Below are 140,062 nucleotides of genomic sequence, written 5' to 3' on the forward strand. Positions count from 1 at the left end.
AGATCCATTGCTTCTAACTGGCATGGAGTTCCTTAAGGTCAATGATCTCTCTTACTAACCTTGATTCCCCTTTAGGGCCCAGCATAAGATTTGCTGCATAGTAGGGACTGAGGAAACAAACATGCATTTAAAAATTTTATCCAACATTTGTTTACTGACACTTACAATGTGTTGTACCAGGCACTAGAAATACACTGGTAGTAAAAACAGTCTTGGGGCCTCGCGCGGTGGCTCATGCTTGTAATCCAGCACTTTGGGAGACTGAAGCAAGTGGATAACTTGAGGTCAGGATTTGGACACCAGCCTGGCCAACATGGTGAAACACCATCTCTACTAAAAATACTACAAAAATTAGCTGGGCTTGGTGATGGGTGCCTGTAGTCCCAACTACTTGGGAGGCTGAGGTGGGAGAATCACTTGAACCTGGGAAGTGGAGGTTGCAGTGAGCCGAGATGGTGTCTCTGCACTCCAGCCTGGGCGGCAGAGGAAGAATCTGTCTCAAACAAAACAAAACCAAACCAAACAAAACAGTTTCAGTCCTTCTCTCCTGCAGATAACACATGAAGACCCTAGAGAAAAGGAGTTAGTGCTCCGAAGGAATGGAACATGGTTCTATAAAATCATGTCACAGAGGGTATTGACCTGGCATGGGAGAAACAGGGAAAGCTTTCTTGAGGAAATGGCATAAACTGAGCTCCGAAGAAAGAGGAAGAGTTTTTTGTTTGTTTGTTTGAGACAGAGTCTCTCTCTGTCGCCCAGGCTGTAGTGCAGTGGCGTGATCTTGGCTCACTGCAAGCTCTGCCTCCTGGGTTCATGCCATTCTCCTACCTCAGCCTCCCAGGTAGCTGGGACTACAGGCACCCGCCACCACACCCAGCTAATTTTTTGTATTTTTATTAGAGATGGGTTTTCACTGTGGTCTCGATCTCCTGACCTCGTGATCCACCCGCCTCGGCCTCCCAAAGTGCTGGAATTACAGGTGTGAGCCACCGCGCCCGGCCAAAAGAGGAAGAATTAATAAGATAAAGGGGAAGAAATATTTCTGAGTGAGAGGACAATATGGTGCTAAGACCCTGCATGTGAAATTAGCATGCTAGTTGAGAATGAAGAACTGAAAGAATGTCTTCGTGGTTGGAGGGGAGTGGTTTGTAAGGTGGACAGGGGCCGGGTCATGTAAGCTGTGTTAAAGGTACTGGTCTTTTTCCTGAGAAGATTGGGAGGACTGGAGAGTTTTATGCAAGCAGGTAGCAGGATCAAATTTGCATTTTAAGGCCAGATGTGGTGACTCACACCTGTAATCCCAGCACTTTGAGAAACTGAGGTGGTTGGATCACAAGGTCAGGAATTTGAGAGCAACTTGGCCAGTAAGATGTAATCCTGTCTCTACTAAAAATACAAAAAATAGCCGGGCATGGTGGCGTGTGCCTGTATTCCCAGCTATTCGGGAGGCTGAGGCAGGAGAATCGCTTGAACCCGGGAGGTGGAGGTTGCAGTGAGCTGAGATCAGGCCATTGCACTCCAGACTGGGCAACAAAAAGAGACTCAACTTCAAAAAACAAAACAACCACAACAACAACAAAAACTGCATTTTATTTTATTTTTTGAGACGGAGTCTCGTTCTGTCGCCCAGGCTGGAGTGCAGTGGCCGGATCTCAGCTCACTGCAAGCTCTGCCTCCCGGGTTCACGCCATTCTCCTGCCTCAGCCTCCCGAGTAGCTGGGACTACAGGTGCCTGCCACCTTGCCCGGCTAAAAACTGCATTTTAAAAAGATTCATCTGGCTTCATGTGGATAACCTGGGAGACAGGAAGCTATTGCAGTAGTCAACATGAAATATAACGGTAATAATTATACCTTAAATAGTTATACCTTGAATGCTAATAATTATACTCTTGCCAGGAGTTCGAGACCAGCCTAGACAACAGAGTGTGACTTTGTCTTTACAAAAAAATTTTTTTAAACTAGCTGGTTGTGGTGGTGCATAACTGTTGTCTCAGCTACTCTGGAGGCTGAAGTGGGAGGACCGGTTGAGCCCAGGAATTTGAGGCTGCACTTTGCTATGATCTTGCCACTGCACCCCAGCCTGGGTGACAGAGTAAGATCCTGTTTCTTTAAAATAAATAATAATAATAATAATAATAATAGTTCTCTTGAAAGTGTAGATAAATTCACCAGGATAAATTGGTGAACTTGAGACATGTTTAGATGAATAACTATAGCACTTGTACTCTAAGATGGAAATGTTCCTGAATGTTCTATGGAAGCAATTGGTCCTTAATCTTTGATCACTTGCAACACACAAGACAGACATTTTGACTTATGGGACAAATTTCTATTGGATATATGTGGATTTTGGTGAAAGCCAAAAATGTTGAAGATAAGTAAAGAACTACAATGATTCGGCCGGGCGCCGTGGCTCAAACCTGTAATCCCAGCACATTGGGAGGCCGAGATGGGAGGATCGCGAGGTCAGGAGATCGAGACCATCCTGGCTAACAGGGTGAAACCCCGTCTCTACTAAAAAATACAAAAAACTAGCCGGGCGAGGTGGCGGGCGCCTGTAGTCCCAGACACTCAGGAGGCTGAGGCAGGAGAATGGCGTAAACCCAGGAGGTGGAGCTTGCAGTGAACTGAGATCCGGCCACTGCACTCCAGCCTGGGCGACAGAGCGAGACTCCGTCTCAAAAAAAAGAAAAAAAAGAACTACAATGATTCAAAGTAGCCACAGCTACTAATAATACTTTGATTATTTATTATTTACTGCCTATTTAGGTTGTGGCAGCTGCTCTCGAAGTGTGATTCCACCAGTCAGCAGCATCAGTGTCATTTGGGATTTCCTTGGAAATGCACGTTCTTGGACCCCACTGTAGACTTTCTATATCAAGAGCTCTGAAACTGGGCATGGAGGCTCATGCCTATAAACCCAGCACTTTGGGAGGCTGAGGTGGGTGGATTGTTTGAGGTCAGGGGTTCGAGACCAGCCTAGCCAACATGGGGAAACCCCATCTCTACTAAAGATACAAAAATTAGCCGGGCGGTAGTGGCGCACACCTGTCATCCCAGGTACTTGGGAATCTGAAGCAGGAGACTCGCATGAGCCAGGGAGGTGGAGGTTGCGGTGAGCTGAGATCGTGCCACTGCACTCCAGTCTGGGCAAGAGAGTGAAACACTGTCTCAAAAAAAAAAGGTGATTCCCTGATTCCCAGCAATCTGAGTTTAACAAGCCTGCAGGTAATTCTGATGATGCTAAATTCTGAGAGCATCTGGACTGTGGGCTCCAGATGAGCCAGCATACAAATAACACTCATTTCAAAGCAGCTGAAAGTAATTCCACCTTTCTCTTTCCTCTCAAAAACAAATGACTGAAAGAGATGTGATTATAGGGATAAACCTGAATATATTCTAACTTGGTTTTTGTTTGTTTGTTTGTTTTTGTTTTTTTTGAGACGGAGCCTCGCTCTGTCGCCCAGGCTGGAGTGCAGTGGCGCAATCTTGGCCTACTGCAAGCTCGGCCTCCTGGGCTGATGCCATTCTCCTGCCTCAGCCTCCCGAGTAGCTGGGACTACAGAAGCCCGCCACCATGTCCAGCTAATTTTTTTTTGTATTTTTAGTAGAGACGGGGTTTCACCGTGTTAGCCAGGATGGTCTCAATCTCCTGATCTCGTGATCCACCTGCCTCGGCCTCCCAAAGTGCTGGTATTACAGGCCTAAGCCACCAGGCCCAGCCCTCCAACCTGTAGTTTTTTTTAAGCCAGACTTTTGTAAAATCTGGCAATTACTTGAGAATGCCTCACAAGGAATGATGGCTCAATGGTGGATGGAGATGATACATTTAATCTTTTGTTCTTTTATTTTTTGAACACACATTTACTTTGTATCAAGTATGTGTCAAGGCTTTGCCAGATGCTGGGAATATGTCTGTGAACAAGGCAGAAAGTCCTGGGTCACATGAAGTTCTGGTTTGGAAAGTAAAACAATAAGCAAACAAATACATAATTTGGATAGTAATATGTGTTATGAAGAAAATAAAGCATGGTGATGGGGGCATGGGAAGGTCAGGAAATGCTTCTCTGAGCCCTCAAGGATGAGAAAGAGCCAGTTAAGAGAGATGTGGGGCCAGAGTTGGAGACAGAGGGATATGCATGGTGGGCGAAGGTCTTAAAATCCAAACAAGCTTGGTGTGTTTGAGGAAAAGAAAAAAATGCCAGTGCAGCTAGAAAATAGTGAATCAGGAGGATCCTGGTGTGTCTCACTTGAGAAATGCTTGTCTATAGCAATCCCAGATTTGTCCAGATTTTTAAATGCAAAGCATTTTCAGATTCAGTAATGTCTGCAAATTTTTTCAAGTGACTTGTAAAAAAGGAATGGTAGATAGCACTTGGGGAGGGGCAGGAACAGTGTCAGGCACTGTTGTAAACACCTTCCACATTCTCCATTTCTCTCCCTTCCTCCCTCCCTCCCCCCTCTCTCCCTCCTCCCCCTCCCTCCCTCCCTCCCTATCTCTCTCTCTCTCTCTCTCTCTCTCTTTCTTTCGAGACAGGGTATCACTTCGTTGCCTCGGCTGGAGTGCAGTGGCACGATCTTGACTCACTGCAACCTCCACCTACTGGGTTCAAGAAAATCTCATGCCTCAGCCACCCAAGTAGCTGGAATTGCAGGCATGCACCACCACGCCCGGCTAATTTTTTTTTTTTTAATTTTTAGTAGAGACGGGGTTTCACCATGTTGGCCAGACTGGTCTCAAACTCCTGACCTCAGGCAGTGTGCCCACCTTGGCCTCCCAAAGTGCTGGGATTACAGGCGTGAGTCACCATGCCCAGACAATTTTTGTATTTTTAGTAGAGACAGGGTTTTGCCATTTTGGCCAGGCTGGTCTCAAACTCCTGGCCTCAAGTGATCTGACCGCCTTGTCCTCCCAAAGTGCCGGGATTACAGGTGTGAGTTACCATGCCTGGCTCTACAGCAGTTTGTAGGCCTTGTCTCCACAATAATCCTTCCAGGCAGGTGCTATTGTAGAATCCTCCAGGCTGTTCACAAATATTCCATTTATTTTCATCTCACCCCCTTAGAATGTTGTTATCACTATGTGACTTTGACCACTGAAACACAAGTAGAAGTGGCATGTTTCACTTTTGGATGAGAGGTTTAAGTGTCAGGGCACCAGAATAGGATGGGCAAGCCACCAACCACCCTTCTGAACCCACACTGGAAATGTGTGTGTGTGTGTGTGTGTGTGTGTGTATAACAAATTACCCCCAAACATAGAGGCTTAACATTTTTTATTTCACAAACAGTTATTATGTCACAATTTCTGTGTTTCAGGAATTCTTCCATGGCTTACCTGGGTGCCTGTGCCTCAAGGTCTCACATAAGGCAGCAATTAGGTATTGTCCAGGACTGTGGTCTCATCAGAAAGCTCAACTGGGAATAGTCTGTTTCCAAGTTCATTTACATGGTTGCTGGAATGATTCAGCTACTCATAGGCTGCTTGACTGAGGACCTCAGTTGCTTGCTGGCTATTGGCCAGGGACCTTGCTCAGTTGTTTGCCACATGGGCTTCTCCATAAGGGAGCTCAGAACATGGCAGATGGATTCTCAGAGAGAGAGAGAAAACAGAAGGAGGAGGAATGGGGAAGAGGGGAGGGAGAGGAGGATAGAGAAGGGGATGGGAAAGGGAAGAGAAGTAATGCTAAAGTCATAGGCTTTTTGTAACCTAATCTTGGAATTTATGTCCCATCCCTTTTGCCATAGTGTATCCATTAGAAGTGAGTTGCTAGGTGTAGCTGATAATCAAGAGCAAGGATGTTCCAAAAGCATGACAGGAGGTAGGGCTTATTGAGAGTCATTTTATTTTATTTTTTATTTTGTTTGTTTATTTATTTTTGATACGGAGTCTCACTCTGTTGCCCAGGCTAGAGTGCAGTGGCATGATCTCGGCTCACTGTAACCTCCACCTCCCTGGTTCAAATGATTCTCCTGGCTCAGTTTCCTGAGTAGCTGACACTACAGGTGGGTGCCACCATGCCTGACTAATCTTTTTTTTTTTTTTTTTTTGATAGAGATGGGGTTTTACCATATTAGCTAGGATGGTCTCGATCTCCTGACCTCGTAATCCGCCCACCTCAGCCTCCCAAAGTCCTGGGATTACAGGCATGAGCCACCATATTTATTTATTTAGAGACAGAGTTTTTGCTCTTGTTGCCCAGGCTGAAGTACAATGGAGCAATCTCGGCTCACCACAACCTCCGCCTCCAGGGTTCAAGTGATTCTCCTGCCTCAGCCTCCCAAGTAGCTGGGATTAGAGGCATGCGCCTCCACGCCCGGCTGGTTTTGTATTTTTAGTAGAGACAGGGTTTCTCCATGTTGGTCAGGCTGGTCTCGAACTCCTGACCTCAGGTGATCTGCCTGCCTCAGCCTCCCAAAGTGCTAGGATTACAGGCATGAGCCACTGTGTCCAGCTCTTTCTTTATTTTGAGACTGAGTCTTGCTCTATCACCCAGGCTGGAGTGCAGTGGCGCAATCATGGCTCACTGCAACCTCTGCCTCCCAGGTTCAAGTGATTCTGGGAGCCATTTTAGAGGCCCCCTACCACAATGAGTGGGAAACAAACTATTGTTAAGCCACTGAGATTTTGGCATTGGTATTGCCACATAACCCAGCCTGTCATCTGACACAATGTTTACCTCTCATCATTCAGAAACTGATGCTCAGAAAGATTAAGGAATTTGGCCAAAGATATATAGCCAGGTACTGTCAGCACTAGGATTAAAACCTATGTCTGTCTGACTTCAGGCCCTGAGGTTTTTTTTTTTTGTTTTTTTGTTTTTTTTTGTTTTTTGACATAGTCTCACTCTATCACCCAGGCTGAAGTGCTGTGGCATGATCTCAGCTCACAAGCAGACTGATCTTGAACTCCTGGCCTCAAGTGGTACACCCACCTCAGCCTCCCAAAGTGCTGGGATTATAGGCGTGAGCCACTGTGCCTGGCCTCCAGATCCTGAGCTCTTATTCACTATATGTTTTGGGTGACTGGGAAATGTAGGGATAGGAAAATTATTCAATTTCAGTCCATGGGACAGTAGCAACCCTTCATAGTAGCTGTTGATAAAATGTGATACATTTTGACGTGATAGGGCCCATTGACTGTGTGGGATGAGAGGATGAGATAGACAAGGACACACCCCACAATCTTGTAATCATTTCCTACAATATAGCCACATTCCCAGATATATTCATAATTGTTCTTCCACTAGCTTAGCTGGTCCATGTTTCCATCCACAGCCACACGCAGAATCTGCTTCTTGGGAGGATGGATACATTCCAGCGACAATGTGTGTGAAGCCATTTGTCAACCCCTTCCTATGACTATTGAGTCCCTCAAGGCCAGAGAGACTGCAACTTACCCAAGGTCACATAGCAACCAGTGGCAGAGGTAGGACTACATTGCCAGCATCCCCATCCAAACCTCTTTTCATGATAGCATGTGGCAACCAAGCAGGTATCCACATCCTTCGTAGGCCAACAACACTGGTGCATCCATATGAGCGGCATATTGCCCACAGCTAGGAGGCCAAGCAAGCGCCCTTTTCCCTATTGTCTGGAGGATCTGCTATCCTTTCCTGCCACTTTTACCTTTTTTTTTTTTTTTTTTTTGAGACAGAGTCTCGCTCTGTCCCCCGGGCTGGAGTGCAGGTGGCACGATCTCGGCTGACTGCAATCTGTCTCCTGAGCTCAAGCGATTCTCCTGCCTCAGCCTACTGAATAGCTGGGATTACAGGCGTGAGCCACTACGCCCAGCTAATTTTTGTATTTTTAGTAGAGACGCGGTTTCCCCATGTTGGTCAGGATGCTCTCGAACTCCTGACCTTGTGATCCACTTGCCTCCACCTCCCAAATTGCTGGGATTACAGGCGTGACCTACTATGCCCAGTCACTTCTACCTTTAAGATATGTAAAGCCTCTGATTCCTTGCACCCGCACACAACTTCCATTCTAGCCTCCATCTCAACCCCTCGGAGATCTGGACTGTACTACCCAGGACTCTCAGTTGCAAGTGGCAGAAAGCACAGTTAAGACTGGTTTAATTAGAAGGGGAATTTACCAGCCCATGTTATTGGCAAGCTGAATGCAGGGACTACAGGTTCAGGAAAAGATGGATTTGGCAAGGTAGCAATCTGAACACTGTCTCAATTTCTCTTGTCTTTTTTTCTTTCCGTTTCTTGGATAAAACTTTTGAGTTTTTTGTTTGTTTGTTTGTTTGTTTGCTTGGTTTTTAGAAACAGGGTCTCACTCTGCTGTCTGGGCTGGAGTGCAGTACAAACATTCTTTTGTGGAGATGGGGTCTCCTATGTTGCCCACAGTGGTCTCAAACTCCTGGACTCAAGCAATGCTCCCACCTTGGCCTCTGAAGTGCTAGAATTACAGGAATGAGCTATCACACCTGGATGAATCCTGTTTTTATTTTATCATGTTTTTTTTTTTTTTTTTTTTCAGACAGAATCTTGTTCTGTTACCTGGGCTGGAGTACAGTGGCACAATCTCGGCTCACTGCAGCCTCCACCTCCTGGGTTCCAGTGATTCTCCTGCCTCAGACTCCTGGGTAGCTGCTAATATGGGTGTGCACCACCACGCCCAGCTAATTTTTGTATTTTTAGTAGACACAGGTTTCACCATGTTGGCCAGGCTGGTCTCTGACTCCTGACCTCAGGTGATTCGCACTCATCGGCCTTCTAAAGTGAGTCACTGCGCTGGGCCTAAATTCTGTTTTTAAAATGAGGTATGGCTGGGCGTGGTGGCTCATGCTATAATCCCAGCACATTGGGAGGTCGAGGTGGGCTGATCATGAGGTCAGGAGATCGAGATCATCCTGGCTAACACGATAAAACTCTGTTTCTACTAAAAATACAAAAAATTAGCCAGGCATGGTGGCAGGCGCCTGTAGTCCCAGCTACTCGGGAGGCTGAGGCAAGAGAATGGCGTGATCCCGGGAGGCAGAGCTTGCAGTGAGCTGAGATCCCGCCACTGCACTCCAGCCTGGGCGACAGAGCAAGACTCTGTCTCAAAAAATAAATAAATAAATAAAAATAAAAAATAAAATGAGGTATAATTGACCAACAGAAAATGCATACATTTAAAGTTTGATAGAAATTTGATAGATCGTTGATAAAATGATGTGATACATTTTGACTTATGTACACACTGTTAAACCATCTCCTCAATCAAGGTAGTGAATACATCCATCAGTCCTCAGTTTCCCCCAGCCCCTATGCAAACCCCTGTCATCCCCCATATCCCGCATCTGCTTTCGGTCACTATAGATTAATTAACATTTTCTAGAAATGTATATAAATTGAATCATATTGTATTCTTTTGTATCTGGTTTATTTAATTCGTCATGATTAATTTAAGACTCATCTATGTTCTTTATTTGTCCTTAGTTTGTTTCTTTTTCATTTTCTTTAGAGACAGGGTCTTGCTCTGTCACCCAGGCTGGAGTGCAGTGGCGTGATCATAGCTCACTGCAGCCTTGAACTCCTGGGCTCAAGCAATCCTCCTGCCTCAACCTCCCAGAATGCTATGCTGGAATCACAAGTGTGAGCCACTGTGCCTGTTCCTTTTTTTTGAGATGGAGTCTCACTCTGTCACCCAGGCTAGAGTGTAGTGGCACGATCTTGGCTCACTGCAACCTCTGCCTCCCGGGTTCAAGTGATTCTCCCGCCTCAGCCTCCCAAGTAGCTGGGATTAGGGTCACCTGCCACTATGCCCAGCTAATTTTTTGTATTTTTAGTAGAGATGAGGTTTCACCATGTTGGCCAGACTAGTCTTGAACTCCTGACCTTGTGATTTGCCTGCCTTGGCCTCCCAAAGTGCTAGGATTACAGGCGTGAGCCACTGTGCCTGGCACTCCTTTTTTTTTTTTGAGACAGTCTTGCTCTGTCACCCAGGCTGGAGTGCAGTGGTGCAATCTGGGCTCACAGCAACCTCTGCCTTCCAGGTTCCAGCAAATTCTCCTGCCTCAGCCTCCCAAGTAGCTGAGATTACAGGCATCTGCCACCATGTCTGGCTGATTTTTGTATTTTTAGTATGGCGGGGTTTCACTATGTTGGCCAGGCTGGTCTCGAACTCCTGACCTCAAATGATCCGCCCACTTTGACCTCCCAAAATGCTAGGATTACAAGCGCGAGCCACCACACTTGGCCACCTGTTCCTTTTTTATTGTTAAATAGTATTGTGTTATATGGATGTATCACAATTTGTTTAACTATCACATGTTGATGGACACTTGGGTTGTTCTACTTTTTAGCTCTTTACAAAGGAAGCTTCTAAGGACGTTTGTGTACAAGTCTCTATATAAACATATCTTCTTCCCTCTTGGGTACACATCCAGGAGTAGAATAGCCAGCTTATACAGTAGGTATATGTTTTATTTTATTTTATTTTTTTGAGATGGAATCTTGCTCTGTCACCCAGGCTGGAGTGCAGTGGTGCAATCTCGGCTCACTGCAAGCTCTGCCTCCTGGGTTCATGCCATTCTCCTGCCTTATCCTCCTGAGTAGCTGGGACTACAGGCGCCCGCCACCACGCCCAGCTAATTTTTTTGTATTTTTAGTAGAGATGGGGTTTCACCGTGTTAGCCAAGATGGTCTCAATCTCCTGACCTCGTGATCAGCCCACCTTCGCCTCCCAAAGTGCTAGGATTACAGGCGTGAGCCACCGCACCTGGCCTGTTTCAACTTTTTAAGAAACCATCCACATGTGTTCTAAAGTGTGTTTGCACAATTAATTTCTCATCCCACCAGCCGTGTGTGAGAGTTCCAGTTCCTCCACATCTTTGCCAGCATTTTCTATGGGAAGTCTCTTTAATTTTAATCCTTCTAGCAGGTGTGAAGTGGTATCACACCGTGGTTTTAATTTGCATTTCATTGGACTAATGATATTGAGCATCTTTCATGTGCGTACTGGCCATGGGTACATCTTCTTTGGTGAAATGTCTGTTTAAATAACTGCCACTACTTTAATGATACCCCACAAATGTTGATGTATTGTATTTATATTTAATTTATTAATTTATTGAAATAGAATCTCACTCTGTCGCCCAGGCTGGAGTGCAGTGGCGCCATCTCGGCTCACTGCAAACACTGCCTCCTGGGCTCAAGCGATTCTCGTGCCTCAGCCTCCTGAGTAGCTGGGATTACAGGAGTGCGCCACCACGCCCAGCTAATTTTTGTATTTTTAGTAGAGACGGGGTCTCACCATGTTGTGCAGGTTGGTCTCAAACTCCTGACCTCAAGTGATCCACCCGCCTTGGCCTCCCAAAGTGCTGGGTTACAGGCATGAGCCAGCACACCCTGCCGTATTTTTTTTTCCGTATTTCTATTTTAATTCAAGTCAAATCACCTTCTAATGTTTCCTTTAATTTCTTCTTTGATCTGTGGGTTATTTAGAAGTGTGTTTTAGTTTACAAATATTTGGGAATTTTTCAGAGACCTTTCTGTTATTGATCCCTAATTTAATTCCATTGTGATCAAAGAACATACTTTGTATACTTTTAATCCTTTAAAATGTGTTGAGGATTTTTTTACAGCCCAGAGTATGGCCTATCTTTTTAAATGTTTTATATGCATGGGAAAAGAATGTCTATTCTGCTGTTGTATGAATGGTATAGAAGTGTCAATTAGGTCAATGGGTTGACAGTGTTCTTTGAGGCTTCTATATCCTTACTTGTTTTCTGTCTACTTGTTCTATTATTAAGATAGGAATATTAGTTTTTTTTTTTTTTTTTTTTTTTTTTTTTTTTTTGAGACAGAGTCTTGCCCTGTTTCCCAGGCTGCAGTGTAGTGGCATGATCTCGGTTCACAGCAACCTCTGCTTCCCAGGCTCAAGTGATTCTCCTGCCTTAGCCTCCTAGTAGCTGGGATTATAGGTATGCACCACCATGCCCAGCTAGTTTTTGTATTTTTAGTAGAGATGGGATTTGCCATGTTGGCCAGATTGATCTCAAACTCCCAACCTCAAGTGACCTGCCCGCCTCGGCCTCCCAAATACCTGCCAGGATAACAGGTGTGAGCCACTGCTCCCGGCCGGAATACTAAAATATTTGACAGTAATTGTGAATTTGCCTATTTCCCTTTGCAGTTTTGTATATTATAAAAGGATGTTTCCTTTTATTCCACTTTTATAGTCATTTTAAATATATTATTCACATAACAAAATTCACCATGCTGAAGTGTGAATATACTGTATACATCCGTATAATACAGTACTATTTACATTTAAATATATAATTCACATAACACAATTCACCCATGTTAAAGCTGTGTTGTGCAACCATCACCATTTAATTCCAGAGCATTTATATCACCTGCCAAAGAAACAGTATACCTATTAGCTGTCCTTTCCTTTCCCCTCCCCTTCCCTCCCCTTCTCTTCTTCCTTTTTTTTTTTTCTGTTGAGACAGAGTCTAGCTTAGTCGCCTAGGCTGGAGTGCAGTGGCGCGATCTCGGCTCACTGCAAGCTCCGCCTCCCAGGTTCATGCCATTCTCCTGCCTCAGCCTCCCGAGTAGCTGGGACTACAGGCGCCTGCTGCCACACCCGGTTAATTTTTTTTTTTTTGTATTTTTGGTAGAGACGGGGTTTCACCGTGTTAGCCAGGATGGTCTCCATCTCCTGACCTCGTGATCTACCCACCTCGGCCTCCCAAAGTGCTGGGATTACAGGTGTGAGCCACCACGCCCGGCCCCCTTCTCTTTTTTTCTTTGAGGCGGGGTCTCACTCTGTTGCCCAGGCTGGAATGCAGTAATACAATCATGGCTCATGGCAGCCTTGACCACCTCAGCCTCTCAAGTAGCTGGGACCACAGGTGTGCACCACCACACCTGGCTAATTTTTTTATTTCTGTAGAGACGGGGTTTCACCATGTTGCCCAGGCTCTTAGCAGTTAGTTTCAGTTTCACCCTTCCCACAACACCTGGCAACTACTAATCTACTTTCCGCCTCTATAGATTTGCCTGTATTCTGTACATTTCATATAAACAGAATCTTTTAATACGTGGCCTTTTGTAACTGGCTTCTTTCACTTAGCAAAACATCTTCAAGGTCCACCCATGTTGGGGCATGTGCCAGAGTTTCCTTCCTTTTCCAGGCCGTTGTATGTATATACCACTTTGTGTTTATCCATTCATCTATCAGTGGATACTTGGGTTGCTTGCACCTTTTTGTTTGTTTTTGAGACAGGGTCTTGCTCTGTCACCTAGGCTGGAGTCTTGCTCTGTCACCCAGGATGGAGTGCAGTGGGGCAATCCTAACTGGCTGCAGCCTCTAATTGCTGGGTTCAAGTGAGTTTCCCACCTCAGCCTCCCAAGTAGCTGGGACTACAGGTGTGCACCACCACACTTGGCTAATTAATTTTTTTTGTTTTGTTTTTTAGACGGAGTCTCGCTCTGTCGCCCAGGCTGGAGTGCAGTGGCAGGATCTCGGCTCACTGCAAGCTCTGCCTCCCGGGTTCATGCCATTCTCCTGCGTCAGCCTCCTGAGTAGCTGGGACTACAGGCGCCCACCACCACGCCTGGCTGATTTTGTTTTTGTATTTTTAGTAGGCACGGGGTTTCACTGTGTTAGCCAGGATGGTCTCGATCTCCTGACCTTGTGATCTGCCTGCCTCAGCCTCCCAAAGTGCTGGGATTAAAGGCGTGAACAACCACGCCTAGACTTTTTTTTTTTTTTTTTTTAAGACAGAGTCTCCTCTGTCACCCAGGCTGGAGTGCAGTGGCACAATCTCAGCTTATGCAACCTCCGTCTCCCAGGTTCAAGCGATTCTCCTGCCTCAGTCCCCGGAGTAGCTGGGACTACGGATGTCCGTCACCATGCCCGGCTAATATTTGTGGTTTTTTTTAGCACAGGTGTATTTGTCACCATATTGCTCAGACTGCTCTTGAACTCCTGAGCTCAGGTGATCTGCTTGTCTCCGCCTCTCAAAGTGCTGGGATTACAGGCATGAGCCATGAAGCTCGGCCAAAAAATCTTTTTTTAGAAATGAGATCTTACTATGTGATTTCCTTTTCTTATGATATCTTTCTCTGGTTTGGTGTCAGAGTAAATTGGCCTCACAGGATGTGTTGAGACGTGTTCCCTTCTGTTCGATTTTTTGGGAGAATTGCGAAGGATTGCTACTATTTCTTCTTAAATATTTGGTACCATTCAGCAGTGAAGCCATCTGGTCTTAGACATTTATTTTGGGAAAGTTTTTTTAAATTACTCATTCAATCTTCTTTAGTGGTTATATGCATATTCATATTTTCTTTTTCTATTTCTCCTTGAAATAGAAAAAGAAAATATGAATATGAGTCATGGGTTTTGGTAGTTTGTATCTTTCTAGTAATTTGTTCATTTCATCTGAGTTATATAATTTTTGGCATACAATTACTCATAATATTTTCACATATATATATATATATATATATATATATATATATTTTTTTTTTTTTTTTTTTTGAGACGGAGTCTTGCTCTGTCGCCCGGGCTGGAGTGCAGTGGCCGGATCTCAGCTCACTGCAAGCTCCGCCTCCCGGGTTTACGCCATTCTCCTGCCTCAGCCTCCTGAGTAGCTGGGACTACAGGCGCCCGCCACCTCGCCTGGCTAGATTTTTGTATTTTTTAGTAGAGACGGGGTTTCACCGTGTTAGCCAGGATGGTCTCGATCTCCTGACCTCGTGATCCGCCCGTCTCGGCCTCCCAAAGTGCTGGGATTACAGGCTTGAGCCACCGCGCCCGGCCACATATATTTTTTTTTGCTTCTCTAGGGTGGGTAAGGATGATCCTCTTTCATTCCTGATTTTAGTAATATGAGTCCTCTCTTCTTTGTTTCCTAGTAAGTCTAACTAAAGGTTTATCAATTTGTGTTGGTCTTTTCAAAGAACCAACTTCTGGTTTCCTTGATTTTTCTAGTCACTGTTGCCTGTATTTCTGCTCTAATCTTTGTTATTCTTTCCTTTTGCTTGCTTTGGATTTGGTTGTTTCTAGATTCTTCAAGTGAAAAGTTATTAATTTGAGATCCTCATTTAATATAGGCATTTGCAACTATAAGTTTCCTCCTAAGTGCTGCTTTGGCTATGTTGCATACATATGGGGATAATATTTTTTCATTTACTTTTTTTTTCCAATTATTTTCTTATTTCTCTTGTGGCTGCTCCTTTGACCCATTATTATTTAGGAGTGTGTAATTAAAATTCCACATATTAGTGAATTCCCCAAAGTTTCCTCTGTTATTGCTTTCCAGTGTAAGCAATGTGTTGGAGTACTTACTTTGCATGACTTCAGTTCTTTAAAATGTATAGAGGTTGGTTTTATGACTAGCATATGGCCTATCCTGGAAAACGTCCCATATGTGCTTGAGAAGAACATGTATTCTGCTGTTGTTTGGTGGAGTGTTGTTCTATAGATGTAGATGTCTATTATGTTTAGTTGGTTTAGTGTTATTTGTGTTTTTTATTTCCTTGTTGCCTAGTTGTTCTACCACTCATTGAAGGAAGGTATTGAAGTCTATTATTATTAGTGTTATTATTAAAAACAGGGTCTCGGCTGGGCGCAGTGGCTCACGCCTGTAATCCCAGCACTTTGGGAGGCCGAGACGGGCGGATCACAAGGTCAGGAGATCGAGACCATCCTGGCTAACACGGTGAAAACCCGTCTCTACTAAAAAATGCAAAAAATCAGCCGGGCCTGGCAGTGGGCGCCTGTAGTCCCAGCTACTCGGGAGGCTGAGGCAGGAGAATGGCATGAACCCGGGAGGTGGAGCTTAAGCTGAGATCGCACCACTGTGTTCCAGCCTGGGGAACAGAGCGATACTCCGTCTCAAAAACAAAAAACAAAAAACAAAAAAACAGGGCCTCACTTTGTCACTCAGGCTGGAAGGCAGTGGCATCATCATACCTCTTGATGGCCTCAAATTTCTGGGCTCAAGTAATTCTCCCACCTCAGACCCCTGAGTAGCCAGGACTACAGGCATACACTACTATGCCTGGCTAATTTATAACTGTTATTTTATTTATTTGTTTGTTTATTATTTTTTGAGACAGAGTCTCATTCTTTTTTTTTTTTTTTTTTTTTTTTGAGACGGAGTCTCGCTCTGTCCCCCTGGCTGGAGCGCAGTGGCGCGATCTCGGCTCACTGCAAGCTCCGCCTCCCGGGATCATGCCATTCTCCTGCCTCAGCCTCCTGAGTAGCTGGGACTACAGGTGCCCACTGCCAGGCCCGGCTAATTTTTTTGTATTTTCAGTAGAGACGGGGTTTCACTGTGTTAGCCAGGATGGTCTCGATCTCCTGACCTTGTGATCCACCCGCCTCGGCCTCCCAAAGTGCTGGGATTACAGGGGTGAGCCACCGCACCCGGCCTCATTCTTTTTTTTTTTTTTTTTTTGAGATATAGTCTCGCTCTGTTGCCCAGGCTGGAGTGCAATGGCACGATCTCGGCTCACTGCAAGCTCCGCCTCCCGGGTTCATGCCATTCTCCTGCCTCAGCCTCCCAAGTAGCTGGGACTACAGGCACCCGCCACCACGCCTGGCTAATTTTTTGTATTTTTTAGTAGAGATGGAGTTTCACCGTGTTAGCCAGGATGGTCTCGATCTCCTGACCTCATGATCCACCCGCCTCGGCCTCCCAAAGTGCTGGGATTACCGGCGTGAGCCACTGCACCTGGCCCCGAAACAGTCTTGTTGTGTTGCCTGGGTTGCTGGAGTGCAGTGGTGCAATCTTGGCTCACTTCAACCTCCCAGGTTCAAGTGAGTCTCCTGCCTCAGCCTCTGGAGTAGCTGGGATTACCGGTGCCCACCACCATCCCAGCTAATTCTTGTATTGTTGTAGTAGAGACAGGGTTTCACCATGTTGGCCAAGCTAGTCTCAAACTCCTGACCTCAGGTGATCCACCTGCCTCAGCCTCCCAAAGTGCTGGGATTACAGGTGTGAGCCACCACACCTGGCCTAATTATTTATTTGTTTGTTTGTTTATTTATTTATTTTTGAGACGGAGTCTCACTCTGTTGCCAGCCTGGAGCACAGTGGCATTATCTTGGCTCACAGTAATCTCCACCTCCCAGGTTCAAGCAATTCCCCTGCCTCAGCCTCTCCAGTAGCTGGTACTACAGGTGTGTACCACCACGCTCAGCTAATTTTTTGTATTTTTAGTAGAGATGGGGTTCCACCATATTGGCCAAGCTAGTCTTGAACTCCCGACCTCAGGTGATCCACCCACTTTGGCCTCCCAAAGTGCTGGGATTACAGGTGTGAGCCACCATGCCTGGCCTAATTTTTGTATTTTTAGTAGAGATGGGGTTTCACCATGTTGGCCGGGCTGGTCTTGAATTCCTGACCTCAAGTGATCTGTCTGTCTGCCTCCCAAAGTGCTCAGATTACAGGCATGAGCCACCGCACCCAGCCTGTTATTTATTTATTTATTTATTTATTTATTTATTTATTTATTGAGACACCTTGCTCTGTTGCCCAGAGTGCAGTGGTGCGATCTTGGCTCACTGCAACCTCTGCCTCCTGGGTTCAAGCGATTCTCCAGCCTCAGCCTCCTGAGTAGCTGGGATTACAGGCATGCGTGTCTGGCTAAGTTTTGTATTTTCAGTAGAGACGGAGTTTCACCATGTTGGTCTGGCTGATCTTGAACTCCTGACCTCAGGTGATCCACCTGCCTCGGCCTCCCAAAGTGCTGGGATTACAGACATGAGCCGCTGTGCAGGGCTTATTTTAACTATTTTTAAGTATATAGTTCAGTGCCATTAAGCACATTCATATTGTGCAACTGTCACCACCTTCCATCTCTAAAGTTTTTTCATCATCACACACTGAACCTCTGTACCTATTAAACAATAACTTCCCATGCCTCCCTGCCCTCATCCCCTGGAATTCACTGTTCTACTTTCTGTCTCTATAAACATGACTATTCTAAGTACCTTATATTGTGAAGTCATATAATGTTTGTTCTTTTGTGACTAGCTTACTTCAGTTAGCATAATGTCTTCAGAGTTCATCCATGTTGTAGCATATGTCAGAATTTCATTCTTTAATTTTTATTTTTAAATGTGGCAGGACAGACATAACTTAAAATTTATCATTTTAGGAGGGCGAGGTGCTCACGCCTGCAATCCCAGCACTTTAGGAGGCCAAGGTGGGCAAGTCACTTGAGGCCAGCAGTTTGAGACTGGCCTGGCCGATATGATGAAACCGCTACTAAAAATAAAAAAAATTATCTGGGCATGGTGACGCATACCTGTAATCCTAGCTACTCAGGAGGCTGAGGCCCAAGAATTGCTTGAACCCAGGAGGCAGAGGTTGCAGTGAGCCAAGGTAGTGCCACTACACTCCAGCCTGGGTGACAAAGCAAGGCTCTGTCTCAAAAACAAACAAACAAAAAAATTATCATCTTAACTATTTTAAGTATACAGTTCAGTAGTAGTAATTATATTCACATTGTTATGTAGCCTATTTCTAGAACTTTTTCATCTTGCAAAACTGATACTCTACCCATTAAATAACTTTCCATTTCGTCTCCCCTCATCTCCTGGGACTCCCAATTCTACTTTCTTTACTTTCTTTCTTTCTTTCTTTTTTTTTTTGAGGCGGAGTCTCGCTCTGTCGCCCAGGCTGGAGTGCAGTGGCGCGATCTCGGCTCACTGCAAGCTCCGCCTCCTGGATTCACGCCATTCTCCTGCCTCAGCCTCCTGAGTAGCTGGGACTACAGGCGCCTGCCGCGATGCCCGGCTAATTTTTTTGTATTTTTAGTAGAGACGGAGGTTTCACCGTGTTAGCCAGGATGGTCTCGATCTCCTGACCTCGTGATCCACCTGCCTCAGCCTCCCAAAGTGCTGGGATTACAGGCGTGAGCCAACGCGCCCGGCCGCCCAATTCTACTTTCTAGTTCTATAACTTTGACTACTCTAAATACCTCCTCTAACACTCATATAGTATTTGTCATTTCGTGAGTAGTTAATTTCACTTAGCATAACATCCTTGAGGTTCATCCACGTTGTACCATGTGTCAGAATTTCATTTCTATTTTAAGTCTAAATAATATTCCATTATGTATGTCATATTTTGTTTATCTATTTATCCATTCATAGACACTGGGTTGCTTCTACTTCCTGGCTATGGTGCAAAATGCTGGTATGAACATGAGTATAGAAATGTCTCTTCAAGACTCTGCTTTCAATTCTTTTGAGTATATACCCAAAAGTGGAATTTCTAGATCAAATGGTAATTCTATGTTTAATTATTTGAGGAACCATCATGCTGTTTTTCCCAGTTGCTGTACCATATACATTCCCACTAAGAATGCATAAGGATTTTAATTTCTTCACATCCTCATTAACGCTTTTTATTTTCTGTTTTGTTTTAGTTTTTTATAATAGACATCCTAATGGGTATGCAGTAGTATCTCATTGTGGTTTTGATTTGCATTTCCCTAGTTAATAGTGATGTTGAGTTTCTCTCTGTGTGCTTATTGGTCATCTGTATATCTTTGGAGAAATGCCTATTCAAATCTGTTGCTCACTTTTTTTTTTGAGATGGAGTCTCACTCTGTTGCCCAGGCTGGAGTGCAGTGGTGCAAACTTGGCTCACTGCAACATCCACTGCCCGGGTTCAGGCAATTCTCCTGCCTCAGCCTCCCAAGTAGCTGGGATTACAGGTGTGTAACACCGTGCCTGACTAATTTTTGTATTTTTTTTGTAGAAATGGGGTTTCACCATCTTGGCCAGGCTGGTCTTGAATTCCTGACCTCAGGTGATCCACCTGCCTTGGCCTCCCAAAGTGCTGGGATTACAGGCCTGAGCCACTGCGCCCAGCCTTGTTGCTCATTTTTTTTTTTTTTTTGAGATGGAGTCTCGCTCTGTCACCCAAGCTGGAGTGCACTGGCCAGATCTCAGCTCACTGCAAGCTCCGCCTCCCGGTTCACGCCATTCTCCTGCCTCAGCCTCCTGAGTAGCTGGGACTACAGGCGCCCGCCACCTCGCCCGGCTAGTTTTTTGTATTTTTTAGTAGAGACGGGGTTTCACCGTGTTAGCCAGGATGGTCTCGATCTCCTGACCTTGTGATCCACCCGCCTCAGCCTCCCAAAGTGCTGGGATTACAGGCTTGAGCCACCGCGCCCGGCCTTGTTGCTCATTTTTAATGTAATTTGCATTGTTTCTGACAAAAAGTCTGCTGTCATCCTTTTCTTTTTCTTTCTTTCTTTCTTTTTTTTTTTGAGATGGAGTCTTGCTCTGTCACCCAGGCTGGAGTGCAGTGGTGTGATCTTGGCTCACTGCAAGCTCCGCCCAGCCCATCCTTTTATTTTTTTGTTCCTTTGTGTATAATGTTTCTTGATTTTTCTGGATGCTTTTAAGATTCTGTGTATTTCTGGCTTTGAGCAATTTGATTATGATGTGTCTTAGTTTTCCCAACTAAAATAATTTAAATTTAAAAAATACTGGCCAGGTGCAGTGGCTCACGCCTATAATCCCAGCACTTTGGGAGGCCAAGATGGGCAGATCAACTGAAGTTGGGAGTTCGAGACCAGCCTGACCAACACGGAGAAACCCCGTTTCTGCTAAAGAAAATATAACATTAGCCGGGCGTGGTGGTGCATGCCTGTAATCCCAGCTACTCAGGAGGCTGAGGCAGGAGAATCGCTTTAACCTGGGATGCGGAGGTTGCGGTCAGTTGAGATCGTGCCATTGCACTCACTACAGTCTGGGCAACGAGAGCAAAACTCCGTCTCAAAAAACAAAAAAACAAAAAGTGAAATATTTAGGTATAAATCAACAAAACACATGCAGAATCTGTATACTGAAAACTACAAAACATCAGTGTAAGAAGCCAAAGAAAACTTAAGAGGGATATACTGTGTTCATGGATTGGAATAGTCAACCAAATTAAGAAGTCAAGTCACTCCAAATTGATCTACAGATTTAGTGCACTTCCAACCAAACCAAGGAAGTTTGTGTGTGTGTGTGTTTGTGTATGTAGATATAGACAAGCTCATTCTAAAATTTACATGGAAAGTCAATTAAGCTAGAATAGTTAAAACAATTTTGAGCTGGGTGCGGTGGCTCACGCCTGTAATCCCAGCACTTTGGGAGGCCGAGATGGGCGGATCACGAGGTCAGGAGATGGAGACCATCCTGGCTAACACGGTGAAACCCCGTCTCTACTAAAAATACAAAAAATTAGCTGGGCGTGGTGGCGGGCGCCTGTAGTCCCAGCTACTCAGGAGGCTGAGGCAGGAGAATGGCCTGAACCGGGAAGGCAGAGCTTGTAGTGAGCTGAGATCACGCCACTGCACTCCAGCTTGGGCGACAGAGCCAGACTCCGTCTCAAAAAAAAAAAAAAAAAAAAAAAGAAAAAAAAATTTTTTTGAGAAAGAAGTTGTGGGACTCACGATACTTAATATTAAGCCTTCCTATGGCCGGGCGTGGTGGCTCACGCCTGTAATCCCAGCACTTTGGGAGGCCGAGGCGGGCGAATCACGAGGTAAGGGGATTGAGACCACAGTGAAACCCTGTGTCTACTAAAAATACAAAAAATTAGCCGGGTATGGTGGCCGGTGTCCGTAGTCCCAGCTACTCGGGAGGCTGAGGCAGGAGAATGGCGCAAACCTGGGAGGCGGAGCTTGCAGTGAGCCGAGATCGCGCCACTGCACTCTATCCTGGGCGACAGAGCAAGACTCCGTCTCAAAAAAAAAAAAAAAAAAAAAAAAAAAAAAAAAAAGACTTACTATGAAGCTAAAGTAATCAAGACAGTTTGCTAATAGCAAAGGGAGAAACATACAAACATACAGATCAATGGAACAGAATAGGAGAGTCTAGAAATAGATTCACAGAAACATGATGGAGTTTTGTTTTTTGTTTTTTTTTTTTTTGAGTCGGAGTTTCGCTCTTGTTTCCCAGGCTGGAGTGCAATGGCGTAATCTTGGCTCACTGCAACCTCCGCCTCCCGGGTTCAAGCGATTCTCCTGGCTCAGCCTCCGGAGTAGTTGGGATTACAGGCATGCGCCACCATGCTCGGCTAATTTTGTATTTTTAGTAGAGACAGGGTTTCTCCATGTGGGTCAGGCTGATCTCGAACTCCCGACCTCAGGTGATTAGCCCGCCTCGGCCTCCCAAAATCCTGGGATTACAGGGGTGAGTCACCATGCGCGGCCTGATGGATGGAGTTTTTAAAAAACTGCAAAGGCAACTCAATATAGAAGGCACAGCAGGAGCCCCGCCCCTTTTGAGCTGGCGGGGCGGGAGTTCCCCAGGTACAGCTGCAGTCGCCCGGCTGCGGCTCTGGCCCGGCATCTCTGTGCTCTTGGGAACCTGGGAAGGCTCCACTGCCCCTCGCAGGCTCGGAAGTGCCTGCTCCTGCTGCCTGGCTTCTCCCTGCTGTTGGTGCCTGCTCCAATCTCAGAGCAAAGTCGGGCTGAGCCTGGGCGCTGTTACAACCTGGCCGAGTGTGCACACGCTCGGGGCACCACTGACACGCCAGCCCCCTGACTCCTTGGTCCCCTCCGGACTTGGGCGCCAACAAGCACCGGAGAGAGGCCGAGGTGGGTATGAGGACAGCCTGGTGCTGGCCTGCAGGTACCCCTTGGCATGAACAGCCTGGGCACTATGAACAGCGGCAGGATGCAGACACCGAGGAGGCGGGTCCCTGGTGAAACCCCATTTTCAATCCTGGAAGGGCCTGAAGCCTGGGGGCCAGGCCACCAGTCCCGGTACCAGAGGGGAGAACTTGTGATGCTTTTCCCCAGGCCTGCTCATGGCCACCTATGGCCGCCCATGGACCAATCAGCACTTACTTCTTCCCCTCTGAGGTCCATATAAAACCCTGGACTCAGTCAGACTCAAAGAGAGGAGGGGAGATGGGGAGAAAACCAACTGCAGAAAGGAAGTACCTCTTCTGCTGAGAGCTGGACACTTGATGGGATGACCTGCCTGCCAGAGAGGAGCTATCCTCTCTGCAGAAAGCTGAACACTTGTGGGGAAACCCTGGCTATGGAGAGGAGCTGCCCACTGCAGGTCTCTTCGGAAGGATTCTGTTGCTTAATAAAGCTCCTCTTCTTCTTGCTCACTCTCCACTTGTCTGCCTATCTCATTCTTCCTGGATGCAGGACAAGAACTCAGGACCTGCCAAATGGTGGGGCTAAAACAGCTGTAACACAGACTGGGTGCAGTGGCTCACACCTTTAATCCCAGCTCTTTGGGAGGCCAAGGGGGGCGGAATACCTGAGGTCAGGAGTTCGAGGCCAGCCTGGCCAACATGGTAAAACCCTGTCTCTACTAAAAATACAAAATCGGCTGGGTGCAGTGGCTCACACGTGTAACCCCAGCACTTTGGGAGGCCGAGGCAGGCAGATCATGAGGTCAGGAGTTCAAGACCAGCCTTGCCAATATAGTGCAATCCTGTCTCTACTAAAAATGCAAAAACTTAGCTGCGTGTGGTGGTGGGCGCCTGTAATCCCAGCTACTTCGGAGGCTGAGGCAGGGGAATTGCTTGAACCTGGGAGGTGGAATTTGTAGTGAGCCGAGATCCTGCCACTGCACTCCAGCCTGGGCAACAAGAGCAAGACTCCATATCAAGAAAAAAAAAAAAAAAAAAGAGAATGTGGTACATATACACCATAGAATACTACACAGTCATAAAAAAGAATAAGATCAAGTCTTTTGCAACCACATGGATGGAGCTGGAGACGATTATCCTAAGCAAACACAGGAACAGAAAATTAAATACCTCATGTTCTCACTTAAAAGTGAGAACTAAACATTGAGTACACATGGACGTAATGATAGGGACAACAGACACGGGGACCTACTTGAGGATGGAGAGTGGGAGGAGGGTGAGGATGGAAAAACTACCTATCAGGAACTATGCTTATTACCTGGGTAATGAAATAATCAGTACACTAAACCCCAAAGACAGTCCATTTATCTATATAACAAATCTGCACATATATCCTGTACTTAAAATAAAAGTTGAAAAGAAAATTATGCTCTTTTTGGCCTTCTCTTCCTCCTGAGCCCTCAGGCCTTTGAGTTTGCTGCCCTTGTGGATGGGGCCTCTTGTCTCTTTGGTTCTTGTCTGCTCTTTCTCCTCCTCATGTCTCTGTTCCAGCATCTCTTCCTAAGAGACGCCCTCCTAGCCCACCCCTGCTAATCCCTCCACCTCTCTCCACCATCCCATCACCATGTGGTTTTTGTTTTGTTTTGTTTTTTTCTTGGAAAGAAAAAAAGTGGGCTGGGCGTGGTAGTCACTCCTATTTTCCCAGCACTTTGGGAGGCTGAGGTGGGAGGATTGTTTGAGCCCAACATAGGAAGACTTCTATCTAAAAAAAAAAAAGCCGGGCGCAGTGGCTCACGTCTGTAATCCCAGCACTTTGGGAGGCTGAGGTGGGCGGATCAAGAGGTCAGGAGTTCGAGACCATCCTGGCTAATATGGTGAAACCCCATGTCTACTAAAAATACAAAAAAAAAAAGCCGGGCGTGGCGGCGTGAACCTGTAGTCTCAGCTACTCGGCTGAGGCAGGAGAATGGCGTGAACCCGGGAGGCGGAGCTTGCAGTGAGCCGAGATTGTGTCACTGCATTCCAGCCTGGGAGACAGAGCAAGACTCCGTCTCAAAAAAAAAAAAAATACCAGGATGTGGTGGCAGGCCCCTGTGGTCCCAGCTACTCAGGAGGCGGAAGCAGGAGCATCCCTTGGGCCCAGAAACTCAAGGCTGCAGTGAACCAAGATCACGTCACTGCCTCCACCCTGGGTAACAGAGCAAGACCTTGTCTCCAAAAAAAAAAGACTATACAGGGGTACATAATATTTATTCATGTATTTACTTGAGTATCATCAGTTTTACTAAGGCTGTATATGTTAGCACGATATTGGTTCTATCAATCTCTCCGCGGACACTTGCTGTAAATAAAGCAGAGAGGCCTTCAGAGTGCACCGTTTTGGTTCCTCCATCCTGTTGTCTGGCTCCCCTTCTAAAACGTAAGTTCCAGGACGGCAGGAACTTTCTCTATTTGGTTCACACTCGACACAGTAAGGGCTCAAAAATATCTAACGACACAGGCCTGCTTCTCGGTTTGCACTGCTCCTCCACGGTAGTCTGTGCAGTGGGAGCAGGCAGCCGGGGCCCAGGGTCCACCGAAAAGACGCAAATGGGGAGCTCAAGAGCGTGACCTTCTAGAGGCGCCTTGCGCCCACCGCTGTCCGTCCTCGAAGCTCCGCCCCGGGGCTCCGCCTCCGCCGGCGCGTATTCCTTTAAGGACCGCGCGCGCCTCGACCTCGCTCTGGGGCCGGTACCCGCGCCCCCGCGCCCCCGCGCCCCCGCGCCCCCGCGCCCCCGCGCCCCCGCGCCCCCGCGCCCCCGCGCCCCCGCGCCCCCGCGCCCCCGCGCCCCCGCGCCCGGCGCGCCCCGCACAGCGTTGGGGTTTTCTCAGCGTCTGGCACGTCCGGCCAGCCCCGGCAGCACGGCGCGACCCAGGTCCCCGCGCCCACTACGGGCCAGCGTGCTGGGCCATGATCCGGCCGGGCGGCTGGTGTGCGCGGCCGCTCTGCAGCGCGGCGGTTCCCGCGGGGCGGCGCGGGGCGGTGGGCAGGCAGGGCCTGGCGGGAGGCCGCGCCCTGCGGGTGCTGGTGGACATGGACGGCGTGCTGGCCGACTTCGAGGGCGGATTCCTCAGGAAGTTCCGCGCGCGCTTCCCCGACCAGCTCTTCATCGCGCTGGAGGACCGGCGCGGCTTCTGGGTGTCGGAGCAGTACGGCCGCCTGCGGCCAGGGCTGACCGTGAACGTCCCTGCCGCGCCCCGCGCCGGGCCCCCTTCTCGCCCCGAGCCCCAGACCCCGCCCCTGCGCGGGTGACCTTGGACGGTCAGCGCCCCAGCCTCGGGGTGGTCCTCTGGTAGAATACGGTCTAGGGCGGGGGTAGCGCGCCGGGAAGACGCGGCCCCGCGCTCAGGATCTATTGGCTGCGATCCAGGGCTTCTGAAAATGCGGGAGAGTACAAAGTGTTAATATACCTAACTCTCCATCTAAAGATGACTTTAAAATTTGTGGCATATTTGGCCTCAAGTCGTTTGTTAAATTTTTAGAAAAATAAACGTTATAAGTGGTCCTCTTTCACCCCGACCGCAATCACATTCCCACTTCTTTGTCCCCAGGACTTTGATGGGTGTCTTTACCCATCTTTTTTGCTGTTGTCCATGAAAGCATAGCTTGCAGGGGTATTTGAGGCCCAGAGAGGTTGTGTGACTTTCTGGGGGTCACACAGTGAGTCTGGTCGAGGTGAGGTGGGATCCACCTCATGTCTTATCCCCTTGCAGAGCTGGCCTTCCTGAACACCTGAGCTCAACCCCTACCGTCCGACTCCCGAGGTGTTCTGTCCAGGATGGATAGAGGGGAAAGATCCAAGGAGGGACGTTTACACACAGATCTTGGTTGGTAAATTTGAAGTATTTTGCAAAAGGAACAGGGGATTTTGGTATGCACAAAATTAACGAGGCTGAGTGTTTTCTGGCATCCCTTGATTGGCCACCTAGGGTTGCTGCTGGAGGGTTTGATAAAGAGGAGGAGGAAGTTACAAGAGCCCGTTTTTTAGCCACAAGTTCACTGCATCCTCTTTTTTGTTGGGTAGATATTACTATCTCTGTTTTCCAGATGAGGAAACTTGCCCCGAGTCACATGCTGCTCAGGGGTTCAGTCAGGACTCAAACCCAAGTCTGTCTGCCTCCCAAGCACAGTTAGTGCTCCCCACTCCAAAGTCCTGTTTTCTGTCCTGCTGTCTCTAACAAGTGACATTTCTTCTGACTTCAGAAAGATACTTCATCAGTAATGTGGTTTGTTGAGGGACACGTGTTAATAACAAAAGGAAACCAAGTACCATTTGTCTCCATCAACACCAAGCACTTCAGAAGGTGACTTTCTCAGAGTCCAGTGTGCTGAGCTCTTCCAGGGCCAATGCCTAATGATAAACTTTAAACCGGAGAAAATGCCCTAGTACTTTCTGCAGCCTCAGGAATAGGCTCCAGTGTGCGGCGAATGTTCATTTATAGACAGCGCTCAGCATCGGGAGTGTGAACACCATATATCCACCCAGGAGTGTATTAACGTGGAAACCAAGCCCACCCCCAATTCTAAAAAGTGCAACAGCTTTTCCAGTTCTTTGTGCAAATATGTAGGCTCTGTATGTGCAGGATTACTGGTTTCCAAGCACAAGGCAAAGTAAGGAGGGTGTCCTGGGAGTGATCTGCTGGCTTCCCCTACTTTCCTTCCCCAGGCACGGCTTGCTGCTGCAGACATCCCTTGGCCAAGCTGGTCCCTTGGTTAAACCACTTGTTTAACCAAGTGGTTAAAACAAACCTCCCCCACACGTGGCTCCTTATGTGTATGTAGGCATTTCTACTTTTCAAAATTCTGCTCTATCTGTTTTCCCTTTGATCTTCACAGTACCCCATGTGGGATGTGAGGATTAAATGTGTTTCAGTAATAAGCACGCATTTGCCTAGTCCTTGTGGTTCCTGAGAGTGTTGCTGGTGTGCTGTCAGAGCATCCTCCGGCCATCCATGTGACAGGGTGACTGTCTTTCTATAGCATGCTGAACGGCTGGCAGCGGCACTGCCTGTACTGCACACATGGGATTTAGGCTTCTACTTCTCCTAGGCAGAAATGTGTCTCCCCTCTGGTTGTCACTTTCCCCTTGCCTGACCCTAGAAAAGGTGCTGCATTCTGGCCTTGCAGCAGAACAGGGGAAGGAGAAAGGCAGCGGGGGTTGGGGAGTGGGGAGGAGAGGGTTGGTGTTGGGGGTTCTCCTCCCAGCTCAGCTGCTGTTTTGCTATGTGATATCAGGTGGATCTCTTCCCCATTCTGAGCCTCAGTTTTCTCACATGTAAAATGAGGATCTGCATTTTTGCTTTGCAACTCTAAAAGCAGCTAAATCCTTTTTTTTTTTTAAATGTACTTACTGGCACCCCAACATGTAAAACAGATACAAGCAGAGCTCTTCTGGCTAATGTGGGGAGGATCCTAGAGCTCCCTGAATTGTCCTTTTACCCTGTCTCCCCCTCCCGCTTATCCCTCATGACATAGCAGTGCCCTTAAAGATCTCTGAGTCCCTCCAGTTCTCAAGTTTTAAGGACTGTACTACCATGGTAAGACCTGGTCCAACCTCAGTTTCCACAGTTCTTTTGGCCACTCGAATCCAGCCTAGCAAGCACGCAGTTCCTGACGACTGGCCTCAGGTCCCAGAGAGCTCCGGCAGGTGTAGGAGTCCATGGGCCTGACACCTTAGTGGGTCTCTGCTGGATCCCGACGAAGTCAGGTCCTTTCTGGAAAGGGGTTCGAAGCCCACATACTCTCTGCACTTCTCCCAGGAAATACGTCCTTGGGTGTGTGTTTGGGGGAGTGAGCAATGCAGAACCACTTCCCCTATAGCCTGGATATACTCCCCAAGATGAGGGCAGTAAGGTGCTGAGGACCCTAAAAGTAACTTGCTTTTCTCAACTTCTCAGGAGAAGGCCATCAGCATTTGGGAGTCAAAGAATTTCTTTTTTGAACTTGAGCCCCTGCCAGGGGCTGTGGAAGCTGTGAAGGAGATGGCCAACCTACAAAAGTAAGTTTGTCCTCCCAGCCCTGCCCGGCCGGGCCACTGAGCCCTGTACCTCCTTCCTGCTTCTTCCCTTCTCTGCCTTCTCCTTTCTCTCCCCTTGGCTCTGCGCAAGGCTGCACTTGCCTCGTCATTGCTGAGTCTGGGGAAAACCACCGAATACAATGATCTCGGTTTGTAGGCTGTGATGTTTTGATCCAGGAACTTGAGGAAATACCTAGTTTAATTTGGTCTGGTTCCCTGGGTGTTCAAAGCTCATTTATTCAGCAAATATCTCAGAACTGACTGTGCTAAATATTGCAGGCCCCAGTGATTCAGCAACGAGCAAAGTATAGTCCTTGCCGTCATGGAGCTTCCAGTCCAGACAGAGCAGACATTGAAGAATTACAAAGTGGCTGGGCTCAGTGGCTCACGCCTGTAATCCCAGCACTTTGGGAGGCCAAGGTGGGTGGGTCACCTAAGGACAGGAGTTCAAGACCAGCCTGGCCAACATGATGAAACCCTGTCTCAGTCAGGTGCGGCGGCTCACGCCTGTAATCCTAGCACTTTGGGAGGCTGAGGTGGGTGGATTGCCTGAGCTCAGGAGTTCAAGACCAGTCTGGGCAACAAGGTGAAACCCCATCTCTACTAAAATACAAAAACTTAGCCAGGCGTGATGGCATGCACCTGTAGTCCCAGCTACCTGGGAGGCTAAGGCAGGATAATTGTTTGAACCTGGGAGGCAGAGGTTGCACAGTGAGCCAAGATCACGCCACTACCCTCCAGCCTGGGCGACAGAGTGAGATTCCATCTCCAAAAAAAAAAAAAAAAAAAAAGAAACCCTTTCTCTACTAAAAATATAAACAATTAGCTGGGCTTGGTGGCGGGTGCCTGTAATCCCAGCTACTTAGGAGGCCGAAGCAGGAGAATCGCTTGAACCCAAGAGGTGGAGGTTGCGGTGAGCCGAGATCGTGCCATTGCACTCTAGCCTGGACAACGAGTGAAACTCCATCTCAAAAAAAAAGTCACAAAGTGAAGATAATCACAGATTGTCCAAAGAGCTGAAGGAAAAGAGGTTTAGTGGGAAACCATTTAGAAAAAGCGTTTAAGGAAACAGAAGTGGTATTGCTTGAGATATTTGTTTTGTTCTGGTGAAATGAGTAGTTCTATGGACTGAAGCCCCCACTCAGTGACCTGTTGACAATTACAGAGGATGTGCTTCCCTGAGAGCTTTTTTAAAACAGCCTTATTGACATATAATAATGACATACAGGCCAGGCACAGTGGCTCACGCCTATAATCTCAGCACTTTGGGAGGCCGAGGCAGGCGGATCATGAGGTCAGGAGTTCAAGACCAGCCTGGCCAACATGGTGAAACCCCATCTCTATTAAAAATATAAAAGTTAGCTGGGTGTGGGAGCGGGCGGCTGTAATCCCTGCTACTCGGGAGGCTGAGGCAGGAGAATCTCTTCAACCTGGGAGGCGGAGGTTGCAGTGAGCCGAGATTGCACCATTGCACTCCAGCCTGGGCGAAGAGTAAGACTCCATCTCAAAAGAAAAAAAAACACACATACAGAAGTTTTTACTTTTGGTGTCGTCCAATTTATCTGTATTTTTCTTTTGTCACTTGTATTTTTGTGTCATATGAAGAAGCCGTTGCTGACCCAAGGTCACAAAGATTTGCCCCTGTGTTTTCTTTAGGAGTTTTAGTTTTACTCTACCATTTAAGCCTATGATCCATTTTGAGTTAATTTTTGTATATGGTATGAGGTAGGGGATCAAACTTCATTCTTTTGCATGTAGATATCCTGTTGTCCCAGTTCCATTTATTAAAAAGACTATTTTTTTCCCACTGTTCTTGCTGAGAATTAATTGACCATCAATATAAGGATTTATTTCTAGACTTGGATAACTTTTATCAGCCACATTTTTGCTTGAATTTAGCAACCTGAATGACAAATCAAATGTAAGATATGATTTGGCCTTCGTTATGTCATATAAATGCCTCAAAAAATTGTCAACTTTCAAAGTTCTAATATGATAAGTAGGTGTCAGAGAAACACAAAACAGAGTTTGAGTTGAATCGTAGACCTTATTTGGTAGTACTTTATCTTTGGATGTGAGTCCAAGTCCTGCAGAGTAGTGAATTTTGTTCTGGCCTATGGTATGAACTTGATGTATAGTGTTCCTGTAGCAAGAGTCTGAGAGACAAAGAATATGTGTACAGCATTTACACTTAAGCTTTCAAAACCCTGCTCACAGCCTGGATCAGCACGTGCTGACCTGCAGCCACATGGCTGTATCCTGGGGAGCTGCAGGGCACGGTGGTTTGGAGTGGGATTCTGGACACTGGCTGCCCAGGCTCACATCCTCACTTCCCCAGAATCTCATTCCCAGATGTCAGGCAAATTATTAAACTTTCTGGGTTTCAGTAAAATGGAGATAATGAGAAAGTCCTCAGGATAGTGCCTGGCACATAGCAGGTGCTTAGCAAATGCTAGCTGCTGCTGTTGCTGTTCTGTTATATTTCATAGGCATATCACAAGAAAAGCATCCTTAATTCACCACAGTATGGGAAACAATGGATTACATTGGCTTCTTCACCGTAGAACTTTTCAGAGCTTTTAACTGCTTGTGTGCTTTGTTACACTCCATTGGGGTAGTAAGGGATGCAGCTTTCTTCAAAAGCATTCTAGCGACTAGGCACGGTGGCTTATACCTGTAATCGCAGCACTTTGGGAGGCCAAGGTGGTCAGATCACCTGAGGTCAGGAGTTCGAGGCCAGCCTGACCAACATGGAGAAACCCCGTCTCTACTAAAAATACAAACAAATTAGCCGGCCGTGGTGGCGCATGCCTGTAATCCCAGCTACTCAGGAGGCTGAGGCAGAAGAATCACTTGAACCCCTGGAGGCGGAGGTTGCGGTGAGCTGAGATTGTGTCACTGCACTCCAGCCTGGGCAACAAGAGCAAAACTCTGTCTCAAAAAAAAAAAAAGGTATTCTAGCCTGGATCATTTTTGCATAGCTTCTCGATTTACACCTTTGCAGAAATTCCATTTTGGGAATGCAAATCTAGACCATACCCAGTGGTCCTTCATCTCCATTTGGCTCTTAACTTGGTAGAAGATTCCTATGGTCAGTTTGTGCCCAGTATCGAGACAAAGCGAAGGGACTCGTCAGTAACTGAGTGGATAACTGTATCTGGTGCTGAAGTGGGCACTCTGAGTATAAGAGATGTGGGCCCAGCAGTAGAGACCAAGGCTGATCAGTCACCCTCATGACTGTTTATCCGGCACCTGCTGCATACTCGGCCTCATCCCAGGGGCTGCAGACACACAAATAAGAGAGTTCTTACCTTCAAAGAGTTCCCTGGTAAACAGGCATTGGAACATAGCTCTCAAAGTAATCGTGGCGTTGGGGTGCAGCCAGGCAGGCAGGACCTGCTTCTCCCTGGGAGGCTGCACCATTGTGCTGCCATCTTGAGGAATGAAAAGGAACCTGCCAGGTAGTGAAGGGCAAGGGGACTCCAGGTAGGAGGGGAACAGTTGAGCAGACACCCAGCGGACTCTCCTGAGACGGCCTCTGTTGCACGTCCTGCCCTGTTCCAGCAGCTCTGTGTGTGAGATAGGGTTTCCCTGGGCAGAGCCTCAGGTTCTGAGGAGCTTGGTTTGGAATTTCTTTTTATTGTTCAGGAATACATGAATATATTCTATTTTTTTTTTTTTTGAGATGGAGTCTTGTTCTGTTGCCCAGGCTGGAGTGTGGTGGCGCGATCTTGGCTCACTACAACCTCCGCCTCCGCCTCCCAGGTTCAAGCGATTCTTCTGCCTCAACCTCTGGAGTAGCTGGAATTACAGGTGCCCGCCACCATGCCCGGCTAATTTTTTTGTATTTTTAGTGGAGACGGGGTTTCACCATGTTGGCCAGGTTGGTTTCAAACTCCTGACCTCAAGTGATCTGCTCACCTCGGCCTCCCAAAGTGCTGGGATTACAGGCGTGAGCCACTGTGCCTGGCCATGAATATATTCTTTATCTTTCTTTCTTTTTTTTTTTTTGGCATAGAGTCTCACTCTTGTCATCTAGGCTGAAGTGCAGTGGCGCAGTTTTGGCTCACTGCAACCTCCATCTCCTGGGTTCAAGCAATTCTCCTACCTCAGCCTCCCAAGTAGCTGAAATTACACACACCTGCCATTGTATCCAGCTAATTTTTGCATTTTTATTAGAGATGGGGTTTAACCATATTGGCCAGGCTGGTCTTGAACTCCTGACCTCAGGTGATCCACCCGCCTTGGCCTCTCAAAGTGCTGGGCTTACAGGCATGAGCCAGCGCACCCGGCCGAATGTGTTTTTATAAAAGACTCAAATAGTGTGAGCATGTGTGAAAATTGTCAGTTGCCCTATCTCCCTGCATACACCCGCCTTGGCCCACTCCTTCTGCTCTAGTTAAGAATTTGGTATGTATGCTTCCAGACCTTTTGAAGTGCACCCCCCTACATATCTAGATACAGTTTTACAAATCTATATGTTCCACCCAGCAGTCAGAGTGATATTTTTTTAAACCAAATTCGAATGATGTTAGCCCCACTGCTTAAAGCCCTCTGCTGGCTTCATACTGTGCTAAAATCCTGCTCTCCCTCGGCCAGGCTGGGAAGGCTGTCTGCCATTTGGCCCTGCCTTCCCTTCCAACCTCTGTCTTCCTCTGCTCCCCTCACATTGGCTTCTTTCTTGCCCCTTGGATGTGCCACGTGTGTTTCTGGTCTTAGGACCTTTGTTCTTGTTACATCTTCCCAGAATGTTTCTGCCCTAGTTCTTTACACAGCCCAATTGTTTTTCTCTTTCAAACTGAGAACCTTGCATGTTGCCTCCTCACAGAGGCCTTCCCTGACCACTGCAGCTGAGATCTCTGCCCTCCCCTCCTGGTCGTTCTGTCCCATGACCCTGAGTATGTACTCTAAGCTGAAATTGCATGTCTGTGTCTGTCCCTTCCTCTTTCCAATGTCAGCTCCCTGAGGTCAGGGATTGTCTTGGTTCTGACTCTATTCTCAGTTCCCAGAATGATGCCTGGCACATCACACACTCAAACGTATTTGCCAAATGAATAGCTTTATGTGCATAATCCCATAGTAATTTTTGGGTTTTTTTTTTTTTTTTTTTTTTTTTTTTTGAGGCGGAGTCTCGCTCTGTCGCCCGGACTGGAGTGCAGTGGCCAGATCTCAGCTCACTGCAAGCTCCGCCTCCCGGGTTTACGCCATTCTCCTGCCTCAGCCTCCCGAGTAGCTGGGCCTACAGGCGCCCGCCACCTCGCCCAGCTAGTTTTTGTATTTTTAGTAGAGACGGGGTTTCACCGTGTTAGCCAGGATGGAATTTTTGGTTTTTTAAAAACATTTTTTTAAAACAATTTTGGAGGAAACCACTCATTTAGAAGGATAAGAACTTGGCCGGGCGTGGTGGCTCAAGCCTGTAATCCCAGCACTTTGGGAGGCCGAGACGGGCGGATCATGAGGTCAGGAGATCGAGACCATCCTGGCTAACACGGTGAAACCCCGTCTCTACTAAAAAATACAAAAAAAAAAACTAGCCAGGTGAGGTGGCGGACGCCTGTAGTCCCAGCTACTCGGGAGGCTGAGGCAGGAGAATAGCGTAAACCCGGGAGGCGGAGCTTGCAGTGAGCTGAGATCCGGCCACTGCACTCCAGCCTGGGCGACAGAGCGAGACTCCGTCTCAAAAAAAAAAAAACAAAAAAACAAAAAAAAAAACAAACAAAAAAAACTGCCACAAAGGAAACATTTCTAGCCTTAAAAGATTTACTCTCCCCAAAGAAAGTATCAGGCTGGGAGGGACATTTTCAACTGAGAAATGATCAAACCTCAAAGAATAGATAATTTTAATGCTCCTTAAATTCTTCAGAGTAAAAGGAAAAAGCAAACGCGCCCAATTTTTTTTTCTTTTTTTCTTTTTTTGTAGAGATGGGGTCTCACTATGCTTCCTAGATTGGTCTCGAACTTCTGGCTTCAAGCACTCCTCCTGCCTCGGTTCCAGATTTTTTATGATGTGAGCATAACATTGATTCTGAAACCAAACAACATTAGCCATTCCAAAAGAAAATTATTACCCATCTCATTTTTGAATATCAATGCAAAGCTTATAAATAAAATATTAGCAAACAGAATCAAGCAGTGTATATTAAAAAATATGACAAGTTTATTGCAGGGATAAACTGGATTTTTTATTAGGAATTTATTATAACTAGGACTCATTACTTCAGTATGAGGAAATCCGCTGTCACCCGGTTTGGTCGTCCTTACCGACATCTTCCTTCTCTTCCTCTCTTCCTTTCCAGTGAAAATGTCTTCAAGTTTCCTCTACCAAAGCAAAGATTCACCCCTCTTCTTTTATTCTTTCCTCCTCTCTTCTCAGAACAAAGGGGTTGTTGCTGACCAGCCAAGGCTTCTTATTTGGGGCCGGATCATTCTTCCTTGTGGGACAGTCCTGTCCTTCAGATAGGATGTTGAGGAGCACCCTCGTGTCTACCCACTTAGGTAACAGTAGCATCTCCCGCATCATGACAACCAAAAATGTCTCCAGACCTCCCCAAATGTTCGCGGGGCGGCGAGGAAGGGCAACATGAGCCCTGGTCGAGAACCACTAGTCTAGGCTCTCCCCTCTACCTGGGCATCGCGACTTGCCAGTGTTGGTTATTTTCCCTGGATCCTTTCCATCCTCCTCCCTTGATCCTCACGCCCTCAAATATGACCGAAGGTCCTGTCATTCCACTCCTGCAGCTTTCACTAAGGTCTTAGGCCACTTCCATGTCAAGAAACACAGTGACTCTTTCCAACCCCTGGCCATGTGCCTCAGCGTGAGGGTAGGGAAGATGCTGAGTGGGATATTCACCTTCCCGAGTTCCAGGAGCCTCCACGGCGTCCTGGAGGAGGCACTGGGCGGTGAGGGTGCAGAGGAGTGGGGGGCGGGCCCCGCAGAATGCGGTGTCAGTGTGCGGCTAGCGCCACAGGCATGACCGGCGGGGCGCAGGGGAGGCCGTGAGCATGGCTCTCAAACTGGAGGACGCCTCAGAATCACTTGAAGGGCTTGCAAGAATGCGGACTGCTGGGCCCCACCTTCATCGTTTTAATGCAGGAAAAACCGAATAGCCTCGGTGGGACGGAGAACCTTCATTTTCTCGAATTCCCAGATGAGACTGAAGCTGCTGATCCGGGCACTACCCTTAGAAAACCGCCGGTCTCGAGTGCGGAAATGGGGCCCAGATCTGGCCTGGGGCGCCCCAACATAGATTCTCTGCAAACAGAGGATGAGCAGATAGGGAGATGAGACAGGGAGCGCCGGTAGAGAGGGGCCCCCGGCCGCCGGCTGAAGGAGGACGGCAAAGGCGGCGGTCCGGGGACTACATCTCCCAGCGAGCCCCGCGCGGCTCGCGCTCGCCCCCCCTGGCGGCGCCGGCGGGAGGCGCCGGCGGAGCGCGGGTCTCTCTCCTGAGCGTCAGTGAGCGCCAGAAGCCGCGGCGGCTGCGGGCTGCGGGCTGCGGCGGCGCTGAGCCAGCGGGACCGGTGAGTGGGAGCCGCGCCGCCAGCCCGCCCGCCGGCCGGCTCTCTGCGCCTCAGCCGCGGCGGCTGCGGGCTGCGGCGGCGCTGAGCCAGCGGGACCGGTGAGTAGGAGCCGCGCCGCCAGCCCGCCCGCCGGCCGGCTCTCTGCGCCTCAGCCGCGCGGTCTGCAGGGGAGGATGGGCGAGCGCGGGGGTCCGGCAGTCCGTCGCGGAGGCACGGGACTGCCTTTCTGGGAAGGCGCGCTGCGTCTTCGCCGCGGGGGCCCCGGTCCCCTCGGGGCGTGTCCTTGGCCCCAGCCCAGGAGGGACGTCCTGCCCTGTCCTGCTTGGCCCGGAGCGGTGGGACCGGTGCCGCAGGTGGCTGCGGCACGTGGTCGCCTCCTCCCCTCCGGGCCCGAGGGTTGTCGCAGGGACCCGGGACTGAGGGCCAGGTGGCTCCCGACAGCTGCGGCCCTGGAGGCGATCCCAGCCCTTGCCGCGGTGCGACAGGTGCGCGGGCACGCCCGGCCCCGGCTCCTGGGTCTCGGGAGCCTCCCGCACCCTCCCTGGTGCTCCTTGCGGGTGCTGCGTGGTGCAGAGGACCGAGAAGCCCTTGGCTCTCGGCGTCCACCGCGCTCCCGCCCCTTCCTGGCCTGGGTGACCGGGGAAGGTCTAGGGCTGCGCATCCCGGGTCAGCTGGGGCGCCGCGGCGTAGTGCACCTGGCGGACCCGGGGGAGCGCGCTGTGCCCGTGGGTGTCCCGGTGGTGCGGACCTGCGGGCGCGCGGCAGTAACGACCTCCTTCCCCAATGTCCGTGCAAGGAAATTAGTGTTATGTGCGTGCTTTTTTTTTTGGAAGTTTGACTCTGAATATCTTATTTTGCTGGAGCTCCATTTGCCAGCACGTAAGTTTATGTAATAAGCGGCATAGAGTTCGGAAAAAAATCTTCCTGTGAAGGTGCTCTTCCTTGCCCTCTGCAGGAAGAATTAACGCCGAGCTGGTTGACAGGCTTATCCACCAGCAACCCTAGGAGCTGCAGGCAGCAGATAAAGTGTTTTTTTGCGTAGGGGCACAAGTCAGCCCTTCAGGACAATTTTTGTTTTTGGAAGATTCTGTTATCCAGTTTCAAACACCGTGTTATTTCAGTGTTGAAGATGGGGGAGGAGGGAGGAGCAAAGGCTTGTCAATCCTAATACCTCAACAGAAAGAAATTAGCTTTGCAGGATTAACTCTCCAAGCAAGCGAGTTGAATTTGGTAGCCCAAACTACAGCTGAAGCTGAGCCTCTATACTACACCCTGTCTCAGTTTTAATAATTTTTCAGTTGATTCGTTTGCCTCTTTTACTGTCTGTTAAACAACAGATGTCTCTCATGTTTGTCTTGTCTTCCAGAGATTACTCTCGCTGCAGCGTTGACTATTAAGGTTAAATAGGAATCTTTGTCTTGGGCCTGGTTTTAGGAAGCATTCCCTGTGTATCTTCACCGAGTGTATTCTATCACATTAAGTACATTTCCGTTTATGCCTAGTTACCAAGAGTTTAAAAAGTCAGGGTTGGGTTTTTTTTTTTTTTTTTCCCAAATGCTTTTGTGTAGCATGCATTGATCATGTAGATTTTCGTCTTAAAATTGTTAACGTAAGCGGTTACGTTGCTAGATTTTCTTTTTCTAAAACCCTGGGCTAATTTAAAATGCACTTTTGGATTGTTCACATCAATAAGCTAGCATCTTATTTAGGGTTTTGGTATCTGAGATTGGCATAGTGTACCCCATTTTGATCTGTGTTCGTAATTAGGATTAGGCTGTCCTCTGATTAAATTGGGAAACTTACCATCATTTCCTATGCTCTGGAATAGAAGAATTATCTGTTCCCTCAAGTTTGGGAACAGACTGCCTGGGCTGCTGCTGGTGTTTTTTTAGTAAGTTAATATCAGTATTTAATTACGTTTTCATTTTTTTCACGATCATTTATTTTTCTCCGTTTTTCTGTTTCTTCAAAGTAAATTTAATATTTTCTATTTTCCTAGAAAATCATTAACATTATTGAATTTTAATATATGCTAGCCTAACGTTGTATATAGTATTCTGTTGTAAGAAAACAGACTGTTACATATCTGTATGTACCTGTATGTTCTCTTTCTGATACAGTACTTTTTTTGGTACCTTTTCTCTTTTTTATTGATCAGACTTGCTTAATGATTATTTTATTAATCATTTCAAAGAACCAGCTTTTATTAACCAGGATTTATTGATTAATTCTATTGATTTTTTATTTTTCTGTGTCATTAATTTCTGTTTTTTATTTTTCTACTTAATTTGAGCTTATTTTGTTCAAGTTTTAGCCATTTGAATGGAAAACTTGGCTCATTTATTTAATCAGTCCTGTGAGCAAGGCAAGGACTTCTAATTCTTTCGTTCCACTTACCTCACATTTGGCTTTAGTTGTATTTTTACTTTAAGCCTTCCAACGAGACATTATTGCTATTGTTTTTGTTATTTTCTAAGTCAACATTTATTAGCTTTATCTACCTGTTTACCTTTCTTCACTTTGCGTTCCTTCTTGTATCACAGATGATTTTCTTTGGAACATTTTCCTTCTCCCTCAAGTACATTCTTTAGAAATTACTACAGTGATGATCAATTCTCTGTTTTTGTAATATCTGAAAATGGCTTTATTCTCCCTGTATTGAGAATTTTAGTTTCACCATGTTTCTTCTATTGATTTCAGAGTTATTTTTATATTTTTTCTAGCATTTAAAAAAGATGTTTTGTAGCTGAAAGGTTTTGGGATCTCTATTCTGCCACAGTGCTGAAAGAAAAACAAAGATTACAAATAAATTAATTTGCTGTCCACTGTCAGTCACGACTGTTCCCTGAACTCTTAGTATATTGGGTATACAGTTCTATAACTTATTTTTTTTCTCTGTTTGACCTGTTGATTCCTGTTGATTCGGAGAGTTGTTTTGAAGACTCCCATTATGATTCTTGTAGGGGTTTTTGTTCTATTTCTGTTTAATATATATTTCTTTCTTTAAATGTATTTTTGAAGCTGTCTTATGTGCTTAAAGGTTCACAATTCTTTTTTTTTTTTTTTTTTTTGAGACGGAGTCTTGCTCTGTCACTCAGACTGGAGTGCAGTGGCCGGATCTCCGCTCACTGCAAGCTCCGCCTCCCGGGTTCACGCCATTCTCCTGCCTCAGCCTCCCGAGTAGCTGGGATTACAGGCATGCGTCACCACACCTGGCTAATTTTTGTATTTTTAGTAGAGATGGGGTTTTGCCATGTTGACCCGGCTCGTCTCGAATTCACCCGGCTAATTTTTGTATTTTTAGTAGAGATGGGATTTCACCATGTTGACCAGTCACGAACTCCTGACCTCAGGTGATCTGTCTGCCTTGGCCTCCCAAAGGGCTAGGATTATAGGCATGAGCCACTGCGCTCAGCCATGTGATCCTACCTTAACAAAAATACTTTAAAAAAATTAGCCAGGCATAGTGGTGTGCACCTGTAGTCCTAGCTACTTGGGAGGCTGAGGTGGGAAAGCTCGGGAGTTCAAGTCTGCAGCGAGCCATGATTGAACTACTACACTCCTGCCTGAGTAACAGAGCAAGACCTTGTCTCTAAAAAATAAAAAGACTTCTACCATCATCCCTCTTGTTAAAAGGCAATGGCGAGTTACTGTTTAATGAGTAGACTTTATTTGTGACGGTAAACATTTCTGGAGATGGATGGTGGTGATCGTTGTACAACATGGTGAATGTATTTAATGCCACTGAGTTGTGCACTTAAAATGGTGAATTTTATATTATGCTTATTTTAGAACAGTAAAGTTTAAAGAATTACCAAAAAAAAAAAAAAAAAAAAAAAAAAAAAAAAAACAAGAAAAAAAACCCAGAAGGCTAGTCTTTGCAGGAGTGGAACTAGGACTTTGCCCAAATTGCAGACTTCCTTCACCCCAATTTTCTTTTTCTGTTTTAATGAAGCACAGGATATTTACAATAAAGTCCATAAAGTACACTAATCTTAATCTTAGCTATGAAGCTCATTGCATGTTTACATTTGTTTATACTTGTGTAACCAACACCCTGTCAAGATGTCGAACGTTCCAGCACCCCAGAAGGTTTCTTTTCAGTTGTAACTCCGCGAGAGGTAACCACTATTCTGACTTGTATCACCATCATTTGATTGTGCAGCTTTTAAACTTAATACAAGTGGAATCAGGCAGTGTATACTCCTTTGTGTCTGCTTCTTTCCCTTGGCATAATACCTGGGACAGCCACCCATTTATTAGTGTATCAGTAATTCATTTTTTTCCTATTTGCTGTGTAGTTCCCATTGCATTTATCGTTTCTGTTGAAGGACATTTGGGGTGTCCTAGTTTTGGGCTGCTATAAAAAAGGTGCCATGAACATTCTTTTGAGGGACCTATGTACTCACTTCTCTTGGGTGTGGATCTAGGAATGGGATTGCTGAATCACAGAGGACTGTGTGCTGTGCTCACTTAGGAGTCTCCCTTCTTCGACTTGGTGCCTTTTAGCAAATGTTTGTCCTACCCGTTTCATGACAGGGAAGAAAGCGAACCAAGCACAGAGGGCGTTGCTTTCTTCTATTTTCCAGCCTTGGCGTTAGTAGACACTGCCACTTTCCAAAGCAGTTATGCCAGTTTACACTTCCACCCACAGGGCATGCGCGTTCCAGTTGCTCCACAGCCTCACCAACACTTGGTGTTGCTGTTTTTTCACCATCAAGCTATGGTGGGCTGAGGGTAGTTATACCCTGAAATTTATATGATGCAAAGATGGAAACTTTAAAAAATTGTGGAAATATTTAAACTTCTAACTCTCAGTAAATGACCCCAAAGCCAGTGGAGTAGGATGGAGCAGGGCTTTTCCCCTCAGCCTGTGTGATGGGCGGGGCTCGCCCACTGCATGTCCACATTGATTTAAGGGCTTTCCATACTGTGTGCTCCGGATGTCAGATACATTAGACGGCTCTGGGCAGCTGCCTTCTCCAGTCTTCTGGCACCATTCCTCTCCAGAGCCTTCTTTCATGAAGACTCAACAGTGGTTGAGAGAATTTAGTTGTGGTTTTTCTCATTAACCTCAAATGTAATCTATCTGGGCCTGAAGTGTGGATCACTTAGGAGTCTCCTTTCTTAGACTTCAGCACCTTTTAGCAAATGTTTGTTCCATGACAGGGAAGAAAGCAAAGCCAGAACAGAGGGCGCTGCTTTCTTCTGTCTTCCAGCCTCCAAGAAAGTTCCTTTCTCACCTTTGAACACATTTTCTGTGTGAGATGGTCTACAGAATGCGCGGTGGTGAGGCCACAGCAGATACTCAGATTGTTTCTCTCCCTCCACGTCCTCCTGGCCTGTGCCATGAGCCCTTTTTTGTTGTCCTTGAATTTCTTGTGCATTGCCCTACCCTGCCTTTTGCTTATCTCCCCGTTCTTTTTTCATTGGTTCCCATTCTTTTTTTCCCCTTGCAGCAAAGCAGATTTATTTTTTATTTAATATTTTTGTTTAGAGACAAGGTTTCGCTTTGTCACCCAGGCTAGAGTGCGTGGCACAGTCATAGCTTACTGCAACCTTGAACTTCTGGGCTCAAGCAATCCTCTCACATCAGCCTCCTGGGCATCATCATGCCCAGCTAATTAAAAAAAAAAAAAAAATAGACACAGTCTCGCTGTGTTGCCCAGGCTGGTCTTGAGCTCCTGAGCTCCAGCAGTCCTCCCACCTCAGCCTCCCAAAGTTCTGGGACTACAGTCCTGAGCCACGGTGCCCAGCCACATTTTTTTAGGCTCATTACTTGAAGTGTGACCTGATGGTATTCTTCACGCACAGTCTTATGCTGCTCTTTGACAACAGTCGTGGGAGATCATACTCGGACCTGTAATGACAGAAACAGGTTTGCATTTTTTCACTTCACTCTATCATGCTACTCAAAGTGCTGTTACTGTATCTATGGGAGCTTGTTTATAGCATCCTTCCTGAAAACCACCTCTTCATCCTCTCTCTTTCCCTCCAACTCTCTCAGCTCAAGAGGGCCAGCAGTGAGGACACGCTCAACAAGCCAGGAAGTACCACTGCATCGGGGGTGGCTTGCCTGAAGAAGACCGCCACTGCCGGAGCCATCTCGGAGCTCGCCGAGAGCCGCCTGAGGAGCGGCACAGGTAGGAGGGACCGGGCAGGCGGGACCCGGCAGGCCTTCAGTCCTGGCCACATGGAAGCACTTCAGTGACCCATGACCCATCCAGTCCTTCCCTCGTCAGATATTTCTTGACCACTTACCCTGTGCCGGACCTGTTTTAGGCAGATGACGTCACTGCCCACAGGGAGTTTACATCTAGAGTGGGGAGACCGATGAGAAACAAAAGGTAACTGGGTGTGCTGTGGTTTCTTTGGTCCCTCCAGAGGTCCATTTGTCCCCATGCATGTGTGAAATCCTGACATGCAGGCAGGGCGTTGTATGTTGTGGGGCTGTCTGGATGCAGAATGCATTAGAGAAATAAATGAACCCTGTCAATCCGTTGCAGAGGTGGATGTCTAATATTTGTACTGAACCCTATGGAAAGCTGGCAAGAGCCTCGCCCAGCAGCTGTGGAAGGCTGCTCAGAGTGACTTGAACGGCAGTGGCAGCTGGAAGCTGTGAACCTTCTCAGTGTTACTCATTTTTTGAGAATCCGAAAAGGTTTTTCAATCCTTATATTTGAGTTCAGAGCATGTGAAACATGCAATATCAAAGAATTTGTTTAATTTTCTCTTTGCGCATATAGATAATAACTCTAAGCTTTCATGGTCTAACTCTTACAGTGCAGCCCTCAGTGTATTGCTACATTGTCTAAGATGGGAAAAATAACTGAAATACATCATTATTAATTTTTAATGTGTTGAAGGGTGGTACACTTTTTGTGCTTTTTTCGTAAAAGTCACATTCAGGCTAGATCTCAAAAGGTATATTTTAATTTATTCGGTTTTCAAAAAGTTGAATCTGTGAAGACTATATGTGGCTTTCTTTTATTGGATATAAGGGGAATCGCCTGGGTTTTCTGTATAATGGCTTTACCATTGTAAACACTGATATTGTACTAAACATACACACACACTTGGTTTTTAAAATACGGTAAACAAAAGTACCATTTATTTTTATCAAGCCAGCCTAACACTGATTCCAAAAGTTAATAAAGCCCCACTCAAAAAAAGACAGACTGGGAGGAGCCTAGGGGCAGGGTGGGAAGGAGGAGCAGCCGAGTCCCGGATGTGGGACAGAGTGAGTGTGGTGTGTCCCCAGGTGCAGGAATGTGGTGAAGGGAGGTGAATCCCAGTGGATGGAGCGAGGAAAAGGGTGGGAGGAGAAAAAGGTGGGAGGAGGACCAGGTGGGAGGGTGGCAGTTCACTCAGGACCCAGCGGGGGCAGCACGATGAGGTGGGTCACAGTGTTCCTGAACGGCAGCCCTAAGAACAGAAAGGTGGTTGCTGTGTATGGAACTTTATCTGATTTGCTTTCTGTGGTCAGCAGTAAACTCAGCATAAAAGCCACCAGTGTGTATAATGGGAAAGGTGGGCTGATTGATAATATTGCTTTGATCAGGGATGATGATGTTTTGTGTGTGGAGGAGAGCCATTTATGGATCCTCAGACAGATTCTAAGCCACCTGAGGGATTGTCAGGATTCCACACAGACTGGCTAACATTAAATGTTGGAGGGCGGTACTTTACAACCACACAGAGCACTTTAGTGAATAAAGACCCTGACAGTATGCTGGCCCATGTGTTTAAGGACAAAGGTGTCTGGGAAATAAGCAAGATCATAGAGGAGCTTTCTTAATTGACCGAAGTCCTGAGTACTTTGAACCCATTTTGAACTACTTGCATCATGGATAGCTTATTGTAAATGATGGCATTCATTTATTGGATGTGTTAGAAGAGGCAAGATTTTTTGGTATTTACTCATTGATTGAACACCTAGAAGTGGCAATAAAGAATTCTCAACCACCGGAGGATCATTTACAATATCCCGAAAGGAATTTTGTCTGATTTTTGCTAGCAACTCCAACCAAGTCAGAACTGCGATGCCAGGGTTTGAACTTCAGTGGTGCTGACCTTTCTCGTTTGGACCTTCGATACATTAACTTCAAAACGGCCAATTTAAGCTGCTGCAGTGTTGCACATGCAAATCTTTGCTGTTTAAGTCTTGAACAAGCTGATCTCTCTGGATCAGTGCTTGACTGTGCAAATCTCCAGGGAGTCAAGATACTCTGTTCTAATGTAGAAGGAGCATCCCTGAAACTGTGTAATTTTGAGGATCCTTCTGGTCTTAAAGCCAGTTTAGAAGGTGCTAACCTCAAAGGTGTGGATATGGAAGAAAGTCACGTGACAGGAATTAACCTGAGAGTGGCTACCTTAAAAAATGCAACGTTGAAGAACTGTAACCTCAGAGGAGCAACTCTGGCAGGAACTGATTTAGAGAATTGTGATCTGTCTGGGTGTGATCTTCAAGAAGCCAAGGAGAGGGTCCAACATGAAGGGAGCTAGATTTGAAGAGATGCTGACACCACTACACATGTCTCAAAGTGTCAGATGAGAATTTTAGGGGCTGGAGGAAGATGTACAAGATGAAAATGTTTTCCTTATCACTTTTCTTTCTCCACCCTCTCAGTTGTCTAGAAGAAATAACACTAAGGAAATTAAACAAAAAAGGAAAAGTGGCCGGGCGCGGTGGCTCAAGCCTGTAATCCCAGCACTTTGGGAGGCCGAGACGGGCGGATCACGAGGTCAGGAGATCAAGACCATCCTGGCTAACACGTTGAAACCCCGTCTCTACTAAAAAAACTACAAAAAACTAGCCGGGCGAGGTAGCGGCGCCTGTAGTCCCAGCTACCCGGGAGGCTGAGGCAGGAGAATGGCGTGAACCCGGGAGGTGGAGCTTGCAGTGAGCTGAGATCCGGCCACAGCACTCCAGCCCGGGTGACAGAGCAAGACTCCGTCTCAAAAAAAAAAAAAAAAAAAAAAAAAAGAAAAAAAAAGAAAAAGCATTTAGAGGATTATGCTTGTTTGCTTGTTTTCAGTGGTGCATAGGGGAAAAATTGATTTTTTTTCCATATTCTGATTTTTTTTTTTTTTTTTTTTTTTGAGATGGAGTCTTACTCTGTCTCCCAGGCTAGAGTGCAGTGGCATGATCTCAGCTTACTGCAAGCTCCGCCTCCCGGGTTCATGCCATTCTCCTGCCTCAGCCTCCCTAGTAGCTGGGACTACAGGTGTCCGCCACCACGCCTCGCTGATTTTTTTGTATTTTTAGTAGGGACGGGGTTTCAGCATGTTAGCCAGGATGGTCTTGATCTCCTGACCTTGTGATCCACCTGCCTCGGCCTCCCAAAGTGCTGGGATTACAGGCATAAGGCACCGCACCTGGCTTATATTCTGATTTTTAACAGAAAAGCACTCATTTAATAGATGTAGGGAAACTAGATGTTGTTGCCTTTTGAATACGGTAGGGGTGTTTATCTGGTTTTATGACCAGGAATAGTATATATTATATTTTCTTTTAAATAGGCGTGATGTAGAAATAGCATCTTGGTTTGAGATGCATTTGAGGATTTTAATTTATGGAAAGCACAACATATGTGATTATATTTATTGAATACCTAGATGTAGTATGGATATTTAAATTGTAAAAACTTTATGAAAACTTTGAAAAGGTTGTTCAGGCTTATAAATAGCTTTAGTGATGCCTCCCTCTTTAAATACCTGTCACACCATATGAATATGGTGAGCTCAGACTTGCTAAGACTCTTTTCAGGTTCATTTTTATAATGTTTACTTTTTAGAACAAAATACTAACTAAGTTAAAGTAATATCCAGTTCTTACTGATTGAGACAGAGTGGAAAGAAAGACATCATTGTACATCACTGTCATTCCAAAGGTACAGTGGAACTCTGGATGGAGGAAGAACTTACCTATCACTACAACACTTATAAATGAGCATTTCTCAGAATTTTATTCTAGGCAAGTTCCACTCAACACCAGACCAAGCAATTCTGTCTATGCACACTATTAGCCTGGTTTTCTCATACAGTCAGCACAAGCATAGGAAGATACTTCAAAACCAAAAAGCCAAGGTGCATCATTAATATTCATTTAATTCAAATACCAAATAGTTTACATAGGGCCAGCTTAGAAATAGATATTAAATCCAGATCTACTGCAATCAAAGCTTACACAATATCAGTGAATATGGTAGAGGTGCCTGTTAAAAGCCAATGTAGTATAATTGCAGCTAGAACCCTACAGTGGGGAATGAGGAATTTTAAACATACATTTGATTACAGCCACCAAAATATATATGTATATATAGAAAGTAAAAATAAAGGTATTTGGCTGGTCCAAGAGGTAATACCAATCAGTCAGCACCTATGATTCTTTTACTTACATTTTTTGATTTTTTGTTTTTGTTTTTGTTTTTGTTTTTTGAGACCGAATATCACTCTGTTGCCAGGCTGGAGTGCAGTGGTATGATCTCGGCTCACTGCAACCTCTGCCTGCCGGGTTCAAGCGATTCTCCTGCCTCAGCCTCCCGAGTAGCTGGGACTACAGGTGCACACCACCACACCCAGCTAATTTTTGTATTTTTAGTAGAGGCGGGGTTTCACCATGTTAGCCAGGATGGTCTTGATCTCCTGACCTCATGATCCCCCCTCCTTGGCCTCCCAAAGTGTTGGGATTACAGGCATTAGCCACCACGCCGGCCATCAATTGCTTTCTTATCAGTGACTAATTAGAAAAGATAATAATGTAAGAAACAATTCTATTTATAAAGGAATGAAAGGGCGAAATATTTAGAAATAAATAGTGTAAGCATCTATATAAAAATATCTTAAAACTCTTTTGAAGGAGAAGTCTTATGTCCTTCAAAGAAGACATAAATAAGTGAAAACATATATGTGATTCTTAGATAGGAAAATTAAATAGAATTAAGATTAAACTTAATTAGTACAACATATAAAATGTAATAAGGATGTCTGAATTATTCTAAGAATTCATTTTCATCTTGATTATAATGTCAGTGGGAATTTGGGAGTGGAAACATAATAAAATAACTGGAATTTATCTAAAACCCGTTGTTCTCAATGGGGGACGATTTTGCCCCTCCAGTTCCAACCCAGGGAACAACTGGCAATGTCTGGAGACATTTTTTTTGGCTGTTATGACTCGGGGCTGCTACCGCCATCTAGTGGGTAGAAGCCAGAGATACTAAACATCCTAGGATGCACAGGACCGTCCTGCAGCAGAGTGTCCTGCCCAAAAATATCAACAGTACTGCTGCTAAGAAATCCTGACCTAGCAGAATAGATATTCTAGAGTAACCAGGAAAATCCTGAAAATAGTAATCAGGGGATTAACCTTAGGCATTCTGGAACTGAAGAGGCACTAGGCAGCTCAGTGGAACGGTGGACAAAGTGCAGAATACACTGGAAGATTTAGTAGAGGGGAAAGGCGGCATTTTGTATCACAGGGGATAATTCACTAAAAAATGTGACCGAGTAAGTATTTAGGAAAGAATACAGCTGGATCACTATCTCATTCCTCCCATCAAAATAAATTCTAAGAGGATTAAAGATTTAAATATTAAAAAATGAAACTGCAGAACTACAAAGAGAAAGCATCAGAGAATTAATTCGTAGTCTTGGCCTTGGAAGAGCCTTTCTAAGTAGGAACAAACACAGAAGCCATGAAGGAAAGGATGAAAAACGTACTTTCATAAATATAAGAAACTTCTTTGCAAAAAGAGGAAATTATTTGCAATACATGTAACAAAAGGCTTATTTACAAAGAGTTTATACAAATCAATAAGAAAAAGAAAAATAGGCCAGATGTGGTGGCTCATGGCTATAATCGCAGCAATTTGGGAGGCTGAAATGGGAGGATTGCTTGAGCCCAGGAGTTCAAGACCAGCCTGGGCAATATAGTGAGACCTCATCTCTACAAAAATAAATAAATAAATAAATAAAAATTAGCTGGGTGCATGCCTGTAGTCCCAGCTATTTGGGAGGCTGAGGTGGGAAGATTGTTTGAGCCTGGGAGTTTGAGGCTGCCATGAGCTATGAACACACCACTGCACTCTAGCCTGGGTGACAGAGTGATACACTAGCTCAAAAAAAAAAAAAAAAAAGAAAAAAGGAAGAAAAGGAAAAATAATATAATAGAAATATATATCGCTCCCATGAAAAAATACAGATGGCCAGTGGAAAGATACTAAGCCTTACTTATAGTTCAAGAAATGTAAAGCAAGGCTGGGTGTGGTGGCTTACGCCTGTAATCCTAGCACTTTGGGAGGCTGAGGCGGGCAGATCGCTTGAGCCCAGGAGTTGGAGACCAGTCTGGGCAACATGGTGAAACCCCATCTGTACAAAAAGTACAAAAATTAGCCGAGCATGGAAGCGTGCGCCTGTGGTCCCAGCTACTTGGGAGACAGAGGTGGGAGGATCACTTGAACCTGGGAAGTGAAGGCTGCAGTGAACTGAAATTATGACACTGCACTCCAGCCTGGGCAACAGTGAGACCCTGTCTCACAAAAAATAAGTAAATAAATAAGCAAAACAACAACTAGGTATATAATTTCCCCTAATACATTAGCAAAAATTAAAGCAGTTTATCATTTCTGGTGTCATTAAGGGTATAAGGAGTCACATATGGTTGATGCACAGGGACAATTTGGTAATATCTATCTAAATATTAATATAACCTTTGATCAAGCATTTCTGTTATTTAGCACTTAATGTTACTGATATTCTTGGAAAAGAATGCCAACATGTATGAGCAAGTTCTATTGCATGATTATTTATGATAGTATAATATGGGAGACAACCTAAGTATGTATTCATACAGGGCTGGTTGAACAATGTGATTTTGGTGCAGTAGAAGAGTATACAGGCATGAAAATGAATACAGTAGATTTGTGTGTACTGATTGGGAAAGATCTCCAAGATACATTACTAAGTGGGGAAAATAATATGGTGCATATGGTATAACCTTAATTTGGTTTTGGTTTTAAAAGTATATATTAATTATTAAAATCAACTTTTTTTTCCTGGAAGGATGTCAGAGTGATTCTCTTTAAGGAGAGTTACCAGAATTGAAAGTGGCAGAGGAAAATGTTTTCATTTTAGATTTTCCTGTGCTGTTTGAACATTTTAAACATATGCATACATTGCTATAAAAAATTAAAAGACAAGGTAAATACAATATAAATTTAGACAATATAAATGTAAACTAAACTTTTTTTTTTGCCTTCACAAAATCCTTCCTCTTCTACTTGCCTTTTGTAGTGTTCTTTAGCCATTTGTTGGTGGATTTTTTTGTTTGTTTGTTTGCTTATAACATCTGCTCCTTTGCACAGGATTCTAGGAAAATACCTTGGTTTCGTATTGGCTCCTAAAGTAGACAAGTTCCCATGCCCCAAGGGACATTGGCGTCCTTTATTTGTCAAAGAAAGGAAATAATTACATACCTAATACACAGTGATGTTGGGGAAAAGGTCTGTGAATACTTTACAGACTGCAATGAAATGTAAGTGACAGTTATTATTCTCCTAGTTTCACAGATTGTTTGTCGATTACTTCATTTAAGTGAAATTAAATTATATGACTTAATAGGGTTGAATTTGAAAATTACATTTTGTTTCTGAAGCTTTTTTTGTTTGTCTATTTTATTTTATTTTTTGAGACGGAGTTTCACTCTTGTTGCCCAGGCTGGAGTGCAATGGCGTGATCTCGGCTCACCATAATCTCTGCCTCCTGTGTTCAAGCGATTCTCCTGCCTCGGCCTCCTGAGTAGCTGGGATTACAGGCATGCGCTACCATGTGCGGCTAATTTTGTACTTTTAATATTGATGGGGTTTCTCCATGTTGGTCAGGCTGGTCTCGAACTCCTGACCTCCGGTGATCCACCCGCCTCAGCCTCCCAAACTGCTGGGATTATAAGCATGAGCCACCGTGCCCGGCCGAGAGCTTTTATTTTTATATGTCAGTAGTCCTCAACATTTTTGTAGCACCTTTGGAAAGCTGATACTTTTGTCCATTGTCATGGTGTCCCCAAACTGCCTCATTTGGAATAGGTGAATTCCAGGCTATTGGGATGACCATTAGGAGCAGTGGTATGCAGCGCCTCTCTGTTGTAGGTCTTATCACCTCTGCAGTTGTATGTTTTGGTAATCATTTCAATATTTGATTGCATTTTGTCTATTTTACATGCGAGAAAACTAGGAAAATGAAAGTGCTGGTTAGGGCTACAGCAACCAGTTGTACAGGTTGAACATCCCAAATCCAAAAATTCAAAATCCCAAATGCTCCAAAATCTGAAATGTTTTGAGCACTGACATGATGCTCAAAGGAAATGCTCACTGGAGCATTTTGGATTTTGGATTTTCAGATTAGGGATGCTCAGCTGGTAAGTAGAATGCAAATATTCCAAAATAAAAAATCAGAAATCCAGTACACTTATGGTCCTGAGCATTTTGGATAAGGGATACTCAACCTGTAGTAATAAGCGTGGGTTTTAAAATATCAATACTGCCGCGTGTGGTGGCGCATGCCTGTAATCCCAGCACTCTGGGAGGCCGAGGCAGGCGGACCACCTGAGGTAGTTTGAGACCAGCCTGACCAACATGGCGAAACCCCTTCTCTACTAAAAATACAAAAAAATTAGCCAAGTGTGGTGGCGGTCACCTGTAATCCCAGCTACTTGGGAGGCTAAGGCAGGAGAATCTCTTGAACCTGGGAAGTGGAGGCTGCAGTGAGCCGCGATCGTGCCACTGTACTCGAGCCTGGGCGACACAGTGAGACTCAGTCTCAAAAAAATAAAAATATAGTTGATACAAAGATGGAAATTAGATGGAGCAACTAGGTGCTCACTGGACTTAAAGCAATTTTCTATAGGCTCAGCTGTGAAGAAAAAGAATAAAATTAACGGAAATTGAGGGAATTCTGACAATATATAGTGGATTTCCTTTCAGAGAAATTTCCTCTCAGAGGAAATCAACCATATATTAGACTTGCAGGGGGCAGAATTCTTTTTATGGCATGCAAGACTTAGTTTTTATACTTTTGACTTGAGGACAAGTTTTCTACGATGCATACCATGGTATTATCTGTGTTTTATTTCAATCGTGTTAATTTTGAGAAATATTTTTGTCATGAAATTTTAATACAGTATTTGTGACTTTGAACGCACAAGAATTAAACCTATAGTCGGCCTGTATTTTACTGCACCCTATCCTGGGAGCTGATCTGTCCTCAGGGAGAATCCCTGAAATCTACTCCAGGAAGAAACGTGTAATCTTTTGGTCGTAATAATGATATCATTGTCTCAGCCTTGCCTAGAGCGCCAACTTGCCGTCTGTCATGGGTGGTATTGGAACTGCTTGAATGGGGAGGCATGAGCTTCTTCATTCTTCTCAAGGCTATTTCCAGTTTCTAGTTGCCAGGCCTTATGCTGTTCTCTGGGGCTATGCCAAAGTTCGTTCCAACAATAGCAAGAACACAGCAAAAATCACGAAAGGGACTGCCACCTACCTGCACGTACTGGCTTCTCTGAGCTGCTGTCTCCCTTGATGCTTACAACAGCCAGAGGAAGAGCATGGTTATTTTATCTAGACCAGGAACCTTAGCTTCAGGAAGGTCAAACAAGTTTGACTTATTTTTTCCCGTGCCCACCCCAGGTTTCATTATGGAACATCCACTTTTTCTAATTGGGGTTCTTTCATTAACATTATTCACATATCTGGATTCCAAAAAAGAATTCTGATTTTTTTTTTTTTTTTCTAGAGACAGTTTTGCTCTGTTGTCCAGGCTGGAGTGCAGTGGTGCAATCATAGCTGATTGCAGCCTCCAACTTCTAGGCTCAAGAGATCCTCCTGCCCCAGCTCTCGAGTAGCTGGGACTACAGGTGCACACCACCAGGGTCTCACCATGTTGCCCAGGCTGGTCTTGAGCTCCTGGGCTCCTGCCTTGGCCTCCCAAGGTGCTGGGATTACAGGCATGAGCCACTGCGCCTGGCCTGGATTCCAGTTCTTATTCTTCTTTTTCTCCCTGAGGTGTCCTTTGTGTATATCTCATCTTACACAATGGTGTGGCTTTTAGGGAATGAGGAGATTCCTTGTGTGCAGGTGATAGTCCTCCCTGCCTGCCCCAGGGTCAAGTGAAAGGTTGGGGAACCCCCAGAAGGCTGTCAAGGAATCCAACCACTAGGTGGCAGCCTTGTCAAAAGCACCCACCTGCTCCTCTGCTCCAAGTTCTGGTTCTGACAAATGTTTCTGACTTTAGAAATAATCCTTCTATTTATTCATTAATTCAACAAATATCTTTGAGTGGCTACCATGTGCCTGGCACTGTTCTAGGCAAAAGGAATATATATGAGTGAGCAGGACAAACATCCCTGCCTTCATAAAGGTACATGAGCAAGTCATGGGAGAGATGAGAAAGCCAGGTGGACAGCTGGAGTGGTGGACACTCCAGGCAGAGATGACCGCTGGCCTCTGTCCCCCACGTCCAGGGAGTGGTAGAAAGGCCAGTGGGGCCGCAGCAGAGTGAACAAGCAGTTGGGGAGGAGGGCAGAAAGATGGGGGAGCTTGCGAGTCACTGTCAGGACTTTGGATATTTTTACTCTGACTCCACTGGGGAACTTTTGCAAGGTTTTGCACAGAGCAGTGGTATGACCTGACCTTGTTTTAAAATGACTGCTTTGGGCTGCTTCTTGAGAGTGGACAGATGGAGTGCGCAGACCAGTTTGGAGGCTAGGGCTGTGGTCTAGGAAAGAAGTGACCTGGGCTGGGCCGGCAGCCATGGCACCGGCGCACCGCAGTGTCTGGATATATTCTGAAGGGGAAAGCCAGCCGGCTCTTAACTTTACTGGTTTTTGAATTGTAGAAAAATACACATAATCATCTTTAAGGGTACAGTTCAGTGGCATTAAGTTCATTCACATTGTTGTACAACCATCACCACCTTCCATCTCTAGAACTATTTCATCTTCCCAAAGCGAAAGTCTGTCCCCATTAAACACTCGCTTCCCATTCCGCTTCCCTTAGCTCCTTTCAAGCGCCGTTCTGTTCTTTGTCTCTATGAATCTGACTGCTCTAGGTTCCTCACAAGAGTGGCATCATACAGTGTTTGTCCTTTTGCAACTGGCTTATTTCGCTCAGCATAATATCCTCAAGGTTGATCCACACTGTAGCACGTGTCAGAATTTCCTTCCTTTTTGAGGTTAAATAATATTTCCTTGTGTGGATATACCATATTTTCTTTATCCATTCACCTGTTGAAGTACCCTTGGCCCATTTCTACCTTTTGGCTATTGTGAATAATGCTGCTCTGTACACAGGTGTACAAATATCTTCTTGAGACACTGCTTTGACTTTTTGAGGGTATATACCTGGAAGTAGGATTGCTGGATTCTCCTGATGGATGGTAAAGTTGGTGTAGGGTAAGATTTCTGCTTATGTTAGCAGTGGGACGAGTGAGATGAAATCTGATGGGCCTTCCTAAGAGATGAGGAGTGAACATGGATCTCTTCTGGAGACAGCAGTCGGCAAGAAGGAGGTTCGCACAGCCACATTTAAAACATTTTTAAAACCATGAGACATGGAAGTGCCCATTTAGATGTTTCTTTATATAGCACACGTGGGATCCAAAGACGTGTCACTATTTTAAACTGATATCAGTGTTTTCTAAAAGGCAAAATAAATGTGAAGGGCTAGTTTTACTGTGGCCAAACTCCACTTGAATGCTTGCAGAATCTCAGACATCTCAGATGGTGATCAGTAAGGGCAAGCAGTCATGATTGGCTCACTGCTAAGAAGCTGTCCATGTCCTCGCTGATACGTGGACCCCTGCATGCTCCAGTTACCTGCATCACACCCAGGTAATGCCTGAGGCTCCAACCTGAGACACCTGTCCTCTCTGACACGGGGAGGGAATAACTCTGGGCTCCTATCAGGGGAACTCGTCTAACATGGAAGGTAAGTATTCTTATCCCCATCTGACACGTGAAGAAGCCAAGGCTCCAGGATAGGTAGTGTTCCCAAATTCAAACCCAGGGTCTGACTCCAGAGTTCTTTGTTCTGCTACTCTGTTTGCCTCAGGTAGGGAGACTTGTTTTCTTCCCCCATCATCTTTACCTGTTGTAGAATTACAATTACTGGTGACTAGCATTCTTTGCTCACTATGTGCTAACCACTGTTCTCAGTATGCAATGAATATAGTCTCCTTTAGTCTTTACTACAACCCTATGACATAGTCCCCTTATTATCATTCCCATTTTATAGATCAGGAGACTGAGGCATAAAGAGATTAAGCAGACTGTCCAAGTCCATGCAAGATAAATATTGGGACCAGGATTTGCAGAGTAGGAAACAGAAGCTGAGAGAAAACCATGGATGGGTTGGCTTGCTGGGGTGAGAGTGGAGGAAGGCGATGTTGGAAGTCTTGGAATTGAGAGGCTGGAAGGTGGGTGGGTCAGTTTCTTGGATGCCACAGAAGGAGGAGCGCCGTGAGCCAGGGATGTCAGGGAATGGGGAGAATGGAGTGGGGGTGTGTAGATGGCAACAGGGAGGGGAAGAGGATGCCAGGTCCTGCTGCGTGAACTGCGGAGATGGAGGGTGTCTGTTTACAGTGGGGAAGGGAACAGACAGTGGGGAAGCAACAGTCATAGGTATGAAGTACAACGAGACCTTCAGCTTGGGAAATATGAGAAAATAAACACTGACTTGGAAAGGCAGTGGTGGGATTCATCCAGCTGTGGAAGTGAGGGGACGTTCAGAGAGCTCAGTCTATAGGAAGTGTTGATTTCACTGTGAGTTCTGAAGGGCCCTGAAGAAGTGTTGGGGACTCAAGGGAGGGGCCTGGGGCAGGTGGGGCCAAGTCTGTTTGGAGATGAGAACCTGCAAAATCACAGAATGCCAGGAATGAGTTTGTTGTTGTTCTCGTAATTTTAGAGAGATCATTTATCAATGAATATATTTTGTGATTAAAAAAAAATTCAGATTCAGTACAGATGCTCCTCCAGTTATTTCATTGGTTACTTCCAGATAAACCCATCATAAGCTGAAAATATGCTAAGTTGAAAATACATTTAATGCACCTAACCTTCTGAACATCATAGCTGAGCCCAGCCTGCCTTAAACGGGGCTCACAACTCTCATATTATCCTACATTTGGACAAAATCATCTAATACAGAGCCCATTTTATAATAAAGTGTTGAATATCTTATATAATGTATTAGATTGGTGCAAAAAAGTAATTGTGATTTTTGCCATTTTCAAAATTGCAATTACTTTTGCACCAACCTAATTTACTGGAAGTGAAAAGCAGAATGGTTGTCTGGGCACTTGAAGTACAGCTTCTACTGAATGCGTGTCACATTTGCATCACGTTACGGTCAAAAAGGGTAAGTCATACCATCATAAGTTTGGAACTGTCTGTATTTTCATTTTCTTCTATTTTATTCTACATTTAATTCATTTTCACATTGTAGTAAGAGATCTACCCTCTGAACACATTTTTAAGTGTGTAATTCACGGGCAATGCTGCATAGCAGGTCCCTCAGGCTTACGGATCTGTACCCACTGAACAACTCCCCGTTGCCCTGTCTGCAGCCCTTGGCGGTCACCACTTGACTTTCTGTGAGTTTGACTGTTTAAGATTCTGCATCCAAGCGAGATCATACAGTATCCTTTTGTGACTGGCTTATTTCCCTTAACATAGTATCCTTCAGGTTCATCCACACTGGGGCATGTGTCAGAATTTCCTTCCTTTTTAAGGCTGAATAATAATCCATTGTCTGGATAGCCACACTGTTTATCCGTCATACGTGGATGGAGCAGGAATGGCTTTCAGCTTCTGGTGGTGTCTGAGGTAAACCCAGTTGTGAGGATGTTATGAACTCCACACTAGTTAAGGTGCTGAATTAATTCTTTTTTTTTCTTTTTTTTCCCTCTTTTTAAAAATTATACTTTAAGTTCTAGGGTACATGTGCACAACGTGCAGGTTTGTTACATACATATACATGTGCCATGTTGGTGTGCTGCACCCATTAACTCATCAATTACATTAGGTATATCTCCTAATGCTATCCCTCCCGCCTCCCCCCACCCCACAACAGGCCCCAGTGTGTGATGTTCCCCTTCCTGTGTCCAAGTGTTCTTATTGTTCAATTCCCACCTATGAGTGAGAACATGGTGCTGAATTGATTCTAAGCTTGATGACGCCCATGGTGGTGTCTTGGCCCTGCGTTTCCCGGGAGTACATGATTTAGTTAGGGCTTTGGAGCGGGGCCAAGGGTTTTCTGTGGCTTTCTGTGTTGGCACAAGGTGCAGTGCTGGTTTGGGGGTGGAAGCTTTCCTGGGTCCTCCCTGGGTGCCTGTGGTATAGACAGTGGGGAGCTCTCCCTGCACCTCCCGCAAGAATATTGACATATTTGCCAACTCTTTCCATCCAGGACCTGTCAGTCTCTCCAGTTCTCCATGTCCTCTCTTCCTTTTTTTTTTTTTGACTCTCCCCCTAAAGTTTGCTATTTCCTTCCCCCCTCCTTCCCCGCTCTCCTCCCCTCCTTTCCTTTTTGTCGAGTTTATCTTTGTTTGTGCCTTCCCTCCCTCCCTGCCTCCTGCCCGCCCTTCATTCCTTCCTTCCTTTCCTTTTTTGTTGAGTTTATGCCTTTGTTTTTTACTTTTATTCCTATTGTGAATGGGATTCTTTGTTCGTTTCATTTTTTTCTTATTTTTAAAAATATGGACTATTTGACGACTTTGAATGTCATCCTTACACATGAACCATGCTAATCTTCTCTGTATCATTCCAATTTTGGTGTTAGCACTGTCACTGACTATATTTTCTAATTACATAGTTTAAAAATATTTAGTTTGGAACTGGCTCGCTCCCTTACCATCCTCTCCTTAGCACTAATTCTCAGATGTCTTCCAAGCAGTCATATCAGCTGCAGATAACAATGCCTTTTTTCTCCATTCCAGGAGTTGTTCTTTTATTTCTGGTTCTTGCTGTTTTGTGCGTGTGTGATCCCAGTTGTGTTAAATGCTAGTGACACCTTGACTTGCTCTCACTTTACTGTGGGTGATTTTGGTGTTTTCTCATTAAATATGATGCAGAAAGTTGGCTTGGGGCATTGTTTTACATGTTAAGTCTTCTCCTACATTCCTTTGAGTTATTAGGATTTGGTGATGGGTTTTATTAAATGCCTTCTAGGCATGCTGTTATTGCTTTGATTATTGCTTCTCTTTTCACCCTGGAGTCTCCTCCAGGAAATTAAAGTATGTGTGTATTTGGTCTCCTGGGTATTTCTTCTGTGTCACATATATTTTCTCTGATTCTCGTGATCACTTTCATTCATGCTCTGTTTTTTCAAAGTTTATCATCTAATATGCTTTGCTTTGTATGTTTGTATGTTTCTTTTCTTCAACTATTGTGTTTTTAATCTTTAGTCTAATTTCTCTGCTTTCAAATTATTTCTTCTGCATGACTTCTTGCTCAAATTTCATAGCTATCAAATCTTGAATTTCAATGAGAAAGCAAATTGGAGATTTTTTTGAAATCTCCCATTTCTACCAGTAACTTTGTTTCATAGGTGCATATTTACTTGGAATCCTCAGCTGGTCCCCTTTTATGATCTTCCAGAGCTTTCCAGATAGATCTAGAGAGTTTTTTGTGATCACCTATCTTACAGAGGGAAGTCCAAAAGTCAGAAATTGAGAGACTGAGAGGGATACCACTGGAGAATGTGTGGTTATCAGGTTTTTTTTTTTTTTTTTTTTTTTAAAACAGGCTGCCCAGGCTGAAGTGCAGTGGCATGGTTATAGCTTACTGTAGCCTCGAGCTCCTGGGCTCCAGCAATCCTCTTGCCTCAGCCTCCCAAAGTGATGGTATTACAGGTGTAAGCCATGGTGCCCAGCCAGGTCATATCATTTATGCTCTGTTGAAGGAAGAGGAAAAATTTTTGCATTATCTGGGGTAAAAGTAAGGAGGGCACTAAAGCCTGAAGTACAATTTTGCCATTTTTTTCTTTTCTATGTATTTTGTTTTTGTTGTTCTCATTGTTACTTTTTTTTTTTTTTTTGAGATGGAGTCTCGCTCTGCCGCCCAGGCTGGAGTGCAGTGGCCGGATCTCAGCTCACTGCAAGCTCCGCCTCCCGGGTTTACGCCATTCTCCTGCCTCAGCCTCCCGAGTAGCTGGGACTACAGGCGCCCGCCACCTCGCCCGGCTAGTTTTTTGTATTTTTTAGTAGAGACGGGGTTTCACCATGTTAGCCAGGATGGTCTCGATCTCCTGACCTCATGATCCGCCCGTCTCGGCCTCCCAAAGTGCTGGGATTACAGGCTTGAGCTAGTTCTCATTGTTACTTTAGTGCCTGCTGGAAGGTGGCCTTGTCCTCCCCTTCTGCTTGCACGATGACCCCTGTTCTTATCAGCTGGCCATTGCTGTTTCCCTTGTGTGGCCTTCTGTGCATGCAGGCAAGGAGAAGGGAGCACTAGCAGGCCTTCTGAAGCTGCTCATGGCAGAGACCTCAACCTAGTAGTCCAGTTACCCTTTTAAGTGATGATTATTCTGTAAAAATGAAATTCACCAGTCCATATACATTACTGAAAAAAATCAATATAATGCTGTACTTGTAATGTAGAGAAGAAGTAATAGGCAAATAATTTCTAATAAAGTGACATATCAGTGTGTAAATGCTGGAGCCTGACTCCATTAGAAGACAGTCAGATGTTTGTACATTAGTGGAGATTGCTGTCTATAAGCTTGAATGCTACAAATGAGATTGACTCATGGGTGCAGTGTTGAGAATTCAAATACCAGGCAGTGTTGACATTAGTGACTTTGAAATGCTGACAGCTCAGGGTAAACATTTTGAATAAAGGAAAGTACTGTCCTTCCTTAAGTTACATGTTAGTTGCATTCCTAGAAAATTCAGTGTATAATGGCCATGCTGTGTGAAACTGTTTTGTGTTTCTCTGTAAAACAGAGTTAGATTCTGGACGTAGGTATTTATAAATGTTTTCCCATTCAGGAGTGCTGTCAGATCACAAGGAGGGAGAGGGGAAGCAGGAAGCAGGCATGCCCTTCATATTTGTAAGGCTTGGGGCAAGAGTATAGTGGAGGCCGTCTGTTTATTCACGATGTTCTGATAGAATTAAATATTCTAGTAAAGGAGATCAAGTGTCAGGGACTTCAGATGACCTCGTAGCCTGGCGATCTAATGACAATACTTTTCTTACTCATTTTCATTTTTTTTTAATTAGTAATGGGTGAATTTTGTGTGGTGAATTTTAGTTTTTCTTCCCAGCTTCCCCCAAGTTCTACTTTAGTATTTTCTCATTTTTATCACTTTGCAATTTGTAATTCTTCTCAAAGATTAAAAAAATTAATGATATTCAAATATAATTTTTAAAAAATTTTCTTCAAAATATAAATTAAAATCAATATAAAGGGTGAAATATATTTCATGTTTTTAAATTTTTTAATTTAATTTTTTATTTTTAGAGACAGCATCACACTCTGTCACACAGGCTGGAGTACAATGGCATGATCATGGCTCACTGCAGCCTCAAACTCCTGGCCTCAAACGATCCTCCTGCCTCAGCCTCCAGAGTTACTGGGACTACAGCCATGTGCCACCATGCCTGGTTAATTTTTAAAATTTTTTTGTAGAGACAGGTGCTCACTATGTTGCCTAGGCTGGTCTGGAACTCCTGGGCTGAAGCCATCCTTCCATCCTGGTCTCCCAAAGTGCTGGGATTATGGGTGTGAGCCTGGCCTGTTTTGTTTTTGTTTTTGTTATTTTGAGATGGAGTCTCACTCTGTCACCAGGCTGGAGTGCAGTGGCATCATCTCAGCTCACTGCAACCTCCGCCTCCTGGGTTCAAGCAATTCTCCTGCCTCAGCCTCCCGAGTAGCTGGCACTACAGGTGCGTACCACCACGCCCGGTTAATTTTTGTATTTTTAGTAGAGACAGGGTTTCACCATGTTGGCCAGGATGGTCTTGATCTCTTCACCTCGCGATTTGCCCACCTTGGCCTCCCAAAGTGCTGGGATTACAGGTGTGAGCCACCATGCTGGCCCTGGTCTGTTTTTTAAAAATTTAACTAAATGTATTAATATTTAATTTTTTTTATTTTGTAGTAATTATAGATTCTTCACATGCAGATGTAAGAAATATTACAGGTAGATCCCCTGTACCCTTTACCCAGTTTCCCCCACTGGTGATATCTTGCTAAATGATAATATAATATCACAACCAGGATATTAACATTGACATGATGACCTTATAGAACATTTCCACCACCAAAAGGGCCCCTCATATGATCCCTTTCCCTGTCCCTACCCCTTTTAGCCCTTGGCAATCACAATAGTTTGTTTTTCATTACTATCATTTTGTTATTTCAAGAATGTTATGTAAATGGAATGGTACACACAAAAGTGTATACACTTTTGGGATTGGCTTTTTTTTACTCAGCATAATCCTCTGGACGTTCATCCCTGTTGTTACATGTATGAAAGTTTGTTCCTTTTTTATTTCTTCCTGTATTTTATGGTATGCATGCACCACAGTTTGTTCAACTGCTCACCTGTTGAATCTGAGTTGTTGCCAGTTTTTTGCTGTTATGAATAAAGCTGTTATAAACTTCATGTACAGATTTGTGTGAACGTTTTGTGGGAGCATTTCTCTGGGGAAGATGCCCAGGAGAGCAGTTTTGAGGTCACAGGGTAGTGGCATGTTTAGTTTTTTAAGAAACTGCCAAATTGTGTTTCCAGTGTGACTGTATCATTTTACATTCCCACCAGTAATCTACGACTGATCCAGCTTTCCTACATCCTCGCCAGCATTGGGTACTGTAGTTACTCTTTTTTATTTTAGTCATGGGGATAGTTGTGTCATGATAGTTAATTGTCATTTATAAAATTTGCATTTTCCTAATGGCTAATGATGTTGAGCATCTCATGGGCTTGTGATCTGTATATCCTCTTCAGCAAAATGTTTGTTCATGTTTTCTGCCCATTTTCTAATTGGATACCATGATTTTTTTTTCTTTCTTTGAGATGGAGTCTCACTCTGTTGCCCAGGCTGGAGTGCAGTGGCACAAACTTGGCTCACTGCAGCCTCCACCTCTTGGGTTTACGCCATTCTCCTGCCTCAGCCGCCCGAGTAGCTGGAACTACGGGCACCCACCACCACATTCGGCTAATTTTTTGTATTTTTAGTAGAGACAAGGTTTCACCGTGTTAGCCAGGATGGTCTCCATCTCGTGACATCGTGATCCACCCGCCTCGGCCTCCCAAAGTGCTGGGATTACAGGCATGAGCCACCACGCCCAGCCAGATTTTTTTGTTTTAAGTGTTGAATTCTGTGAGTAGTCTATATATACTAGAAACTAGTTCTTTATTGGATATGTGGTCTGTAAATATGTTCTTCCAGTCTCTCTTTTATCTTTTCAACCTTATAACAGGGTCTTTCACAGAGCAAAAGTTTAATTTTGATGAAGTCCAACTTATTAATTTTCCCTTATATAGATTATGCTTTAGATGTCAAAATTATTTGCCTGGAGCCAGTTTTTTTTTCTCTTCTTTTTTTTTTTTTTTGAGATGGAATCATGCTCTGTTGCCCAGGCTGGAGTGCAATGGCGCAATCTTGGCTCACTGCAACCTCTGCCTCCCGGGCTCAAGCGATTCTCCTGCCTCAGCCTCCCAAATAGCTGGGATTATAGGCACGTGCCACCGCGCCCAGCTAATTTTTGTATTTTTAGTAGAAACGGGGTTTCACCATGTTGCCCAGGCTGATCTTGAACTCCTGACCTCAGGTGATCCACCTGCCTCAGCCTCTCAAAGTACTGGGATTACAGGTGTGAGCCACTGCACCCAGCTGCCTAGAGCCAGTTCTTTAAGATTTTCTCTGATATTTTTCCCAAAAGTCTTATAGTTTTACATTTACATTTAAGTGTGTGATCCATTTTCAGTTAATTTGTGCAAAAGTTGTGAGACTTGGGTCAAGGTTACTTTTGTTGTGGATGTCCAGTTGCTCCATTGTTGGAAAGGATATTCTTTCTCTATTGAATCGCTTTTCTACTTTTGTGAAAATCAGTTGGGGCTGGGCATGGTGGCTCACACCTGTAAGCCCACCACTTTGGGAGGCTGAGGCCAGAGGATGGCAGCCTGGACAACATGGCAAGATCCCGTCTCTACAAAAAATACAAAAATTAGCTGGGTATGGTGGTGCACACTTGTGATCCCAGCTACTTGAGACGCTGAGGTGGAAGGATTGTGTGAGCCTCGGAGGTCAAGTCTGCAGTGATCTATAATAACGCCATTGCACTCCAGCCTGGGTGACAGAGCGAGACCCTGTCTCTATTAAAAAAGAAAAACTCAGTTGGGCATACTTTTATTCTGGATTCTCCATTTTGTGTCATTGATCTATATGTCTGTCCCTCTGACAATACCTCATACTGTTGATTATGGTAGCTTTGTAATGTCTTGAAATCAGGTAGACCGATTCTTCCTACTTTATTATTATTTTCCAAAATTGTTTCAGCTAGTCTGGTTCCTTTGACTTCCCACATAAATACACCTACAAATAAATCTTCTGGGATTTGATAGGAATTGTGTTAAACCTGTAAATCAGTTTGGGGAGAATTGACGTGTTTTTACTATGTTGAATCTTCTAATCCATAAACACGGTATGGGTCTCCATTTATTGAGATCTTTGATTTCTTTCATCAGCATTTTGTAGTTTTCAGCATACAAACCCTGTACCTGCTTTGTTAGATTTACACCTAAGTACTTATTTTTTAATTTTGAGCAATTGTAAATGATACTGTATTTTTAATTTTGGTGTTTGTGTGTTCATTGCTAGCATATTGAAATGCAATTGATTTTCATATATTTGCCTTATACCTTGCAACTTTGCTAAACTCACTTATTAGTTCTAGGAGGATTTTTTGTTTGTTGTAGATTCCTTGGGGTTTTTCAATGTCAACAATCATGTCATCTACAAATAGGGACAGTTTTCTTTCTTTCTTTTTCTTTTTCTTTTGAGTCATTGTCATCCTCTGTTGCTCAGGCTGGAGTGCAGTGGCATGATCTTGGCTCACTGCAACCTCTGCCTCCCAGATTAAAGCGATTCTCCTGCCTTAGCCCCCTGAGTAGGTGGGATTATGGGCATCCTAATTTTTTTGTATTTCTAGTAGAGATGGGGTTTCACCATGTTGGCCAGGCTGGTTCTGAATACCTGACCTCAAGTGATCCACCCACCTTGGCCTCCCAAAGTGCTAGGATTACAGGCATCAGCCACTGTGCCCAGCCGGGACGGTTTTAGTTCTTCATTTCTGATCTGTATGCCTTTTATTTCCTTTTCATGTCTTATTACACTGGCTAGAAATTCTAACACTATATTGAATAGAAGTGCTGAGAGTAGACATCTTTGCCTTGTTCCTGATCCTAGGTGGAAAGCATTCAGTCTTTTTTTTTTTTTTCCTTTTTGAAGATGGAGTCTCACTCTGTCACCCAGGCTGGAGTGCAGTGGCACAATTTCTGCTCACTGCAACCTCCGCCTCCCGGGTTCAAGCAATTCTCCTGCCTCACCCTCCCAAGTAGCTGGGATTACAGGTGCGCACCACCATGCCTGGCTAATATTTTGTATTTTAGTAGAGATGGGGTTTCACTGTGTTGCCCAGGCTGGTCTCGAACTCCTGAGCTCAGGCAATCTGCCTGCCTCGGCCTCCCAAAATGCTGGGATTACAGGTGTGAGCCACCATGCCCGGCCAAGCATTCAGTCTTTAACCATTAATTATATAATGTTAGCTTTTGGGAGTTTTTGTAAGATCCTCTTTAGCAAGTTGAGGAATTTCCCCTCTATTCCAGTTTTTCTAAGATTTTTTTCCTGAGAAATGTCCCTCTATTCCAGTCTTTACCATGAGTGTATTTTTAATTTGTCTGATGTTTTTTCTGCATTGATAGATGTAATTATGTGACTTTTCTTAGCCTGTTAATATGGTAGATTACATGGACTGATTTTTTGTATCTTGAACCTGCCTTGTACCTTTTAAAGTTCAGTTGGTCATGGTATATGATTATTTTTATATATTACTGAATTCTATTTGCTAGCATTTTGTTAAGAATTTAAAAATCTGTATTCACGAGGGTCTGTAGTTTGCATTTTTTGTACTGATATTTTCTGGTTTTAGTATCAGAATAATACTACTTCATAAAGTAAATTGGGAAGTATTCCTAATTTTTCTTTTTTTTCTGGAAGAAATTAGGTAAAGTTTGTGTTAATTCTTCATTAAATATTTGGTAGAATTCTGAGTGAAATTTTCTTTACTTAGAGGTTGGTTGGTTTGGTGTGAAAGGGTGAGTTTAAAAAATTTTCAAATTCACATTTCCCTAATTGTTATAGGGCTGCTCATATTACCTGCTTGATATTGAGTGAGTTTTATTTTTCAAGCAGTTGGTCCATGTCTTCTAAACTGTCAAGTTTTATGTGTGTATAGATATTCATAGTATTCCCCGTAATCCTTTTGAGTCTGTGGGGTCTGTAGTGATACCCGTTTCATTCCTGTCATTGGTCATCTGTATTTTCTTTCTCTTTTTTTATTAGAAGTTTGTCAATTTTATAATTTTTTTTTCTGAACCAGCTGTTTGTCTCACTTGTTTTTCTCTACTGTTTCTTTTTCCCCCATTTCACTGAGTTCTGCTTGTCTTTATTATTTCCTTATCTGAAAAACAGAGCTAGTCTTACCCATCTCCTACAGTGTGAGCATTAAGTGAAATGACAAATACACGTGCCTAGGACAGAAGCAGAAGTGTAGATTATTTTGTAAAATGTTATTTCCCACCCTGCCCCCACCCCGAACTATCTCCCTTAATAGAATTGCCTACTTAGGAATCACGGCAGTTAAAAAAAAAAAAAATCTACCTGCCTCAGCGTGGAGTGCCTTGCCCAGTGTTTCAGGCTTTGCTTTTTAAAGACTTTTCTTTTTTTCAAAATCACGCTTGACTCATGTTATGTCTAGATTTGCATATACATAAATTTGAGAGGAATAAGAATAGTTTAGTATTGCAAACTACTCCTCAGCCACCATGGCTCCTGTTGCAAACACTGCAGTGATTCATGAACATTCCAGAACCACCTGTTGGGATGGAAAGAAAAAGAAAATGGAAAATGGAACTTGGTGCCTCTGGCAAAGTGTAAGAATGTATTGTATTCATCCTATCTGAAACCAGTTTAACAGGCTGAATCATTTGTGTGATCTGTTATCAAAGCCCCTCCCAGCTTTGCACTCCGTATTCCCAATCAGGCCAGTCTCCACTGTGGGCAGTGGTACAACCCACAAACCCTCACAGCGTTCAGACCCCGTCCCTTTCGTTTCAAGGACAAGGAAAAGAGATGTGAAGTGTTTCTTGGGGCCCAGATGGTGTTATTCATAACAGTTGATGGTTAGGGTTATAAGATTATATGTTCCCATATAGAATATTCACACATTATATCTAAGTATTACTTTATATATTTATATATATTTAAATATAAACATATTACGAACATACGTATATATTTATTTAATATAAATATAACAAAATATATGATAAATATATATTACATATTACTCGTGTATCTATAATAAAGCCACGCCTCCAATTTCAATCCAACCACTCAGGGTTCTTTCTAGCCTTGCCCCTTTCTCTGTTTGTAACCATCATCTCTGGTAGTAGTGAGAAACATGACTCTCATTATCCTCAATGTATGTGCCTATTTGCTCAATATGGCCAATCTCTCAAATCCTTCTCCCACCTGCCACCTGCACCCAACTCATTCCCCACCCTCCAGCCTCACTGACTAACCCACCCTTCTGCATGGCTCCATAACATGCTTTCACTGCCCCATATTCAGCTACCATGCTGACCCTTTGCCCTGGGAAGGGAAAGAAAATTGGGCACAGGAGCTTTTTAAAAATGGTATATTATAAAGCCAATGACATGTGGTTCTTCTAGTTGTTTGCATTATCAAAAAGCAGGATTTCCTGCTTTCTTATTGAGAAAGGTACTTCTTATTGCCTAGGAAAGTTTTATTTTTTTTTGAAACAGGGTCTCACTATGTTGCCCAGGCTAGTCTCCAACTTCTGGGTTCAAGCCATCCTCCTGCCTAAGCCTCCAGAGTAGCTGGGAATATAGGTGTGAGCCACTGTACCTGGCATGTTGCCTAGAAATGTTGAAGTGGGGCGAATGAGAACTGCTGTCTCTGCAGGTAACTTGGTCAAGTTCCAGTATCCCACACTCCCTTATGAAAGAGGAGAAAAGGGAAAGAATTATAGGATCCCTCCGTATAACAAGTTTTATGTTCCAGAAGAAAGTTCTGCTTTTCTGGTTCTGTACAATCATCACGTTGAATGGAAGGGAAGCTGGAGGTCTTTCCACTGAATTCATGGAATATTAAAGTTCCAGTCCTTGAACTTGGGTGTGACCTGAAATGTTCAAGTTTCTCGGTGGAAAACATGATCCGATCTCTTATGCTGCTTTTCCTGGCTGCTGGCACAAAGTAGATTCTCGGTGTTGTGTGTTCTCTTTTCCTGAAAGTTTGTGCATGTTACTGAGTTTGCCATTGAATTGTCGTTGTTTACATATTGATTTCCACTTCAAAAAGCAGTTTAATACTGTGAAAGTACTGTTTCTAAGCAAGTCACAGTACAGATGGTCAGAGTAGAAGTATGTACTCTTGATACTTCCCTCTTCCCCCTCGACAGTGGAATCTTGCTGGGATTTTCTCAGTGCTGTTTGGATGGGACATTTATCCTTATTTGATCAATCCCAAAAGGCAGCCCAGCTGTGGAAGTTAGTTTTGGAACATTAAGTCAAGAAGTTAGTTTTGGAACATTAAGCCAAGAAGTTTACAATAAATTAAATCAAATTTGTTTATGTCTTCATTTGAGATAGGGTCTTGCTCTGTTGCCCAGGATGCAGTGCAGTGGTATGATCATGGCCCACTGCAGCCTTGACCGCCTGGTCTCAAGTGATCCTCCCACCTCAGCCTCTTGAATAGTCTGGATGGACCACAAGCATGCACCACCATGCCTGGGTAATTTTTTATTTTTGTAGAGACAGAGTCTTACTATGTTGCTTAGGCTGGTCTTGAACTCCTGGGCTCAAGCAATCCTCCTGTCTTGGCCTCCTAAAGTGCTAGGACTACAGGTGTGACCCACTGTGCCTGGCCCCAACATATATTTAATAATCTACATTGCAGAGAATTATGTTAGGAACCATGTGTGGGGGACTTGCATTGTCTTACTTGTTCCAAAAAAAAAAAAAAATGAATAAAACTTAGAAAATGTTTACCTGATAAAAAATTAGAGTTTGAAATAACAGATTTTTTTTTTTTTTTTTTTTTTGAGATGGAGTCTAGCTCTGCCGCCCAGGCTGGAGTGCAGTGGCGTGATCTTGGCTCACTGGAACCTCTGCCTCCCGTGTTCAACCGATTCTCCTGCCTCGGCCTCGCTTGAACCTGGGAGGCAGAGGTTGCAGTGAGCCAAGATCGTGCCACTGCACTCCAGCCTGGGCTGGCAAATAAGACTTGCACATAGTCAATGCAGTGATGAGAAGACCATAAGAAAAGTCTGTGTAAGAGAGGGCACAGGCATGACTTTGTTCTGTCCTCTCACCCACATCCTGGCTGTGTGACCTTAAGCAAATTAACCCACCAACTACCACCATTCCTTCTGTTGGGAGGAGCCAAGTCTGTGGGAGTGGAAAAATCACTGAGAAGAAGCCAAACTCTAGGACCTTGCTGTAGAAAGGGCCTACACACCTTACTGTAGAAAGGGTCCTAGAGTTTGGCTTATTTTGGCTCCTGGGGATCACTATGTTTCCTTGCAAACCATTCCTCCGGGCGCGGTGGCTCACACCTGTAATCCCAGCACTTTGGGAGGCCGAGGCAGGCAGATCATGAGGTCAGGAGTTCGAGACCATCCTGACTAACATGGTGAAACCCTATCGCTACTAAAAATATAAAAATTAGCCGGGCGTGGTGGTGCACGCCTGTAATCCCAGCTACTCAGGAGGCTGAGGCAGGAGAATCACTTGAACCCAGGAGGCGGAGGTTGCAGTGAGCCGAGATCACGCCACTGTACTCCAGCCTGGACGGCAGAACTAGACTCCATCTCAAAAAAAAAAAAAAAAAAATCTGTTCTTTCAAACTCTAATTTTTTTTTTTTAATCAGGTAAACACTTTCTAAGTTTTATTCTTTTTATTTTTTTGGAACAAGTAAGACAGTTTACTTATTCAAAATGTAAATGATTATAGTGAAAAGTTTTGCTCCTGCCCTTTTGCCCAACCACCAAGTTCACCCACCAGTGGCGGGGAATGTGGTATCTTTCTAGAGCTATTCAGTGTGTCTGGAAGCAAAGGGATATCCTCTTACCTTTCTGTACACAAATATAACATACATGGACACAGCATCCTGCACTTGCGCGTTTTCTCTTTTCAGTGTATTTCAGTGTATTTGGAGATCATTCCTATCATTCCATAAAGAGCCTCCTCGTCTGGTCCCCATCTCTCTGGCACTTGTTTTATGATTTCTCAGTGGTTACTGGTAGCAGTTCATAGCCTCATTCACAAGTTATCTCAGTAAATATTCACAGTGTTTGGGTTTTAATTTCCCTGGGCCAGGATATTTACATTCATGAGATGGTTTCCTTGGACTTTAGTTCCTCCCACTAAGGTTTGAGCTATACTTTGCAAATGGGCAAAGACCATTTTTGGGTGCATATGCCTGAGGGAAGAAAGAAAAACAAAGCTGAAAGAGCATCCAGAGGGTTTGTCTTCACCATTGTAAACACCCAGCTCCTTTTCAGGGCTAACTTTTCAGACTGCTTTCCGGGTTCCTGCCCACTCCTGTTCTCCCAAGGCCGGGTGCCCTATTTTCAGTTTCTATATATGCCCTCATGTTTTCCTGAGCACATCAAGAACGCCTGCACAGTTACACTGGTTTATTTAGGAACCGTCCCCTTTCTTCTTCAGTCTGTCAGTTACTCATTTGGGGTCAGACTCACAATTCTGCGAATGTTTTAGCCTCTTGGAGGAGCATCGTGTGTGACGTTGGACAAGCTGCTTAGTGTCTCTCAACTGGTTTCCTCATCTATAAGATGGAGTTAATCGTGCCCATTACAGAGAATTGTGACAAGCAAATGAAATGACACATCTGAGGAACTAAGAGCAGAACCTGAAATATAGATATTTTTATAAAATGTGATTTTCCCCTCAAATCATCTTCCTTAACAGAATATCCTACTTAGGAATTATGGCAAAACAAAAACAAACCTAAAAAAATCCACCTGCCTTAGAGTTAGTGGTGTAAGCCATCAGGATGGCGGGGCACGGAGAGGGAAGTTGGAATACCGTGTGGTATAAGCCGTCAGGATGGCGGGGCACATGTCCCTTGGCAGCGCTGGTGGTGACGGCGGCCTGCACAGTCAGTCCCTGTTGACTGAGCGCTCGCTGCACGTATGGAGGGCCTCCTTGCTGCATGTCGTGCCATCCTCACACCCGCTGCGAGGCAGGTGTGTGTGCAGTCACCGCTTTACAGAGGAAACTCGTTTCGGTGAGGCCAGATGCCTGCCTGGATTACCCACATTTCCACCCTAGGTGGCTGCGTTCCAGGTCTCCACTGCTGAGCTGAGTGCTGCTTTCCCACCCACAGGGGCCAAGCCAACCCCCAGCTGGGAGCATGTCCTCTTCACCGCCTGCCACAACCAGCACCTGCAGCTGCAGCCCCCTTGCCGCAGGCTACACTCATGGGTGGACTACTGAAAGGCCATTCTGGACAGCAAGCGGCCCTGCTGAGCTGGACTGTGCTTTGGGCTCCTCTGTGGGGCTCTGACCTCAGGGCTCCCAGCTCGGGGCCTGTGGGGCCAGTACGCTGGTCTGGGGGTCCCTCCCAGACTCCTGGGCCCCATGACCTCCTGCTGCATGTCCCTTCCCTTCCCCAGCCCTGCCAGGCCTTAACCTGATCACAGGGCAGGGCTGGGCCGTCTGGGCGCTTGGAAATAGACATGTGGTCCCAGGCCATTCAGCCTGACCTCAGGCAGCAGGCTCCAAGCTACCAGAAGCCCAGGGGCTCAGGACAGGGAGGAGTTGAGGCCACTGTTCAGGGGACTGGTGGCCCTCTCCGCTCCCTAGGCAAGTTCTCTGAGGCAGAGGGGAGTTCCCTGTTCCCAGAGTCTGCAGCCATCAGCAAGGAGGACAGGAACCCGGCGACTGAGGTGCTTCCAGGTGGGGACGAGCCCCCCTCATGGTCTCAGCCGCAGCACCCCTTATTCCAGCTGCCCTGCCCAACCTGCTCACCCCCACACGACCTTCTGTGTATTCAGCAAACACTCACCAGGTGACAGCGGCCACCAGGCTCTGTGCTGGGGGACGATACTGGCCCTGGCCTCGACCAGCTCAGAGGTTTCTCACACCTCTGTTCCCAGGGCCCTGCTCAGGGCCCAGCAGAGAGTCCATAGGCTTGAACGTGTGTTGAGTGCATGAAAAATAAATGCTGTTCACATGTGTAGCTCAAGGCTGTGGCCTGCCTCAAGACCCTCTAGCGTCTGCCCCCTTGGGACCCAGCTTCAGGTCTTGTAAGGGGGCAGTTCCACTGCACTGAAGACAGGCAGAGGAAGGCATGACTTCAGCCCGTGCCTCGCAGGGTGGGCCCTAGCAGTGGTCTCCTCGGGGCACCTCCCCGCTCTGGTTGGTGAGGCTTAGGAGATGGGCCTTAGTGGTGGTCTCCTCGGGCCACCCACTCCCTCTGGTTGGTGAGGTTTAGGAGATGGGCTCCAGACACTCGGATGCTTTCTCAAGTGCCTCCTTCCCGCATCCGCCCCAGTGCCCCAGAGCAGGGTCCCCCATCCTCTGCTCTTCTCCCCAGGCCAAGTTTCTATAGGATTACAGGAGCCCTGTGGGGGAAGGCTGGTGTTAGAACCTCAGCTTCTGTTCCTTTTGACCCACTGTTAACTGACAGCTTGAACCAGCCACCTCCCCACTACCCTTTGGAGAGGTTTTGGGACCACTTTCTTATCCTTATGCCTTTCCCCTTACTGCTCTGACCACTCTTCCATCATGGCCCTTGAAGGGAACATGGGTTGCCCACGTTCCTAATCCACCCCAGCTCTGGGGCCCTCCTGGCAGGCCTCTCTGCCTTATATGACAGAGATGCTTTGGGCTGCCCTGGAGGCAGGGTCAGATAGGAGAGAAGACAAAGGGAAAGCATTCATGGCCCAAGGTTGGCTGAGCTTTTTGATGTTCCTGTTCTTATAGTCTCAGGAGCTTAGGCTCCATTACCTACCTTAGGGAGGGAGGACCCCTCCAGGCCCCATCACCCCAGCTTAGGAAGGACCCCTCCAGGCTCCATCACCCCAGCTTAGGGAGGAAGGACTCCTCCAGGCCCCATCACCCCAGCTTAGGAAGGACCCCTCCAAGCTCCATCACCCCAGCTTAGGGAGGGAGGTTCCCTCCAGGCTCCATCACCCACCTTAGGGAGGGAGGACCCCTCCAGGCTCCATCACCCACGTTAGGGAGGGAGGACCCCTCCAGGCTCCATCACCCATCCTCCATCACCCACCTTAGGAAGGGAGGACTCCTCCAGGCTCCATCACCCCAGCTTAAGGAGGAAGAACTCCTCTAGACTTGGCCAAAGGCAGATCTCTACTGCACGTCCCCCACCTGCTGAACTGACATTTTTCTTTGGGTTGAAGGGGAGAGGCTGGACCAGGAATATATTTGGGGTTGCATCATATGATCTGAAACCATCTGGTCCAGGCAGGGTGGTGGTTGGAGGAGTCCTAGCTGTCTTGCCACATGGCTCTGAAAGGAAGACTGACCCTGGGATGCTGACTGCCCAGCTGCTCCTGAGTCCCTCTGCCTCTTCCTGCTGTCTGAGGTCTCACCTGTGGGGTCCTGAAAGTCCCTCCTAATGAAGCAGTAGAATGAGTGATGTGCAGCTCCTTTCTTGTCCCCAGCAGGGCCTGTCCACCTGCTCCACGCCCTGTTGAGAGGGACTGCCCCACAGAGAGGTTCAGAAGACTCTAGTCACAAGTCATCTCCTGGGGCCAGCCACACCCTGAAAACATTTGTGACTATAACTTGGGGTACAGAAAGGAACTTGGCTTGTTTCCATCCTGGGGGCCCTTGTGATGACAGAAACTCAATCCTGTCCGGATTTTCTCAGCCGCATCCTGGTTTCTCCCTCCCTCCTCCTGCCCAGGGAGAGGCCCGGGCCTGGGGTCCAACTTGGTGCAGGGCTTTGGGCCAGGTCGCTGAGATTGGTGTTCACTGACACCAAGGGAGCTGTGGAGGGGCCCTGAGGCCTTTTGTCCACAAAGAGGGGGGCAGGGCCTGGCGGGTCCCCACTGGGGGACATTCCCTCCTGCCTCTTGCCCCAGCCAGGGGATCTTCATTGAGTATATGGCAGGGCAGGGCTGGGCAGTCTCCATCAGCTCCCAACCAAGTGTCCGCAAGAATAACATGCTCTGAATCCTTCAGTAGATGGACTGTTCTGAAACCTTTTGTTTTAGACTGATAATTGCCATCAGTTTTAAAGGTCAGTTTAGGAACTCCATGCTCCAAATTGCCACATTTGTTCTCTGCTCAGTTATCATCACTCACCCCGAGGTGGGCAGCTGCTTCAGCTGCATAATTTATTTAAAGAAGAAAAAATAGTTGCAGGGGCAAAAATGCTTCAGAACATGACCCCACCTGACAGATGGTCTCAAATCAACTTGCTGTGACGGTGACAAGTGCTTCAAGGGATGACTGAGGGGCTGCCAAGGCACTGTGGAGCAGCAGGAGGAGGCCCCGAGGGCCTCAGGTCCCAGCACAGTCTCCCACATGGAGGAAGCGGCCAGCCTCTGGCTGAGGCGCCCTGCAGAGGCCCAGGGCTAGGGGGGGAGGTGCTTGCCGAGGTGGAAACGGGAAGCAGGCATTGACAAGCGAGGTGCCGTCTGCACCTGAATGCTCAGCCAGCTACTGCTGTCCCCATTGCACTGACCTCGACCGGGACCCCAAATTCATGATTGTGTCGACATTCTCCTGATTGAGGCTGGGTGTGGTGGCTCACGCCTGTGAGCCCAAAACTTTGGGAGACTGAGGCAGATGAATTAGTTGAGGCCAGGAGTTCGAGACCTGCCTGGCCAACATGGTGAAACCCTGTCTCTACTAAAAATACAAAAATTAGCTAGGCGTGGTGGCGGGCGCCTGTAATCCCAGCTACTTGAGATCTCGGCTGAGGCAGGAGAATCACTTGAACCTGGGAGGCAGAGATTGCAGTGAGCCAAGATCACGCCACTGCACTCTAGCCTGGGCGGCAGAGAAAACTCCATCTCAACAAAAAAAAATTCTGATTGAAATGAAGGTCACTTTCTTGGAAGCTTGGGAAGCATGTGTTTTGCATCAGAACCAGTTTTTGAACCCCAGATAAGAAGATCCACCCCCGCTAGGAAAGCTAGGCCTGGTTCTGCCCCATGGCACGTCAGCTGTATCCCTCCCTTATCCACCGGGCTGGCCTTTCAGTGGCTCAGCTCTTAGTGAAAGTTGTGATTCATTTGAAAATATTGGAAAGATTCAGAGCTCTAGGATCAGAGCTCCTGGAAGGGGTGACATCCCCCAGGTGGAGAGGACGCTGGGAAAGCAGGTTTGCAGAGCGTGTAGGAATTGCGGCCGCACGCTCAGGTGTGTGGGGAATGTGCCCCTGCTTCTCTGTCCTGCCAGAGGGCGGAGGCATCTGACTCCCCCACCTGCTCTTCAGCAGCGGGGCCTCCAGCAGGAGGGCCTTGTCGTTGTCCCCATGCTGCTCCCCCTTGGCCCTTCATCCCTGTCCATGCAGGGCGTCCTCCTGTTCTCGGGGAGGGGCCACTGCTGCCCGGCCTTACCCCTGCCCTGGGGACCCTGCTGAGGATGGGGACACTGCTCCTGGGCCCTCAGACCTCTCCGGGGTTCATGGTTCCCCGAACCTGGGATTCTGACCAGGGGTGGGCCGAGCACAGGTCACCTTCTGAGGGACCCCTGGCATCTCCCACATGGACTCCTCAAGTGCCTGAGCCCAAGGGGAGGGCAGCCCGGGCCTGTCCAGGGCTCAGTGGACCAGGTCCCCCAGCCTAGGCCAGCTCTTCTTGACACATCTAGACTGCGAGTCCTCACCCCGTGGGGTCATCAGGCCAGATGAGGCCATGCATGTGAGGAAAGCTTCTGATCCTTCTCCACTCCACGGCAGCTCCATTCCCACCTGGGGGGGAGGAGGCAGGCTGGGGAGGTGTGGTGACGTTCCTGAGGCTGCGCGGCGTTCGACCCGGGTCAGCCTCGCTCAGTGTTTCTCAGGAGGCCCTCCTTTTGTCCATGTGGCCTTTTCCTCAGACGTTTTTGTGAAGGATGATGTCGCAGAGCCCTTTTGGCTGGGCCCTCTACCCCTCTCCACCCCAGAGGGCCCAGGGGTTGCCCACGCTGCTGGTGGGGACCCCCACACCGAGCCAGGCTCAGCAGGGTGTCCTGTGCCTCAGAAGGACAGATTCCTTGGCCAGCTTTGCTGAGCCTCTGTCCTGTCACTCACCCCCTTCCAGGCTCCAAGGGATGTGAGGACTTCAGACCACACACTTCCCAGGGCACATAACTTGCTGGGGATCCTGCGTCAGTCCATTTGCACCTGTGCTGTGGGGAGCCGGTCTCTGCCACGCTTGGGCAGCAGCCCGCCCTGGCGGAGGGCAACCCCTTAATGAGCCTTAGCAGGTGGCATGTGGGCCAGCGTGCCCCAGTGTGAGACGTTCTTGTGCTAGGTCCCTTCAGCTTTAGCCTCAGTGGGCAATTGGCCCATGTCCCCCGGCTGCTTCCCCACTGCAGCCCCTACCCAGCTTGGGTGGGGTCCTCGCTGCCCGCCACGCCCCCCCGCCACCTCTCAGCCCCCTTCCAGGATCCAGACTTCCACTTGCGTGTGTCAGAAACACAGCTCAAACGGACCCATGCGCATATGTGCAAAGCTCGTGGGCCTGGGAGGCCCAGGGCACGCTCACCCCCAGGGGCTCACACAGCCTGACCAGGCTTTCTCGTCCTTCCTGCTCTCTCATTGCACTGTCCACCTCTGCTTCCCAGCCTGTGGATGCTCCCTGGAGGGCAGGGCAGCTGGCCCACCATGCCCATGCTCCGAGCAAGCCGCTGAGCTCCGGTCCACAGTGGTGGCAGATGATGTCGCAGAAACGGTTCAGAAATAGCGAGGGGTGGTGGTGGTGGTGGCAAACCTGGCAGCAGAGCCTGTGACGAGTGCAGTGACGCCTCGCAGTGAGGCTCAGGGGGCAGGTGGCCTGGTCTGAAGTCACCATAAGCAGAATAGGCTTCGCACCAGGACATCCAGGTCAATAACAGCCAGGCCCAGGCTGGCGATGACTCATGTTGGAGGGGCTCTGGCCAGTGCCCTGGAGGGAAGGCGAGGAAGCAGTCTCACCAGATGAAGTTTCCTTCCAGCATTTGGGTGTAAACCCTCCAATGCACAGATGGGCTGGGGATGTGGCCTGCTTGCCACAAGCGACAGAGGCTGCTGTGTGGCGAGTACTGCGGCAGGGCCTGCTCAGCGTCCTGTGCACCCTGGGGTGGCACTGGTGGCACTTTCCAGCCCTCGGGTTCCATCATGTGGTCTTCTTACTTGGGCCTCTGGGTGGTCATGGGGGGGTCACATGACTCTGTAAAATGTGTCCTCATTCACAAGGGGCCCAAATGCTGGGGAGGGAGGGAGGCCCAGGGCAGAGGAAGGGTGGGTGCCCCCCCAACTCCCTTCCCAACCCCCCGCAGACCTCTGTGCTCTGCATCTGTGCCTGAGCCTCAGTGGGGGTGTTTTTTTAATTGTGAAATGGACATTCTAAGTACATCTGTCTCTGAGCGCCCGGCATATAGATAGGGCTCAAAATATGGCAGCCGGGATGAGGATGATGAGGCAGAGATGAAGGGGACACACGTGTGTGCGCCATGCACACACACACACACACCCCAAGTGGTGCGGACTGGAGTCCTCCAGGCTGGCCTCGGGCTTCAGGGCAGAACATGGAGTGTCTTTAATTTTCTGGGTCAGAGTTCCCCATTTGTTGGGACCCGATCCAGCATCACTTCGACAATAGCTGTTTCCTTAGCACTTACTGTGCCCCGCCACTGTGATCAGCACATTTCACGGCCACAGAACCACCCTCTGGAGCTGTCCCCAGTTGGGGATGGCGCGTGCCATCTCTGCGTGGCCAGGCCTGCTGGGGCTGCCCTAGGCGGTGGCCATGCTGGGGCTATGCTTGTGGCCTCCTGGCACTGTCCTCTGGCCTGGCATTCTCTTGGGGCCCAGGTGTTCCTGGGTGAAGCAGGGCCTGGGGTCTGGAGCTGGGCTTCCGTCTGAAGGGGGTTCCAGGTGCTTAGCTTGCAGCAAAACTACAGGACAGGCAGAAAGGGTCAGGCCAGAGCAGGCCAATTCTTAAGAGGCCAGAGGGGCAGGCCCAGCCACTGAGGTGGCCTCAGTTGTCAGTCTTGGGGCCGGGGAGGGTGAGGAGAAGGGGATGGGAGCAAATCGATCTTCCACCGTGTGACTGGCCAGGCGCTTACATATGCAATGGAGACAGCACTTTGTAGACAACTCCTGTTGCCCCAGTTTTCTTCCCTGCAATCCTGCCAATCAGGCCAAGTGATGACCCCCACCACCCCGTGGGAAGGTAGGGCAGGTGTCATCCAGGACAGGAAGTCCATGGGTAGGGAAGAAGGAGATGACCTGGGGAAAGTTCCCACTAGCCTGAAATCTGCCTCTGGTCCTGGGTGGGAGGAGAGTCTCAGAGGGGCCACACTGTTGGAGGGTGAGCCAGGGCGCTGGGAAGTGACCCCCATTTGTCTTGGTTCAATAGTAGGTGTATGTGTTGGGGGTATGAACAAGAGAACAGTAATCCCACAGAAACCCCGGCTCGTGAGGGGCCGGTTCTGCATGGCATGAGAGAGGTTGAACAGGTGACCACCAGGTAGGGTCGCAAGGCCCCCTGCTCTCCCTCAGCCTGGAAAGGAAAAATCCAGGGGATCCTGTGTGCTCGTGGAGGAACCACGGTCAGAAACTTTGGTAGGCAACTGCCTACTTGATGAAGTGAGCTGGGGCTGAGGGCTGCAGGGGACCATGCAGTCTGGGGTCAGATGGGAGCTGCAGCCAGACCTGAGGGGCTCAGAGAACCCGCGGAGCCCAGGCAGGACTTCACTGGCTGGGCCTTGGGAGCAGGCCCCTCGCTGAGCTTCAGGAGCTTGACGGCAGAGCAGGCAGCGCGGAGGCCCATCCCCTGAAACCTGGCAGCACGGACAAGCCCCGAAGCAGAAACCAGCTCCTGGATCCAGATGCCCCCGTGGCAGGGAAGGAAATGGAGGAGACCCTCTCAAGCGCAGAGGGACCATCAGCCCCTCCAGAGCATGGAAACTCTGAACAGACTCAATGCTTCCCCCAAAGAGCCTGAGTTAAACCGAAGACCACTTTAATGGAAAGACTGCATTTTAATTGGCAATTTAAAAAAAGTAGTGATTAGTTGTAGTTAATAGGGAACAGTTATTTGCTGTTTTCCAGTTATCTGAGTTTTCACATGTGCACCTGATTCTGTCACACCTGTGCCTCATTTAACCCTTCCTACATCCTGCGTCGTGGTGTCACCCCCAGGAAACCAGGACTCAGAGAGGCTCATTGGCAAGCCCCCAAGCCACACAGCAAGCAAGGCTGGAGGGGGAGCTCAGCCCCCAGAGTTTGCTGCAGAGGAGGGAGGGACAGGGCGTCTGCAGGACAGGGCCTGGCGCTGCCACCGACTTGCTGTGTGACAGTTCTCTGAGCCCCCTTCCTCTGCTGACAAATGAGAGTGGGTCCGCGTCCATGAGAAAGGGTTGAAGGAAATAGGGACATTTATTCCAGAATGTTGCTGCTCAACTGGGGAAACTGACTTCCTCTGTAAAGCAAGGCAGTGGGTTCGGGGGAGGGAGTCTTAAGTGGGGACGAGAGGCCTTCCACAGGAACTTGGAGTCCTTCCAGGGGCATTGTCGTGGTGTGGCCACCAGGTGGCAGCACAGCCCCCTTCAAATGACTGCTAGTGCGTGCTTATGATGGGGAGGTGCATGGGTACAGGCAGCTGTGGGGAAAGAATGGGGTAGGGCCCCGTTCCCCACGTGCTCTTCTTGCCCTCCTGGGCTAGCTCTTCTTCTCCTTATGCCCCAGGCTGCTGTGGACAAATGTCTGATGGGCCCAGGGTGCTAGCCAAACTGAGGACCCGTAAGCAGCCTACCAGGGTAGGGGGCTCACCCTTGGCCAGCAGAAACCTTCTTGTCTCCAGTCACAAACTTCAAGCACCCACCACTAGCAAGACCTTAAGGAGGCTTGAAGAGGAAAGTCGCTCTGCTTCCAAGTCAGGGCTTTGTGCAGGTTGCAGCTGGGCCTTGGGCTGCACCTCTAGCCCACCCACAGCTCCCTGTCATGTTAGGGATGAAGTGGGATCTCCTTAGCTTAGCACTGGAAGAAGACCCTTCAGGACCTGGCCCTCCCCATCTTCCTGGTACTCTGGGCTCCTGGGTCTCCTCGCATGCCTCACCTGCGGCTTTGCACCTGCCTCTCACCTGTCTTTACCGGTGTTTTCTGCACAAGCCCTGGCTCTTCTTCCCTGCAGCGGGGAGGCAGTGTGGGCTGTGTCAGCAGCAGCTTTTGCAGTGATACCTTTATCCAGAGCTGCCCAGGCCTGGGAGGCTAGACTGAGGGTGCCCTGCGGCTTTGGAGAGGGAGAGGCTGGGTCTCCACGAGCTACAGTCCGAAAAAGACTCTTTTCTTCTGGGCTCTTACAGGCCCTAAGCCAGTGTATGCCAGGGTTGTAACAAGATGACTCTTAAGGGTAGAAATACGTGCAGATAGTAAGCAAGTTGCCTGTGCACGGATTGTCTCTGCCCTGTTGGCAATTTGGGTAAAATTACCAAAAAAAAAAAAAAAAGTCCTTGATTAGATTTGGCAAGGCTGGCTTGTACCCACAGGTCAGGGCCTAAAGGAACCCAGCAATAATCAGTCTCCTTAAAATTTAGAGAGAAGCAAGGCTGAAGAGATGCAGCCTGGGCTGCAAACAGGCTGTGGGCAGAAATCCTGTGTTCTCACCCTGGTTTTCTGCTGACTCCTGGCAGTTTTGGCTCTTTAGAGAATGATCAGGCAGTGGCGTGAGGCTGCAGTTCACACGAATGGCCACTGGATGATGCCAGAGGACTGGCTCTGGATGCTTAAGCCCTCACTGCCTCCCTAGAGGAGCCTCCCTTGCGGCCTGCAGTCACCACCCAAACCAGACCTGCCCCATGTTCTGGTCCCATAAGGATGTTCCTAATGATCAGCATCTCTTTCTGACCCCAGGCACGTTCTAGAAGCTCTTGTGGGCAGGCCCTGGGGACCTCAACCACTTGGGTGGCCGAGGGGCAAGATGAATCACCTGAGCTGTGACTGCACCTAAAAGAGAGAAGTGCTGTGGGCGTTTGAGGCTCCAGAGACAGACTGGGGAGTGGCTGGGGTCTTGCACGGGCCTGGCTAGGAGGGAGGCAGGTGCTCAAAGACATCCATGGGTCCCTGTTCTCATGGTAGGTTCCATTTGCTGCGGGCCCCTCCCATGGTGCCAGCACTGAGCGCCCACACACGCCAGAGGTTGCAAGCTGGCAGTCCTCAGAAGCGCTTTGGTGGCTCACCGTATTTTTTCAGGATGCTTTTATATCCTCCACCGCAAGTCGTCAGGAGGTGGTCACAGACGGCCAGGCTGGTTGGGCAGTAACCTGACTAAACGTCCTGCTCCAGGATTCAGTCCCCGCCCCTCTCAGACCCAGCCCTGGTCACCGGTTTGTCACCTCCTGGCTCCCTATGGCATCTGAGACCCTGACATCTGCCTAAACAAAGCAGACAATGGTTTTCCCTGACATTCCCACACCTCACCTTGGTCTGTCCTTCCCGCCTGCCCCCACCTCCAGCCTGAATCTCTTCCTTCCCTCCCCACTTATTTCAAGCCTGTTGTTCCTTGAAGGCCCTGCCTATCTCTTCCTTCTCCTAAAAGGTCCCCAAAGACTTTAGTCCCCCCGTAGTCTCTCTCTTCTCTCCCCTACAGCCCTCACTGCCTATAGACCACTAACTGCAAACTGACGCCAGAGAAGGAGTTGACTTTCCAGGGCAGTGGAAAGAGAGAAACAGGGAGAGGATCCTACATGTATCGAGCTGATGCTGGACACTTCGTCACGTCATGAATCCTCCTGGTGAGCATGAAGTAAGGTTCACATAGACTTTTTCTTTTTTTTTTTTTTGAGACAGAGTCTCACTCTGTCATCCAGGCTGGAGTGTGATGGTGCTATCTCTGCTCACTGCAACCTCAGCCCCTCCCAAGTTCAAGCAATTCTCTTGCCCCAGCCTCCCGAGTAGCTGGGACTACAGGCGTGAGCCACCATGCCTGGCTAATTTTTGTATTTTTAGTAGAGACGGGGTTTCACCATGTTGGTCAGGCTGTTCTTGAACTCCTGACCTCAGGTGATCCACCCAACTCGGCCTCCCAAAGTGTTGGGATTACAGGCGTGAGCCACAGTGCCCGGCCCACATAGACTCTCTCAATTCTGTGAAGAGTCATGCTGAGAAGGTGCAGCCCAGGTTCAGCTCGACTCCAGGGCTGATGCCCAGCACCTCAGGCTGTAGAGATTAAGATGCCCAGAGGCATGCAAGAAATAGAAAGGGATGGAGTAGCAGGTGACTCACACTGAAGCCTCCCCCATCATCCCAAATCCTCTAAGGGACAAAATATAACCACGTTGAAAACAAGACTGGTGCACTTGGTTGACCAGACACTATGCTGAAGGCCTTAAAGGCAGGAGAGGCTGGGGCCAGTGGTGGGAGAGGACTGGCTGCTGCAAAAAGTTGGGGCCACTGTAGGCCCCTGGGCCCTGATGGGATGATTGTTCAAGGTACTCAGTAGGAGCCACAGGTGAATTCACCCCTCTTCCTGACCACCACCACCACACACAACCCCCGCACATACCCAGACCAAGCAGAGAACACAGGTGCCTGTGTTTTGAGAGAGCAGTCATCAGAAGTAATGTGAGTGCAAGGCTTGAAGGGGCAGGCACTGTCCTGGAAGGCTGGTGTGTTTAGGGAGAATGGAGGCCCCCATGCACAGAACATTAGGTAGCGGCTGGTGGTGCATTCTGCTACCCCACGAGTGGGGCAGGCTGTGGGAGAGAGCTGTGGTGCTTGCAGATTGGCTAACCACGAGCCTCAGATACAAAGATGAGCCTGTGAATGACAGGCAGCAAACTCCTCAATGACAGAATTGACACCCAAGGAAAGGGAGTTAATGTACCAGGATGAGGACTTCGAAAGGTGTAATCTGTATCCCTGGAGAGATGGGACAGGCTATTGGATCCCCAAAAAGATCAACTAGAGAATCTAGAAAGTTAAAATCTGGTCATTGAAAAACTCCATAAATGGGCTGAATAGCAGAATGGATACAGCTGAAGAGCAAATAAATGAGTGAGAGGTTGAGCTGAGGACTTCTAGAATGCAGCATGAAAGGACAAAGAGATGGAAAGCACAGAATAAAAGTCAGGAGACATGAAGGACAGAGTCAAAGTTTCATTTTCTGGTCCCAGAAGACACAACCAAAAGAATGCAGGGGAAGAAATTTTCCAGTGCTGAGATTGGCAGTGTCCCAGAACTCTGCCAGTGCCTGTCAGGATGAATGAAGAGGGAGCCTCTACTGGACAGACATGTTGAAATTTTAGAACACTGGGGATAGAAAAGATTCTAAATATTTCAGACTGAAAACAGATGACTTGCAAAATAATGGGATACAGGAAGCCAGAAAAAAAAAAAAAGAAGTAATTATCTTTAAAACCTGAAGAAAAATAATTTCAAACTCAAGAATTCTAAATGCAGCCAAATACAAGGATAAAAACACATACTGAGATATGCAATATCTAAGATGTTTAGCACTGATAAAATTCCTTTTTGAAAGAATTGTTAAATGATGTGCCTAGCCTAGCAAGAAGAGAAAGTAATCCAAGAAACGGAGGCTGAGTGCGGTAGCTCATGCCTATAATCCCAGCACTTTGGGAGGCCAAGGCAGGAGGATTGTTTGAGGCTAGGAGTTTGAAACTAGCTGGGGAAACATAGTGAAACCCCATGTCTACAAAAAGTAGCAAAATTAGCTGGGCATGGTGGTGCTTGCCTGTGGTCCCAGCAACTTGGGAGGTTTACGCGGGAGCATCACTTGAGCCTAGGAGTTTGAGGTTGCAGTTAGCTGTGATTGCTCCACTGCACCCCAGCCTGAGTGACAGAGGAAGACCCTGTCTTAAAAAAGAAGTGGAATACAAGAAACAATGATGAGCAAAGAAACTAATAAAACATATTAAATCTAAGTAAATGTTGATTGCTTGAAAATTAATAACAATCTTCAACTAAAATATTAGATATTATCAATTAAAGCATTGAGGAGTTTGTGGAGCAGTAGAGAGTAAATGTGTGCTAAAGTTCTTGTCTTGATAGAGAGTGGATATAGATTCTGATTAATGGTAGATATTCCTAAAATAAGGTTAAGTATGTATGTGAAAATGTTAAGGGAAATCTCCAGAAAAATAGGAGTAGTATGTATAACTTATAAAGTATTAGATGGAAAAACTGAAATGGGAAAAATAATCCAACAAATATCAGGAAAGAGACACAAAACAAAATATGGGAGATAGAAAATAAAAACTTATATAAAAGGAATAAGTTCAAACATTTCAATAATCACATACAATAAATGTGAATGGGTTAAATTCACCTATTCAGGAGTCTCCCTAGACCAAAAAAAAAAAAAAAAAAAAAAAAAAATCCTGCCTTCAAAAAACACATATAAATCCTAATGGCCCAGGAAGATTCTAAATAGGAGAGTAGAAAAATATCTAATTTATAAAATCCTAACAAAAAGCTATTGGTGAGCATATGTCAATATCAGACAAAACAGAGCTCAAGGCAAAAACTATATTAAAAAGGGAAATTTGAATTCATGTTGCTAAGAGACAGTCTACCATCAAAATAAAAATTATGAAATCTTATGCCCTTAACATAGTTTCAAAATATTTAACACAAAAACTGACAGAACTATAAAGAGAAATGGGCAATTTTACAATTAGAGTGAGAGACCTTAATATATTTTTCTCAGAAATTGACAGATGTAGGGGCCGGGCGCGGTGGCTCAAGCCTGTAATCCCAGCACTTTGGGAGGCCGAGACGGGCGGATCACGAGGTCAGGAGATCGAGACCATCCTGGCTAACACGGTGAGACCCCGTCTCTACTAAAAATACAAAAACTAGCCAGGCGAGGTGGCGGGCGCCTGTAGTCCCAGCTACTCGGGAGGCTGCGGCAGGAGAATGGCATAAACCCAGGAGGCGGAGCTTGCAGTGAGCTGAGATCCGGCCACTGCACTCCAGCCTGGGCGACAGAGGGAGACTCCACCTCAAAAAAAAAAAAAAACAAAAAAAAAAAACTGACAGATGTAATACAATTTCTTTTTTGAACTGTTCAAATCTATATAGGTCCTATAGGTTTTTTGTCTAGGGAGACTCCTGAATGGTGAATTTAACCCATTCACATTTATCACATGTGATTATTGAAATGTTTGAACTTACTCCTTTTATATAAGTTTTTATTTTCTACTTCCCGTGTTTTGTTTTTCTTCTCTTTCCTGATATTTGTTGGGTTGATTTCATTTTTCCCATTTCAGTTTTCCCTCTAATAGTTTACGAGTTATACATTCTATTTCCATTTTTCTGGAGATTTTCTTTTCTTTTCTTTTTTTCTTTTTTTTTTTTTTGAGACGGAGTTTTGCTCTTGTCTCCCAGGCTGGAGTACAGTGGTGTAGTCTCAGCTCACTGCAACCTCTGCCTCCCAGGTTCAAGTGATTCTCCTGCCTCAGCCTGGCGAGTAGCTGGAACTACAGGTGCGTGCCACAATGCCCAGCTAACTTTTTGTATTTTTAGTAGAGACGGGGTTTCACCATGTTGGCCAGGCTGGTCTCGAACTCCTGACCTCAAGTGATTTGCCTGCCTCAGCCTCCCAAAGTACTGGTATTACAGGCGTGAGCCACCATGCCTGGCATCCCTCAGTATTTTCACACACCTACTTAGCCTTATTCTACCAACATCTAGAATTAATCAGAATCTATATCCACCCTCTAACAAGATATATATGTATGTAGACTTGAACAGTTCAAAAAAGAGATTGTTATTTCCAGATATACATGGACTAGTTACAATATTGAAACACTGAAAAATAGATAAAGTTAATTGTTTTGTAGACAGTATGATTATCTCATTAGAAAAGAAAAAAAAAGAATGAATGAAGAGTTTGGTAAGCTTGTTGGATTAGAAGACCAAGGTGCAAACACCATTGCTTCCCTGGCAGTGGAAATGGGGATGAGAATGGATATGAGAGATGGCATTTGGAAGGCAGGGCAACAGGGCAGGGAGAGGGAGGACAGAGGCAGGGAGAGGGAGGACAGGCAGGGAGGGGGAGGACAAAGGCAGGGAGGGGGAGGATAGAGCAGGGAGGGGGAGGATAGAGGTAGGGAGAAGGAGGACAGAGGCAGGGAGGGGGATTAAAGAGCCAGGGAGAGGGAGGACAGGCAGGGAGGGGGAGGACAAAGGCAGGGAGGGGGAGGATAGAGGCAGGGAGGGGGAGGATAGAGGCAGGGAGAGGGAGGACAGAGGCAGGGAGGGGGAAGACAGAGGCAGGGAGGGGGAGGTGAAGGCTGGGAGGAGGCAGTCTTTGGGAAGGTTGCAGAGTGTGGGCTTGCCAACATTCATTGAGTGCCAAGCATCTCCTAAGTGACGTGCAAGAATGATCTCATCTAATCCGTGAGGTGGGTGCTATTAACACACCCACTTCACAGATGGAAGAACCTGAGATGCGCAGGCATGGTGAGTCCCAGCACGGCCAGGATTTGGGCTTTGGTGCCTCTGACACTGCACAGCTGCTTTTCATCTCCACGTCATAAACAGGCTCTTTACTCTGCTCAGGGTGCTCTTCTGGGAAGAGTGTGATTGGTTTTTCTAATTCTCAAAGAAATGCGTGATCCAGAAAATATTAAGAAGCACTGCCTTATACGTTGGGATACATCCCAGCATTGGGAATAGGGGGTCTGAGGGCCTGGTGTGAGGAGGACGCTGGCTGCTGTGGCTCGGGGGACGGTCCTGGGATAGCCTGTGCTGGCTGTTCCAACATTCCCACGAGTCAGCAGAGGACATCTGGTTCCAGACTCTCGGACAAGAAGAGAGAGACCCCTGGAACTGCTCTCTCTGGTCCCATGCTGTTTTTGAGACAGGTGTCTGGAGCCCAGAGAGGGAGCCACTCACCCAGGGTCCTGCAGCTGGGGGTGGCTAAGAGGCTGGGCCAGGGAGAGGCCCGAAACCCCTGCCATGGTCCTACCCCATGCTGCCTGGCTGTGGCACCCCAGCCGGCCCTCCCCCAGCCCCTCATGGCTGAGAAGACCCCCTTTCTCCTCCCCACAGCGTGACTCCCAGGAAGGAAGAGCCAGCACCCTTCCACCCGGAAGCCTGCAAAGCACCAGCGTGGCCGGACGGCTTCACGCAGCCTATGGCCAGGTGGTGGGCCTTGGGCTGATTTTTTTTTTATTTGTGGCAAAATGCATACTTACTATTTGAACCATTTTAAAGTGTGCAATTCAGTAGCATTACGGTCATTCATAATGTGGTGTGAGCAGCACCACTGTCTTGTTCCAGAACTTCTTCACCACTCAGACCCACCAGTGGTCACTCCCTGTTGCCTCTCCCAGGCCCTGCGCCACCCTGCTTAATTCATAGGTTTGCCTGTTCTGGACGTTGCGTATAAATGGAATCAGGTGCTGTGGGGGCTTGTGCGGCTGGTTTCTGCCACTTAGGATCATGGTGTCCAGGTTCATTCACCTTGTAGTATGTGCCTGGCCTTTCCTTTCAGTGGCTGAATAAGATTTCCTTTCTTTTCCTTTTTCTTTTTTTTTTAGATGGAGTCTCACTCTGTTGCCCAGGCTGGAGTGCAGTGGTGTAATCTCGGCTCACTGCAACCTCTGCCTACTGGGTTCAAGCAGTTCTCCTGCCTCAGTCTCCCAAGTGGCTGGGATTATAGGCACCTGCCACCACGCCTAGCTAATTTTTTGTATTTTTAGTAGAGACAGGGTTTCACCATGTTGGCCAGGCTGGTCTTGAACTCCGGACCTCAAGTGATCTACCCACCATCACTGTGGCCCTGGGTCAGCTCCTAGCTGGCTCCTGCTCCCACCCTTGCCCCCTAGGGTCTGTTCTCCCCTGGCCTAAGGCAACTGTTCTCCCTCCTCTGCTCAAAACCCTCTCATGGCTCACACTTTACTAGGGCAGAAGCCCGAGTCCTCACTGTGGTCTCATTGTTTGTCCATTGGCACTGCCTCTTGGGCCTCCGTGCTCCCCCTCAAGCTCCTGTGCCTGTTCTTTCCTCTCCCAGATGCTCTTCCTCCCAACCCTCAGTGCAAGCTCAGCCCTCTCATGGCATCTATAAGTCTCAGGTCTCTCAAAGAGCATCTTCTGCTTAAACTTGGACCGTCCTCCCCCGAGCCCTTCCTTGCTGACTCATTCGTTGCCACCTCCTAAGGCAGGGAGGGCGATTTGTTATTTATTTATTTATTTTTGAGACAGAGTCTCATTCTGTTGCCCAGGCTGGAGTGCAGTGGCACAATCTCGGCTCACTGCAAGCTCCGCCTCTCGAGTTCACGCCATTCTCCTGCCTCAGCCTCCCTAGTAGCTGGAACTACAGGTGCCTGCCACCTTGCCCGGCTAATTCTTTGTATTTTTAGTAGAGACGGGGTTTCACCGTGTTAGCCAGGATGGTCTTGATCTCCTGACCTCGCGATCCCCCCATCTCGGCGTCCCAAAGTGCTGGGATTACAGGCGTGAGCCACTGTGCCTGGCTGGGGAGGGATGTTTAAATGGGACGTGAAGGAGCAGTGGGAATCAGCTAGCCCAGGGAGGTGGCGGTGATGGGGAAGAGAGGTCGGGCCTGATGACCCAGGGCAGGAGGGAGGTGGCCTTGGAGGGGCTGAACAGGCCCATGAGACTGTGCACGCAGCCAGGGGCGGGGCAGGTGGGAGAGCAGGCGAGGTGGCAGGGTCTCTGTTGGCCTCGACTGTCTCCGCCTGGCCCTCTCCTGTGGCTTTATCTTCTTATGGCATCTTGGGTCATCAGCCTCCTGCCACAGTGATGCACACACCCTGTTCCCCTGTTCCTGGGTGATTATAAACACCCTCAAGGTGACAGCCCGCCCTTCTCAGCCTCATCTGCACCCTACAGAGCGAGCACCTGCAGGATGGGTAAATAAACAGCTGTGAGAACCAACCAGCCAATCTCACAGCGTGGGGAAACCCAGGGTTAGGCAAGGTCAAGGACCCCACAGCCCTTTCGTAGCCTTGAACTCCAGGGAGGGGTAGGGCAGCCACTTGGGTGGGGCAAAGGGTGTATTTGAAGGAGCCAAGCAGCAAGAAAGAGAAAGTAGTTCTCTATGGCTCTCCTGGGAGATGAAGCACTTTGAAAACTTGGAGGGCTTCCTGGAAGAGGCAAACCCAAGGTAGTTGGCCCATCTCACCTCACTGGGGAGCTTCTGACCCATTTCTCCCAAATCCCAGAGACTCGGCATAGGTCCTGCTGGGCCTGGACACTGTACCCTGCTTCCCTTCGGGCATGGCATCCCTTCCGCAGATTCCCAGGCCTGGAGGAAGCCACAGGAAGTGGAACGAGGCGCCAGCTCTGTGTCTGCTTGGGGACATGGGTTAATTCATCAGGCTTTGCCCTTTCCTGGTGCTCTTGTACCCTGGAGCTGAATATTCAGGCTGGCTCCCTGACTTAGCTCCTGCCTGCGTCTGACTGGCTCTATTTTTAAAGCCCAGAGGACAGCTGATGAAAACGTTTAAAAAGAAACCAAATGTTTAACATGTAAAAGCCTGGTGCCGCTGTTTTGTTCGGAAAGCAGGATGACATGTGTTTTACCCCTGCCCCGGGAGGGTGCAGCGTTTTGCACCAAGGCCAGGGTCTCAGGGAACCCAGGTCAGGCCCCAGCTTTGCCGCTTACCTCTGTGTGAACTTGGCCAACCTTCTTCTCCTCCTGTGCCTCCGTTTCCACTATGTGAAAAGAGAAGTTGGGATGAGTTCGATTTCCCTCATTAGACTTTGGGTGATTCAAGAGCTGTTTTTCTGCAGGGAATGGGTGTGGTGGGGGCAGGCTCCCTCCTCTGTTCCCCACCCACTCCTTTTCCTTTCATCTGGCTAATCTCCCTGGAAAGTTCCACTTTCCAGCTAGGAGGAAGGGTCTTCTGCAAGCCCTTCGCAAGGGGTTGGGGAGGTCTTGGGAACAAGTTGGCAGCCCTCCCTCGTCTTTAATCTGCAACTCACATTCAGGGTCACCTGTGCCAGGCATGTAAGCTTTTGGGTCTCAGTTTTAACATCTTTTAAAAAGGGAAGTGGCAGTACCCTCCTGGCTCACCTCACATAGCTGTAGCAGGAATCCCATGTCGTGGTAAACGTATGTGGTTGATGACACTTGGAGCTCCTTCAGTGCCACCAATTTTCAAGTACTCTAATCCAGATACTAACTGAACACGTACCAGTACCAAAAAAAAAAACCCATTATTGACACGTAGGGTGGGGCAACTACCTAGGCGACATGATTTCTGAGCTAGTCCCAGCAAGGAACAGCAGTTTGAGTCATGCAGGCCGCTGGCGCCTCTCAGTTCTCTATCACGGGGCAAAGGGGGCACCTCAAGGATGTGGCACAGGGTTCACCCTCACAGGGTTCCTCCTTGGCAGGGTGTGGTGGCCGCAGTAATCTGAGAAGCAATGCAGCTTCTGCTTCGTTTGCTGAAATGCCACGTAAGCAGACCAGCTGCCCGAGCTGCCATGCTGTGAGGAAGCCCAACAAGACCACATAGATAAACATCAAGAGGAAGAGATGCCCAGCCAGGGGCTCAGAACCGCAAGCACACGACAGACTGTTTGACTGAGCCCTCCTGGAATTCCTTAGGCACAAAAATTATGAGAAACAATAGTGTTGTCTCTGCTGTTAAGTTTTGCGTGCTTTGTTACACAGAAGTAGTAACCGACTCAGAGATGGTCGGTGTGGACCTAAGGACAAGTATTCCCTCAGAATTCTTGGCTGTGGTCCAGAGTTGGGGTTGAGACTTTGGAGTGGAGTAGCTTGGTCAATGAAATGAGCACAAAAGTGACCGATGCCACTCGTGTTGGAAAAGCCTGTGTGCTACTCTATTCCCTGCTTTGGCAAACTTTAAAGTCTCCCTTTGAGATGAGGGTGTCTTAAGATGGTGAAACATGTTAGTCTGAGTGGGTCCCTGAAGATCTGCAGAGAGAGAACACTCCCATCAAGCCAAACCTTAGTGATATTAAGCCCTTGAGATTTGGGGGTTGTTTATTACTGCAGCATAAAGTGACTCTCCTGACTGATATATGATACAAACAAATAATAAGAGTGAAATGTTTCCCATTTTATTGAGAGCCTGGGATATCGGGAACATTCAGTTAAGCATTAGCTCTTATTATAATTCCAATTCCTGTGTCTAAATGGAGACCCTGAGATGTGGAGTTGAATGCAAGAAGTTTGTTTGGAAGCTGATTCCTGGAAGCACTGATGGTGAGGTGGAGAAGTGAGATGGTGAAGGAGAAGGAATTTGATTACAGGGTGCAGGGATGAGAAGCTTACTGCTGTGGGTAACTGGGGTTTGGTCCTTCTGGGGACCTCTGGGAGACTGTGCACAGCATGCTTCAGGTGATCGCAACCCAGAGGTACGGGAGCCAGGGATTTACCCATCTGCCTCCATCAGTTGTTAGTTGAGGGCTGCTCCTGGGGTGTCAGCTGCCAGGCAGGCCCTCAGGCTTGCCCTGGGCACACAGCAGTGTGTTCTTTGGCCAGGGGAAGTCCTCCAGGGCAGAGGCCCTGGCTTTGCAGGGAGGAATTGTTGGTGAGAACAGACTTTGCCTGCTCTGGGAGTGCGGGGGAGGCATCCTACTTTACAGATGAGGAAGGGAGCTCTTGGGAGTCATCTGTGCCACAGCCTTAGCATGACCCCTGGCCCTTCCGACTTCCGGGCTTGCATTCTGGATTGCTTAGGCTCTTGGTGGGAAAAGCACAGAACACCAGGACAGGACCTCCTGTTCTGAGTCTCAGCTCTTGATGGGAAGGGACTGCATCTCTTTTGCTGTGACCAGCAGCTCTGCATCTGTGGAAATGTCCCACAGGGGAGCAACCCCAGACCGAGGTGGGCTCTCAGGGACCCTCATGGGCTGCCAGCTGGATAGCAGCCCAAAGGTTTGACGTGGGGCTCTCTTCCTTGCTGTGTGAGTCTGGGACCTCTCTGGGCCTTGGTTGTAATATGTGACCTTACTTTTTCCAGAATTTGTGCACAGGGCAGATGACATACTGGGTAAAATGCAAGTCACTGGAGCCACTGAGCACAGAGCTGGGATCAGCACAGCGTTCTAATCTGTAGGGCAGGTGGCATGGCTGACAGGCAAAGCTGCCAAGGCTCAGCGAGGGAAGGGAGGCCGGAGAGGCGAGGGTCTGGGGCACACTCTCATCTGTCCTCTGTCCCTGGAGGTGTTTCCTCTCCCCAGTCCCTGTTTGCTATTGACCTCCTGGCATCCATGCATTAATCACCCACCATTTGGACACATTTATTTAGTACCTTCTAAGGCCCTGTGGGAGGAGGAGTCAAGCGAGGCTTCAAAGAGACATATTATTGAATTAGGGTGAAAAGCATAGAAACAAAATCTCAGGGTCCAGAAATGCGTTTTGATTGATGGAGCACAGAGTCCTGCTGAGAAGTTGCTCCTGTGTGCTTGAAGCCCCCAAGGGAGGGACTTTGCCTGCCCTGGGATGAGAGTCTACACCCTCCCGATCAGGTTTTTGGATTTTATGGATGGAAAAGAAAAGGTACTTGGAGACGTCCCAGAGAGGCCTCTGACCGAGATGATGGCAAGGGCAGGAGAAGGGGTCTGGTGTCTCCAAGACTGAACCAGGCAGGGCTCTGGGGGCCTTGGAGACTGTGGGATTCATGCTGCTGAATGCCAGGAGACACTAGGGTGCTGATCGGGGTGATGTCAGCTGGACTTCCTCTCTGGAGGGTCAGGACTCACCCACGTGGGGTACGGCCAAGCTCTCATTCATTCTGTGGGTCTGAGAGGGGAGGAGATCCCACACCACTGCCTGGGTGAGTGGCTGCTCAAATGGGATTTAAAATGACTTTAGGCTGGGCACGGTGGCTCACGTCTGTCATCCCAGCACTCTGGGAGGCCGAGGCGGGTGGATCACCTGAGGTCAGGAGTTCGAGACCAGCCTGGCCAGCATGATGAAACCCCGTCTCTACTAAAAATTGGCTGGCCATGGTGGTGTGCCCCTGTAATCCCAGCTACTTGGGAGGCTGAGGTGGGAGAATTGCTTGAACCTGGGAGGTGGAGGCTGTAGTGAGCCGAGATTGCGCCACTGCACTCCAGCCTGGGTGGCAGAGTGAGACTCCATCTCAAAATAAAATAAAATAAAATAAAATGACTTTTAAAAAATAAAGAGGTATGAATAAAAACAAAAACAACACACTGAAGCTTGGGGGATGCAGCAAAAGCAGTGCTAAAAGGGAATTTTCGACCTGTTAAATGCTTATGGTAAGACAGGGCGCAGTGGCTCGAGCCTGTAATACCAGCACTTTGGGAAGCCAAGGTGGGTGGATCACAAGGTCAGGAGATCGAGACCATCCTGGCTAACATGGTGAAACCTCATCTCTACTAAAAAAATACAAAAAAACTAGCCGGGCGTGGTGGCGGTCGCCTGTAGTCCTAGCTTCTCGGGAGGCTGAGGCAGGAGAATGGCGTGAACCCGGGAGGCAGAGCTTGCAGTGAGCCGAGATCGCGCCACGAAACTCCAGCCTGGGTGACAGAGGGAGATTCTGTCTTGAAAACAAAAACAAAAACAAAAACAACTTATGGCAAAAAACAAAAAAGATCTCAAATCAACAACCTAACTTTACAACTTAAGGAACTAGAAAACAAAACCAAAACAGACTAAGCCCAAATAGCAGAAGAGAGGAAATAATTAAGATTAGAGCAGAGATAAATAATATAGAGAATAGAAAAACAATAGAGAAAATCAATGAAACAAAAGTTGATTCTTTTAAAAGACCAACAAAAATTGACAAAACTAACTAGAATGACTAAGAAAAAAAGAGAAAAAACTTAAATTATCAAAATCAGAAAGGAAAGTAGGGACATTACTACTGATTTTACAGGAATAAAAAGGATGACAAGAAAATGCTATGAACACTTGTATGCCAACAAATTGGATAACCTAGATGAAATGGAGAAATTCTTAGAAATATACAAACTATCGAAACTAAATCACAAAGAAATAAAAATCCAAATAGACCCCTCACTAGTAAGGAACTTGGCTCAGTAATCAGAAACCTCCCAACAAAGGGAAGTCCTGGGTTGATGGTTTCGCTGATGAATTCTGTCAGACGTTTAAAGAACTACTCACATCTGTAATCCCAGCACTTTGGGAGGCTGAGGCAGGAGGATTGCTTGAGCCCAGGAATTTGAGACCAGCCTGGTCAACATAGTGAGACCTCATCTCTACAAAAGGTTTAGAAAAAAAAAATCTGGGTATGGTGGTAGGTGCCTGTAGTCCCAGCTCTTTGGGAGGTTGAGGTGGGAGGATTGCCTGAGCCCAGGGGTGAGGGGCTGCAGTGAGCTATGATTGTGCTACTGTATTCCAGCCTGGACAATGGAGCAATACCCTGTCTCTCTCTCTCTCTCTTTTTTTTTAATTGTTTTATTAGATTCTGACCAGCTCACAGAAGGAAGACTCTCACCCCCATTTTACACACAAGGAGACAAGCTCAAAGGCGGAGACAAGCTCAAAGGCAGGGCCAAGTCTGCACGCCCAGGCTCTCTGAGGGCCACGCCGTGCCAGCCCCCTTCTACCCTGGTCCCTGGCCTTGGTGTGGTGGAGTCAGTGCTATGAATGGAGCCCTCTAAGATTCTTTCCGCCTGAGAAATTCTGTGAGTCCAAGAATCAATATTTGAATTTCTCAAGCTCAACTGAAACCCAAACATGACTAATTTTTTTTTTTTTTTTTTTTTCAGACAGAGTGTCGCTCTGTCGCCCAGGCTGGAGTACAGTGGTTGGCTCATTATAACCTCCACCTCCCGGGTTCAAGCAATTTTTGTGCCTCAGCCACCCAAGTAGCTGGGATGAAAGGTGTGTGTGCCACCACACCCAGCTAATTTTTGTATTTTTAGTAGAGATGGAGTTTCACCATGTTGGCCAGGCTGGTCTCGAATACCTGACCTCAAGTGATCCTCCGCCTCAGCCTCCCAAGGTGCTGGGATTACAGGCATGAGCCACTGTACCTGGCCACTTTTTTTTTTTTTTTTTTTTTGAAGTAAAGAAAATAGATCAATCAGACCACAACTGAATACACAGTTTCCTAAATCCACAAAACCCGAGCCTCACAATACTTTTTTTTTTTTTTTTTGAGACGGAGTCTAGCTCTGTCGCCCAGGCTGGAGTGCAGTGGCGCGATCTCGGCTCACTGCAAGCTCCGCCTCCCGGGTTTACGCCATTCTCCTGCCTCAGCCTCCCAAGTAGCTGGGACTACAGGCGCCCGCCATCTCGCCCGGCTAGTTTTTTTGTATTTTTTTTAGTAGAGACGGGGTTTCACCGTGTAGACCAGGATGGTCTCGATCTCCTGACCTCGTGATCCGCCCATCTCGGCCTCCCAAAGTGCTGGGATTACAGGCTTGAGCCACCGCGCCCGGCCGCCTCACAATACTTTTTAATCAGGGCCTGAGTGAGGGTTAGAACATCACATAATTTTAAGTTTTGCTTAAAATCTCCCAGGAAAAATGGCTTAGATGGCATGGCTCAGACTTCTTCTGTATATGCACCTAGAAATACTGAATTGCTCCACCTGGAGGTCTTGCAGGCCCCCCCATCTCTATGGGGCCAACATGGAACTTGCCTCTTCTTCTGTCTGGTCAACACGGTCATGATTTTTGGCTGTCTGGCATTTTTGAACACCCTTTGTATGTCTGGGGAATCTCCCTCGTGCTGGGCCAGAAATATGCTTGCCAGGGCCCCTTGCACCTAGACGTGCACACGGGAGCTGGTGGGGAGGACAGTCACCTGCTCATCATCACAGGATGAGATAGGAGATCAGCATGAAATACAGGTCATAAAGACCTTGCTGATAAAACAGGTTGCAGTAAAGGAGCCGGCCAAAACCCACCAAAACCAAAATGGCGACGAGAGTGACATTGGTTGTTCAATGCTTGGGTGCCTTGCACACTCGCCTGGTTCCCCACGTGGCAATCATTCTGTCTGCCTTCAGGTTCCTGCACAAGCTGGTGCTTCTACCTGGAGTTTTACTCCACCCTCTCCCTCCTCCCACCCCTACTAGGCCTTGGCTCTCAGCTTCTGGGAAAAGTCATTTCCAGCCCTCCCCTCAGAGTAGTCATCTCTCCACCGCCCCCTGTGTTTCTGGGGGCTGTTTGGCATGGTGGCTGCCTGCTCAGCCTTTGACACTTTCTTTAACACTTAGGAGCTCTGCGGCCCTGTGCAAGTTACTAAATCTCTCTGGGCCATCTTTGTGTCTTCATTTGTAAAGTAAGGTTTGTGAAAGGAGAATAAATCTCAGGACCCCCAAATCACTAAGCCAAAGGGAAAAGTCAAGCTGGGAACTGTGTCAGGCAAACCTGCCTCCATTCTATTCCTAAATAAGATAGCTACAAAGATTGAAAAAAAAAAAAAGCCTACTTGCCACATTTTCTTTTTTTTTTTCTTTTTTTTTTTTTTATTATACTTTAAGTTCTAGGGTACATGTGCATAACGTGCAGGTTTGTTACATATGTATACTTATGCCATGTTGGTGTGCTGCACCACCACATTTTCTTTCTCTCTCTCTTTCTTTTCCTCCCTCCCTCCCTCCCTCCCTTCCTTCCCTCCTTCCTTCCTTTTCTCTCTCTCTTCCTTCTTTCTTCCTTTTCTTTCTTTCTCTCTCTCTCTCTCTCTCTTCTTTCTTTCTTTCTTTCTTTCTTTCTTTCTTTCTTTCTTTCTTTCTTTCTTTCTTTCTTTCCCCCCTCTTTCCCTTCCTTCCTTCCTTCCTTCCTTCCTTCCTTCCTTCCGTCCGTCCGTCCGTCCGTCCGTCCTTCCTTCCTTCCTTCCTTCCTTCCTGACAGTCTCACTCTGTTGCCCAGGCTGCAGTGTAGCGGCATGATCTTGGCTCACTGCAACCTCCGCCTCCAGTTCAAGTGATTCTCCTGCCTCAGCCTCCCGAGTAGCTGGGACTACAGGCTCCAGCCACCATGCCTGGCTAATTTTTTTTGTATTTTTAGTAGAGATGGGGTTTCACAGTGTTAGCCAGGATGGTCTCGATCTCCTGACCTCGTGATCCACCCGCCTTGGCCTTCCACAGTGCTGGGATTACAGGCGTGAGCCACTGTGCCCAGCCCAATGTACATCTTACACATACTGATTGATGTCTTCCATCTCCCTGAAATGTATGAAACAGTGCCCTGACCACCTTGTCGTCAGGACCTCCTGAGGCTGTGTCATGGATGCATGATCATACCACCATCCTAGCTCCTTAACCTTAGCAAAATAAACTTCCCAAATTGACTGAGACCTGTCTCAGGTAGTTTTGGGTTCACAGGTTCACCACTTGTGCAGACTCCACCCTTCTCCAGCCTGCTCTGCACCCCTGGACGCTGCCCCTTCAGCCTGCATTTCCCTGTCTCTGGCTTCCCAGCACAGACTGGGGATGGGAGGGAGGGGGATGTATCTGCTTGGGACCAGCCTCTCACAGGGTCACAATGGGGCAGCCCTGGGGTTGGTAGCAGCTGCCCACTGCTGCTGCCCTTTGGGGGCCCCCACGCCTCTTGGCTGTTCCCTTACCTCTGCATAGGGCAGTGCAAATGCAGGCAGGCCTGCTTATAGTGTACTTCACTTCATTGCTGTTTGCAGATACTGCATTGTTTTTACAAGATTGGAGGTTTGGCTGGGCACGGTGGCTCACACCTGTAATCCCACCACTTTGGGAGGCTGAGGCAGGCAGATCACCTGAGGTCAGGAGTTTGAGACCAGCCTAGCCAACATGATGAAAACCCATCTTGGCCGGGAGCAGTGGCTCACGCCTGTAATACCAGCACTTTGGGAGGCTGAGGCGGGCGGATCATGAGGTCAGGAGATCACCGTGACCATCCTGGCTAACATGGTGAAACCCCGTCTCTACTAAAAATACAAAAAAATTAGCTGGGCGTGGTGGCGGGTGCCTGTAGTCCCAGCTACTCGGGAGGCTGAGGCAGGAGAATGGCTTGAACCCAGGAGGCGGAGCTTGCCGTGAGCCGAGATCGCACCACTGAACTCTAGCCTGGGCGACAGAGTGAGACTCCATCTCGAAAAAAAAAAGAAAACCCATCTCTACTAAAATACAAAAATTAGCCAGGTGTGGTGGCTGGCACCTGTAATCCCAGCTACTTGGGTGGCTGAGGCAGGGAGAATCGCTTGAATCCGGGAGGCAGAGGTTGCAGGGTGCTGAGATTGTGCCACTGCACTCCAGCATGGGTGACAGAGTGAGACTCCGTTCTCAAAAACCAAACAAAAAACAAAAACCAAAACCAAAATCCAAAAAATAAGAACAGATTGGAGGTTTGTGGTGGCCCAGCATCCAGCAAGTCTATCGGTGCCATTTTTCCAGCAGCACAGGCTCACTTTGTGTCTCTGTGTCACATTTTGGTAATTCTCACAATATTTCAAACTTGGTCATTATTATTGTATCTCTTGTGGCGATCTGTGGTCAGTCCTCTTGAATCTTACTATTGTAATTGTTTGCTGCACCATAAGCCAATAAAAAAGTGAACTGAAGTGTTGCGTGTGTTCCAACTATTCCACCAACTGGCTGTTCTCTGTCTTTCTCTCCTCAGGCCTCCCTATTCTCGGAGACATAGCAATATTGAAATTAGGCCAACTAATAAGTCTACAATGGTCTCTAAGTGTTCAACTGAAAGGAAGAGTCTTGGGTCTCTCACTTTGTGTACTTACTTTTGAGATAGGATCTCGGTCTGTTGCCCAGACTGAAGTGCAGTGGTGCGATCATAGCTCACTGCAGCCTCAAACTCCTGGGCTCAAGTGATTCTCCTGCCTCACCCTCCCAAAGTGTAGGGATTACAGGCATGAGCCACCATGCCCGATGTCTGTCACTTTAAGTCAAAAGCTAGGAATGATTAAGCTTAGTGAGGAAGGCCTGTTGAAAGCCAAGACAGGCTGAAAGCTAGGCCTCTTGTGCCAAACACTTAGCCAAGTTGTGAAGGAGAAGGAAAAGTTCTTCAAGGAAATTAAAAATGCTGCTCTAGTGAACACACGAATGATAAGAAAGTAAATCAGCCTTATTCCTGGTATGGAGAAAATGTGAGCGGTCTGGAGAGATCAAACCAGCCACAATATCTCTTAAGCCAAAGCCTAATCCAGTGCAAGGCCCTAAGTCTCTTTAATTCTATAAAGGCTGAGAGAGGTGAGGAAGCTGTGGCAGAAAAGTTGGAAGCTAGCACGGGTTGGTTCATGAGGTTTAAAGAATGAAACCCACTCCATAACATAAAAGTGCGAGGTGAAGCAGCAAGTGCTAATGGAGGAAACTATAGTAAGTTCTCCAGAAGATCTAGCTAAGATCACCGATGAAGGTGGCTGCACTAAACAGCGGATTCTCAGTGAAGATGGAAGAGCCTTCTGGCTGGGCGGGGTGGCTCATGCTTGTAGTCCCAGCACTTTGGGAGGCCAAGGCGGGTGGATCACAAGGTCAGGAGATCGAAACCATCCTGGCCAGCATGGTGAAAACATGGTCTCTACTAAAAATACAAAAACAAAATTAGCCGGGTGTGGTGGCAAGTGCCTGTAGTCCCAGCTACTCAAGATGCTGAGGCAGGAGAATGGCATGAACGCGGGAGGTGGAACTTGCAGTGAGCCAAGATCATGCCACTGCACTCCAGCCTGGGCAAAAAAGAAAAAAAAAAAAAAAAAAGACAACCTTCTATATTGGAAGAAGATGCCATCTAGGACTTTCATAGCCAGAACATAGAAAGTCAATGCCTGGCTTCAAAGCTTCAAAGGTCAGTCTAACTCTTGTTAGGGGCTAATGCAACTGTCATTTACCATCCCCAAATCCTAGGGCCCTCCAGAACTGTGCTAGATCTTCTCTGCCTGTGCTCTAGAAATGGAAAACCAAAGGCTGGATGACAGCACATCTGTTTCCAGCGTGGCTTGCTGACTATTGTAAGCCTACTGTTGAGATCTCCTGCTCAGAAAGAAAAGATTCTTGCTCATTGACAATGCACTGATGGAGACGTACAAAGAGATGAATGTTGTTTTCATGCCTGCTAACATGATATCCATTCTGCAGCCCAAGAATCAGGTAGTAATTTTGACTTTCAAGTCTTATTATTTAACATATATACTTCATAATGGGTATAGCTGCCATATATAGCAATTCTTTTGGTTGGTCTGGGCAAAGTACACTGCAAAGCTTTGGAAAGGATTCGCCATTCTAGATGCCATTAAGGATATTTGTAATTCATGGGAGGAGGTAAAAAATATCAACATTAACAGGAGTTTGGAAGAAGCTGATTTCAACGCTCATGGATGACTTTGAGGGGTTCAAGATTTCAGTGAAGAAAGTCACTGTAGATGTCGTGGAAATTGCAAGAGAATTAGAAGTGGAGCCTGAAGATGTGACTGCACCGTTGCAATGTCATGATCAAACTTGAACAGAGGAAGAGTTGCTTCCTTTTTCTGAAACAGGGTCTCTTTCTGCACAGGCTGGAGTGCCGTGGTGTGATCTTGGCTCACTGCAATCTCTGCCTCCCAGGCTCAAGCAATTCTCCCGCCTCAGCCTCCCGAGTAGCTGGGACTACAGGTGCTTGCCACCATGCCTGGCTAATTTTTGTGGGTTTTTGTTGTTGTTGTTGTTATTGTTGTTTTCGTAGAGACAGGGTTTCTCCCATTGCCCAGGCTGGTCTTCAACTCCTGAGCTCAAGCAATCTGCCCGCCTTGGCCTCCCAAAGTGCTGGGATTATAGGTGCTCACCACTGCGCCCAGCCAAGTTGCTTCTTACGGATGAGCCAAGAAAGTGATTCCTTGAGATGGAATCTACTTCTTGTAAAGATGCTATGGGCATTGTTGACATGAAAACAAGGGATTTAGACTATGACATAAAATTAGCAGCAGCAGGATTTGAGAGGATTGACTCCAATTGTGAAAGAAGTTCTTTGGGTCGAATGCTATGAAACAGCATCACATGCCACAGAGAAATCTTTCGTGAAAGGAAGAGTGGATCTATGTAGCAAACTTCATTGTTGTCTTATTATAAGAAGTCACCACAGCCACCCCAACCTTCAGGAACCACCACCCTAATCGGTTAGCAGCCTTCAACATCAAGACAAGACCCTCCGCCAGCAAAAAGATGACTCGCTGAAGGCTCAGATGATCATTAGCATTTTTAGCAATAAACATTTCTTTTTTATTTTTTTTTGAGACGGAGTCTCACTCTGTTGCTCAGGCTGGAGTGCAGTGGCGTGATCTCGACTCACTGCAAGCTCCGCCTCCTGGGTTCACACCATTCTCCTGCCTCAGCCTCCGAGTAGCTGGGACTACAGGTGCCTGCCACCACCCCTGGCTAATTTTTTGTATTTTTAGTAGAGACGGGGTTTCACCGTGTTAGCCAGGATGGTCTTGATTTCCTGACCTCGTGATCCGCCCTCCTCGGCCTCCCAAAGTGCTGGGATTACAGGCGTGAGCCACCGCGCCTGGCCAGCAATAAATATTTCTAAATTAAGGTATGTACTTCGTTTTTTAGACACAATGCTATTGCACACCTGATAGACTACAGTATAGTGCAAATATAACTTTTATGCACTGGGAAACCAGCAACTGGTGTGACTTGCTTTATTGTGGTATTCGCTTTATTGCATCAATCTAGAACCAAACTTGCAATATCTCTGAAGGATGACTGTAGTCACTTTGTAAATACGTCTTCTCTGAGCCATCTAGGGAAGTTCTGTGTTACATTCCAGGGCTGTCAAGAGGATTCAGTAAGAGCACTTTTGCTGGCGCCCTAGCACAGAGCCCGGTGCAGCACATTTTAGCTTAGTGCTTTTCCTGCAGCACTGCCCCCGTCAGTCTGCTTCCCAAGTGATAATTTTCTCATCTGTTTCTGCTAACAGACCAGATCCGCAATGCAGAGACCTTTCTCTGCTATATTATCGGTACTTATTGAGGACTACTTGGTCAACAAGAGCATGCTTGGTCGACAAGCAATGTTAATGGTCCTATCTGCCTGTTTGCAGTGCCGTTGTGATGTCAGGAGTACAAGAGGCAGGAATGGCCACAACACCCCCTGTGCAGTTGTCTAGATTGTGCACTGCAAAAGTTGCCTGCCTTGAGGAGCAAGGGTAGCTGAGATTAACCTGTGTTCTTCCCACCAAGCTGCGCTCCCAAGAAAGAGTCTCCTAATTTATTCAAAGGGGCTGCACGAACTAGTGGTTCCTTGGGTCTCCACTTCCCGACAGAAAGTTTGTGATGCCTAAACCCAGTTTCTATTCATTTATACAGGAGACTCTGTCCTCCTGCCTGTGCTCTACCTGCCAGGGCACTGGGCACCTCTTTTTTATGAGTTGCTCTCTGCCTTCCAGTAAGCCAGCAGCTTTCCACGAAGGTACCTTGGCTTGAGAGAGGCCTTTAGAAACCAGCAGGGACAGGATCTCTGAGAAGTTCCCTGACAGCCTGAACATTGGAACCACTGATCTTCCAGATAAATAGGGGCAGACAAAGGCGAGTGAGCAGTGAGGTCCAGAGAAACCAGTTGTGTCCGGCTGCAAAAATAATGTCCCTGGCTGCAAAGTGGACTCAAAATAGACTAATAGGCAATTAGCACCAGAGTGCCCCCACCCAGCCCGGAGCCCATTAGACACAGGACCGTTTTAACCAAATCCTATCTTAAAGAGCTCTGTTGAGAGTCTCCATAATGTAAAAAGGGCCTTAACAGGGAAAACAGCCTGGTGACGCAGGTGAAGAGAGCGGTTCTTAGCGGGAGCTTGTAAGTGGGCTGGAAGCGGCCAAGCGCTATTGAGGTGCTCTGCAGGGGCAGGTGGAGGCAGAGGCGGTTGCATTTCAGTCCAACCTGTTCTGGTTAGCTCTGTTCCAGGGCTTCCGCCTACTCCCAAATCTCTTCCATATTTGGAGCCCAGAAGGGCACCTCTGCTGTGGTGTAACCTGCATCTCCACTTCTGCCCAGGGTGGTCAGATCTGGTCCGTTCTGGGGACTGGAAGCAGGTGTTCAGGCTGGAGGCCTGCATGTGTCTGTGACACTGGCCTTGGCCCTGTTCCTTGAGTTCCCTTCCCTCCTTCACTCTTTCTCTCCCTGGTGAGGCGAGAGTACGTCTGACATCACCTCCCCTCTGGGCAGCACCTTAGAGTCTCACCCCTGGCTGCCTGAGGGAGACACCAGGTGAGCTTTCCAAATGCTGATGCCCAGGCAAGATCCTGAGATTCCAATCAGTTAGTCTGGAGTGGGGTCCCAGCGTGGGGACTGTAAAAGCTCCCCCGCTGGCTCATGGGCACCCAGGGCTGAGCCCCACTGGTCCCCAAGGCCTGTCCTGTTCATGCCCTCTCTGCTGGTTAGCCAGGTACTGCAGGGAATAAGGCAGGTGCACCTTATTAGACCCCATGTTTGAATGAGACATCTGGGTAGCCTCTTAGACCCTTGAGCAGGAGCCCTCAAGCAGGTTCCCACACTGGCAGCATCAGTGAAATGCAGTGTCTCAGGCTCAGCCCCAGACCTATGAACCAGAATCCTCCAGGTGGGGTCCAGCCATCTAAGTTTTAACAAGCCCTCAAATTTGAGAATCACTGCGCTAGAATAGTGATAGACTTATCACCGCAGTTCAGTGCTTTTCAAACTTTAACAGGGACACAACTCATCTGGGCGTTGTATTAAAATGTAGATTCTGGGGCTGGGTGTGGTGGCTCATGCCTGTAATCCCAGCACTTTGGGAGGCCAAGGTGGGCGGATCACGAGGTCAGGAGATCGAGACCATCCTGGCTAACATGGTGAAACCCCATCTCTACGAAAAATACAAAAATTAGCTCGGCATGGTGGTGGATACCTATAATCCCGGCTATTCAGGAGGCTGAGGCCAGAGAATTGCTTGAACCCGGAAGGTGGAAGTTGCAGTGAGCCGAGATTGTACCACTGCACTCCAGCCTGGGTGACAGAGACTGGGTCTCAAAAAAAAAAAAAGTAAAAAATAAAGCATACAATTCCATGGGTTCTGGTATATCCACAGACTTGTGCAACCATCGCCACAATCAGTTTTAGCATTTTCATCATCCCAACAAGAAACATCTCCACTCAGCCAGCCCTCTCTCCACTTCCCATCCCCCCAGCTCCAAGAAACCACCATCCGCTGTCTTTGTGTTTGCTTGTTCTGGACATTTCATACAAATGGAATCACACACCATGTGGGCTTTTGTGTCTGGCTTCTTTCACTCAGCAACATGTTCTCAAGGTCCGCCCCGTGGCACCCGTCAGAACCGCATTCCTTTTGATGGCTGAATAATAGTCCATTGTCTGGAGGGACCACACTTTGTTTTGCATTTCTCCGTTGATGGCTACTTGGGTTGTTTCCATTTTTTGGATATTGAGAACAGTGCTGCTGTGAACATTTGTTTACAGAAAAGGATGGAGGCGGAGGCAGCCACCTGGGCTAGATTCCTAACCAGGGCACGCTGCAGTCAGCTGTCTGCCTCACAGTCCCACGGGCCTCTACCTCCTGTCCATGGACCTCTGCCTCCTGTTGCCCACCTCAGAGGCCCAGGGCCGCAGCAGGTCAGGCACTGCACTTGTTTCCATGGAGTTCTTTCTGGGATTTAGAGTCAGGGCTCCTAGAAGTGCATCTTGGCTCCTCTCCTTCCTGGGGGACCTTGGGCAGCACACATAAGCCTGAGCCTCAGTTTCCCCAGTAGACAAATGATGAGTCTATTAAGGGCTGTGTATTGAGGAGAGAATGTGAATGAAGAAAGTCAGAGGGGCCTGAGAGAGGTGATCAGGAGGAGGGAGGCGGGGAGAGAAAGAGAGAGGGAGGGAGAGCGAACCTGAGTGTCTGCCCCACCCGGCTCCCGTCCTCCCGTAAGTGGAGGGCTGAAGCTTGCCCCTCCTCCCACAGTCATTTACCCAGCCCTGGAGGTAATTGCTATCATTTCAAGGCTGGGTAATGCCAGCAGATTAGAGACAGAGAGGCTCCCTTGGGTTCAGCTGGCACATTAGGCACAGTTATAAATGTCAGCGCTGATGGCTCGTCAAGAGCCCCAGGATGGGGGCATAAGCGCCCCACTGTCCTCAGGCCCAGCCCTTCCCCCTCCTCTGGGCTAGGACTCGAGTGTAGAGTACTGCACTCCCCACAGCTCAGCCTACACCATCAGTGCCCTCCTGTTCACCTCCTCTCAGGGTTCAGACCCCGCTTCTGCTGTCTGGTGTGCGGCCTCGGGCAAGGCTCTGAGCCCCAACTGCAAAATGGGCAGCAACAAGAGCATGTGCTCCATCAGCTGCCCTCAGCGCTGTGGGCCCTGGTCATCCTCCCAGCGATACTGAGGGAGATGCTCTGGGACCCCATTCGTCAGGAGGGGACACCGAGTTGAAGAGAGATGAGGCCACAGCCTGCGCCTCCATTTCCCCATCTGCAAAATGTGGAGGTCGGGTAAGAAGAGGAGACCCCTGAGTGTGCTCCCAGTCTTCACAGTCTCTGTCTCTGTCCTGAGAGTTATGTGGCGGAAACTCTGGGCATCAGGCAGGGCAGGGGGAGGCAGTGGGGAGAGAGGTTGAAGGAAGGCTTCCTCACAGTGGACTGCTCTGCCTCCACCGGCCTCCTGAGGCTGCTGGAGGCTCACGGATGAAGGGAAGCAGGGCCTGGACTCCCAGCCGGGGCTCTGCCCTAAGTGATAAGAGGAAAACGGGAGAGAAGGCGTGTGGCAGTGAGAAAGGCCAACTGGCGCTCAGTGCTGCCCCATGCAGGAACCTGGGGTCACGGCTCAGCCTCCCCAGAGGGGCTGTTCCATTCCAGGAGCTGTGGCTCATGGTGGAGTGGGAACGCCCCGGCTCTGCCCAGAACACCTGTGTCAGATGTGTTCCCAGTGCTGCCACCGTGGCAGTGCCACCATGGCCTAATCATCTGCTCCCAGTCACCGGCAGATGTCAGGCCCATGAAGGTCACATTTTAAAAAGGGAGAGACAGGCGAGGCACAGTGGCTCATGCCTGTAATCGCAACACTTAGGGAAGGGCCAAGCAGGAGGATCACTTGAGCCTAGGAGTTTGAGATCAGCCTGGGCAATGTAGCAAGACCCCATCTCTAAAAAAAATAATAAAATAATTAGCTGGATGCAGTGGCACATGCCTGTAATTGCAGCTACTCAGGAGGTTGAGGTGGGAGGATCCCTTGAGCCCAGGAGGTTGGGGCTATAGTGAGTCATGTTCATGCCACTGCACTCCAGCCTGGGTGACAGAGTGATACCTTGAGAGGAAGGAAGGAAGGGAGGGAGGGAGGGAGGGAGGAAGGAAGGAAGGAAGGAAGGAAGGAAGGAAGGAAGGAAGGAAGGAAGGAAGGAAGGAAGGAGAGAGAAAGAAAGAAAAAGAGAGAAAGAAGGAAAGAAGGAAGGAAGGAAGGAGAAGTAAGGAAGGAGGGAGGGAAGGAGAAGGAAGGAAGGAAAGAAAGAAAAAGAAAGAAAGAAGGAAAGAAGGAAGGAAGGAAGGAGAAGTAAGGAAAGAGGGAGGGAAGGAGAAGGAAGGAAGGAAAGAAAGGAAGAAAGGAAGGAAGGCGAAGGAAGGAAGGAGAAGTAAATAAGGAAGGAAGGAGAAGTAAGGAAAGAAGGGAAGAAGGAAGGAAGGAAGAAAAAAGACAAAGAAAAAGAAAGGAAGGAGAAGGAAGGAAGGAAAGAAAGAAAGGAAGGAAGGAGAAGGATGGAAGGAAGGAAGAAGGAAGGAGAAGGAAGGAGGGAAGGAGAAGGAAGGAAGGAAAGAAAAAAGGAAGGAGAATGAAGGAAGTAAACGAAGGGAGGAAAGAAAGAGAGAGAAAGAAAAGAAAGAAGGAAGAGAAAAGAGACAAATGGAGAGTAAGATAGCATGAAGACAGGGATGGATCTGCCTGGAGTGTTTTTCTCCTGTGGGGAAAGCCTGTGGGGTCCCTTCCTCCAGGCCTTTGCCAAGCCCAGAGAAGGTGCCATTAGTATCTCCGGGAGCTCTAAGTCTCTGGAGCACACGCAGGGGTCCCCTATGCATGTGAGAAAAGGCTTTGGATCCTTAGGGAGGAGACCAGGCATGGGACACCCTGTCCTTCCCCTCTTTCTTCCCCTCCCTTCCCTATTCCCAGTGCTATATTATGAACATTTGCAAACACGCAAAAAGCTGAAAGGATAGTACAGAGAAGACCTGTGCAGCCACCACCTACAACTGTACCGTCTGCCCTCTGTCCCTTCATCTGTCCATCAAATTTTTGATGTATTACAAAGTAAGTTGCAGATGGACACCGCACCCCGAGACACGCTAGCATGCATGTCACTAACTGGAGCTCAGTATTTGTTAACCGGTTTTTTTTAGGGTAAAATTTATACATAATAAAATGGACAAATTTTAAGGGTAGTAATCAATGCGTCTTGACAAACGCACACACATGAGCGGCTCAAGCTCTTCGAGACAGAGGGTGTCACCATTGCTTGGAAAGTTCACCCTTGTTCCTTCCAGTCACTAGAAACAACAGCTGTCTCTCTTTTTCCACCATCGTTTGGCTTTGCCTGTTCTAGACATTCATGTAAACAGAGCCAAACAATATACTTTTTTTTGGGAGGGGGAGAGCCTGGTTTTTTTGCTAAGCATGTTTATTTTGAGATTCATCCATGCTTTCTTGTGTATTGGTAGTCCATTCCTTTTTATTGCAAAGCAGTAAGCCACTGCATGAATACAGCCTGCTCGTTTACCCGTGGATCTGTTCACCCTTTGAGTTGTTACCAGTTCGAGGCTATTATGAATAAAACTGTTGTGAACACTTGTGTGTGAGTCTTTGTGTGGACATGTTTGCATTTCTCTTGCAAAAATGCCTAGGAGTAGAATTACTGGTCTTCCTCCTTTTATGGGATTAAAAAAGAAAAAGAAAGAATGAAAGAGAGAGAGACAGAAAGAAAAGAGAGAAGAAGAAAGTAAAGGAAAAGCAAAAAGCATAGGCAACCAGATTGCAGAAACTTTGAACAATAACCATCGTTGTTCCAAAGAAACTGCCACCCCAGGAGTCCTCGACAGGCTATGGAGGAAGGCTTGGCCTTGAGACAGACTTAGTGCAAATCTTGGCTTTGCCACTGGTAAACTGTGTGACCCTAGGAAGTTTCTTAAGCTCTCTGAGCCTTAGTTCTTCCTCTGTAAACTGAGGACAATGAGAGCAGCCAGTTTATAGTTGTTAGGGGGAATTCCCCAAGAGAAGGGCTGTAGAAGCCCTGGACAGAACTTGGCCTGCAGTGAGTCATGGCTAACATGAGCCGCTCTCCCTACCTATTTGTCTTTCAAGGTCCAAGGTCTGATGTCGTCTCAGTGAAGCTTTTCTTGAAAATCTGGATAAAAATGAAAAATGCCAACACTTACAGGAGACTTTCTATGAACTGGCATGACTCTGAGTACTCTGCAAGTATTAGTTCATTTAATTCTTCCAATAAGCCCCCAACATAGCTTGATTATCATCGTATCTATTTTGTAGGCACAGAGAGATTCAATGATTTCCCTGAAGTCACATAGCAAGTTAAGCGGTGAAGCTTGTTATGGCCGATCTCTGTGGATTTGCCTTTTTTCTTTTTCTTTTTTTTTTTTTTGAGACAGAGTCTTGCTCTGTTGCCCAGGCTGGAGTGTGGCAGCTCTATTGTGGCTCACTGCAGCGTCCACCTCCAAGGTTCAAGCGATTCTCATGCCTCAGCCTCCCAAGTAGCTGGGATTACAAGCACACATCACCATGCCTGGCTAATTTTTGTATTTTTAGTAAAGACGGGGTTTCACCATGTTGGCCAGGCTGGTCTCAAACTGCTGACCTCAAGTGATCCACCCTCCTCAGTCTCCCAAAGTTCTGGGATTACAGGTGTGAGCCACCGTGCTTGGCCTCTTTTTCTGGACATTTTATATCAATGGAATCCTACCGACTTTTTTCACCATGCATGTGTTTCCCAGATCCATCCACACGGCGCCCATGTTGTAGCATGTATCAGAACTTCCTTTTTATGATTAACTAATGTTCCGTTGCCTAGATATACACCATTGTGTTTATCCCTCATCCTTTGATGGGCATTGGGTTATTTCCACCTTTTGGTGATTGTGATGAATGCTGCTATGAACATCTGTGTGCAAGTTTTGATTTGCATACCTGTCTTTAATTCTTCTGGGTATATACCCAGGAGTAGGATTGTTGGGCCGGATGGAAAGCTGTATGTAACCTCTTGAGGAACTGCCATGCTGTGGGTTGTTTTCGAGCACTTTTGGGGTTGTAGCTGAAGACATGGATGATTGAGTGGAAGATGGTTTTGCAATACCCGTGGGTGTCTTAGAGAAACTAGAACACAATAAAACCAGCGTCACTGAACTTTCACAGTCGCTCCCCTGCCAAGCCAAGCCTCCCTCCCACAGCTGGTCATCTGCTTGGGGCTATCTGGGCTCTTTCCTGAGCTTCCCTCTCCTTCATCCCTGAGCTCCTGGGGCACCTTCCTCCAGCAGGGCAGTCCTCTGAAGTTGACCTTGCAGGGTTCCCTTCTGTGGATCGGGTGCCAGCACTCCTCCTGGCCAAATCCTACATGCAGCCAGGCTAGGGGGCTTTGCAAGTGGCAGGGGAACAACTCGATGTCCAGTTCCCGGGACCCTGCCTTGCCTCCCATGCTAAGGGCATCAGGAGCCCGGGCAGCATCCGTATCCCACCTCACCTCCCTCCCATGGTCCATAGGGTCACCAGGAAGGCCAGGCCTGGAAGCACCAGTGGGGAGGCATCCCTCACAGTGAACCTGAAAGTTCATTATCCAGTCCACACACATCCAACCCTTGCTGTGGGCAAGGTACTGTTCACAGGCTGGAGACATGGTACTTGTCCTCGTTGAGAAGGTCCCCAAGGCCCAGCTACATAATTTCCAGGGCCTGGTGCAGAATGACACTGTAGAGTCCCTTCTTCAAAAATGTAAAAGTTTTTGAAGGTAGGGATGGCAGGGGCTCTTATACCCTCACAGGTCCCAGCCCATAAACCTGGGCATCTCTGCCTTCATGGAGCAGACGTTCTAGAACAGCACTAATGCCCTGTACATGGGGAGTGGGTCATTAGGCCTGAGCCACCAATGGGCCCTGGGTGAACTCAGGCACAAGAAGAGACTTTGGAAAACATCCGTCCATTTCCCACGTTAGCACTGGAAACACCAGGGCCGAGAGAGGGGCTCTCAGCTTGCCCAGGGCTCAGGCAGGGCAGCGACCAGCACCCACAACCTGCACTGGGGCCTGAGTGTTGCACTGCACCCCCTCCCCACTCTCCCTGCTTTGGAGAGGGTGCAGGCTGTTCAGGAGTGAGGTCTGGATGAACTCAGGTGCGGATGCGTGTTGGAAAGACACTGCAAGGCCCGGCCCTGCCAGCAACGTAAGGAAGAGAGGATGATGTGCGTCCCCACCCTGGGCCTGGAGGAGCCCCCGACAGTTTGCCTCACACACAGCTGAAAACCATTTTGCAAACTGACACTCTGACCTCAGCATCCTCTCAGCCCACAAAGATAGATTCCTGGGGACCACGCCATTCTGTCTCTGGCTGGATTTTTCTTTTTTGAATTGAGGTAAAATACATGCCACATGAAATGTATCATTTTAACCATCCCCCCCCATTGCAGCCCCTGGCAACCATCAATGTGCTTTTTGTCCCCACGGATTTGTCTGTTCTGGACATTGCATCCAAATGGATTCCTACAGCATCTGGCTGGGTTTCAAATGATCCTGGCTTCCATTTGTTGAACGTTGATAATCCCTGTGTCAGCGTATGCTGGGCGCTTCTATCCGCATTATCTCAGCTCATCCGCACGACAGCCCAACAGCTGGCGTGTCTCACAGAGGGGACAACTGCTCTCAGAGAAGCCATTCGCACAGCAGGTGGCAGCCCCCAAACCCTCTGACCTCAAGGACCTCAAAGACTCTGGCCTGGCAGAATTGAGCCGGCTGTGTCAGGGAAAGAGCCGGACTCATCTTTTCATCCCAAATAATATGAGCAGTCACAGGGGAGCTCTGAGGGGCTCAACACCTGCATGTTCAGATGCGCAGACGCCAAATGGTGGCAATGCCTAAGGTCTCACCAGGAGGCGGTAGCAGAGCTGGGCAAGTAGGTGAAGAGTTTGGGGCGCTCCAGCCCCCTTCAGCAGCCAGCCCTCAGTCTCCACCTCAGCCCCTGCTGGGGAAGGCCCAGGGTACAGCTGACTCTCCACCCACAGCCAAGGGAGGAACCTGGCATCTCCTTCATTTCCTCTCCTCATTTAAAGAATTACCACTCCTGAGGGATGTTTGCTTTTTGAGAGTCGGGGGGGGGGGGGGGGGAGAGAGAGAGAGAGAGAGAGAGATTCATCTGTACAGCTTGCATATCCCATGGACAGCAGGAGTTAATAAGAGAGACTTCTCTGCAATTAATACCCTTGTTTGGTCAGAGGATGGGAGCATCGCCGTCCTCTGTTGATCTGCCTAGAAGACCAAACTCACCGCCCAAAGTTGAACTCCCCTGGGGACTTTTGTTCCCAGCATTCCGTGGCAGCTACAGAAAAGGAACACGGCTTGCTCCTCCAGGGACCCGGCCAAGTGCCTCGGGTGGACAGGCCCAGGGATGCGGCAGGACAGCCAGGCCTGGGGGTCTGTGCAGGGAGGGGCAGCAGCTGAGCCCAAGATGGTGCCATTCAGGGCCTAATAACAACAGGTAAAGTATTAGCGAGGGTGCCAGGAATGACAGCGCTCATGTGGGTGGCGTCACAAAGACAGAAAAGGATAAACCAGATGAATCCCCAGGTGCTGACTTGGTGTGGGAGGCCTGGGTTGAATTCACACACATAGGTGGATATAAAAATACATGTGTGGGTGGGTGGCTCTGCCCACCCAGAGGGCCATGAGCAGCGCCCCCCAGCAGCCATGAGCGCAGCGCCCACCCAGATCTTGGCCTCTCATGCTGTCCTCCACCAGGCTCCTTGGAGGAAGCGCCTGGAATCCTGTGTTGCCCCATGAAATCAGGTGGCCTCAAAGAAGGGTTGGGACGTGTCACAGATATCCAGGAGCCACCCTGAATTGGCCAAATTGGGATGCTGTGGGCATCAACATAAACAATCGTAATAACAGATTGTAACCCAATGAAGGAATAGGAAAGCGTAAGTCCTTGCAGATAGAAGCAGATGAATGAATAAATTGAAAATGTGGTGAGCAATGGAATAATGGCATCATCTCAAAAATGCTTATTCATGACAAAGGGGAAAATAGTACCTTTGCACTGGAGAAGCCTGATAGACATCATCTAATCGAGTAAGCCCTCCCCTGGGTGCCATTTCCCTGGCAATACCTCTGCTCTCCCGCTCTGGGGCTTTGCTCACCTGTGCATCACCTGACATGCCCTCCTCTTTCCTCTGGGCTACTGAAATCCTACCTCTGATTCACACCTTGCTCCAAGGCCACACCCTCCCCAGCGCCTTCTCTGACCACTCCCACCAAAAGTGACTTTAGATCCTATTTCATTCATTCACTCAATGCTATTATGCACCTACTGCGTACTGAATGAGAGGATGCCACTGGGGATACAGCAAACATTGATCAGGGAGCTCCCCGGTCTGCAAGGGACAGTGGGCACGTGACCCTCCCGTTAAAGGAGCCTCTTGTGTTTTATGGCTGGGCTGGAGCTAAGGCAAGGTGGGAGTAGGGATGTTTTAGGTAAAGGTGTTGCAAGCCAGGGGGGTATGAGTCATCCCCAAGTCCTGAGCTCAGCACGATGGGTCAGTTGGCAAGATGGAGAGGAGAGGAGAGTGGCACTGCTAGGAAGTCACCTGTCAGAGTTGGAATTCCATCCAGGACTTATGTGTCACCAGCATTTTGCTATAAACCAAGCGCTCCTTGGTTGGCGGGAAGCCCAGTCTGGACCCTGGTCCACTGTCTGGATTTGGGAAACCCCTGACCTCTCTGAGTTTCCAGTTCTTCGTGTGTGACATCAGGGGCTGGGTTGAACAGCGTGTGGGTAAGCTGGAACCCAATAATTCTACCTCTGGAAGGCAGTGCAGCAGGACGAACAGAGTTCATGGGTCTCAAGGTCAAAGGGCCAGCTGAGGGAGAGCTGGAATGTGCATGACCGGGTGGCTCTGGGCTCCAGCAGGGACTGCCCTGCGGGAATGTGAGTTCCCTGGGCTGCCACCCCTTCCAGTCTTCCAAATGTGGGAAATACTGCATTTGGGTGAAGTCTCTTCTTCTGTGAGGGCTGGCCATTAATTCTCACATGACAGAGCTGTGCTTGGCATTTCTTTATTGAAGGGGCTTTCTACTGTGAAGACTGGCAGCCAGCTGGACGGGAGGAAGATGTTGCCTAAGCCCCACTGGAAAGCCAGACTGCCCTGCTCTCTGGGGAATTGTGGTGGAGTTGGTGGGAGAGGGACGAGGCCTCTTGAGCTCCTGCTTGGCCTTAGCTGCTGTGTGTGAGCAGACAGCAGCTCTAGGAGCAGGCTTGAGGCCTCTGGCTGTCATCCTCCTTCACAGCTGTCATTCAGATGCCGCAGCTTCCCTGTCTTGCTAGGAGCCTGCACTGCCTTTTCCCACCTGTGGGCTCCCTCCTGGCTGTGCACAACAGGCCTGGCACCCGTAGGTGTTCATCTGAAGGGTGGGCCCCTAGTGGCTGGCTGTGGGGATTGGCCACTATGGGGATTGGCATGGTGACTTCTGCCCAATGGCCTTGGTGCCTTATCCAAACGTCCTCCACACCTCAGACTGGCCGGGCAGAGGCTGCCAGGGGAACCCAGGAGTCTGTGTGGCCTTGGGACATGCACACTCTTGGCCCTGGCTGCCCCCCCTGCACTTTCAGAGCACCTCCTTTGGACTGGAAGGTTTGGGGTCTTCTGGAATCCTCTGAGACCTGACTGTACCTCAAGGTCTTTCACACCAGCCCCCTTGGAACTGACATCAAGACCCTAAGGCCTTGGGGATTTAGGGGAGATGGCCAAAGGAGCAGGGGCCATGAGACCCACAGGGGTGTGGAGGGGCTGGAAGAAATCACAGCCTTAGGGGAGACAATGGCTTCCTGTGCTTCCTGGATTCTAAGGGGGGCCTGGAGCCTTGCAGCCACCCACTGCCTGGCCTCTCCCGTCCCTCTCCTTCCTTCTCTGGCCTTGCTCCAGGGTCTGACAGCTATGGGCTTGACTCTCAGCCCCACCACTCACTGTGTGCTCTCAGGGAAGTCACTTAACTTCTCAAACCTCAGTTTCCTCATCTGTAGAATGGGTATGAGAATAGCACCTTTGAACCTCAGAGATGTGAGCGGTTAAGGATGCCTTCCCGTGTCAGGTATGTCCCGTGGTGCCTGGCACATGGTAAGTGGTCAGGTGAATTCCACTCCTCCTGATGTTGCTGTGGTCACCCCGTCCTCCCCTGACGGCAGGCGCTGGGGAAGCAGCTATGGGCTGCAAAGGCTCAGGCCCTCCTGATGGCCACAGCCTCGTCTCAGCTCCAGCCAGGTGCTGCAGGAATGTGGCTTGCCATACCACAGACTTCTATCTCTCGGGTGACCATGGGGATTCGGACTTCTCCTGTGAAAGCTCCTGAATGTTAAGTGGAGGTAGCGCAGCGTTGGCAGCCACTGCCCTGCCCATGTCCCCGCCACGAGGATTGCCAGATGAAATGCAGATCAAATGAACCATGATCCCGTCACTGCACTCCAGCCTGGGCAACACAGCAAGACCCAGGCTAAAAAATACAGATTGTACAGGTTGCCAGTGAACTCTGGTTTGGAATATTTATTAATTTACTTTCATAGGTCACTATAACCTTGTGCTCTTGGGCTCATGAGATCCTCTTTCACTGATCTCCCAAAGCACTGGGATTACAGGTGTGAGCCACTGCACCCAGCCTAAATTTGGATATTTTTTTTTTTAGTATAAATACATACTAAATATTGCATGGGACACACTTATCTGAACATTTTATTTATTGTTTATTCAATATCGGAATTTAACTGAAGGCCCTGTGTGCCTGTGCATGTGTGTGTTTATTTTCTCTCTTTATCTCTGGCAACCCTACCTGTGACTCTTCCCATTTCTGAGCATGCAAGCTCAGCTCCAACTGTATCTGCACTTTTTGGCCCATAGACCTGCTCTGACCACTGGCACCCACAGCCAGGAAGGGCTGTGGAATAGTCTCCTGAAACAGTGACATGCCTGGCGTATTCCACACAGGGACAGATCATTTTTTAACACTTCCCTTCTCTACGTGACAAAATTACATTCATTACTAATCATGCAACAAAAGGAATAACATTAACAGCTAAAAAAGGAATGCAAGGCCGGGTGCAGTGGCTCACGCCTGTAATCCCAGTACTTTGGGAGGCCGAGGCGGGTGGATCACTTGAGGTCAGGAGTTCGAGACCAGCCTGGACAACATGGTGAAACCCCGTCTCTACTAAAATTACAAAAATTAGCTGAGTGTGGTGGCGGGTGCCTGTAATCCCAGATACTTACTTGGGAGGCTGAGGCAGGAGAATTGCTTGAACCCAGGAGGTGGAGGTTGCAGTGAGCAGAGATGACGCCACTGCACTCTAGCCTGGGCAACAAGAGCAAAATTCTGTCTTAAAAAAAAGAAGTAAATGCAGATGAGAATTTGCTTGCAATGACCTTTCTGCATGAAATCATGATAAGGAAAAATGGCATCAGAAAAGGGATAAAAAGTTTCCTTCATGTTAATCAGTCACAGTAATGGATAATGGCATTATGGTTTCTATTTGCAGCTTATTTTTCTGCAGTTGTGTCAGTGATTTTGTCAACATTGGTCTTCCTCACGGATTTGTGTTGAATAGTCAGGCTTCAACACAGTGGGCTGAATAGTCAGCCCATATTCTCTCCTAGGGAATAGATGAACACTGTTTATTAACTTTAATTTTTTTTTTTTTTTTTTTTTTTTGAGATGGAGTCTCCTTCAGACGCCCAGGCTGGAGTGCAGTGGCGCGATCTCGGCTCACTGCAAGCTCTGCCTCCTGGGTTCATGCCGTTCTCCTGCCTCAGCCTCCCAAGTAGCTGGGACTACAGGCGCCCGCCACTACACTCGGCTAATTTTTTGCATTTTTAGTAGAGACCGGGTTTCACCGTGTTAGCCAGAATGGTCTCAATCTCCTGACCTCGTGATCCGCCCGTCTTGGCCTCCCAAAGTGCTGGGATTACAGGCGTGAGCCACCATGCCTGGCCTATTAACTTTAATTTTGTAAAGTTTCTTTTTGATGAAGCCATGGGTACAAAATGTTAGAAAAAGTCTTCAACATGAGTATAACTGTGGTAGAGTTCTTTCTTTTTTTGAGACAGAGTTTCGCTCTTGTTGCCCAGGCTGGGGTGCAATGGCACAATCTTAGCTCACTGCAACCTCCACCTCCTAGGTTCAAGCGATTCTCCCACTTCAGCCTCCTGAGTAGCTGGGATTACAGGCACGTGCCACCATGCCTGGCTAATTTGGTATTTTTAGTAGAGACGGGGTTTCTCCATGTTGCTCATGCTGGTCTTGAACTCTTGACCTCGTAATCTGCCAGCCTCAGCCTCCCAAAGTGCTGAGATTACAGGTGTGAGCCACTGCACCCGGCCTTGTAGAGATTTTTAAAAATCCCATTTCACAGTACATTCCAGAATGGGCAACATTGTCCAAATCTTTGTTTCTCTGGGATCAGTTCTAGCAGTTTTCGATTGCCTTCACAGTAAAGAAATATTGAGTGAAAATGGAAACTCCAAGTGAAAACTGATTTGCTTTAATGCGACCCCCAGAGCAAATGCCAGAGAAAAGGCAAGTAGACAAGGCAAAAAAAACTTTATTTACAAGCCAATGTGAGGGAGGGGCGAGGTTCACTGGTCTCTGGTGGTGGAGGCTGACAAAGTCGCTCTGGCATTCTCGGACGAGGTTCCTGGGTCCCGCGTACGAGGAGGGGCCGAGGAAGCTCACTCTGGTGTTCTTGGACGAGGTCCCTGGATCCTGCGTACAAGGAGGGGCCGAGGAAGTTCGGTCCGGCGCTCTCGGGCGAGGTTCCTGGGTCCTGCGCAGGAGGAGGGGCCAAGGAACTTCGCTCTGGCATTCTCGGAGGAGGTTCCTGGGTCCCGCGCAGGAGGAGGGGCCGAGGAATTTCGCTCCGTGTGCCCGCCGGGAGCGGCTTTTATGTCCTGGGCCCGGGAGTGGGAGGGCAGTGGGCGGGACATAGGCGGGGCGGGGGCGGGGCAGTAGGCGTGGCTAGGCGGGTTCCGGTTCTTCTCCGTCGGAGGTTGGGTAGCGCCTGCGCAGTCGACCCATGTCTTTCCCAGGCGCGGGAAAGTTGACGGTGAAGAACCCGGAACTGCGCCATCTTGCCTCCGTTCGTCCAAACAGTCCAACCTTTTATTGATAATAGTGATAAGGGGCGGCGTGGTCTGTCTGGCTACTTCCTGCTGTTAAGGGACGTTGTTAAGGTTGGGGTCTATGGTTGGTATTTGGACGTACGGATGAAGAAGCATCTGGTTGAAGGTGACGCGCGTGATCTCTTGAACTTTGGCTCGGAGAAATTTGATTAAAACAGGAGCAAGACATAAGACAAAACAGAGGATTAGTATGGGAATTAGGAACGGGAGCATCTGCTGTATTACGGGCAGCAGCCATACCGGTGGTCCGGGGATGAAGGGGGTATTGTAGGTTTTTAGTTCTGCTTTAATCCTGTTTAGGGTTTGGATGTTAGTGTCCACTAGGCCTGACTCGTTTATGTAATAGCAGCATTCTTCTCCTAAGAAGAGACATGTTCCTCCTTTTTCAGCAGTAAGTAAATCTAATGCTCGCCTATTTTGTGCTGCTACCTGGGCCACTGAGGTAATTTAACACTGCAGAGAGGCCAGGCTTTCAGCTGAAGCCTCTATGGCCTCTCGGATTTGAGCTGCTAGAGATTGGGTAGACTGTACCGAGTGGGCAAGTGCCCCAGTTCCAAGCCCTGACACCACTAAGGAGGCGGCCAGGGAGACTCCAATGACTAGGGGAAGGCTGCTGTGTATGTGGATAGGAGGACAGTATAGGGGCCTTTCCACCTAGGCTGAAGATCTTTGACTTGGATATCTTTTAAGTATACTTGGTCTCCTGGGCTGAGAGAGAGAGATGTGGGCTATAGGTGTCTGTTGGAGAGGGGTGTGCTAGTTCTGCATGTTGTCTCAGGAGTTGTCTCAAGAGGGTGAGGTATGGGAGATAAGTTGCCAGCGGGGAAGAAAGGGTGGGTAACTGCTGGAGGGTGAGGGACCGGCCGTAAACTAATTCAAACGGACTGAGGCCTGTTGGACCCCGTGGGGCTGCTCGCAGCCGGGTTAGGGCCAGGGGAAGGAGAGTTACCCACGATTGTTGAGTCTCGAGGGAGAGTTTTGTGAGTTGCTGCTTAATGAGCCCGTTGGCCTTCTCTACTTTACCAGAAGACTGAGGTCTATAAGGGATGTGGAGTTTCCAGGTGATGTGTAGGAGGGCTGCCACCTGTTGGACTACCTTGGAGATGAATGCTGGGCCATTGTCAGACTGAAGAGTGAGCGGGAGGCCAAACCTAGGAATAATGTGTTCAGTGAGTATGGAGGCAACTATATTGGTGGTTTCTCCTGTAGTAAGATAGGCTTCTATCCATCCTGAAAAAGTATCAACGAGGGTTAAGAGATATTTGAATTTTTTATGCCTTGGCATGTGGGTAAAGTCAATTTGCCAATCTTCACCTGGTTGGTGCCCTCTGAGTTGATGGCTCGGATGGGGGTTGTGCAATGCGCCTTGAGGGTTTGACTTGAGACATGTGGAACACTGTCGGTTGATTATAATTAGGTGTTTCATGAGTGTGGGGCAGTGAATGAGGGGGCTTAGGAGGTTATATAAAGCTTTGGGTCCTATGTGTAGGGAATTATGTCTGTCTTTTAGAATGGTGTGGAGTTGAGTTTAGGAATAACTAATTTATTATTGAGGTAAATCCAATTGTCTGCAGCTAGTTTGGCTGTTGAATCTTGTAATAGTTTGGTCTTTTCCTCTTGGGTATAAGTAGGGGTATATTGAGGAGAGAGAAAACAAATAGAGGGAAGTGTGGGAGTGGAGAATCCGGCTACCGACTTGGCAGTGGTGTCAGCAAAGTTATTGCAAGCCGCCACCGAGTTAGATGGAGTCTGATGACCTTTACAGTGTATGATGGCTGCTCTGGAAGGCGCTGATAAAGCATCTAGCAGTTTGAGTATCTGTTTTTTGTTGACTATAGGGGTACCACTGGTGGTTAGGAACCCTCTCTCTTTCCAGATGACAGAGTGGGTATGTGCAATCAAGAAGGCATACTTGGAGTCTGTGTATATGTTTACCGTTTTTCCTCTGGATAGGAGGAGAGCCCTGGTTAGTAAGATAAGTTCTGCCTGCTGTGATGTTGTTCCTTGTGGTAAAGGCTTAGCTTCTAGGACAGCAGAAGATGTAACTACCGCGTATCCTGCCTGTCTGTTTCCTAGAGAATTTATAAAAGAACTGCCATCTACAAATAGGGTTAACTGTGAGACTTCCAATGGCTGGTCACGTAAATGTAAGTGACTAGATGGTTGGGCCTCTAAAAGTTCTGGACAGGAGTGTTCAGTACTAGGTTGCTTGAGAGGGTCAGGAAGTAGGGTTGCTGGATTCAGAGAGGAATAGACTCCTAGGGCAATGGTGGAGTCTTCTATGAATAAGAGGTGAAAGAGTTGGAGTCTGGACGGGGTTAGATGGCTAATACTTCTGTGGGCAATAAGATCTTGAAGGCGGTGAGTAGAGAAGACTGTTAGGTTACCACCCCTAATGAGTTTCTTTGCTTCTTGGGTTAGACAGGCTGCTGCTGCTAGGGCCCGAAGACAGGGCTGCCACCCTTGTACGGTGGGGTCTAATTGTTTAGATAGATATGCCATGGGGCGGTAGGTGGCGCCTATAGATTGGGCTAAAAGACCCACTGCAACTTTTTGTCTTTCATCTGTGAAAAGCTGGAAGGGGTGTTGGAAGTCTGGGAGTGAGAGAGTAGGATGTGAGAGAAGGCAGTTTTTCAGGTGAGTGAAATGTTTATAGATTAACTTTGGGTTAGACAAAGGTCCTTGGGGAGTCTCCTTGACAGCTGCATATAAAGGCTTAGCCAAGATTCCGAAATTAGGAATCCAGTGTCTGAAAAATCCTACTAGGCCTAGGAAGGATTGAATTTCCTTAGCGTCTTGAGGAGGAGAAAGATTTTGTATTAGAGTTAAGCGGTCTGTAGTAAGTGAGCGCATCGTAGGAGTGATCTCAATACCTAAATATATGACACATTGTTGTGCGAGCTGAGCTTTGTGTTTGGATATTTGGTAACCTTTGGATCCTAGATGATTAAGGAGGATCGCAGTGTCTAAAAGAGAGTCCTGTCCCGTGGGACTACAGAGTAAAAGGTCATCTACATATTGGAGAATTTTACTATTGGTAAGAGGACAGGAGGTTAAGTCTTTTGCTAGGGCCTGCCCAAAGAAATGGGGGCTGTCTCGGAACCCTTGGGGAAGCACTGTCCATGTCAGTTGGGTGGAGGTGGAGGTATGGGTGTCTGGGTCTTCCCATGTAAAAGCAAAAAGAAACTGACAATCTGGGTGCAGGGGAATAGTGAAAAATGCATCTTTTAGATCCAGTACAGTAAAGTGTGTTGTATTAGGTGGAATGAGAGAAAGAAGAGTATAGGGGTTGGGAACTACCGGATGGGTGGGACAAACAGCTTCATTGATAAGACGAAGATCCTGCACTAACCGAAAAGTTCCATCTGCCTTCTTTACAGGTAGGATTGGGGTGTTACAGGGAGAATGAATGGGGATGAGGATGTGTTGGCTGAGTAACCTAGTAATGATTGGTTTTAGTCCTCGTAAGTGCTGTGGAGAGAGACAGAACTGTGGGCGGGTTGGAAACTGAGATGGTTTCTTAAGTTTTATAAGTATTGGTGGATGATGGTCTGCCACGACAGAAGTGGAGGTGTCCCACACTTGGGGGTCGATAGGAATTGGGAAATCAGGGAAAGGGTTAGTAGGATTGTTGGAGTCATTTGAGTTAGTCAATACTAGAAGCAGATGGCGGGTAGGGTGGGGGGCGCTAGTAGGGATGGAGATACAGGCTTTCAGTTGACTTAAAACATCTCGGCCCAGTAGGGGAGTGGGGCATGAGGGGATAATGAGGAACGAGTGTGCAAAATAGTTGTTGGCCAGGCAGCAATTAAGGGGTGGGGTTTTTTGAGGGCTGGACGGGGAGCCATTGACTCCTACAACAGAAATATTGGAGGGAAGGCTAGGCCCTTCGAAAGACGGCAAAACAGAGTAGGTAGCCCCGCTGTCGTTTAAAAAATTAATTGTCTTACCTGCTACCAGGAGAGTTACCCGCGGCTCGGCGAGGGTGATGGGGGTCCCCGAGTCCTGGCACCTTCAGTCGTCATCCAGATGTAAGAGCTGGAAGGAGCTCCCAGGGTCCTGAGAAGGGACATCACGTTGAGGCGCCATGCCCGTTTTCAGGGTGGGGCAGTCAGACTTCCAGTGCCCTTCTTCATGGCATGCTGGACAAGGAGTTGTTGGCAGACGAGGGTTAGGACACTTTTTAGCCCAGTGTCCAGCTACTCCGCACTTGTAGCACGGCTGCACTGGCTCAGACGGTTGGGGACTCTGGGGACATCTATTAGCCCAATGCCCTGGGTTATCGCATTTATAGCAAGCCCCTTTTATTATCTTTGAGCCTCTGGGGGTTTTGCTCTCCAGTTTTGGGTTATGGCTAGGCTGCAAAGCAGCAACTAAGGCTTGAGTCTGGAGCTGTACCTTCTGCTTTAGGCGGGCCTGTCGTTGGGCCTCAGCCGTTTCCTCCCTTGAATTATAGACCTTGAAGGCCGACTTGACTAGGTCTTGAATAGGAGTTTGAGGTCCATCCTCTGCCTTTTGGAGACTTTTCCAAATATCCGAGGCCGATTGTGAAATAAAATATGATGCTAGAATAGTGGCCCCGGCTGGGGAAGCTGGGTCTAACCGAGTGTATTGAATTAAAGCCTCAGTTAGCCTGTTTAAAAATGTGGCCGGGTTCTCATCTGGACCTCGAATAATTTCTTTTAGTTTATTGAAATTTACTACCTTATTTGAGGCCGCCTGCATATCAGCCAGAAGACATTGAGTCATCATATCTCGTCTTCGGCGGCCTGGCTGGCCTACTTGATAGTTCCAGTCTGGGTCTATAGAGGGGACTGCTTGTTCCCCTAGTGGGAACGCAGGGTCTGTTAAGTGTAATTGGTTGGCATGCTGCCTGGCAGCCACTAGGATGCGCTCTTGCTCCTCAGGGTTTAGAGTAGAGGTAAGAATAACCTGGAGATCATGCCAGGTTAAATCGTAGGCCTGGCAAAGGTATCTAAATTCTTTGGTATAAATTGTAGGGTTGGCAGAAAAATCTCCTAGGCGTCTCTCAATCTTTGAAAGATCTGCTAATGAAAAGGGAACATGAACTCTAACTACGCCCTCTGCTCCGGCCACCTCACGCAAGGGTGCTAAGACCGCAGGGGGGTTGGATAGGGTGGGAGTAGGAGCGGGGGCAGTTAGGCAATCTTTAGAGCGGGTATGGGCAGAGATAGGCGAACTAAGATGACCAGGCGGAAGTGCCGAGGGGTCAGAGGGAAGTGTAGCCTCAACAATGGTGGGAGGGGCTGAGGAGGGAGGCAGAACAACCGCCAGAGCGGGAGGGGGCGGTGGAGCCGAAAGAGGAGGTGGGGCCGAAGCAGGAGGGGGAGGTGGGGTATACGGCGGGAGTGGAAGGGAGGGAGGGGAAGTAAGGTCTTCGGGCAACTCAGACAGGAAAGATGACTCCTCTTTTTCGGACTTTGTTAGGCCTGCGTCCTTAGCCAACATGACTTGAGCCAAGGAACACCGGCCACACAGGTCCGGACGAGAACTCAAGGCCCAAAATCCTTGTATATAATTAATTTCGGACCACTTGCCTAAGCCTTGACAAAAACTACTGAGGTCAGTTAAAATGTTACGGTCTAGAGTGCCCTCAGGCGGCCATTGAGACTGATTGTCTAATTTATATTGTGGCCACGCCACAGTGGAGAGGAACACCAGTCGCTTTCACCTGAGATCTTGTTCTAATTGCAAAGTTTTGAGGTTTTTTAGAAGACACCCTAAAGGGGAGTCTCTAGGTATTTTGGATTGGGGGTTTCCCATTGCCTTCCTCTCGCCAATAGGCGGAAATGGAAACCGAACTCTACCTGGCTACAAAGCGTCCTTTGGAGCCACCAGAGACCGGTGAGAGGCTCCTGGAGCCGGAATGGAGATTACCTCCAGGCGGACGTCTCCGTCCTGGACGGGTCTCCCACGGAACGGAATGGAGATTACCTCCAGGCAGACGTCTCCATCCTGGACGGGTCTCCCACGGAACGGAATGGAGTTCCTTTGGGCAGACGTCTCTGCCTTTGGGAACTTCCCTGGGTCACCTGGTGACCGGAAAAAAAAGCCTTGGGCCTGCGCAGGACTTCTGGCCAAGGAATATGAGAGAGAGGCAAAAGGTACTCACCCCTAGGAGACTTGGAGGTGGGGAAAGCGATGTCCAGGTCCTGGTCCGTCTGGGGTGTGGAAGGAGGAGGCTCCTCGGACCTTGGGGGGGCCCTGAGGAGGGGTCTCCTCCCGGGTTTCGGCACCAGCTGATTTGCTTTAATGCGACCCCCAGAGCAAATGCCAGAGAAAAGGCAAGTAGACAAGGCAAAAAAAACTTTATTTACAAGCCAATGTGAGGGAGGGGCGAGGTTCACCGGTCTCCGGTGGTGGAGGCCGACGAAGTCGCTCCGGTGTTCTCGGATGAGGTTCCTGGGTCCTGCGCAGGAGGAGGGGCCGAGGAAGTTCGCTCTGCCCGCCCGCCAGGAGCGGCTTTTATGTCCTGGGCCCGGGAGTGGGAGGGCAGTGGGCGGGACATAGGCCGGGCGGGGGCGGGGCAGTAGGCGTGGCTAGGCGGGTTCCGGTTCTTCTCCGTCGGAGGTCGGGTTGCGCCTGCGCAGTCGACCCATGTCTTTCCCGGGCACGGGAAAGTTGACGGTGAAGAACCCGGAACTGCGCCATCTTGCCTCCGTTCGTCCAAACAAAAACGAAAACTCTAAGTGCTGATGAAAGTAACTCAAGTACTGTCTTTTCGTCTTCACAGCCTCTGGGCTGCTTATTCTGAGTCTCCTGCTGGGACCTAAGGATATGAGACCCACAGGTTTAGAGATGGAAACTGCACCTGAATGAGCTGGTGAGGTCCTGGACCATTAGGAATTCACTCTCGAAACAGATGCTTGTAGCTAAATATGCATGTCAGGGCTGAACTGGGTGGGAGTTTGCAGAACTAACTTCAACATGTACAATATAAAGTTTGTTAAAGAATGAATAATAAAAAGTGTGAACTTGGATCTTCCTATATATCATTAAAACTCAACAGTTAACCCCGGAAATATTCTTGAACTTGAATGAACAAAAGATCTGGGAACCTGGAAAACATCTCTGATGATGTTTAGAATTGTCTGTGCATGGTAATAATAAAAAGACGGACTTATAGTTGGTCATATTGAGAGGTTAAGCTGGCTGGGCCTCTGGGTGAAGAGGGGACTTGGGAGAACTTTTCTGTCTAGTTAAAGGATTGTAAATACACTAATCAGTGCTCTGTGTCTAGCTAAAGGTTTGTAAACACACCAATCAGCACTTCGTAAAAACGCACCAATCAGTGCTCTGTGTCTAGCTAATCGGGTGGGGACCTGGAGAACTTTTCTGAGTAGCTAAAGGATTGTAAATGCACCAATCAGTGCTCTGTGTCTAGCTAAAGGTTGGTGAACACACCAATCAGCATTCTGTAAAAACAGACCAATCAGCACTCTGTAAAATGGACCAATCAGCACTCTGTAAAATGGACCAATCAGCAGGATGTGGGCGGGGCCAAATAAGGGAATAAAAGCTGGCCACCCACGTCAACAGCAGCAACGAGGTCACGTTTGTTTCTGTGCGTTGGGGGATTTCTTCTTTTGCTGTTTGCTACGAATATTGCTGTTGCTTAGTGTTTGGATTTGCCCTGCCTGTGAGAGCTGTAATACTGTTAAGGTCTGTAGCTTTACTTTTGAAGCCCGTGAGACCACGAACTCACCAGGAGGAATGGGCAACTCTGGAGGGAGCCACCTTTAAGAGCTGTAACGCTGACTGTGAAGGTTTGTGGCTTCAGTCCTGAAGTCAGCAAGGCTACGAACCCACAAGGAAAAAGCTCTGGACACATGTGAACACCTGAAGGAACAAAAACGCTGGACACGCTGTGCTTAAGAGGTGTAACACTCACCACTAGGGTCTGCGGCTTCATTGTTGAAGTCAGTGAGACCAAGAACCCACTGGAAGGAACGAATTCTGGGCACAATATTACTGTTTTAGAATTGTCTCCAGAGTCTGGGTCTGGTAGCTCAGGCCTGTAATCTCAGAGCAGTTTAGGAAGTCAAGTTGGGAGGATTGCTTAAGGCCAGGAGTTTGAGTCCAGCCTGAGGAACATAGTGAGACCCTGTCTCTGCAAAAAATCAAAAAATCCAGATGTGGTAATGTGTGCCTGTGTCCCAGCTTTTTTGGAGGCTGAGGCAGGAAAATGGCTGGAGACCAGGAGTTCAAAGTTGCAAGGAGCTGTGATCACACCATTGCACCCATGCTAGGCAAGAGAGACCCCCAACTTTTAAAATCAATATATATTTTTGAGACACAGTTCCGCTTTGTCGCCCAGGCTGGAGTGCAGTGGCATGATCTTGGCTCACTGCAACCTTTGCCTTCCAGGTTCAAACAATTCTCCTGCCCCAGTTTCCCAAATAGCTGGGATTATAGGCGCCTGGCTTATTTTTGTATTTTTAGCAGAGAAGGTTTCACCATGTTGACCAGGCTGGTCTCAAACTTTTGGCCTCAGGTGATCTACCCGCCTTGGCCTCCCAAAGTGCTGGGATTACAGGTGTGAGCCACCAAGCCTGGCTTAAATGAAATTTTTTAAAAGAATAAAACAAAATTATCTTCAGACAACTCATCCCTTCAGGGCCAGTGTAGGCAGGGCCCTGACTTTGGTACCCCTGTCTGGGGCCAGCCCTTCCCTGACCTGAGTTGGGATAAGTGCCCCAGCTCCGTTGGTCCGGGACAGAAGGACTGATTTGAACCCGGCAGGCAGATGGAGCTCTGGCTGCCCCCGTGGTAACTATGTCAGTACCTTGCGGTTTGTTGGCTCCTCCTCCCATCTCCCTCCTCCGTCTCCCTTTCTTCTGTACCAGTGTTTCCTGGACCACGTTTTGAATCAACTACTTGCACTTGCATCCTATCTCAAGATGAGCTTCTGGGAGAATCCCAGTCAGGGCGGTAGCTCATTCCAAAAAAAAAAAAAAAGGCCGGGCGCGGTGGCTCATGCCTGTTAACCCAGCACTTAGGTAGGCCGAGGCAGGCAGATCACAAGATCAAGAGATCAAGACCAGGCCAGCCAACATGGTGAAACCCTGTCTACTAAAAATACAAAAATTAGCTGGGTGTGGTGACATGTGCCTATAGTCCGACATACCCAGGAGGCTGAGGCAGGAGAATCACTTGAACCCAGGAGGCAGAGGTTGCAGTGAGCCAAGATCACGCCATTGAACTCCAGCCTAGCAATAGAGCAAGACTCTGTCTCTAAACAAAAAACAAACACACAAAAGACAAGCAAACATTCAGAATAACACCACTGGTGCCCACACAGACAGATAGATGATTGGATAGGCAGGTGACAGGGAGGGTAGGTAAGCAGGGTGATAGAATGAACAGTGTGACTGCAGCTCATGGAGCGGAAGTTCAATGTCTTAGTTTTCTAATTTCTTTCTTTGAGTTCATGTCTCTATCCAACTCTCCCTCCCCACCAGCCCCCACAAAGTGAAAACTAAAGCCCCCAGATCTTACCTGTTAAGCCCTCAACCTGATGTCAGGGAAAGAACCCTGACCACCTGTCCTTCCTCTCTCTTTCTGGCCTGAGAGGGCCACACTCGGTGGGGGGTATCCTCCTTTTCACAGCTAATAACACAGAAACGAGCTCCTTGGAGCGCCTTGTGCCCGTTGGGCGAGGGCCACAGGCATGGGCCCCAGCCCCCAGCAGAAAAGGCTCTCAGGCTCCCGAGGGAAGTTTGTGAGCAGCCTGGGAGCTCCTGTGGGCAGACAGTAGGCGTGACGGAAAGAGAAAAATCATCACAGCTCACACCAAGTAAGGCCTGTTGCTGGATGTGCTGAACCTTTGGGCAAAACTTTGTTTCATTTAGCAAACCTCCATAACAACGCTTTGAGGAAGTGATTCCCACTTTCAGACAAGGAAACTGAGGCTCAGAAAGGCAAAGTCACCTGCCTAAGTTTCACAGGGCTTCAGGGGTGGAGCACTTACCAGAAGGAACGTGGGCCAGAGCCCCTTGTCTGCTCAAACTCTGCCCGTGGCTCCCACCTCACTCCAGGTAGAAGCTGAATTCCTTTCTGCAGCTCACATGGCTCTGCTTAATCTGTCCCCCACCCTCACCCAACTTCCCCTAAGACCATGCCCCACCACACCGCCTCTTCTGGTTCTTCAGATAGCCCTGGATCCTCCCGCATTGGGGCCACCATCCCTGTATCTGCCTGGAGTTGCCTTCCCATGGAAGTAGGTGACCTGCAGCTGCCTCCCTGTGGCCCCCCAGGTTTCTCCCCACAGGCAGCTTCTCCTCTCGGCCTTCCCCGGCCTTCCTGTTGGAAATCGCAGTCCTCCCACCCACTGTCCTCCTGCAGCCAGGACTCCCTGACGTATTCTCCATATATCTTACATATTTATGTATTGGATGTCTGCCTCTCTCCAGGAAAACATTGGCTCTGCAAGGGCAGAGACTTTTGCATGGTTTGTTCACTGTCATTTCCCCGGTGGCCAGAACATCACCTGGCACATAGTAGGTGCCCAGTACGTGTTTAATGGATGAACGAGTTGGGACCTGCACCCAGGTAGTTTAAACTAAAGTGAACTAACGAAAATGTAGTCTGACAGAAACCAAACCTCACGGGGTTGCAAATCAGACTTCAGTATTTTAAAAATTTATTTTTACTTTTTATCATGGAAAATTTGAACAAACACAAAGTAGCAAGAATAGTATAACATGTCACCCAGTTGCAACAATTGTCAACCCACGGGCAATCTTGCGTCATGTGCACCTTCTTCCACTTCCACCCTTCCTGTGTTATTTACTTTAAAAAGTACCCCAACATTTAGCATCTTAGCAGTTTAGCAAAATAACGGTTCCTGTGGATCAAGAATCTGGGCCCGTCTCATCTGATGGCTTAGCTGAGGGCAGAGCTGCTCCTGAGCTCACTCAGGTGGTTGTTGGTAGGACTCAGCTCCTCCCAGGCAGGGGACCAGAGTCCTTTGCCACGTGGGTCTCTCCAGAGGGCAGCTTACAACATGGCAGTGGCTTTGCCAGAGTGAATAGGGTGGGGTGCTGGGTAAGGGGAGTCCAGATGAGAGGGGAGTCACAATCTTTTGTGAACTAACCTCAGAAGTGACATCCCAGCCCAGGGCAGTAGGCTCAAGCCTATAATCCAAGCCCTTTGGGAAATTGAGGCCAGAGGATTCTTAAGGCCAAGAGTTTTAGATCAGCCTGGGCAACATAGCCAGACTCCATCTCTACAAAAAAAAGAAAAAAAAGAAAAAAATTAGGGGGGTATGAGTGCACACCCCTATAGTCTCAGCTGCTCAGAACATTGAGGCAAGAGGATCACTTGATCCTGGGAGGTTGAGGCTGCAGTGAACTGAGATTGTGCCCTGCACACCTGGCCTAGGCAACAGAGTGAGACCCTCTCTCAAAAAAAAAAAAAAAAAGAAAAGAAAAGACATTCCATGGCTTTTGTGGTATTCAATTCATTCGAATCAAGTCCCTAGGTTTGGCCCACACACAAGGTGAGAGGACTGCACCAGGGTGTGAGTACCAGGAGGGGCCCTAGCCCATGCCTCCTACAGAAATGTGGGCTCGTGGACGCAGGGCCCTATGTGCGAACACTCATCACAGCACTGCCACAAGGCAGAGGCTTTGTGCACCACAGCGCATCCCTCCAGCCCTCCTGGCCCAGCAATGCTGTGCTGTGGCACTGCCTCCACTCCGCCTGTCCTGTCCTCTTCTCTTCTGCCTCTGGGCTTCCTCAGCCCCTGCACGCACAGGCTGGGTTTGTGAGGGAGCTGATATTCTCAGGGACAACCTTGAACTGACAGGAATGTGAGTCTGTAGATGAGTCCCTGACCTCCGTCCTATGCATTCTACATAGTTCTTCATACGGTCCTTGATGGGGTCAAGCTGCTGGTGCCCACAGCAGTGAATACCTTTGCTGGGCACCCTGCATTGTTTCTGGACTCTTCCCCTGTTGTGGCCAGCTTCTGAGATGACCTCTTATGAGCCTCACCTCCAGTCTTCATGCCCTGTGATGTCTGTGGTCTGTTTACCTAGTGGAGTAAGGTGGAGGTGATGGTGTGTGACTCCCAAGGCCAGGCCACCAAAGGCATTGCAGTGCCCTCCTGCATCTTTTGGATTCTTGCCCTGGAGAATGCCAGCTGACATGTTGTGAGGACATTCAAGCACCCTGTTGAGAGGAACTGAGACCGCCCACTAATAGCCATGCAGATGAGCCTGGAGACAGACCTTCCAGCCCCAGGCAAGCCTTCAGATGATGGCAGCCATGGCCAATGACTGACAGCAAACTCACGAAGAGAGCTGAGCCAGGACCACCCAGCCAAGACCCACAGAACCTGCAAGGGATAAATAAAAGATAATTGTTGCTTTAAGCCATCAGGTCATGGAGTAATTTGGTGCATGGCAGTAGATAATAGTGAGACTTTTACTCTCCTGCTTCCTCAGTCTTGCTTCCGGAGAGCACCTCCCAGACCAACTGCCTGCACCCAAGCCTTTGTCTCAGCTCTGCTTTCAGGGGGATTCAAACCAACACAGTCACAGTGAAAACTTAGGGTCAAGGTAACGTCCATCCACAAGACACTTGGTAAACTGTGGTATTGTCATTCCACTGACTCCCAAACAGCAGTGAACATGAGTGACCAAGAACTACCTCAATCAGCTAGGGGAGGTCCCTAGCACCTAAGGTGAAATGAAAAAAATGAGAAGCAAGAAAAAGAAGGATACCCACAGTGAAACTCTCAATAAAAAGTTTCCAAACACACAGTTCCATTATTTGCACTAACGCTTATGGGCACACATGTATGTAGTGGTAAAAGCACAAAAGTGTTTGTGAGACAAGCAAATGCCAGAATCAGAGTAATGGCCATTTCTGGGGATACAAAGAGAGGAGAGATGGGCTGGGAAAGGGACCAGGAGCACCATGTATTGGAATCCTTGGTGGAGAATTGAAGCAGATCTGAAGATGAAGCTTGTTGGTGAGTGCACAGCTGTGTGTTATATAATTTTTTGTGCCTGGCTGCATATCCACTGTTGCATTTAATTTTTTTTTTTTTAGATGGATTCTTGCTCTGTCGCCAGGCTGGAGTGCAGTGGCACAATCTCGGCTCACTGTAACCTCCGCCTCCCAGGTTCAAACAATTCTCCTGCCTCAGCCACCCAAATATTTGGGATTACAGGCATGAGCCACCACACCCAGCTAATTTTTGTATTTTTAGTAGAGATGGGGTTTCACCGTGTTGACCAGGATGACCTCAATCTCTTGCCCTCGTGATCCACCCGCCTCGGCCTCCCAAAGGGCTGGTATTACAGGTGTGAGCCACTGCACCCAGCCACATTTAATATTTTTTATTTTTATTTTTTTATTTTTTTTATTTTTTTTTGAGACGGAGTCTCACTCTGCCACCCAGGCTGGAGTGCAGTGGCCGGATCTCAGCTCACTGCAAGCTCCGCCTCCTGGGTTTACGCCATTCTCCTGCCTCAGCCTCCTGAGTAGCTGGGACTACAGGCGCCCGCCACCTCACCCGGCTAGTTTTTTTTTTGTATTTTTTTAGTAGAGACGGGGTTTCACCGTGTTAGCCAGGATGGTCTCGATCTCCTGACCTCGTGATCCGCCCGTCTCGGCCTCCGAAAGTGCTGGGATTACAGGCTTGAGCCACCACGCCCGGCCCACATTTAATATTTTTTAAAAGGGAACTTGGAGGTCTGATTCCATTTCAGCCGCTGGTTCTGTGGCCTTCCAGAGCACTTCCCAAAAGGTGTCACTCATGGTCCTGCCTCAGTAACTTTGCATTGGCTGTTCCATCCTCTGCAATACTTTTCCACCAGAGAGATGCCTGACCTCATTCTTGCCGTTGTGTTCAGAACCACAAAATACCGTGTATTGTAAAAATGTCCCGTTTGCTTATGCCTGAGAGAATGGGTTTCAGCTGCTGACCCTCTCACCAGGCACAGAGCAGTGGTCTTGGCAGGGACGGGCCCGGGGCCTTTGGGTCGTTCCTCCCGAGAAATGCTGCTTAGGCCTTTGACCAAGACACAGGAAAAAGGGAGCAGAGATGCAAACACAGATACGCAGCAATCGCTCTGCCCAGATTCACTTCAGCTTCCCCCTTGGCACTTGGTATTTTCACAGCTCTCCAAGGCCATTAGTGACAATTGTGTCCTAAGTAGGTCACACAGCGATTATCCCCCTTTTAGGGGCAATCATTATCATCATTGTGAGGCCACTGGTTGGTGTTTAGTGTCGTGCTGTTCCACGAACTGCTTGGACACTTGACAGGCCCCCTCAGCACAAAGCCCTTCAGAGAGGCTGGGGGCAGCAATCTGCTCTTTCCTTTTCCAGAAGGAACAGAGGTTGAGAGAGGGTAAATGAACCCCCTGCCCTGCCAAGAGGAGTGTCAGATGGCCTTTGGGGAGGGGATGAGTCCCCCTCAGACACTGAAAGGGTGTTGTCCTCTCTGCCCAGGATCTGGTATCAGCACCACTGACCACCCCCTTCCTTCAGAGAACGTCTCCTCTGTCCCTCCGTGTGGTCCTGGGGAGGCTGCCAGGCCAGCTCACCGCCACCCTCCCTGCAGTGGCGAGCAGCCGGTCCAAATGGGAGCGTAAGCCACATTTTCCAAAAAGCACACAGAAAGTTATAAATCCAGTGGTGCAATCAGAAGCAGAAAAACAAAACCCCCAAATCCGAGTATCTCAGTGGACCACAGGATAAATTCAAGTTGGTAAGATGAAAAGGAAGGTTTCACTAAGTGTTATTTAAGAAAAACAAGCAGGCAGGGCTCAAATTGCGAAGAGGATGTGTAGGGATAAGTGAAGCTCTTCTTAATGTACACCCCACGGTTTCCAGAGACAACAAAAATGCCTTGAGCACTTGAGGTGAGGACCTGGAGGGAAGGCTCAAGAGGCCAAAGGCTTGCAACATAGAGCAGAGAAAACCACAGCCTCACTCTGAGGCCCCCTGTTACAGGCTGTGACCTCGGACCTGCCTGGCCCCCCCAGGTCTAGTCCTGGCTTCCCTCACTGTTACATATTTGCCTTAAATTAGAAGCAGACCTGCACACAGCTGCCCACCCGCTCCTAGGGGCTGACACCGTATCTTATCTCCCATTCTTTTATTTATTTATTTATTTTAGATGGGAAAATGGAGACCCAGGAAGAGGCACAAACAGGTCCCAAGGTTGTCTGGGACTCTGTGAGACTTGATGCCTAATGCTGGAGCCCACGTCCCTCACTGCTGCTCCCTGCTGCAGCCCTGACTCACCCCGTCCAGCCTGCCCACTACGCTCAACCCTTCCAGGCTGCCTATTACCCAGCCTGATGCTGGGTCCTGAGCCTGTGGGCTCCGGCCCGGCCCAGCTATGCATGGACCATGGAGTAGAATGGCGGCTCACTGGTCTCCCGCTCCTACCCCTTCCCCCACCCACACATGGCTTGTTTTCTTTCCAGCAGTTAGAGGATTGCTGTCTAAAGCTGTCTTCCCTCCTCCTCACAAACCCTCCAGGGCTCCCACCTCCCTCAGGATGAGGCCAGAGTCCTCCCACTGGCCCCCGTGAGCGCTCTGGCCTGGTGACATGGCTGCTTCCCTTGCTTCCTGCTCGTTTCATTCTGGCCACTCATGGTACTGCCTCAGGGCCTTCGCACTGGCTGTTCCCTCTCCTGCAATGCTTTTCCACATGACACCAACAGAACTTGCTCCCTCATCTCCTTCAGACTTTGTTCCACTGCAACTTTCTCAGTGAGCCTTCCTTGAGCGCCCTGTGGTGGAGGGGTACAGAAATACCCTCTAGGGTGGGAAGAAAAGCAGCCAGCCTGGGGCCCCAGTCAGGGCCTCAAGATGTGGCCTTATGCTGCTCTGATCCTGCCCTGTGTCAGGGCGTGCCCCGCTCTCAGATGTGCTGGCCCCTGACCACCACACCCATTCTGACAAGGAGCCTGCAAAGGCTGTAGCACCCAGGGATGAGGATGAAACATTTTTAGCCTTCCCACAGGAAGACAAAGCAGCATGCATAAGAAGGCACGTTGGCTCATTTCTGCTTGAACCCCTGACTCTGTGACAACGTGCAGCTCTCTGGAAAGATGCTTTGAAGACGAAACAGGATGGAGCTCACAGCCCTGCACGTCTCTTGCCTGAGTCACTTGATTCCTTAAAAGAGAAGAGCTCTAGTCCTTGCCTTTCTGACAGGCTTAGTGACGCTGCCTCTGCCATCTATAACCAGAGGTGCTCTTCCACCCACACTTTGATGGGATGCTGCTTCAATATAACTTCTGAGCTAGTTCGATATGATTTTGCAATTGCTGAACCTCCACCACCTGTATGTAAGCGGTGGACTCCAACAGAACTGCTCCCAGACAGCAGACGTGGTCTGGAGTCCTCAGACTCCTGAATGAAATGAACTTTAATTCTTTGAAAGCTTGATTTTGTTTTCTTTGTCAACACTGGGAAATTGGGCTTAGAGGGGCTTCCAGGGGCCTCTTGGCCCTCCAGTTTTCCTGGCCTCCCTTTGTCTCCTGACTTGCCCTTATATTTCTCTATCATCCAGGAACTGGAGTTGCTAAACTCCGAGCTCCAGCCTGTCCCACCAGCGGGGGCTCCAAGGGGCTTGGGCTTCCCAGAGTGCAGTGCCCACATGGCAGACAAACCCACATCGTGTGCCCCAGTCTCCTGGCCTGGTTCAGGCATGTGATTACGCTCGTGGGGTCTGTGTCTCTTGCTCGGATTTAACCATATACCCTCCCAACCCGCCAACTAGGTTTCAATGCAAGGGAAGGCCAGATCCCTGTGTGTTATGTCTGACCCACACACCTACGTGAGCACATGTCTGTGCACAGGGAGCATGTGTCTAGGGTCCCGATGGCAGTGTTTACACAAGAACCTCTGTCCAGTGAGAGGGCACACATGCATGTCCTGAACATCCGGGGTTGGAACTCCCAGGAGCGAGCATGGGGTAAGGGGCAGAAATTCCTTTACAATGGGCCACCAGGGCACCCCCACTGGTGGCGTGGACCTACCCCCTCGGGTGGCATGGAAAATACCTGGAGCCTAGGCCGAAGGTATGAATGTCCCCAGGGAGAAGGAAGGTCATCAGTGAACCTAAAGTGGGCAGAGTTGCCCCTTTCAGGGGAGTGAGCGAGGGGCACATCCTGTCAGTGCCGGGTCCACTGAGGGTTTGGGGGCTGCCATTAGTCCACATGGTGCATTGTGTGAAGGAAGAAAGCGCCCTCTAATGGTGGCTGCAGTCCCAAGGGTGCAGGGCTTGGCTAGTGGAGCATGGACTGAATGTCAATGAGCACTGCGCCCTTGGCAGGATGCCTTTGGGCAGTGCACAGCCTGTACCGCTGTACAGGGCATCCGCGGGGGAGGTGGGACTTGTGGAGACACATTAGACCGAGGTCAGCTCCAGTTTGAATGTGGGAATTGAGGGAACCCGAGGGCAGCAAGAGGTGGAGAGGTATCCAAGAAAGGCCCAGAGGATATGTAGGCTGGGTCCCCCCCAGCAGTCACGTGAGTGCCTGGCAAGACCATGAATCAACATCCAGCACTTGGGGTGGAGTGGGGTCCACACACTCACTCCTGTGGGGCCACCACAGCTCAGGGGGCCTCTTGTCTGCTTGCTGAGCCAGAACTGGCCACGGTAGAGAGTGCCAAAGAACAAGACAGCCCTGCCCTCCAGTTAAAGAGAAAATATTCACCCACACGGAACACTTTTAAAAATGTTCTTCACAAGTTAAACCTAGAGCCACCACACGGTCCAGCAATTCCACTCCGAGGTATCTGCACAAAAGAATTGAAAACAAATATTCGAACAAAAACTTGTACACAAGTGTTTACAGCAGCACTGTTCATAACAGCCAAAAGGTGAAAGCAGCCCAATGGCGCATCCATGAGTGATGACAACTGCAGATATGGATCCAAGCTTGGAAGCTTCTTTTTTTTTTTTTTTTTTTTTTTTGAGATGGAGTCTTGCTCTGTCACCCAGGCTGGAGTGCAGTGGCGCGATCTCGGCTCATTGCAAGCTGCGCCTCCCAGGTTCACACCATTCTCCTGCCTCAGCCTCCCGAGTAGCTGGGACTACAGGTGCCCGCCACCACGCCTGGCTAATTTTTTGTATTTTTTAGTAGAGACAGGTTTTCACCATGTTAGCCAGGATGGTCTCGATCTCCTGAACTCGTGATCTACCAACCTCGGCCTCCCAAAGTACTGGGATTACAGGTGTGAGCCACCACGCCCGGCCAGAAGCTTCTTACCTTCCAGACCCTGGACAAGTTCTGTAGCTTCTCGGACCCTCAGTTTCTTCAACTAAAAAACAGAAGTGACAGTGCCCACTTCTTAGGTGGTTGGGAAAACCAAGCCTACATACATAAGGTGTCAGATGCCCTGTAGGTCCTCGTGGATGTACAATATACCTGTACGATGGGATATTATTCAGCCACAAAAAGGTACAAGACAAGTGGACCTTGAAAACACCATGCAGAGGGAGGACAGCATTCATAAGAAATCACGTACGATTCCATTTATATGAAATATCCAGAATAGGTAAACCAACAGAGACAGGAAGCAGACTGTAGGGTGCCAGGGGCCAGAGGAAGGGAGGAATGGGGAGTGACAGCTCATGGGAATGGAGTTCCTGTCGGAGGATGAAGTGCTTGGGAGCTAGATAGAGGTGATGACTGCACAGCACTGCGAACGTACTGAATGCCGTGAAATTATTCACTCTAAAACTGTTAATTTTATACTGTGTGGATTTTACCTCAATTTTTAAAAATCTCATGCCTGAAATCCCAACACTTTGGGAGGCGGAGGCGCGAGAATTGCTTGAGCCCAGGAGTTCAAGATGAGCCTCGGTAACACAGCAAGATTCCGTCTCCAAAAAAAATTTTTGAAAAATTAGCTGGGTGTGCTGTCATGCACCTGTAGTCCCAGTTACTGGGAGGCTGAGGCTGAGACAAAAGGATTACTTGAGCCTTGGAGGCTGAGGCTGCAGTGGGCTGTGACTGTGCCGCTGCACTCCAGCCTGGGTAACAAAGAAAGACCCCCCTCTCTTAAAAAAAGAAAAGAAGCCGGGCGCGGTGGCTCATGCCTGTAATCCCAGCACTTTGGGAGGCCGAGGCAGGTGGATCACCAGGTCAGGAGATCGAGACCATCCTGGCTAACATGGTGAAACCCCGTCTCTACTAAAAATATAAAAAATTAGCCGGGCATAGTGGCGGGTGCCTGTAGTCCCAGCTGAGGCAGGAGAGTGGCGTGAACCCGGGAGGTGGAGCTTGCAGTGAGCTGAGACTGCACCACTGCACTCCTGCCTGGATGACAGAGTGAGACTCTGTCTCAAAAAAAAAAAAAAAAAAAAAGAAAAGAAAAAAGAAAAGATCAAGAAAGCAGATGACCAATGGCCACAAAAGTTTGCAGAGCTTCTTGCAGACTGGGAAACACAAGGCTGGTGTTTAGAACAGTCACCAGCTGGCCCGATAGAGAACAGTCTGAGCCCACCTCTCTCTGATGGGTTGTGGGGAGGCCTGGGGTCCTGGAAGAAGAGCCATGTGGCTCAGGTTAGGGGCTTCGGCGATAAATCCCTAAGTATGAACATATCTGCAGATGCCCCCTCCCCCTCTGCCGCAGGCTCCTGAAGGAAGTCTGGACAGAGGGAAGGAGGGCCGAGGGTTGGCGGGTTTTGAGGGTCAAATAGCAAGCACTTGGGTGCGGCCAGGTCCAGGATGAAATCCCAGCTCTTCCATCTGCCGGCTGCATGGACAGATCTTGCAGTTTCCCAAACCTCCAACTCCTCACCAGCAAAATGGAGCCACTGATTCCCACCCAGCAGGAGGGCGAGGGAGAAAATGTACGGAGGAGCCTGGGTCTGCAGGCAGGTGTGGAGGGCAGGTGTCTGGTTGGTCTGGTGGCCTGCCTTTGATTACTTTTCAGAAGCAGCTGGAAAATAAGACCCAAGTGCCCAGAATAGAAAGCCGGGCCATCCAAACATAGGTTTAAAAAATATAACCGGCCGGGCGCGGTGGCTCAAGCCTGTAATCCCAGCACTTTGGGAGGCCGAGACGGGCGGATCACGAGGTCAGGAGATCAAGACCATCCTGGCTCACACGGTGAAACCCCGTCTCTACTAAAAATACAAAAAACTAGCCGGGCGACCTGGCGGGCGCCTGTAGTCCCAGCTACTCGGGAGGCTGAGGCAGGAGAATGGCGTGAACCCGGGAGGCGGAGCTTGCAGTGAGCTGAGATCCGGCCACTGCACTCCAGCCTGGGCGACAGAGCGAGACTCCGTCTCAAAAAAAAAAAAAAAAAAAAAAAAAAAAAAATATAACCGGGAAAAATCAACTTCCTTATGTTCACACTCGACCTCAGGTGTATTCATGGGGAAACAGCGAGAGGTCTGGAGGATGTTTGCAGCTGCTGTGGGTGGTGGTGGGCAGGAAGCACCCCCCCCCGCCCCCCCCCCGCTCTGCCTGTGCGCCTGATCCACCCACCGTTGGGCCCAGACACACTTCCTCCTCTCCCTCTGTGCTCTGCTCTGAGGGCAATTTGGCATCTGCCGCCTTCAATTAACATTGCAGACTGGAAATGGGGGCCTAGGGGAAGGAGGCGGGCGGCAGCAGAGAAAAACAAGCCCACCGTGTTGACAGCTGGACACACCACCTGCTCCAGCATAGCAGGGAAGTTGAGGACCGCAGAGCCAGGAGGGGGTGAAGGAAGGCTGTCTCACACACTGGGCCTCTGTGCCCTCCTCACTGGGTGCACCCCCAGATGCAGGCTCTGTCCCAGTCCCTGTGCCAAGACTGGCTTGAACAGACCCTCAGCCCTCTAGTTGCCGATGGGAGGAGGGAAGGCAGGATGCACTGAGGTGGGAGTGTTTCTCCAGCCCTCTCCCTGCCAGGCTGAGTCTTGCTGGTTTCCTTTGATGGTGCACACCAAGGCATCCTTCACTGAACTCCCTGCAGTTACCGTGGCAGGCAGGCTGCTTCCTGCTGCAACAATGGATGCTACTCCAAATAGTGCCTGGGTGGGTAACTGCCTAAGGAGAGCAGCTACCTCCGGCCCTACTGCCAGGTTCAGCTGGGCAGTGCTGGGCCTGCCTCTCATCAGGCACAGTCTTTGAGGACAGTGACCAATGACTAACCTAGACAATGACACTGGAGCCAGGGCCGATGTGTCTGGTACCTTATGTATGTGGGCTTACTTTCCCAACAACCTGAGAAGTGAGCACTGTCATTCCCATTTTCTAGATGAAGAAACTGAAGGTCTGAAAGGCTGCAGAACTTGTCCAGGGTCTGGAAGATGAGAAGATTCAGAGCCAGGCTGGGGCCTGCATCTCAATCTCCTAATCTCAGCACCTTCTGGTTGTTGCCCAAGCTGCCCCTGGGGAAGTCCAGAGTTAAACACAGTGAAGGCAGAGTCACCGACTGTGAGTCCAGGGACCTGGGCAGTGCCATAGTTTAAATATGTCCCCCCAAAGTTTGTGTGCCATTCCCAATGCAGCAGTACTGAAAGGTGGAGTCTTTAAGAGGTGACTGCCCTCTTGAATGTATTAATCCATTCATCAATTCATCATCAATCCAATTCAACAATTAATGGATTAATGGGTTATCACAAGGCGAGAGCTGGCAGCTTAATAAGGAGGGGAAGAGAGACCTGAGCTTGGGGGTGGGCACGCTTAGTTCCCTCACCATGTGATGCCCTGTGCAGCCTAGGGACTCCACAGAGAGTCCCCACCAGCAAGAAGGCCCTCACCAGATGCACCCCCTGATCTGGGATTTCTCAGTCTCCAGAGTCGTAAGAAGTAAATTTCATTTCGTATAAATTACCCAGTTTTAGGTATTCTGTTGTAAGCAACAGAAAATGGACTAAGCCTGGTAGTGAGATGGTGTTGGCATCACAGGGCTCTGTTCTGAGCATCCACAAGCAGCCTAGGCTCTTTGAGCCTCAGTTTCCCAGCTAGAAAATGGGCCAGACAGAGCCCCTCATGGGGCTATGGGGCTGTTGCAAAGATAACATGGAGACAATGGGTGCAGGCTGAGTGTCTGGGATTTAGGGAAGGGTTCAATAAGGGATCAACCTCTTGCTTCTGCTGCTTCCCTTTTTTCAGGATCCATGAAACTCTGGACACAAAGCGGCTTTGGGACTCAGTTAGCAGCATCCAGGGAATGGGAAGCATTGTAGGGATTCTGTCCAAGTCACTGACTCAGAGGTGCTGGAAAATTAAGCCACAATAAGGCACTGTTTTATCCTGTATGTGCATGTGAGGAAGCAAATCAGGACCCAGGAGATCTGGATTCTGGAAAGACAAGACAAGGCACTGGAGGAGGTGCCGGTCTACTTCAGAGTGGCCCCAAGAGTCACTGTTGGGCTCCCTTAGACAGAGCCAGTTCCATTTAACCCGCCCCCTGACCTAGTTTGGTGTCTCCATGGGAGACACTCTGCAGAGGGCAAATTGCCCTGAACCAATGTCAGCTGGGCCAAGTCAAACGGGAATGAGGTGCACATGGAGGGCTGCCCCCATGTGTGTCCAAGCGTACAGGTGGGAGAGCATGTACAACCCAGGCATCCCACCTCCAGGCCCATCTTCTGGGGAAGCCATCCCCTCCCTGGGCTGCTTCCTCATCGAGTGAAGCACTTGGATGGAAACTGAGTTGCTTGCATCCTTTGCCCTAGAGCTGTCTCTTCAAATAGAATCTCCCATGGAATCTCAGCATAAAGAGAAAGTGGGAGCAAAGATGGGGCGTGTGGGGCCCTCGCCTCCTTCACAGGCCAACTGTAACCCCACAGAGTGCAGCTGAGCCCCAGCAGAGGTGGATTTCCTGGGCCCCTTCCGAGCCTGCTGCTGTCTGATGGGTACCTACCTGTCATGTCACCCCTGATGCTGTCACTGGAGGTTTACTGTCCAGCCTGGCTCAGAGCTCAACCCATCCTGCATGCGTCTGGTGACCTTTGGCATCCGCAGGGACACGCTGTGCCGAGGCTGGGATGGAGGGAGGATTACATGGCTCACACGCTGTTGCCAAATACATTTGGAGAAGAAGAGAGAAAGAGCAAAATAAACAGAGACGTGTCCACCTCCCTGGTGCCCGATGAAGAAAGCCTTTCCGGAAATAGCTTGGCCACAAGTCCTTGTGGAAAATCCCCAAGTTGAGAGAGGGATGCACACCCCTGTCTCCTGTGGAGAGAGTAGAGAGCCCCCCATCTTCTGTCCCCCACCCAGATCTCTGGGCACTTAGGGAAATAACCTGTTTAACAGTAGCTCTTCTAGTTTTCTAGCAATTGGGAGGGTCTTGTGTGTAGAAAGTACAAGAAAATTAAGTCATCTGGACATTGTCGAAAAAATCATGGAGGCCGTGGGGAATCAGCTCCACCCCTTTCTTATTGCATGATTTTGGGCAATGTCACTTTAGCTCGCTGAGACTTGACCTGTGTGATCCAGTCCATGGGGTCCTGCAAATATCTATTAGGCTCCAAGCACTGCATCTGGCTCATGGAGGAATCAGAACATTTCCTTTCTTCCTCCCATAGGTTGCACCACAAGCAAGGGGCTAAGTGAGCCTCAGTTTCTTCTTCTGTAAACGGGGGTGTGTGCTTCATGACCAAGGCCTCCAAGAGCTAACATGACCCCCAATGTCACCCATGGTGCTGTGGGCCACGGTGTGCACAGGAAGAAACAGACTGGGAGGGACCACAGAGGGAGAAGAAGAGACGTAAGACATATGCGGAGATAGGGAAAGGAATAGAGAGGGCCAGGGAGAGACAGACACACAGTGAAACATGGCAGAAGAGAGACTGGGAAAGAAAAGGAGAGAGACGGGCACACCAGAGATCAGAGAGAGACACAGAGATAGGAAGAGACCAGAGAGAGACAAGGAGAGACCAGAGAGACACAAAGACAGGGACACACACAAAGATCAACAAAGGCAGGAGAGAGAGCAAAGAGACACACAGAGAAACAGGGAGACACAGAGGCAGATACAAAGAAATGCAAAGAGACACACCAGGAGAAACATGCATACGCACAAAGCAACTGTCGTCCTGGTTTCAGGTTTGCGGGTCCAGGCTCCAGTGAGGTACGACTACGCCTGCACCCTCAGCT

The 140,062-nt window shown here is 48.2% G+C and overlaps 1 protein-coding gene, 1 non-coding gene and 1 pseudogene across 15 annotated transcripts; 2 read left to right on the forward strand and 1 right to left on the reverse strand.

Moving 5' to 3' along the window:
- The first annotated feature begins 25,753 nt into the window (after window positions 1–25,753).
- Window positions 25,754–104,622, forward strand: NT5M (5',3'-nucleotidase, mitochondrial). Of its 14 annotated transcripts, XR_004055034.1 has the most exons (6): window positions 25,754–25,879; window positions 26,332–26,445; window positions 28,516–28,616; window positions 42,163–42,298; window positions 42,438–42,502; window positions 42,662–42,989. XR_004055034.1 is itself a non-coding variant. In XM_030923466.1 (3 exons), the coding sequence occupies exons 1-3, from the start codon at window positions 35,916–35,918 to the stop codon at window positions 103,968–103,970; spliced, it is 567 nt and encodes a 188-aa protein (XP_030779326.1). In that variant the 5' UTR covers window positions 35,460–35,915; the 3' UTR covers window positions 103,971–104,622. The 14 variants fall into 14 exon arrangements, 5 of the variants coding, with proteins under 5 accessions (XP_030779326.1, XP_030779325.1, XP_030779327.1 ...); XR_004055033.1 differs by lacking the exons at window positions 25,754–25,879; window positions 26,332–26,445 and adding an exon at window positions 28,067–28,155; XR_004055039.1 differs by lacking the exons at window positions 42,163–42,298; window positions 42,438–42,502; window positions 42,662–42,989 and adding an exon at window positions 34,555–35,273.
- LOC104680256 lies at window positions 43,547–44,769 on the forward strand (annotated as a pseudogene).
- Window positions 56,901–57,002, reverse strand: LOC115894982. The gene has a single exon (XR_004055197.1). It is a non-coding gene; the product is annotated as a U6 spliceosomal RNA (small nuclear RNA).
- Window positions 104,623–140,062: the final 35,440 nt, after the last annotated feature.

This window comes from Rhinopithecus roxellana, chromosome 19 (genome assembly GCF_007565055.1).
Source record: "Rhinopithecus roxellana isolate Shanxi Qingling chromosome 19, ASM756505v1, whole genome shotgun sequence".
Classification (NCBI taxonomy): domain Eukaryota; kingdom Metazoa; phylum Chordata; class Mammalia; order Primates; family Cercopithecidae; genus Rhinopithecus; species Rhinopithecus roxellana.

Excerpts from the sequence above, each read along its gene's own strand:
- NT5M (XM_030923465.1), top strand. The coding sequence starts at position 36,329 with ATGGGCGAGCGCGGGGGTCCGGCAGTCCGTCGCGGAGGCACGGGACTG. Across the intron at positions 36,641-42,162 it reads CCCTTGCCGCGGTGCGACAG|CTCAAGAGGGCCAGCAGTGA; the intron begins GTGCGCGGGCAC and ends CAACTCTCTCAG. Across the intron at positions 42,299-103,779 it reads CCGCCTGAGGAGCGGCACAG|GGTTCAGACCCCGCTTCTGC; the intron begins GTAGGAGGGACC and ends ACCTCCTCTCAG.